The sequence below is a fragment of the Oncorhynchus clarkii genome, chromosome 19 (genome assembly GCF_045791955.1).
Source record: "Oncorhynchus clarkii lewisi isolate Uvic-CL-2024 chromosome 19, UVic_Ocla_1.0, whole genome shotgun sequence".
Classification (NCBI taxonomy): domain Eukaryota; kingdom Metazoa; phylum Chordata; class Actinopteri; order Salmoniformes; family Salmonidae; genus Oncorhynchus; species Oncorhynchus clarkii.
The window spans coordinates 33,976,522-34,120,700 of NC_092165.1; the positions used below are offsets into that span (position 1 = coordinate 33,976,522).

A 144,179-nucleotide genomic window follows, 5' to 3' on the forward strand; every position below is an offset into this window, starting at 1 on the left:
TATAGCCTACGTTCGTATCACTCTGGGCTATACCAACTCATGTAACAATGACAGACACAATTTCTCCTTAATAATGCTTGAAATAAATTGTTTTGTTGAGTAATTTACACAAGTAAATACACATACAGTTGAAGTCGGAAGTTAACATACACTTAGGTTGGAGTCATTAAAACTGGTTTCTCAACTACTCCACAAATTTCTTGATAACAAACTGTAGTTTTGGGAAGTTGGTAGGGACATCTACTTTGGGCATGACACAAGTAATTTTCCAACAATTGTTAACAGGCAGATTATTTCATTTATAATTCACTGTATCAGAATTCCAGCGTGTCAGAAATGTAAATACACTAAGTTGACTGTGCCTTTAAAACAGCTAAGAAAATTTCAGAAAATTATGTCATGGCTTTAGAAGCTTCTGATAGGCTAATTGACAAAACATTTGTCAATTGGAGGTGTACCTGTGGATGATTGTAGACCTCCACAATTCTGGTTCATCCTTGGGAGCAATTTCCAAACGCCTGAAGGTACCATGTTCATCTGTACAAACAATAGTATGCAAGTATAGACACCATAAACACCACGCAGACGTCATACCGCTCAGGAAGGAGACACGTTCTGTCCCCTAGAGATGAACGTACTTTTGTGAAAAAAGTGCAAATCAATCCCAGAACAACAGTAAAAGACCTTGTGAAGATGCTGGAGGAAACAGGTACAAAATAATCTATATCCACAGTAAAACGAGTCCTATATCGACATAACCTGAAAGGCAGCTCAGCAAGGATGAAGCCACTGCTCCAAAACCGCCATAAAAAAAGCCAGACTACGGTTTGCAACTGCACTCTGGTCTGATTAAACAAAAATAGAACTGTTTGGCCATAATGACCATTGTTATGTTTGGAGGAAAAAGAGGGAGGCTTGCAAGCCGAAGAACACCATCCCAACCGTGAAGCACAGGGGTGGCAGCATCATGTTGTGGGGGTACTTTGCTGCAGGAGGGACTGGTGATCTTCACAAAATGGATGGCATCATGAGGAGGGGAAATTATGTGGATATATTGAAGCAACATCTCAAGACATCAGTTAGGAAGTTAAAGCTTGGTCGCAAATGGGTCTTCCAAATGAACAATGACCCCAAGCATACTTCCAAAGTTGTGCCAAAATGGCTTAAAGGCAATGCTTCCAAATACTAATTGAGTGTATGTAAAACTTCTGATCCACTGGAAATGTGATGAAATAAAAAAAGTTGAAACAAATCATTCTCTCTACTATTATTCTGACATTTCACATTCTTAAAATAAAGTGGTGATCCTAACTGACCTAATAAAGGGAATTTTTACTACGATTCAATGTCAGGAATTTTGGAAAACTAAGTTTAAATGTATTTGGCTAAGGTGTATGTAAACTTCCCACTTCAACTGTATAAAACCAATTGGGCACAGTGAAAGGAGTTTTCAAATAACTTACAAGGACAACTGGCTACCAACCTGTTTTACAGATACGAACTGGGGGCAGAGAGATTCTATGTAAAACTTCACATTGTGCACTTTTGGTGCCATTTCCTTTATGTCTATGGTGAAGATGAGGTTGGAGAAATGGCCATTATTATTAACTGAGCTTAACTTGTTAGCTATTAGCAGTGGGCACTCGGGGCACTACCAGGGGCCAAACCGGGCACTCACATGAACCCGATGAGCCATCTGAATCGTGCAAGTCGTGTCAGTCAAGATTCAAGGGCTAACCTCTGTCCTTTAAAACAAATTAAAATATGTAACCTTTATTTATCTAGGCAAGTCGGTTAAGAACAAATATTACTTACAATGACGGCCTGTCCTTTTATTCTGCCAATTCAAAATAGTTTGACTCTGCCATCCCGCTAGCTATCTAGCTACCAGCCAGCTACCCACTACAATGTTCATGCAAAAACAGGAAGAGCGCAAACCGCAGGGAACATAACCAAGGGGAGGGATGTTCAGAGATGGCGCCGGAGGAGATAGCTACCGTTTAACGGGCTCCAAACCAATTGTGCTATTGTGCGTGTTTTTCTGCGTTATTTGTAACTTATTTTGTACATAATGTTTCTGCCACCGTCTCTTATGACTGAAAAGAGCTTCTGGATATCAGGACAGCGATTACTCACCTTGTACTGGACGAAGATTTTTCTTTAACGAGTAGGACGCGAAGACACCCGACAAGGCCCAAGACCTGGTCATTCGCATAAAGAAGAGACGACGATATCGAGGACGTAGGTTGGGGTGCCTTGTAAGGATCGGACGGTGAGTGCGTACCATCAGTCCTATTAGCCAACGTGCAATCATTGGATTAAAAATAAATGGATGAGCTATGATCAAGACTATGTTACCAACGGGACATTAAAAACTGTAATATCTTATGTTTCACTGAGTCGTGGCTGAACGATGACATGGTTAACATACAGCTGGGTGGGTTTTCCGTGCATTGGAAAGATAGAACAGCTAACTTCGGTAAGACAAGGGGTGGTGATCTGTGTCTATTTGTAAATAACAGCTGGTGCACAAAATCTAATATTAATGAAGTCTTGAGGTTTTGCTCACCTGAGGTAGAGTATCTCATGATAAGCTGTAGACCACACTATTTACCAAGATCATTTTCATCTATGTTTTTCGTAGCTGTCTATTTACCACCACTACCCGATGCTGGCACTAAGACCACACTCACCGTGCTGTATATGTCACGTTCTGACCTTAATCATACTTAGGTAGCGTGGGTGTTTGTTTCCGTGCGAGTGTTTGTCGCCACATGGTACTGTTTCGGTTTTCGTTTTCATCACATTGTTTATTGTTTTGTATTTCAGTTAGTTAGTTTTTTAAATAAATCGTTATGAACACTTACGACGCTGCATCTTGGTCCGATCCTTACTCCTCTTCGGACGAAGAGGAAATCTGCCGTTACAGAAACACCCACCACAAAAGGACCAAGCGGCGTGGTAACGGGCAGCAGCAGCAGCAGCAGCAGCGAACACAAGACTCCTGGACTTGGGAGGAGATTATGGATGGTAAAGGACCCTTGGCACAGCCAGGGGAATATCGCCATCCCAAGGCAGAGCTGGAGGCAGCGAAGGCAGAGATGCGCTGGTATGAGGAGGCAGCACGGCAGCGCAGCTGGAAGCCCGAGAGGCACACGGGGAGTGAGGTGAAGCCAGGTAGGAGACCTGCGCCAACTTCCCGTGCTTACCGGAGAGAGAGAGGGACCAGGCAGGCACTGTGTTATGCGGAGGAGCGCACAGTCTCCCCAGTGCGTGTGCATAGCCCGGTGTGGTACATTCCAGCTCCTCGTATCGGCCGGGCTAGAGTGGGCATCGAGCCAGGTGCCATGAAGCTGGCTCTACGCATCTGGTCTCCAGTGCGTCTACTCGGGCCGGCGTACATGGCACCAGCATTACGCATGGTGTCCCCGGTTCGCCAGCGCAGCCCAGTGCGGCCTATTCCACCTCGCCGCACTGGCCTGGCTACCGGGAGCATTCAACCAGGTAAGAGCCTTCCTCCTGTCCTGAGCTGCTTGAGTCGCCCGTCTGTCCTGAGCTGCTAGAGTCTCCCGTCTGTCCTGAGCTGCTAGAGTCTCCCGTCTGTCCTGAGCTGCTAGAGTCTCCCGTCTGTCCTGAGCTGCTAGAGTCTCCCGTCTGTCCTGAGCCGTCAGTCAGCCAGGAGCTGCCAGAGCCGTCATTCAGCCAGGAGCTGCCAGAGCCGTCAGTCTGCCAGGAGCTGCCAGAGCCATCAGTCAGCCAGGACCTGCCAGAGCCGTCAGTCAGCCAGGACCTGCCAGAGCTGTCAGCCATCCAGGAGCTACCATAGCCGTCAGCCAACCAGGAGCTGTCAGAGCCGTCAGCCAGCCAGGAGCTGCCAGAGCCGTCAGCCAGCCAGGAGCTACCAGAGCCGTCAGCCAGCCAGGAGCTGCCGGAGTCTCCCGCCTGTCCGGCGCTGCCGGAGTCTCCCGTCCATTCGGGACCCGTGGCGTGGGTTCCCAGTCCAAGGTCGGCGGCGAGGGTCGTCGCTCTAACGAGGCCACGGATGCGCACTAGAACTATGGTGAAGTGGAGTCCACGTCCCGCGCCAGAGCTGCCACCGCGGACAGACACCCACCCAGGCCCTCACCTATAGGTTCAGGTTTTGCGGCCGGAGTCCGCACCTTTGGGGGGGGGGGTACTGTCACGCTCTGACCTTTATTTTCTTTGTTTTGTCTTTATTTAGTATGGTCAGGGCGTGAGTTGGGGTGGGCAGTCCATGATGGTTTTTGTGTTCAGCCTAGTATGGTTCTCAATCAGAGGCAGGTGTCGTTAGTTGTCTCTGATTGAGAATCATACTTAGGTAGCCTAGGTTTCACTGTCGGTTTGTGGGTGTTTGTTTCCGTGTGAGTGTTTGTCGCCACACAGTACTGTTTCGGTTTATGTTCTCATCACATCGTTTATTGTTTTGTATTTCAGTGTTCAGTTCGTTTTTAATAAATCGTCATGAACACTTACCACGCTGCATCTTGGTCCGATCCTTACTCCTCTTCAGACGAAGAGGAAATCTGCCGTTACAGTATAAGGCCATAAGCAAACAAGAAATTGCTCATCCAGAGGCGGCCCGTCTAGTGGCCGGGGACTTTAATGCAGGTAAAGTTAAATCCATTTTACTTAATTTCTACCAGCATGTTACATGTGTAACCAGAGGGAAATAAAACTCTAGACCACCTTTACTCCACACACAGAGATGCTTACACAGCTCTCCCTCGCAGTCCATTTGGCAAATCTGACCATAACTTAATCGCCTGATTCCTGCTTACAAGCAAAAACTAAAGCAGGCAGTAGCAGTGATTCTCTCAATACGGAAGTAGTCAGATGACGCAGATGCTAAGCTATAGGACTGTTAGCACAGACTGGAATATGTTCCAGGATTCTTCCTATGGCATTGAGGAGTACACCACATCAGTCACTAGCTTCATCAAAAAGTGCATTGATGAGTTGTCCCCACAGTGACCGTACATACATACCCCAACCAGAAGCCATGGATTACAGGCAACATCACACTGAGCTAAATGGTAGAGCTGCCGCTTTCAAGGAGTGGGACTCTAACCCGGACACTAGTCATAGGCTGTTCTCTCTGCAAGCACCAAGTCTAGATCCAAAAGGCTTCTTAACAGCTTCTACTCACATGCGATAAGACTCCTGAACAGCTAATCAAATGGCTACCCAGACTGTTTTCACCCCCCCCCCCTCCCCCCCGCTGCTGCTACCCCCTGTATATTGCCTCGCTACTGTTATTTTATTGTTGCTTTTTAATTATTTGTTATTTTTCAATTTTATTATTTTTTACTTCAGTTTAGTAAATACTTTCTTAACACTTATTTTTCTTAAAACTGCATTGTTGGTTCAGGGCTTGTAAGTAGTTATTTCACTGTAAGGTGTTGTATTCGGAGCTAATTTGATTTGATTTGATTTACATTTTTTATTTGCGCCAACAAAGAAAAAGCTAAATAATATTGTAAAAGTAACAACTTGCTTATTTGAAGTAAATGATTACTTAAATTGAAAAACGAATGAAGTTACTCGTTACCACAAAAAAAGTAATCTAAGTACTCTAATGTGCTACTTTGTAACGTGTTACCCCCAACATTGCTAGTAAGATATACATTTTTGCAAAGGCAATTAGCTAGTAAAGTAGATTATTCTAGAGATTGTTAAATTGAGTTGTGACATTTACACAAATGTAACACTTTTGCATTCTGACACACAGATTTAACTCCCAGCACAATGTGTCTGTTCTATGTCAAAGTGCACAGTGTCAAAGTGTTAATGTTGTACTACATTTTCTCTGCTCATTCAAAATGCTCTTTTTTTACATGCGATAGCAAGGCTCTGCACCTTCGGCCTGGCCACCAAAACAATGTAAAATTAACCTTCCATTGCAGATTCTTGTGCCACCTATTACGAGACGTATACATCTCCTAGGTTTACCTGAGAACATAGGGGACACAATCTTGAAGAACCATGCAAAGAAGGGTCGCCAGAGGAGAAAGCCTTTTTGTAAAAGTAGTTTCTGTGTAACATTAGATTTATTACTCCTGTATTACTCCTGTTCCTTGGAATACAAAATGCATACATGGGGCGGCAGGGTAGCCTAGTGGTTAGAGTGTTGGACTAGTAACCGGAAGGTTGCAAGTTCAAACCCCCGAGCTGACAAGGTACAAATCTGTCGTTCTGCCCCTGAACAGGCAGTTAACCCACTGTTCCTAGGCCATTGAAAATAAGAATTTGTTCTTAACTAACTTTCCTAGTTAAATAAAGATAAAATACATAACCCTATTAAATGTTTCAAGTTATATACCGTGGTGTTTATTCATGGATGCCAAGGGGAGCCAGGCTTCCCCAAATATTTGACCAATAAAACATTTAAAATTATAAAATCATTTGTGTTTCATCTCTGTGTTTTCATAATTGTCAGTTAATTCGCAATTGGCTGAATCTCACCGAACAAACAATCTGAACGAGCGAAACAGCGCCACTCTGTCTCAGTATGTGGAGCCCATGTATCTGTTGTGGTCTGGACCAAAAGAGTATGACATGTTGCTGCCATAGCATTTGATTGATTGATGCCAGAACGAATTTGGCCTCCCTTAATAAAAAACTATACAATAATTAGCCAATCAACTGTGGGTTGCCCTGGTGCAGCAAACCTTGTTTCTAGTCTGCTTGTGTTGATGTCCTGCATTAGCTAGCTTGCTAAATTGGCCCTTTCCTAGGCCATGGATGGAGAAGAAGATTTGGACTTCATTCTCTGTACAGGCCAATGATTATGACTGCGATTCTGATCTAACCATGAATTCATATACTGTGCCACTGGTCTGAGATGACTGAAGTTCAATATGTAGCCTAGATGTATCCTAGTAGACTCACATTAACTTCTTGACCATACTTGAGACGCAGACGTGCACACACATGCAGACAGACAGTATGACAGCCACATGGAAATGCAAATGCGCTACGCTAAATGCTAAATGTACTCGTTACAACTCAATCTTTGATCAAAATTCACAAGCAGGGTATTGAATTAAAGCTACACTCGTTGTGAACCTATGCAATTATCACAAGATACAGTGCAAGTCAGATTTTTAAAATGCTTCTCGGCGAAAGCATGAGAAGCTATTATCTGATAGCAACTTAATTCGAGTCCATCTGTGGTAAATTACATTTATTGGACATTATTTGGCAAGGCACACACAGTTGACAGTGCACTTCAGAGCAAAAACCAAGCCATGACGCCAAAGGAATTTAATAATCGGGGGAGAAGGGCCTTGGTCAGGGAGGTGAACAAGAACCTGATGGTCACTCTGAAAGAGCTCCAGAGTTCCTCTGTGGAGATGGGAGAACCTTCCAAAAGGACAAACCATCTCTGCAGCACTCCACCAATCAGGCCTTTATAGTAGAGTGGTCAAATGGAAACCACTCCTCAGTAAAAGGCACATGACAGGCCACTTGGAGTTTGCCAAAAGGCACCTAAAGGACTCTCAGACCATGAGAAACAAAATTCTCTGGTGTAATGAAACCAAGATTGAACTCTTATGCCAGAATGTCAAACGTCACGTCTGGAGGAAACCTGGCACCATCCCTAAAGGGAAGCATGGTGGTAACATCATGCTTTGGGGATGTTTTTCAGCGGCAGGGACTGGGAGACTAGTCAGGATCGAGGGAAAGATGAACGGAGCAAAGTACAGCAAGATCCTTGATGAAAACCTGCTCCAGAGCACGCAGTACCTCAGACTGGGGCGAATGTACCTCAGTAGTACCTCAGCCAAGACAAACCAGGAGTGGCTTTGGGAAAAGTCTCTGAATGTCCTTGACTGGCCTAGCCAGAGCCCGGACTTGAACCTGATTGAATATCTCTGGAGAGACCTGAAAATAGAGCTTGAGAGGATCTGCAGAGATGAATGGGGGAAACTCCCCAAATACAGGTGTGCCAAGCTTGAGCTTCATACCCAAGACGACTGTAGGCTGTAATCGCTGCCAAAGGTGTTTCAACAAAGTACTTAAAGGGTCTGAATACTTTAGTAAATGTAATATTATTTTTTTATTTGTAATTTATTTATTTTAAATTCTAACAACCTGGTTTTGCTTTGTCATTATGGGGTATTGTGTGTAGATTGGGTGGAAAACAATCAATTTTATAATAATGCTGCAATGTAACAAAATGTGGAATGAGTCAAGGGGTCTGAATACTTTCCTGATGCACTGTAAGTTGTAATATGGCTTTTTTACTGGCTTGGCTTTCCCACTGATTTTCCCCACATACTGCTACTGGTTCTGTATTGGTCTAGGAGAGTAGAATGAAAACGGACTTTGAATTCCACACCCCTGGTCTAGAGGGGTTGCTATAGCCCCGGTAGTTCCATTAATCAACAATTGCTGTACTTTGTTGGAACACTAATTGCCTATGTATCAGAACTGCATTGACTGTTTTACTCAAAATAACAGTTATCATGAATTTGCTACACATTTGGCAGAAATTATGTTTCCTATTCTAGTCCATATGCCTGTAGCTTTACACTGGCAGTATCACATGCAAAACTTGTAGCATATATTTTTTGATTATATACTGAATAAAAATATAAACGCAACATGTAAAGTGTTGGTTCCATGTTTCATGAGCTGATAATAAAGTTCACAGAAATATACAAAAAAAACATTTTCCAAAAAAGCGTATTTCTCTCAAATTGTGTAAAGAAATGTGTTTATGTAACAGATTTGAAATGGCTAGCTAGTTAGCGGTGGGGCGCACTAGTGGCGTTTCAATCGGTGACGTCACTTGCTCTGAGACCTTGAAGTAGTGGTGTCCCTTGCTCTGCAAAAGCCGCGGCCCGTGTAGAGCAAGGGGAACCACTACTTCAAGGTCTCAGAGCAAGTGACGTCACCGATTGAAACGCCACTAGCGTGCCTTACCGCTAACTATCTAGCCATTTCACATCCGTTACACTCACCCCCCTTTTGACCTCCTCCTTTTCCGCAGCAACCAGTGATCCGGGTCAACAGCATCGATGTAACAGTATAGACTTTTTCGTCCGTCCCCTCGCCCCAACCTGGGCGCGAACCAGGGATACTCTGCACACGTCAACAGTCAACCTCGAAGCATCGTTACCCTTCGCTCCACAAAAGCTGCGGTCCTTGCAAAGCAAGGGGAACCACTACTTCAAGGTCTCAGAGCAAGTGACGTCACCGATTGAAACGCCACTAGTGCGCACCACCGCTAACTAGCTAGCCATTTCACATCGGCTACATTTACATCCCTATTAGTCAGCATTTCTCCTGTGCAAAGATAGTCCTTGGCAAATCAAGAAGCTGATTAAACAGCATAATCATTACAGGGGTGCACCTTGTACTCAGGACAATAAAAGGCCACCCTAAAATGCTCAGTTTTATCACACAACACATTGCCACAGATGTCTCAAGTTTTGAGGGAGTGTGCAATTGGCATGCTGACTGCAGGAATGTCCACAGAGCTGTTGCCAGAGAATTACATGTTCATTTCTCTACCATAAGCCGCCTCCAATGTCATTTTAGAGATGTTGGCAGTACGTCTGAGACCAGCCACCTTGACAGCTGATGAAACTGAGGGGTATTTGTGTCTGTAATAAACCCCTTTTGTGGGGAAAAACGAATTCTGATGGTCTTGACCTGGCTCACTAGTGGGTAGGCCAAGCTAGATGACTGCTGTCAGTACTGTGCTTGATTCTTTTAACAGATTAGTTTATCTTAGAATTTTGCATAGACTCGTATATATTCGTCAATATGCGATATGCACCCCCATCCCCCTTTAACACTAGAACCACTAAAGCAGTCATTTTGACTGCTTATTAGTTATTTATTTATATTACTCCCCGTTCATCCTTCACTTTTCCGAAATAAGTCTATATATCACGCTGTCGATGTTAGAATCTTAATATCACACACAGAACTAGAGAGAAAAAAAATTGATAGAAAGAAATTCCCTGGCCCTGATGATCTGGACCCCCTCCTACACCTAGCTGCATACATCATTGCTCCCCCTTAACATATATGTTTAACCTCACGCTTGATGTTAATTTAAAACTTCTTAGGACTAGGCGTCCCGTCAGCGGGACAACTGTCAACAATTTCCGGGTGAAATTGGAGGGCGCGCAATTCAAATAAATAATGGTAAAAATGGATATTAAACATTGAGGTACATACAAGTGTCTTATATCGGTTAAAAGCTTAAATTCTCGTTAATCGAACTGCATTGTCCTATTTACAATAGGCTTTACAGTGAAAGCATGCCATGTGATTGTTTGAGGACGGCACCCCACATCAACATATTTTTCAACCAGCACAGGCTTCATAAAATCACAAATAGTGATTAAATAATCACTTACTTTTTGAAAATCTCCCTCTGATTTGCAATCCAAAAGGTCCCAGCTACAACATGCATGGTCGTTTTGATAGATAAATCCTTTTTTATATCCCAAAAGGTCAGTTTAGTTGGCACCATCGATTTGAGTTCAACATGCAGACAAAGGAATCCAAAAAGCTACCGCTAAACTTTGTTAAAACAAGTCAAACTACGTTGCTATTTAATCCTCGGGTACCCTAAAATGTAATTAAACTATGATATTTCATACGGAAAGAAGTATGTTCAATAGAAAAGTGAAATGAGCAAGTGCTAATCGCGCGCCCACAGACTGATTTCCAACTGTGACTCCCAGGACCAAAACTCTAAATTCTTCCTTGCTTTGGAGAAAACAAGCCTGAAACCTTGAACAAAGACTGTTGACATCTAGTGGAAGCCATAGGAATTGCAATCTGGGAGCTGGAATTGCATAGGACCTATAGCTTTCCATTGAAAGAGCATAGGGTCTCAAAAAAACAATTCTGGTTGCTTTTTCTTTGGATTATCTCCTACCATATCAATTGTGTTAGTCTCATACATTATTTTAACATTTCTACAAACTTCAAAGTGTTTTCTATCCAATGGCACCAATTATATGCAAATCCTGGGTACCAATTATATGTATATCCTGGCTTCTGGTCCTGAGTAACAGGAAGTTTACTTTGGGCACGTCTGTCAGGCGGAAATTCTGAAAAAAAGTACCCTAGCCATAAGACATTTTAAAAATCTGCTTTTGTACTGCCTCTCTTGAAAGGTTGAGATCCTTCACTACTTGACAACTATCAACCCATATCAAAATGGTCTATACTGTCTAAGGTACTGGAGTCCTTAGTTAGTAGGCAGCTGATGGCTTACCTCAAAGAAAACAATATCTTAAATGGAACGCAATCAGGTTTTAGGTCTAGCCACAGCACTGTTTCAGCAACATTTCATTTTTTAAATGACATCCACCGTGCTCTTGACAAGAAGTTACATTGCGTGTCTGTCTTAATTGATTTGTCGAAGGCATTTGACACCGTGGACCATGCTGTGTTGGTGCAAAGGTTAAAATGTTGTGGAATTACTAGTCATGCTCTAGGTTGGTTTATAAATTACCTATCAAATCGTACTCAATGTGTAATGGCGGATAGTTGTAAATCTTGGTCCATAGAGTTGTGCTCAGGTGTTCCACAATGTTCTATTTTGGACCCACTGTTGTTCATTTTGTGTATCAACAACATTGGGGATCATATTGAAACAGCAGATGTTCATTTTTTTCAGATGATACTGTTCTTTATTCAAGTGCTTGTAGTTTATCTTTAGCTTTTGAAAATGCCCAAAGATCATTTAACACCATACAACAGAATCTGTATGATTTGAAGCTGGTTCTGAATTTGGGTTAAACAAAATGAATGGTATTTTCAAATGCCAGGCATGTAACTAATAATGTCATTGCTACATTGGATGGACATACTATAGAGCAAGCCAAAGTGTACAAATATTTGGGTGGATGACAAGCAGAGCTTCACTGTTCATGTGGAGAACTTGATAAGGAAGCTCAAGCTAAAAATAGTTTTTCATTACCGGCATAAGGCTTGTTTTTCTCTGGAGGCCAGGAAGATGCTGGTACGATGTACATTACTGGCGGCTTTAGACTTTAGTGATGTTATATATATGCAGGTCTAAACCACTACCCTGAGAGCAATTGATTCAGTATATCATGTGTCCCTCAGGTTCATTCCCAATCAAAAATGTCAAATACATCATTGCGATCTGTAAAGCGACATTGGCTGGTCAAATCAAATTTAATTGGTCACATACACGTGTTTAGCAGATGTTATTGGGGCTGTAGCGAAATGCTTGTGCTTCTAGCTTTGACAGTGCAGTAATATCTAACAAGTAATATCTAACAATTACACAACATATACCCAATACACACAAATCTAGTAAAGGAATGGAATTAAGAATATAAAAAGGTCATCACTGGTTGTCATTGACTTTGCGTCGGCTTAAACACTGGTATACACTGATTTATAAGATCATATTGGGTAAAATGCCACTTTATCACTGTTCCTTCTTAATCAGGTCAGTGTAATGGTATTCGTTGCCTGAAGAAGAGGAATCATCGGACCAAAGAGCAGCGTGGTAAGTGTTCATGCTTGTTTTATTAAAACTGACCACTATAACGAAAATCAACAAGCAAATAATGAAACAGTCCTGTAAGGTGAAAACACTAAACAGAAATTAACTACCCACAAAAACCCTGTGGGAAAAAGCTACCTAAGTATGGTTCCCCATCAGAGACGACGATAGACAGCTGTCCCTGATTGAGAACCATACCCGACCAAAACAAAGAAAAGGGAACATAGAATGCCCACCCAAATCACACCCTGACCAAACCAAAAAAGAGACATAAAAAGCTCTAAGGTCAGGGCGTGACAGTCAGTAAATAAATATAAATGACGGTCCTCATTTGCTTTTAACAGTACCTAGAATTAGAACAGGTCATGGTAGAAATAGTTTTAGTTACTCAGCTCCGTGGTCCTGGAATTCTCTTCTGAATATTTTAAAATTTGATGATCTATTCACATTGGTGGAGTTTAAACACTTGGTTGATGTAAATATCATAGAAGAGTGTAATTGTCTTTAGGACAGCTGTTTTGTAGTTATGACTTTTGTGTTTCTTTACAATAATATGTCATTGTTGTACTGTATGTGTGTCTATAGTTTTGTTCAATGTTGTGTTAGTGAATGTAAGTTGTTTTGTCTGAAACTTTGTTCCCCCTGCTGTCATATCAACACTTATATTTACTATAACGCCATTATTTCTTTTGAGTTTCACTATTAATCAAGGCCACTTGGCGCTTATAATGATATTTAGGCTACTGATGTTTTCATCATTTGACCGCGATTCTTGGTGGTTGTGGTATGTTTTATGTATTATGTCCTTATAATATTTAGCTGTTATTGTGTTCCAAGACATACTGTATGCTTTCTGTTTCACAGTTGTAAAAAGTCACTCCACAAATAAAATGGATTGAACACTTGAAATGTTATGTTTTTAGTTTTTTATAGTTTTTACATATAGCCTGCAGTTACAAGAACTAATGGAAATGCTGTTGTTTTATTTAAAATAAAATAAAAAATAGGCCTTCATGAACACAACCAAATTATACTTTGTTCTGTATCATATATGAGATGAATTAATTAAACTTTTAGGGGGGTCTGTCGGGGGGTCTGTCGAGGCCCAGTGGTTCTAGTGATAATAGCTGTGATAGGAGAAAAGTGAGGATGGATCAACAACATTGTAGTTACTCCACATTACAAACCTCATTGACAGAGGGAAAAGAAGGAAGCCTGTACATAATAAAAAAAGATTCCAAAACATGCATCCTGTTTGCAAACAAGGCACTAAAGTAATAATGCTAAACATGTGCCAAAGCAATTATATTTTTGTTCTGGATACAAAGTATTTCTGGGGGGCAAATCCAATACAACACATTACTGAATACCACTCTCCATATTTTCAAGCACAGTGGTGGCTGCATCATGTTATGGGTATGCATGCAATTGTGAAGGACTGGGGAGTTTAAAAAAAATATGGAATGGAGCTACGCATAGGCGAAGTCCTAGTGGAAACCTTGTTCAGTCTGCTTTCCACCAGACACTGAGAAATAAATTCACCTTTCAGCATGACAATAGCCTAAAACACAAGGCCAAATATACACTGGAGTTGCTTATCAAGAAGTCTATAAATGTTCCTGAGTAGCTGAGTTACAGATGTGACTTGAAAATCTATTTGAAAATGTGTATTTTGTATTTATCGTGGATCCCCATTGGCTGCTGCAAAGGCAGCAGCTACTCTTCCTTGGGTCCAGCAAAATTAAGTCAGTTTATACAATTTTAAAAGATTGCACAACACACTGTGTGCCCTCAGGCCCCTACTCCACCACTGCCACAAAATATACAGTAATAAATCCATGTGTATGTATAGTGCGTATGTTATTGTGTGTGTGTGTATGCATGTGTCTGTGCCTATATTTGTGTTGATTCACAGTCCCCGCTGTTCCATAAGGTGTTTTTTTAATGTTTTTTTAAAGCTAATTTTACTGCTTGCATCAGTTACTTGATGTGGAATAGAGTTCCATGTAGTCTTGGCTCTATGTAGTACTGTGCGCCTCCCATAGTCAATTCTGGTCTTGGGGACCTGAAAATTGTTGTCTAGCAATGATCAACAACCAATTTGACAGAGCTTGAAGAATTTTGAAAAGAATAATGGGCAAATGTTGCACTATTCAGGTGTGGAAAGCTCTTAGAGACTTACCCAGTAAGACTCATAGGTGTAATCGCTGCCAAAGGTGCTTCTACAAAGTATTGACTAAGGGGTGTGAATACGTACAGTATGTATAAATTAGATATTTCTGTATTTAATTTTCAATAAATTTGTCAACATTTCTAAAAACATCTTTTCACTTTGTCAATATGGAATATTGTGTGTAGATCGATGTGAAAGAAAAAAAAACATTTAATTAATTTTGAAATCAGGCTGTAACACAACTAAATGTGGAACAAGTCAAGGGATATGAATACTTTCTGAAGGCACTTTATCTGTTGTTTTTCCCATTTATTATCACCTCACTTCTGTGTACCTGCTGACATTTCTAGGCATGGTTTGCAATTGCATTATATAGCTATAGCCCAGTAGAATTAAATATTTAAAGATTTTGCAAAAAAACTCACCTTTCAAGTCTTTGAGTCAACATACACTACTGCTTTGACGTAAGAAAGAGAAGACCAATGCAGAAAACGTAGTGAATTGATACACATGGGAGCATGTAAGAAACCTGACATTACACTCATCCCAGCAGGCAAATCTGGTTGAAATGAAATAATTAAAACAAATCGATGATTATATAGTTGTAATGACTTCATTTCATCAAGTATTCATTCAACAACACCAATAAGTATGACATAGGTAACATGCAATGTATGTATAATGTTGAGTGTGCAATGTGCTGTGCTTATTTTGTGTACAACAGTACTGTGTCTAAGACAATTTCCCCTCGGGATATTAAAGTGATTTATATTCATCCTATCCTATGTCACTGAGCACATGATGAGTTCAGTAGCATTGTGCACCAGGCCCAAGCTCAGGTATCTGGGTTTCGTGTGGAATCATTTATTAACCCCTTCCTGAATTGTACTAAAACATGTAAATCCTTTTTCTACTGGTACAGTACATGGCAGGCTTCATGTATCTGGCATCAAATTGATTAAAATCTCCTGAGGTGGATTCCTTAGGTACCGTGAGTGAGAAACATCCACCTGCACGTCAGTTTCCATGCTACATGAATGTAAGCGGTATCTAATAAAACGGATTGGCTACTGAAACATTGACTTGAGTCCCCATACATCAGTAGTTATTTTCTATCAGCCTTCATAAATTCTGATACTGTAGTATCATGTTGCAATAAGTGCAATTGTCTTATCTTGGTATAGATAACTCTGGGTCTTTTAGGGATGTGGCTAAAGACTACAGATTGAGTCTTAAAATATTTGCTTGGTTTATCTGGTAGGTCAGAGGAACATTTTGACAAGCTTTGGGAACACAAAAAAGTTTGGGGTTGGTTAGGTTACATTGAACATTATCGAATTGTGTAGGTATGGTAGGGCTTGTCTGAAAATATACCTGTCTGGGATGAAGAGATTAGAAATGTATTTACCAACACAAAACCAACAAAACATACTTGTTTCATTTTTATTTTATTTTACACAACATAACAACACAGCAGATGTTGTTTCTCTGTACAGGGCTTTTTTGTGCCTTAAAACAAAGGCAATATCAATGTCACTGAAAAGAAAGCTTGAATTGTTCTTTAAAAAATATCAATTTATTAAGAGGTCCAGTAACAAGGCTTTGATAGTTGTTTTTTGTGTTGTCTCTATATGCAGGTAATTATTTCCCTGTAATAGAAAGGCTTTTTGTGAAATCTCTCATGTTCCTCTCGATCCCAAATCCCATGTCAGGGACAACTGAAATCCTATTGGTGCTCCTTGCAAGAGGAAAACTGTAATGCAGAGGAAGGCACCAATGCTTTTCTCTTGCCACAACGACAACACTGGGTGTATGTACTGTATAACTGGGTGGGTGTGTTGGATTTATTTTTCTCAATTTTTTGTATGGGTATGAAAACACTGCATGGACTGCCGAGCACTGGGCTCCGAGCTGCTGGAGATTCTCCACATCAGAGGAGAACATTGATGAAATTCTGATTACTACAAGGCAAGCATCCGTTTTACTATTGGTTTTAGAAAAAGAAAAGTAAACTGAAACGCAAAAAAAATCTAAAGAATCAAAAACAGATGTCCCCACACACACATTCAATCACACACATACATACAAACAGAAAAGTCACACAGTACTTTCTAGAATCCACTCTGAACTGGAAAAGGTGGCCTTGCCACTGTCTATATTTTCCTGTTGAAGTAGCATCCCATTCATGGACTTACTCCGCTTAGACCACATATTCCCAAGTTTTGTTACCCCAATGTAGCAGTGGTGCTTGGACGAGTCCTCGTTTAGAGAGTACCTACGTTTGGCCCTCACCCCTTCCACCGGTAAGGTCAGGTACTTGGAGGATGGTCTGGGGTGTGCGCGTCTTAATATGGGCGTGTCCTTGATGCGTGAGTAGGGTAGGGGGGAGTGGAATACCGGGGCGGGGGGATGCTGCAGAGCCGTGGAGTTGTTGCGGTTGGTGTTCTGGGTCTCAGCGTTGGGGAGGGCCTCTATCTTGGGCTCAGGGGTGACAGAAGCAGTAGCGGAGGGCTTTGGCGCAGGCTTGCGCTTTGGCTTCAGAGACCCTGAGGAGCCAGGCGTGTTCCAGCTCTGGCTCACCAGAGAAGTAGCAGTGGAGCAGTCTGGGAGAGAGGTCTCAGATGAGTCCGTCAGAGTGTCTGGCGCGTGCCCAGCGGCCTTTATAAACCCTCCTCCCCCTCCTCCTCCCTCTGACCCCGACCCTCCCATGGCCTGTTTGGACACAGAGGGATTGACGGTGCACCCTTGAGACTGTGCCCCATTGGTCTGGGAGTGGACGTTGGTGACCAATGTGCCTTTGCCCGAGTCACTGGTGTTGCAGACCTTATAGCGGATCATGAGGATGATGATGAAGACGAGGACGGAGGCCACGATGATGCCGCCGATGATGATGATCATGGTGCCTCCCAGGAACTGGGACTGCATGAAGTGACAGCGCAGGTACTCAGACTCGGTGGTGAACTGGACGCAGCCCACCACGCGGGTGGCGGTGAGGGAAGTGATACCGTCGTCGTATATGGCCAGAACACACAGGTCATACGACGTTCCAGCAGCCAGGTTATTGACTAGGAAGTTTTTGCTTGTGGGGGGAATCATTCTGAGAGGAGAGAAGGACAAAGGAAAGATATCAATGTGGGTTCAAATAAAAGTTGTTATAAGGACAGCTCATGTCATTCATGCATGATATTTTCTTACCAATTGTTCCAAAGTGCTTCTGCTGTTGAGAAGCATTTTCCTATATTCTTAAAACAATTCTAGTTGCTGCATTTAAAAAAATATTGTTTAACATATATCATTATCCCAAAATGACAATGCTGTGCTTCATTAAATTAATCTATTTTTGGAGAATAATAAATCCTAAAATGAACAACGTTACTTGTTATACCATGTCTGTGTGCAATATTCCTGTATAACATTAGACAGCATACATTGACTGGGTGAATGCGAATGTCATTCATACTTCTGAACATCGTTTGGCTTCTAATGTACCAACCCCATGGTACTTGCCTATAGAGCAGCAAGAGGAACTGCCCTTCCCTACCTTCAGGCTATTTTCAAACCCTACACCCCAACCTGAATACCACTAGATATTGGAACATTGCTGCAGGGACTTGCTTCCATTCAGCCACAAGAGCATTAGTGAGGTCGGGCACTGATGTTGGGTGATTAGGCCTGGTTCGCTGTCAGCGTTCCAATTCATCCCAAAGTTGTTCGATGGAGTTGAGGTCAGGGTTCTGTGCAGGCCAATCAAGTTCTTCCACACCGATCTCAACAAACCATTTCTATATGGACCTCACTTTGTGCACCGGGGTGTTGTCAAACTGTTGCCACGAAGTTGGAAGCACAGAATCGTCTACAATGTCATTGTATACTGTAGTGTTAAGATTTCCCTTCACTGGAACAAAGAGGCCTAGCCCGAACCATGAAAAACAGCCCCAGACCATTATTCCTCCTCCACCAAACTTTAAAGTTGGCACTATGCATTGGAGCAGGTAGCGTTCTCCTGGCATCGGCCAAACCCAGATTCACCCGTCAGACTGCCAGATGGTGAAGCGTGATTCATCACTCCAGACAACGCATTTCCACTGCTGCTGAGTCCAATTGCAGCAAGCTTTACACCACTCCAGCCGACACTGCATATGGTGATGTTAGGTTTGTGTCTGGCTGCTCGGCCACGGAAACTAATTTCATGAACTCCTGACAAACAGTTGTTGTGCTGACGTTGCTTCCAGAGGCAGTCTGGAACTCAGTAGTGAGTGCTCTAACTGATGACAGACATTTTTTTTGCGCCGTGTGCTTCTGCACTCGGTGTTCCCATACTGTGAGCTTGTGTGGCCTACCACTTCGGGGCCGAGCTGTTGTTACTCCTAGATTTTTCCACTTCACAATAACAACACTTACAGTTGCCCGGGGCAGCTCTAGCAGGGCAGAAATTTAATGAACTGACTGGTTGGAAAGGTGCCACGTTGAAAGTCCCTGAGCTCTTCAGTAAGGCCATTCAATTCGATTACACAGACACTGATTATACAAAACTTTAAGAACACCTGCTCTTTCCATGACATAGACTGACCAGGTGAAAGCTATGATGAAAGCTATGTCACTTATTAAATCCACTTCAATCAGTGTAGATGAAGGGGAGGAGACAGGTTTACATTTATTTAACTAGGCAAGTCAGTTAAGAACAAATTCTTATTTTCTATGACGTCCTAGTGGGTTAACTGCCTGTTCAGGGACAGAACGACAGATGTGTCAGCTCAGGGGTTTGAACTTGCAACCTTCCGCTTACTAGTCCAACGCTCTAACCACTTGGCTACCCTGCCGCCCCATGGACATGGATTGTGTATGTGTGCCATTCAGAGGGTGAATGGGCAAGACAAAATATTTAAGTGCCTTTGAATGGGGTATGGTAGTAGGTGCCAGGCGCACAGGTTTGTGTCAAGAACTGCAATGCTGCTGGGTTTTTCACGCTCAACAGTTTCCTGTGTGTATCAAGATTGATCCACCACCCAAAGGACATCCAGACAACTTGACAAAACTGTGGGAAGCATTGTCAACTTGGGCCAACATTTGGTATACTCAGTGTACATTGTCAAGAAAATGACTGCGTTAAACTCTTAAAATGTAAAAGATAAAAACAACAGCACCCAAAAAGTAAACAACACTTCCACTGATGTATTTACCATTAACATGTACTGAGCTCAAACCAAGATAACTTCATGTAGGGTGACTTCACGTGGAGGTTGACCTCCCTGACATTTACCAACAGGCAATGGTAAAGTGCCCTACTAATAGTTTTGAAAGCCATGGCACTGTGGAAAATAGCACAGCACAGCACAGTCATCGAAAATCCATCCCGCCATGTCATCGAAAAACTAATGGAATATCTTTATTCTTTTGGTTTGAACCCATTTACAATCACGTGAGAGACAGACAACGTAAAATGTCAACAATATTGTTATGTTATCCGGAGTGTGTTTATTAGATATGCAATGGAAATTGGAACCATATAATTTGAATAAAGTGGTTTATTTTATACCTTAAGCAGATCTGAGCCAGGTATTACCTGTTCCACAGGGCCTTTTGCTGGCTAAAATTGCACGAGTTGGAGTGCTTTAAAAGAGGCTCATTCTCCTGATTTGTTTGCACATAAAACTTGTCACACAATTTGTTTGATGCCCAGATTTTTTTTATCACATCCTCTTTGAGTAATGCATAATGTTGAAAGGGAAATGAATGTGTGCAGGTGAAACAACAATGGAGAACACTACAATAAAACCGAAAAGGCCTGTGCTTGTAGGATATATTGACAGGAGATATGCTATTCAAAAGGTCAAGGTACTCCAGAGACCTATGGTGATCCTCAATATCAACACAGTGTGAAGCTTTTTAAAACATTTCTTTATTGGACACCAGCAGCATATCCACCTGCATCCCACTGCTGGCTTACCTCTGAAGCTAAGCAGGGTTGGAACTGGTTGGACCCTGGATGGGAAACCAGATTCTGCTGTAAGTTGCGTTGGAGGGCCAATAGGAGGCACTTTTTCCTCTGTTCTAAAAAAATATCCCAATGCCCCAGGGCTGTGATTGGGAACATTGCTTTGTTTAGGGTGCTGTCTTTCCTGACTCTCTGTGGTCACTAAAGATCCCAAGAAACTTATTGTAAGAGTAGCGGTGTTAACGCCGGTATCCTGGCTAAATTCCTCATCTGGCCCTCATACCATCATGGCCACCTAATCATTCTCAGCTTCCAATTGGCTCATTCATCCACCCTCCTCTCCAGTGAAACTATTCCCCAGGTCATTGCTGTAAATGATAGTGTTCTCAGTCAATTTACCTGTTAAAATAAGGGTAAACAATGTATTGTAATAGTGTTCAGATTAAGCAATGCACAACCTGAAGATGATGTTAGAAACTCCTTTAAAAGAAGCCTGGTGTTCACCACTCTCTACTCTCTGAGGATAGATGCTGCTCAGTGACATAGGTTGATCCTTCTCTATTAGATCAACACAAAAAAGTGACAGATGTACAGTATTTGTTAATGAACCGAAGACCGTTTGCTCCTGCCCATTGGAGTCACAGCTAATTGTTTGTTATTGAGACCGAATCAATTTGTGTGTCCATTACAGTGCCAGTTAATTGTAGTTCAGACTGAATTAGTTTGTGTTGAACTGACTAAAATGGGCCATTTCACTGACGACCTCGTTGAAATCTAATAACCTCCTATTCACATCACAGAGAATACATGGCAGTTATGTTCATCTCTGCTGCTTCACAATGCAGAGTTAATCTCATCTTAATCAATATGAGATCATGATCCCTCTGTCACACGGCCCGCCCGAGTCCATTTGGGAGTTTTGCTTTGCGGGTGTTTTACTAATATATTTTCAAGGATTACAGATTATCTAAAAAAACAAATGGAATACCATTGGGATTTTATATAAATTATATTTTTGTTTTTGTAATTCCACTCCCATTTATAAATGTATTTAGTTGTTTTTGTAAAACGCTCCACAATTAAGAATCAGCTACTAGCTAAACATCTTTTAAATCTCATATCGTGGCTACTGTAATTGCTTAGCAATTTAAACTTGTTTTGGTTGTTTAGTTTATAGCCTTGCTTAGTTCAGGATGGTTAGGATGATTTTACAAATAAGTGGTTGAAAGCCTATAAAACATACTTTTGTGTTTGCATAGTGTGTGAACGTGATTGAGATGAATCTCCATCGAAAAAATACAAAACATCTCTGAACCTATACTATAAGTGTACTTGATGATTGAAATTAAATCCATTAGGGCCATTACGCATTTCACCACGCATTTCATACACAAATCATGCACAAATAATTTGAAGGGATTGAATGGAACATACCTGTACACAAGAGAGTCATCATAACTGCCATTGTACTGAATCTGGAACATGCGGATCCCAGGTATATTCCTCTGGAAGTTGAACTTGATGAGTGCTGTGGAGGATGTGGCCTCAGCGATGACCACTCTCTTATCCGGACTAGTTTTGGTGTCTCCAGTGTGGTTGCTGCCATTTGCCCCAGCCCTGGTGGACGTAGAGATGTCTGAAGAGCCAGGGTCAGGCTCCTGGATGTTGTTGGTGCTGTTGGAGATGTGTGGGAGTTTGATAATCAGCAGCTCAACAGTCTGATGTGCCTCACCCGCCGGGTTGGACGAGATGCAGGTGAAGGATCCTGTGTCCTTCACAGTGCTGATCAAAATGTCCAGGGTTCCATTCGTGTAGACCAACGTCCGGGAGGAGTTCGACACCAGCTTCCCCTCTGGAGAGATCCAGTGTATGGCAGGCTCAGGGTCCCCCCTGGCCTTGCACCTCAGGGCCACCCTCTGGCCCTCCAGCACCCTCATCTCATGGGAGTACCGGGTGATGAGAGGAGGTTCACACAGGAACTCCTCCTCTGGGATGGACCAGAAATAGCGTCCAGAGAGGTGCTGCGGCGATGCGCATGTTTCCAGATCATCCTCTCGACTCAGGCGCCTCAACCACAGCAGCTCACAGTTGCAGTGCAGTGGGTTCCCGCCGAAGCTCAGTGCGAACGAGGAAGGGTTCATGATCCCAGAAGTGGCCAAAACCTGGGCCCGCTGGAACAGAGGATCTGGAGGAAGCTTCTGTAACTTATTTGAGGTTACGTCCAAGCGGTTGAGCTTTTGCAGAAGAGAAAAGGTCTCCTCAGGAATGTAGTCGATCATGTTGTGGTCCAGGCTGAGGGTGTGGAGGCTCGTCATCCTCTGGATAGCCTCCCAGGGGATGGACTCCAAGTTGTTGTAGGACAGGTCGAGCTCCTCCAGGGCCAGCAGATCATTGAAAGCCCCCAGGTGGATCAACATTAGCTGGTTGTTGTTGAGGATCAGGTGGTGCAGCTTGGACATGCCGCTAAAGGTGTCGTTGGATATCCGGGTCAGACGGTTGCTGTTCACGTGCAAGGCGCGGAGGTTCTCTAGGTCAGAAAACGCATGTGGCGTGATGAAGCTAATGGTATTCCTTGACAGGGTGAGGTCCTGCAACCTGGTCATGTTGGCAAAGTCTTTCCTCTTGATGCTGGTGACGAAGTTGTCTGCCAGCCGTAGCTCCACGGTGTGCCTGTCAATGTTCGGGGGGACAAAGAGGAGACCTTTTTTGGCACAGAGGGTTGCAAGATTGGGAGATAGTATTTGACAGACACAGCGCTTCGGACAGATCTGGGCCTTCACTGCCATTCCAATAACCAACAGACAGACCAGCAGTTTTTCCATTGTAAGTCAGGTTCAAACACCTGCAACATAAGACAGAGAGGAGAGAAAAATAGATAATTAATCATTTGAACTGGATCATGACATTCACCACCAGAAACTACACCAGCAGCGACACTAACATCTTGAGTAAAGACGCTCTGAGTTAAATTCCACCCCAGTCTTGAACACTTATCAGTTCCCAGTATAATGGGGCCATTTAGTAAGAAATACCCAGGGGTCAAAACTGGTTGAAATTATGTCAGTACAACTAGAAACTGCTTACAATAAAGTCAATATGACGTAATTTCATGTCCCTCTGTGTATCCTCTGTGACTTCTAGGAAGATTTTAACCCACTTAATTCAGACATCCAAGTATCCAAGTTTTCACCATCATTGCATAGCCCTAGTTATTTTGTTGCTATGACAAAGTAATTTCAGAAGATGATTGTTTATTTCATGTTATTAGTAATTCATTTTAAGGAGAAAAAGAACTCTTCCTCATTTTTGAGGTCAACCCTTTTATGTGATCTGAACTCTCATTGTAATATGGTGGGGAATTTTTATTTTACAAAAGAAACATTGAATATCTAATAGTCAAATCATAGTGTAAAAGCAGGTGAGCTAGTTTTACTCTTTTTGGCCATGTTCTAGTGTTTTGTGGTGGAAAACTGAGTGGGTCAAGCATAACACCCAAAGAAATGTTTAAACAATCTCACATTTTTTGTGAAGCTTGCATTCAATTGCCCTTCCCTGTTGTACACAACAAGCTTCCATTCCCCCTGTCACAAGGGGATTTATGGATGATTTAAGGTGAGGTTGTCAATCCTACTTTATTTGGCACTTAATAGTTCACTACTATAGATTTTTTTTTATTTAACCTCTTGAAATGGGAAAACGTTTTTTTCTTAAGTTGAACATGTGTATGACAGAATGTTAAAATTAGATACAACTTTTTTTTACCACGTTTAACTACTCAAAAGGCAACTAATAGGTGGAACGACAGAGCTTTTTACTTTTAAACACATCCCTTGCTGTTCTCCTCTCCTCCATACCCAGAATGAGTCATGCCATCCCTGTGTTGGGTCACTTACTCCGCATTACAAGTGTGTGGGAGTGCAGAACAGAGGAGCTGTTTCATAATGCTTCAGCCTGAACTGCGGACTGCAGCGGACATATCTGACACGTGGGAAGATATCACCGCTGTAATTACACTGAGGAAAGTATGTAATGAGAAGATAAGTGTCTCGCTACTCACTCAGCCTGCCTGCCTGCCTGGCTTCACAGGAAGGATGATGGGCAAATTAAATAAAATCAATGTAATGAGGTTGAAAAAACCTGACAGGGAAATTTTATTTTGTGCTGTAAAGGGAATGTGATCATGTCGACATAACGGTCTATCATCATAGCCAGCCAGAGCATACATGACACGGAAACATGTTAAAACCACAGGCTTGCCTAACATATACACTATACACGTGCTATATGATTACCTCCATTTGACGAAAAAGGCCTCATTTAGCCTATAGGATGATCTGGCATAACATGTAATTTCGATGAAGGAGAATAGGTACTCGTCACATGACAGGCTACTAATAACATGACAGGGGCCCTTGAAAGGTAGGTACAGAGTCAATATATGTTACCCAAATGGCACCCCATTCCATGTATAGTGCACTACTTTAAACCAGGGTCCATAGGGCTCTGGACAAAAGTAGTGCACTGCATAGGGAATATGGTGCCATTTGGGACACGATGAATCACATGACATGCAGCGCCAGAGAAAGTCTTGCATGGCATGGCAGCCTGTGTGATTTTCTAATCACGGGGGGTCGTGTCTCCAGAGCACACAGGAAGGTCATAGCACCACAGGGTAATGAAAGCAACACTGCTGCCCACTGACAAAGCAGACAGCAGGATCATGTTCATTACCACACTGTAATTTTTTAACATTGATTTTTCTTTCAGGCTGTGCATACTGCTGTTTGTGTTTGTGTGGGGGGACCAGAAATAAAAAGGATGGAGGGAGGAACGAGGAGGAAATAAATATGATATTGTAATGGATTTATGTGCATTGGATTACAAACAAAGAATTTCACACCCATGCAAATATGCCCATGAATGTAAATTAGTAGCTATTTTTACTGAATCTAAAATCTCAGTGCAATCTCTAAGTGACAGCTACGTGTGACGGTTTATACACATAGAGACAGAGAACCTTCAAAAAGCACTTTTTGATGATTCTCCAATTCCCTATTGAGTGCATTGCTTTTGAACAGGACCCATTGATTTCCATATACACTACCGTTCAAAGGTTTTGGGTCACTTAGAAATGTCCTTGTTTTTGAAAGAAGAGCACATTTTTTGTCCATTAAACTAACATCAAATTGATCAGATATACAGTGTAGACATTGTTAATGTTGTAAATGACTATCGTAGCTGGAAACGGCAGATTTTTTTATGAAATATCCGGATAGGCATACAGAGGTCTATTATCAGCAACCATCACTCCTGTGTTCCAATGGCACATTGTGTTAGCTAATCCAAGTTCACCATTTTAAAAGGCTTATTGATCATTAGAAAACCCTTTTGCAATTATGTTAGCACAGCCAAAAACTGTTGTACTGATTAAAGAAGTAATGAAACGGGCCTTCTTTAGACTAGTTGAGTATCTAGAGCACCAGCATTTGTGGGTTCGATTACAGGCTCAAAATGGACAGAAACAAAGCGCTTTCTTCTGAAACTCGTCAGTCTATTTTTGTTCTGAGAAATTAAGGCTATTCCATGAGAGAAATTGCCAAGAAACTGAATATCTTGTACAACGCTGTGTACTACTCCCTTCACAGAACAGCGCAAACTGGCCCTAACCAGAATAAAAAGAGGAGGCAGAGGCCCCGGTGCACAAATGAGCAAGAGGACAAGTACATTAGAGTGTCTAGTTTGAGAAACAGACGCCTCACAAGTCATCAACTGGCAGCTTCATTAAATAGTACCCGCAAAACACCAGTCTCAAAATCAACAGTGGAGAGGCGACTCCAGGATGCTGGCTTTTTAGGCAGAGTTCCTCTGTCCAGTGTCTGTGTTATTTTGCCCATCCTAATCCTTTCTTTTTATTGGCTACTTTTCTGAAACTGATGGCAGGGCTGTATCTGTAACGGCATGTTGAAGATAGAAATAGAATGAATAGAGCACAAAATCTCCAATACTATTCCAGTCTATCTGACAGTCACATTTGACCTACACATTCTCTTAAATGTCCATTGCCCCAGGTGTACATAATCAAGTCAAACCAATTGACCAATTATATTTTGTATACATACTCTAAGCATAAATAAGTTGTGACGCTCAACTACTGTATGACTCTTTCAGCATACACTGAAAAGATCAAAAGCTGCAATTAATTGAATTATACCTGAAAATACTGCATCTGAGGGTAAGCGCTCTTGTTTCAAACACACACCCTGAAGAAGGCACAGTGATAACAAAATGTTGGTGATTTACCCAATAAATTACTGGGGAGATAATGTATAGAGTGTGCGACTCTATTTATTTGTATATCTTATAGTTTATTCGCCATTAGTCAGCACCTACATATAATAATTTTCTCTGAGTGTCCGCCAGCTCAAGTTTTTATTCAAACAAACGCTATACCATCTTTAAAGGGATAGTTTACTCAGAATACAAACAAACATGATTTTCCACCTACATTGGCTTTAGTTGATTCAAGCAGGCATTTTTGGGATATTTAGTTTCCTTTCGACACTTAAAAGCCATGTTTTGTTACTCTTAGCATTCTCAGTAACACGTAACATTAAACTGCTACTATGCCTGTGTAATAAAACAGTAATTACTTTTGGAGAGACATTTTATTAGCATGTTGTTACCATAATAATTGGTCATTAATATTGTATAACACTGTACACAAGAGGAATTGTGACTGTTCCTTTTTCCACTTACGCAATAATTCCATTATTATGTCATTAAATAAAGCCATTTCCAAATCTAACAACAATGTTGCTATTGTAATAATCACAAAGTTACTATACATGTATAAGAACTTGATGTCAAGTGTTATTATATTATCTTATGTCTCATTCTTTATGAAAATATATTTGTTAGTCATTTTGAAGCTGCAAAAGTGACCTACTCTAATGTTCAGATTACATGTCCTTCATGTTTTTAATTATAGGCAATAGGCTATATTAAGATTAATATCTAAGAGCACTCCAAACCTTCAAATACTTAAAGTAATTCAAAAGTAATTCACCTAAGTGCCAGTTATGCAGCCAGGAATGATTGTTAGTAAAGCAGTGAGGTAGTTGAGGTAGTTAAGCTGTTCACACTCGATGATGCCCTGAACAACGTTGAGGTGTAGAGAAGTAAGCTAAGATCATTCTTGGACGCACACAGACCGCATTTTCATGATATCTACTTGAAATTGATATTACAGTGAGAGTGTGACAGATATATAGGGACCTCTATTTCCTTTGTTTTGCATTTATTTAGTATGGTCAGGGCGTGAGTTGGGTGGGCAGTCTATGTTTGTTTTTCTATGTTTTGGGGAGAGAGAGAGAGGAGAGAGAGAGAGAGAGAGAGAACGATGTTTAGTCAATAAATACAATGAACAACCACCAGTAAGACGTTGTCGGTAGGATATGTCTTACGCACGGTGTCCCCGGTTCGCCTGCATAGCCCAGTGCGGGCTATTCCACCTCGCCGCACTGGCAGGGCGACCGGGACCATTCAACCGGGTAGGGTTGGGCAGGCTCGGTGCTCAAGAGCTCCAGTGCGCCTGCACGGCCCGGTCTATCCGTCACCACCTCCACACCCCAGCCCTCCGGTGGCAGCTCCCCGTACCAGGCTGTCTCTCCGGCCCATCCGTCCAGAGCCTTCCTCCTCTCCAGCGCTGCCGGAGTCTCCCGCCTCTCCGGCGCTACCAGAGCCTTCCTCCTCTCCAGCGCTGCCGGAGTCTCCCGTCTGTCCGGCGCCTCTGCCGGAGCCTCCCGCCTGTCCGGCGCCTCTGCCGGAGCCTCCCGCCTGTCCGGCGCCGCTGCCGGAGCCTCCCGCCTGTCCGGCGCCTCTGCCGGAGCCTCCCGCCTGTCCGGCGCCTCTGCCGGAGCCTCCCGCCTGTCCGGCGCCTCTGCCGGAGCCTCCCGCCTGTCCGGCGCCTCTGCCGGAGCCTCCCGCCTGTCCGGCGCCTCTGCCGGAGCCTCCCGCCTGTCCGGCGCCTCTGCCGGAGCCTCCCGCCTGTCCGGCGCCTCTGCCGGAGCATCCCGCCTGTCCGGCGCCTCTGCCGGAGCCTCCCGTCTGCCCGGCGCCTCTGCCGGAGCCTCCCGTCTGCCCAGCGCCAGCGCCGCCCGTCTGCCCAACGCCGCCAGCGCCGCCCGTCTGCCCAGCGCCGCCAGCGCCGCCCGTCTGCCCAACGCCGCCAGCGCCGCCCGTCTGCCCAGCGCCGCCAGCGCCGCCCGTCTGCCCAGCGCCGCCAGTGCCGCCCGTCTGCCCTTCGCCGCCAGTGCCGCCCGTCTGCCCAGCGCCGCCAGTGCCGCCCGTCTGCCAGGAGCCGCCAATGCCGCCCGTCAGCCAGGGGCCGCCAGTGCCGCCCGTCAGCCAGGGGCCGCCAGTACCGCCCGTCAGCCAGGGGCCGCCAGTGCCGCCAGTCACTTGAGGCAAGTGGAGGCATGAGGTGTATGTATGTAGATGGATGTTGCTTCACGTACTCCAACGCAGTGCTCTGCTCATAGGATGGTTGCTTGTTTACGTGTAAGCAAATTATAGGGTGCTACAGAATACAAAATGGGAAGTGCCACAGCATTGAAAACAACATTTTTGCCTTCCTTTCATGATGTAACATGATTTGTCTGTCCTGAATGTGTAATTGGCCACAAGAGTGGCAATACAACTACTGTCTTATTCCATTCAACCAAAGTTCAGGAAGTCCATGCTAATTTGAAAAGTCTGAAAGGGTCCTTTATTTACCACTCAACGAGTTTGAGGCAGGATTGAAAGGCTTCTTTTACCAGACTTTTCCTCTCTTATTAAAAAAGGAAAACATCTGAACAAAAGTACTACTCATATTGGCCAAGTCTCACTTTATTACACAGCCAGAACAATAAACCTTCAAATCTCAGTAATATAAAAATGTTCTTCTGTCTCACAGCATACTTGCCTTCAGCCTTCTAACTATACTACAGTGTTCACATTGAGATAATTCTACATCGCTTGAGCTCAACAACAATGTGTTATGAAATTAACTATCACAGCACAGCGCTTGGACACATGGAACAGCGGTAAATTACTAACAATCCCACTCGTCAACACAGTCACACTCAATGTTTAGAACAAGGCAGAGTTGTGCAAGTGGTACTGTTCCGTTTCTGTATCCTGTTCATCAATAAAATATGGCTGAGTGACAGTGCAGTGGCATGCAAACAGGAGGAGTGATGTGCAGAAGACGCTCAAACCAATGAATAATGCACCCGGCCAAAACATGAACACTTATCTATAATTAACACTGATCACATTTTACACACAACGCACATGTGCATTTTTAAATTGATGTAAAAGGAGACGTTACCATCGCACTCAAAATATTATCTTTTTTGTTTTATATGTCAATACACACACTCGGCCGGCGGGTGTACACAGAAGACGGGGATGAGGAGAAGGATGAAAGAGCCATGTGGCTTGGCAGCAGGCCCTGAGAACAGTGAGAGCGTTGACATGAACGTCAACTGGAGTTAGGCTGGGATTGTGTCACGGTGTCTAAAATACCCATAGTAGAATCACATCAACGTGGGGACGTGTAAACTGTAATAACCTAGTCACATGTTGTTTTCATCACATCACCACCTTAGTATTTTTGAAAGTGTTATGGTTCATATTTACTTCTAAGCCTAAGCATAACCTTAGAACCCCTTAACCCTTAAACACTACCCACTGGGTGCAGATGTCAATTCAATGTCTATTCCACATTGGATCAACGTAATTTCATTGAAATGACATGAAAACAACACTGATTCAACCAGTGTGTGCCCAGCGGGTAACCACTTAACTCTAAACATTATCCTTATCTAGGGAAACTGCCGGGGTGGCAGGTACCCTAGTGGTTAGAGTGTTGGACTTGTAACCAGAAGGTTGCAAGATCAAATCCCCAAGCTGACAAGGTAAAAATCTGTCATTCTTCCCCTGAACAAGGCAACCCACTGTTACTAGGCCCTCCTTGAAAATAAGAATTTGTTCTTAACTGACTTGCCTAGTTAAATAAAGATAAAATCCTTAACCTGACACTTATCACATTTTCAGTTCTACTACGTGATATCTTTCAAAAAATCCATGTTAGAAAGGATTATCTACAGTACATATACTGACCAGCTCATGTTATAGACAGAAGCATGCTACATGGCAGACCAATCTGAACTCATGTCTACAGCCCTAATAACTAGTTTCAGGAAACTAAGGGTATGTCGCATGTCACTGCTTCACAGGAGAGGCATTTGAAAGTAAAACATTTTTTTTTCTCGCAGAAATGCCTTCTGGAACATGTGAACGCTCATGTGCCTTAATAACAAACTTGTACGCCATTTGTAAATACAAATAATATTTTAAAATTAAGAGCCTAGTTGGTTTAGCCTGGTAAAAGACAGGAACCTTCCAATTAGACATGATTGGTTGAGATAATGGATGGGCTGGACATGCCGAGACATGAGTTCAGATTGGTCTGCCATGTAGCATGCTTCTGTCTATAACATGAGCTGGTCAGTATATGTACTGTAGGTAATCCTTTCAAACATGGATTTTATTTAAAGATATCACGTAGTAGAACTGCAAAAGTGTTGCTCTCCACTTTCTGGAGGACAGAATTTTGAAATCAGTGGAATGTCCGGTGGAATTAGACCATGATAGCTAAGGAGATGGAGAAAATTCTGGCATTTGTTTGCAAATATGCAGAGGAAGTCGAAAAGAGAACACACAGAAGGCTGTTGTATAAAACACCTGTCTCCGGATTACATCTTCAAACTAGGGGAAACCATGGCATCCTCGATAGAAAGGGAGAAGCGTCCTTTCATGAATACGAGTAAGAGAGTCTAGCTAGCTACATTTTCAGATATTAGACATTTCTAATTTTGTCAAAAGTCGTCTTAATTTCAAGATAAAGCATAGTGTTAGCTAGCTAAGTAACGTTACCTGGCTGGCTCACTAGCTAACGTTACCTGTATGATATGTGTAGTAATATTATTAGTATCTCAAAGCCATTTGTATTGCTAGTTATAGCCTAATGTTAGCTAGCTAGCCAACATTGAACCTGGTTGGTTAGCTAACTGCAGATTAATGCATGATATTAATGTTATGAGTTGGGATTGTGGTTAATTGTTTAGCTAGCTAGCTACATGTCTAAACAAAAGACTCCACTATGCAAGGTACCATTTCACTGTACCGTTTACACCTTCTGTATCCTGTGCAAGTGGCAAATAAAAATTGATTTTATTTGATACCGTATGTGTTTACCAGAGACAGTAATGTAAAGACATGACGTGCACCAAAGTCAAATTAGTATATACTGTAACATTATGCCAATGAGACAGTGTCCAAGATCTAAAATTCTGCGGTAGAATAGCATGCTTTTATTTCATCACACTCACAACCATAAGCAATTTTCTGTAATTGGCTTGCCATTAACTTGTAAATAATGATCTTGTTGTGAGTTTCTTTTCCTGTAATAATGAAGACAAATGAGCTAAAGTGAAGACGTTGTCAGCTATATGATATGGTCGTTATTTGAACTGGCTAGCCAGCTAACTTAACATTAGATAGCTAGCAAACAAGCTAGAAACGAACCACAACATTGTTTAGAAATTAGCTTTTAGTTGCCTGGTTTGCTATATTGACATATACTAAATTTGTTTTTAAATAGGTGGGTTTATGGTATTAAAATACACAAGTTATACTATTTTGGACCACCAGGCTGCTGATGTCATGCAGCCTGTAGTTTGTGTTTGTACTTTTTCATAACGACAACGACAAGTTTGATGTAGGACGATAATAGAATGTTCATGATGTCAATGCAACAACTGTCGACAGACGTAGTATAAACCAGCCTTCAGTCTTGAAATCTTTGGTTGTTTAGTAGATGTGAATCATTAAAGGAATGGATGGAACTAAGGCTTGAGAGGGTGTGATCGATGCTGAATGGGTGTAAACAAAGGAGAGCTCTCCAATAGGTTTACCAAAAGATTTAAGGGCCGTTTTCTCAAAAGTGAAGTTACAAGTTTACCAACTATCAAAGCATAATTACTTTCCCGTTGTTCCTCAACTGTAGTGTATGATATACAATTGTCTAGCTCTGAGTCTCTACTATAATTTCTACATAGGACTGAATCGAGCCAGTCGATCACATACAGTGGGGCAAAAAAGTATTTAGTCAGCCACCAATTGTGCAAGTTCTCCCACTTAAAAAGATGAGAGGCCTGTAATTTTCATCATAGGTACACTTCAACTATGACAGACAAAATGAGAACAGTCACACTTCAAACTCCACTATGGCCAAGACCAAAGAGCTGTCAAAGGACACCAGAAACAAAATTGTAGACCTGCACCAGGCTGGGAAGACTGAATCTGCAATATGTAAGCAGCTTGGTTTGAAGAAATCAACTGTGGGAGCAATTATTAGGAAACGGAAGACATACAAGACCACCGATAATCTCTCTCGATCTGGGGCTCCACGCAAGATCTCACCCCGTGGGGTCAAAATGATCACAAGAACGGTGAGCAAAAATCCCAGAACCACACGGGGGGACCTAGTGAATGACCTGCAGAAAGCTGGGACCAAAGTAACAAAGCCTACCATCAGCAAGGGCATTGAAGATGAAACGTGGCTGGGTCTTTCAGCATGACAATGATCCCAAACACACCGCCGGGGCAACGAAGGAGTGGCTTCGCAAGAAGCATTTCAAGGTCCTGGAGTGGCCTAGGCAGTCTCCAGATCTCAACCCCATAGAAAATCTTTGGAGGGAGTTGAAAGTCCGTGTTGCCCAGCAACAGCCCCAAAACATCACTGCTCTAGAGGAGATCTGCATGTAGGAATGGGCCAAAATACCAGCAACAGTGTGTGAAAACCTTGTGAAGACTTACAGGAAACGTTTGACCTCTGCCATTGCCAACAAAGGGTATATAACAAAGTATTGAGATAAACTTTTGTTATTGACCAAATACTTATTTTCCACCATAATTTGCAAATAAATTCATAAAAAAATCCTACAATGTGATTTTCTGGATTTTTTTTCTCATTTTGTCTGTCATAGTTGAAGTGTACCTATGATGAAAATTACAGGCCTCGCTCATCTTTTTAAATGGGAGAACTTGCACAATTGGTGGCTGACTAAATACTTATTTGCCCCACTGTATAATCCCGAGCAAAGAAATATAAAAGATTTGACAACATTGTCAATACTATATGAAATGTACTGAAATAAAGATTTGACACAATTGAAAAAAAAAGTGACCATATGTTGCTAAATATAGAACACCAGTGCAAATATAGTCACCATTCTGATTAATGTTTTTGGCAACTTTGGAGCAGCTTACATTTACAGTAGAAGGGAATCATCTGGTGAAGGAGTGCTAAAGGGTTCTTATCTCAACTTGGCAGCCTTGCTGTTTAGGCTAGAGTCTCTCTCTTTCTCGCTCTCTCTCACTCGCTCTCTTTCTCTCTCTCTCTGTGTGCAGTGGAGGGAAAATGGGTGGACAGTGTATGGATGCTTTCTTTATCGTAATAAGAGTGGTCAGCGTTAAAGCTGACCCCACACACACACACACACAAACTCATGCAGATGCAGATACACACACACACACACACACACACACACTCTAAGATAGCAGCTAGTGGCCATGTCTTCAATAAGAATATTTCTGTCAAAACAATGTCTTCTAAGTTATTTGTATGCATGACCTGTGGTAGCATGTTTTTTCACTATTCCTTTTGCTTTTGTTGTAGACAAAACAAGACATAATGAAGCTGTGGATTCATTCTTTCCATGAATAAGTGACATGGTATTTCTTTCAGTTTCCTTTGGAGGAACATTTGCGATTTTCTTTTGTCTCTGCAAGGCTTTGACACCCTTTTGCATTGTAAATTAGAATAGTTTGAGTTGCGAAAAACACATTTAACTATTTTATTCCAATCTCCCCTGAGTGAACGTAACTTCAAGCTGATTCAACAGAGCTAAGGCCTTCTAAAGACCTATAGTATATGTACTTATCTATTTTCAAACAGCTGAAGACGTAGCTTTACAAAGGTGATGATTAACGGGATGAAAATGTCGCCTCTGCTCCTGCAACGCCCTTTACTGCTCCTCCTGTGTCTCCTTGACCTGCTGACACTCCCCCAGTACTCTCTCCCTCCCTCCCTCTCCTCTCTGTGTGTGTGATTGTGTGGCTGGAGTCAGAGCAGATCTCCACCAGCTGCAACCTGTTCCATAATTAAGACCTCTACAAACACTCAGCCCTGCCACTTCCACGCTGCCAGATCGTAATCTCTGCTCAGTCAGTCTACGTTTCTAGCCGTTTGTTACTATTCCGATGCTGTTATCCTGTTTTGCCTGTTTTCCTCTCCGCTACAGTTCTGCCCGCTCTGTCTCCAGTCCCACGTCTCGTCATCGTGCTACTCTGTCCTGGATTCCCCACTCTACTACTCCCTTGGATTCCCCTCCGGACCTGCTTACCCTGTCTCAACCCCTCTCGCACCAGCCTCAGCCTCCGCACCTGGTTTCCAGCAACCCACCCGAGCTTCCCCTGACCTGCACTCCATCTCCCCCTGTGTTTCAATAAATTCTTGGTTACTTCATCCCAGTCTTCTTGTCTGAGCCTGCTGTTGGGTTCCCCTGTTCCACTCAGCATAAAATAATTCATTTTTCCTCAGCGATAAATGGTGGTGGCAGCAGTTTCTGCGTAATATTTCACATAAATCAGCAACTTAGAGGAAACATGAAATTAAATCCAGAGCTGGAGGCTACAAAAGGCTGCTCCCCCCTAAGAGAGGCAGCAGCCGCCATTGTGCTGTATAAAGCAGGAAAGGCCTCTGCCTACTCTGATCACAAGGAGACAATGGAGCATTCTGGAAGGAAGGTGCTCTGGGTCACAGACTCCCTTTTCCCTCTCCTAATTTGTCTTACTTTACCATTCTCTCCATCTCACTCTCTCTCTTTCATGCTCTCACCATCTCGCATTCCATATTTGAAAGTTGAATATGCTACGGCTGTATTGTCAGCAATTTGTGATGCTAAGTTGGGAGGCCAAAATCAATCAAACACTTTAGTGAATGAGGGATACAAAATATATTGAAAGCATGTGCTTCCACATAAGTGTGGTTCCTGAGTTAATTAAGCAATTAACATCCCATAATGCTTGGTCATGTATAAAAATGCACAGTTGCCCATTATTTTGGCTAGCAGAGCTTGAAGAAAATGTTACTATGAAAAAGGTGTCTCAAAGGAGCATAGGGATGTTAAAGGGTGTGTGCGTGTGTCTCTCTCAGTCACCAGAGCGGCGCCTGAGACAGTATTTCCCACCACCATCAACAAAACAACCATTGATGGAATTTCCTGTGGAATAATGGTGTCGCATCCCTCCAATAGTTTCAGACACTTGTAGAATCTATGCCAAAGTGTAGTGGAAAAATGAAGAGAGTGAACAAATGTGAACGATGAAGACCAGTGATAAAGATAGCAACTTGCTGGCGCCGGGGGCCCAGCGTGATGACACAATCAGGATGTATGGCATTGGTAGAATGACAGACCATATGTGGACTATCATAGGGGTCAAACACCTTATCTGTTTAAATTTCAATGAAGAGACATCCCACAGTAGTCCTAGGGTCACTGAAGCCAGGAGAGGTGTGAAGACTGATGAAACTTGAATGGACGAAATGAATGTTACTGTGTGAAATAAATCGTCATGTTTTGATTGTTCCAAGAGTTCATGATGATCTATCAATGTTGATATGTTTCAATGTAGTGTAAGTGGTATGGATTCAATGTTACATAGAAACTGTGTGTGATTCTGTTCGTCGGACTGCACGTAGTTCAAAGAGGAGCGACACAGGTGCGCCCGTATAATTTAGATAAGAGTTGTGATGATTAGATCCAAGAATCTGTGTGTTTTCATGCCTTTGGTTTAATGTTTTCGACCATGCAAAGTGATGTTAATTAGACGATAGGAGATACTGGGAGTTATCGCTCTTGGTAGAATAAAAGCTGGGTTCAAACGTTGATCATTGAGACACTGGTAAACTGATATCCTGAAATACGCTTGTATGTCATAGTGGTGAATTTTCTATGATGCTAAAAACGTAAAATATTTTATATTTTTTTACTGTGAAGATTTCTGGTACGTACCATTTGTTAATTGTATTCTTATTGCGTAACTGTAATACATCTGATTAAATTGAAATGGATACGAACCGTAGTCCTCACATTTCTGAGTAATATTCTTTGAATTATTATTTGGTGAACTGTCTAACGGTAAATGTTATTCACAATATACATGGCATATATGCTCGGTCTCTAACTGTGCATCTCTGAGCTAAGGTTAACTCAATCATTAAATGCTAGGACATTGATTGCAAGATATTAGCTTTTTGATCCATAGCCATTTAATAATTGCATAACGATAAACCTAGACACTTGCATCTTATAGTATTCCGAGTGGTGAAGCAAGGCTCACAAGCTTGGCTATACCCACTGGATACAATTATGGGCCTTCCAATAATAACAGAGTCAGATAATAGACTACCAATCATGTTTTAGAACACCTACTCATTCAAGGGTTTTTCTTTATTTTGACTATTTTCTACATTGTAAAATCATAGTGAAGACATAAAAACTATGAAAAAACACACGTGGAATCACATAGTAACCAAAAAAGTGTTAAACAAATCAAAATATATGTTACATTTGAGATTCTTCAAACAGCCACCCTTTGCTTTGATGACAGCTTTGCACACTCTTGGCATTCCCTTAACCAGCTTCATGAGGTAGTCACCTGGAATGCATTTCAATTAACAGGTGTGCCCTGTTAAAAGTTCATTTGAGGAATTTATTTCCTTCTGAATGCGTTTCAGCCAATCAGTTGTGTTGTGACAGGGTAAGGGGGAATACAGAAAATAGCCTTATTTGGTAAAAGACCAAGTCCACATTATGGCAAGAACATCTCAAATAAGCAAAGATAAATGACAGACTATCATTACTTTAAGACATGAAAGACAGTCAATAAGGAAAAATACAAGAACTTTGAAGATTTCATAAAGTGCAGTCAGAAAAACCATCAAGCGCTATGATGAAACTGGCTCTCATGAGAATAGCCACAGGAAAGGAAGACCAAGAGTTACCTCTTCTGCAGAGGATACGTTTATTAGAGTTACCAGCCTCAGAAATGTAGCCCAAATAAATGCTTCACAGATTTCAAGTAACAGACATCTCAACATCAACTGTTCAGCGGAGACTGTGTGAATCAGGCCTTCATGGTAGAATTGCTGCAAAGAAAACACCACCAAAGTACACCAATAATAATAAGAGAATTGCTTGGGCCAAGAAACACGAGCAATGGACATTAGACCGGTGGAAATCTGCCCTTCGGTCTGGAGTCCAAATTTGAGATTTAAGGTTCCAACCGCCATGTCTTTGTGCGATGCGTGTGGGTGAACGGATGATCTTCGCATGTGTATTTCCCACCATAAAGCTTGGAGGAGGAGGTGTTATGGTGTGTGGGTGCTTTGCTGGTGACACTGTCTGTGATTTATTTAGAATTCAAGGCACACTTAACCAACATGGTACCACAGCATTCTGCAGCGATATGCCAACCCATCTGGTTTGGGTTTAGTGGGACTATCATTTGTTTTTCAACAGGACAATGATCCAACACACCTCCAGGCTGTGTATGGGTGAATTTACCAAGAATAGTGATGGAGTGCTGCATCAGATGACCTGGCCTCCACAATTCCCCGACCTCAACCAAATTGAGATGGTTTGGGATAAGTCGAACCGCAGATTGAAGGAAAAGCAGTCAACAAGTGCTCAGCATATGTGGGAACTCCTTTAAGACTGTTGGAAAAGCATTCCAGGTGAAGCTGGTTGAGAGAAGGCCAAGAGTGTGCAAAGCTGTCATCAAAGCAAAGGGTGTCTACTTTGAAGAATCTCAAATATAAAATATATTTTGATTTGTTTAACACTTTTTTGGTTACTACATTATTTTATAGTTTTGCTGTCTTCACAATTATTCTACCATGTAGAAAAAAGTATAAATTAAGAAAAATCAAATTTACAAGTGTTCTAAAACTTTTGACCGGTAGTGTACATCATATTAGGCTCATAGACCCTCTAGACTAATTCTCTGTATTCCTCAGATAAAGTGAATTTTCACTATTCTACAAAAGCGCATTGAAGCTGTTCTGGCAGCTTGTTGTGTCCCAATGCCCTATTGAGACACTATGTTGGTGTTTCCTTTATTTTGGCTACCTATAGCTACCGTTACCTATAGCTGAATGTAGACCCATATTGTATTTCATGTGCACCACTTCCCCCTGTTCTGCAGCCATACCTGGGGAAAGAAAAGAGTAGCAGTAACAAGAGAGGAACGACACTGAGTAACACAAGACTACACAGTTTCAGTGTGTTTGTGTTTGCATATTACGTGTGTGTGCCTGTACGACTGTGTGTGTGTCTGCATGTAAGTGTGTTCAGGAGTGCGTACGTGCATGTTTGCCGCTCCACTCAGGCCTTTTAATTGGAGAGGAACATGAATCCATCGCTGCATATAATGAGATGCATATTAATAAACTGGGTGAAGCAGCTCATGACACTATGAAATCAATGAGCTACCAATCTGATTTCCCCTGGTTCTTTAGACATGTTGTTTACTGGTCACTGAATCGCAGGTTGTCATCCAGAACAATTGAACCTGTACCCTTCCCCCTGCCTGTGTTTCACAGAGAAGAAAATGATCCCATCTGTTGTGCACTGTGCTACTGTAGCAGCTGCTGTAGACAGGCCACTGGCTAGACAACCTGGGTTTGCTTGTTTAATGCAGCTGAACTTTAGATAATTTCCTCTAGCAGCACTATACTGTTTATGGGCTTGCTGGGAGCTGATGAAGAGTGGTGTGATGTGTGTGTCAAATTAAATCATCAAATCATATGTTATTTTATTTGCTTCCTAAAAAACAAGATTAGACTAACAGTTGATGATTGATTTGATGATTACTTACGTCCTTTTCCAACAATACAGAGTTGTGTATAAAAATATAAATGTATTAAATATAAATAGTGACACGAGGAATAAATATACATGTGTGTGTGTGTGTGTGTGTGTGTGTGTGTGTGTCTCTGTGTGTGCATGCCTGTATGTGTGTGTGAGTGTGCATGGCGGCAGGTAGCCTAGTGGTTAGAGCGTTGGACTAGTAACCGAAAGGTTGCAAAATCTAATCCCGAGCTGACAATGTAAAAGTCTGTTGCTCTGCCCCTGAACAAGACAGTTAACCCACTGTTCCAAGGCCGTCATTGAAAATAGGAATTTGTTCTTAACTGACTTGCCTAGTTAAATAAAGGTAAAAAATAAAAGTGTGTGAGTGCTTGGGTATGTTTAGCTGTTGTGTGGTCCAGGGCATCCTGCAGTAGACGAGAGTCAGTGGAGGCACAAGCAACTAGCGGGCCAACATACTAAGCAGCCGAGAGCCATGGAGAGAGCAGGGGGAGCAGGCTGCCTAGTGATCCATATATACACTGAACAAAAAAATAAACACATTCAACAATTTCAAAGGTTTTACTGGCCTACAGTATTCAGAAACCTTCCCTTTTTACACATTTTGTTACGTTACAGCCTTATTCTAAAATTGATCAAATAAAAAAAATCCTCATCAATCTACACACAATAACCCATAATGACAGAGCAAAAACAGGTTTTTAGAAATGTTTGCCAATTCATTTTGAAGTATTCAGACCCTTTGCTATGAGACTTGAAATTGAGCTCAGGTGCGCCCTGTTTCCATTGATCATCCACCTGTCATAAATTAAATTAATTGGACACGATTTGGAAATGCACACAGCTGTAATATTAAAAACAAAATAATAATAATTTAATTCACCTTTATTTAACCAGGCAGGCCAGTTGAGAACAAGTTCTCATTTACAACTGAGACCTGGCCAAGATAAAGCAAAGCAGTGCGACACAAACAACAACACAGAGTTACACATGGAATAAACAAACATACGGACAATAACACAATGAAAACCTGTATACAGTGTGTGCAAATGAGGTAAGATAAGGGAGGTAAGGCATTAAATAGGCCACAGTGGCAAAATAATTACAATTTAGCAATTAAACACTGGAGTGACAGATGTGCAGAAGATGAATGTGCAAGTAGAGATACTGGAGTGCAAAGCAGCAAAATATATATATATATATATATATATATATATATATATATATATATATATATATATATATATATATGGAGCGTGAGGTAGTTGGATGGGCTATTTACAGATGCATCTGATTCTGTCTGAGAAGTAGTTGGTGAACAAGGCGAGGCAGTCATTTGAGAAACCAAGCCTGTTGAGTCTGCCGATAAGAATGTGGTGATTGACAGAGTCGAAAGCCTTGGCCAGGTCGATGAATAAAGATGCACAGTATTGTCTCTTATCGATGTTATGATATCTTTTAGGACCTTGAACATGGCTGAGGTGCACCCATGACCAGCTCGGAAGCCAGATTGCATAGCGTTGAAGGTACGGTGGGATTCGAAATGATCAGTGATCTGTTTGTTAACTTGGCTTTCAAATACCTTAAAAAGGCAAGGTAGGATACATATAGGTCTGTAACAGTTTGGGTCTAGGAGGAGAAATGGGGGTGGGTGGCTTGTGCAAGTTGCTGTGGGGGGTGCAGGGCTGTTGACCAGGGTAGGGGTAGCCAGGTGGAAAGCATGGCCAGCCGTAGAAAAATGCTTCTTGAAATTCTCAATTATCGTGGCTTTATCGGTGGTGACAGTGTTTCCTAGCCTCAGTGCAGTGGGCAGCTGGGAGGAGGTGCTCTTATTCTCCATGGACTTTACAGTGTCCCAGAACTGTTTGGAGTTTGTGCTACAGGATGCAAAGATCTGTTTGAAAAAGCTAGCCTTTGCTTGCCTAACTTCCTATTGGTTCCTAACTTCCCTGAAAGGTTGCATTTTGCGGGGCTATTCGATGCTAATGCAGTGTTCCACAGGATTTTTTTGTGTTGGTCAAGGGCAGTCAGGTCTGGAGTGAACAAAGGGTTATATCTTTTCCTGGTTCTACATTTTTTGAATGGGGCATGCTTATTTAAGATGGTGAGGAAAGCACTTTGAAAGAATAACCAGGCATCCTCTACTGACGGAATGATGTCACTATCCTACCAGGATACCCGGGCGAGATCGATTAGAAAGGCCTGCTCGCTGAAGTGTTTTAGGGAGCGTTTGACAGTGATGAGGGGTGGTGACCGCAGACCCATTACGGATGCAGGCAATGAGGCAGTGATCACCGAGATCCTGGTTGAAGACAGCAGAGGTGTATTTGGAGGGCAGGTTGGTTAGGATGATATCTATGAGCGTGCCCATGTTTACGGATTTGGGGTCGTACCTGGTAGGTTCATTGATCATCTGTGTGAGATTGAGGGCATCCAGCTTAGATTGTAGGACGGCCGGGGTGTTAAGCATGTCCAAGTTTAGGTCAACTAACAGTACGAGCTCTGACGATAGATGGGGGGGGCAATCCATTCACATATGGTGTCAAGGGCACAGTTGGGGGCAGAAGGTGGTCTATAGCAAGTGGCAACGGTGAGAGTCTTGTTCCTGGAAAGGTGGATTTTTAAAAGTAGAAGCTCAAATTGTTTGGGCACAGACCTGGATAGTATGACAGAACTCTGCAGGCTATCACTGCAGTATATTGCAACTCCGCCTCCTTTGGCAGTTCTATCTCGTTGGAAAATGTCATAGTTAGGAATGGAAATTTCAGGGTTTTTGGTGGTCTTCCTAAGCCAGGATTCAGACACGGCTAGGACATCCGGGTTGGCAGAGTGTGCTAAAGCAGTGAATAAAACAAACTTAGGGAGGAGGCTTCTAATGTTAATATGCATGAAACCAAGGATTTTACGGTTACAGAAGTCAACAAATGAGAGCGCCTAGGGAATGGGAGTGGAGCTAGGCACTGCAGGGCCTGGATTAACCTCTACATCACCAAAGGTACAGAGGAGGAATAGGATAAGGGTACGGCTAAAGGTTATAAGAACTGGTCGTCCAGTGCATTCGGAACAGAGAGTAAAAGGAGAAGGTTACTGGGCAAGTAAGAATAGATTCAAGGCATAATGTACAGACAAAGGTATGGTAGGATGTGAATACAGTGGAGGTAAATCTAGGCATTGAGTGACAATGAGAGAGGTATTGTCTCTAGAGACACCATTTAAACCAGGTGAGGTCACCGCATCTGTGGGAGGTGGAACAAAAGTATTAGCTGAGGCGTATTGAGCAGGGCTGGAGGCTCTACAGTGAAATAAGACAATAATCACCAACCAAAACAGCAATGGACAAGGCATATTGACATTAGGGAGAGGCATGCGTAGCCGAGTGATCAAAAGGTCTAGTGAGTAGCTAGGCGGGCTGGAGACACAGCGATTCAGACAGCTAGCGGGCCGGGGAGAGCAGGCTAGCAGAAGGACCTTAGGGGGACGTTGGGCATTCAGGGGATGTCGCGAAGGAGAAGCCTGTTGAAAACCCCCTCGGCGGATTACGTCGGTAGACCAGTCATGAAGGATCGGCGATGCTTCGTATAGGCAGTAAAAGGGGTCCGGGTCAATTTGCAAAATAGGTATTGTAGCCCAAGGAGTGGCTGATGGACCTCTTCAGCTAGCCGGGAGATGGGCCTAGCATAGGCTAACTCCAGGCTAATTGGTGCTTGCTTTGGGACAGAGACGTTAGCCAGGAGTAGCCACTTGGATAGCAGCTAGCTAGCTGCGATGATCCAGGTGAAAAGGTTCAGAGCTTGCGGTAGGAATCCGGAGATGTGGGGTAAAAGAGTCCAGTACGCTCTGGGATGAATCGTGCTGTTCATACTGGCAGGAGTTGTCCGGGCTAAAGGTTAGCTGATGACCGCTAGCAGTGGCTAGCTTCTGTTGAGGGTTCCGGTTCTAAGGTAAAGAAAATAGCAGATCCATTCCACATTGGGTGAGGCGGGTTGCAGGAGAGTATGTTTTAGTTGAGGTTAAAAATGATTTAAAAATACAGTGCCTTGCGAAAGTATTCGGCCCCCTTGAACTTTGCGACCTTTTGCCACATTTCAGGCTTCAAACATAAAGATATAAAACTGTATTTTTTTGTGAAGAATCAACAACAAGTGGGACACAATCATGAAGTGGAACGACATTTATTGGATATTTCAAACTTTTTTAACAAATCAAAAACTGAAAAATTGGGCGTGCAAAATTATTCAGCCCCTTTACTTTCAGTGCAGCAAACTCTCTCCAGAAGTTCAGTGAGGATCTCTGAATGATCCAATGTTGACCTAAATGACTAATGATGATAAATACAATCCACCTGTGTGTAATCAAGTCTCCGTATAAATGCACCTGCACTGTGATAGTCTCAGAGGTCCGTTAAAAGCGCAGAGAGCATCATGAAGAACAAGGAACACACCAGGCAGGTCCGAGATACTGTTGTGAAGAAGTTTAAAGCCGGATTTGGATACAAAAAGATTTCCCAAGCTTTAAACATCCCAAGGAGCACTGTGCAAGCGATAATATTGAAATGGAAGGAGTATCAGACCACTGCAAATCTACAGAGACCTGGCCGTCCCTCTAAACTTTCAGCTCATACAAGGAGAAGACTGATCAGAGATGCAGCCAAGAGGCCCATGATCACTCTGGATGAACTGCAGAGATCTACAGCTGAGGTGGGAGACTCTGTCCATAGGACAACAATCAGTCGTATATTGCACAAATCTGGCCTTTATGGAAGAGTGGCAAGAAGAAAGCCATTTCTTAAAGATATCCATAAAAAGTGTTGTTTAAAGTTTGCCACAAGCCACCTGGGAGACACACCAAACATGTGGAAGAAGGTGCTCTGGTCAGATGAAACCAAAATTGAACTTTTTGGCAACAATGCAAAACGTTATGTGGTGGCAGCATCATGGTTTGGGCCTGCTTTTCTTCAGCAGGGACAGGGAAGATGGTTAAAATTGATGGGAAGATGGATGGAGCCAAATACAGGACCATTCTGGAAGAAAACCTGATGGAGTCTGCAAAAGACCTGAGACTGGGACGGAGATTTGTCTTCCAACAAGACAATGATCCAAAACGTAAAGCAAAATCTACAATGGAATGGTTCAAAAATAAACATATCCAGGTGTTAGAATGGCCAAGTCAAAGTCCAGACCTGAATCCAATCGAGAATCTGTGGAAAGAACTCAAAACTGCTGTTCACAAATGCTCTCCATCCAACCTCACTGAGCTCGAGCTGTTTTGCAAGGAGGAATGGGAAAAAATTTCAGTCTCTCGATGTGCAAAACTGATAGAGACATACCCCAAGCGACTTACAGCTGTAATCGCAGCAAAAGGTGGCGCTACAAAGTATTAACTTAAGGGGGCTGAATAATTTTGCACGCCCAATTTTTCAGTTTTTGATTTGTTAAAAAAGTTTGAAATATCCAATAAATGTCGTTCCACTTCATGATTGTGTCCCACTTGTTGTTGATTCTTCACAAAAAAATAAGTTTTATATCTTTATGTTTGAAGCCTGAAATGTGGCAAAAGGTCGCAAAGTTCAAGGGGGCCGAATACTTTCGCAAGGCACTGTATATACGAAATATATGCGAGGAAAATGCGAAGAAAAAATATATATACACGGGATACGACAACACGAAGACAAAGATCCATGACTGCCACTCAATCTTGTATTTGCAATATAAGGTCCCACAGTTGACAGTGAATGTCAGAGCAAAAACCAAGCCATGAGGTCGAAGGAGGAAACCTAGCATCATCCCTACGGTGAAGCATGGGGGTTGAAGTATCAAGCTTTGGGGATGTTTTTCAGTGGCAGGGACTGGGAGACTAGTCAGGATTGAGCAAAGTACAGAGAGATCCTTGATCAAAACCTGCTACAGAGCACTCAAGACCTCAGACTGGGCGAAGGTTTTACCATCCAACAGGACAACGACCTGAAGCACACAGCCAAGACAACGCAAAAGTGGCTTCGGGACAAGACTCTGAATGTCCTTGAGTGGCCCAGCCAGAGCCCGGACTTGAACCCAATTTAAAATAGCTGTGCAGCGACACTCCCCATCCACCTTCACAGAGATTGAGAGGATCTGCTGAGAAGAATGGGAGAAACGCCCCAAATGCCAAGCTTGTAGAGTAATTCCCAAGCTGAATCGAGGCTGTAATCGCTGCCAAAGGTGTTTCAACAAATTACTGAGCAAAGGGTCTGAATACTTACTATATGTAAATGTGATATTTCCGGTGTTATGTATTTGTAAATTTGCTAAAATTATTTAAAAAACTATTTTGCTTTGTCATTATTGGGTATTGTGTGTAGATTGATGAGGGAAAAACAGAATTGAATCGATTTTAGAATAAGGTTGTAATGTAACAAAATGTGGAAAAATTGAAGGGGTCTGAATACTTTCCGAATGTACTGTATAAGGAAATCAATTGAAATAAACAAATATGGCCCTAATCGCTAGATTTCACTTGACTGGGAATACAGATATGCATCTGTCCGGCGAGGATCAGAAAACCAGTCAGTATCTGGTGTGACCACCATTTGTCGCATTCAGCACAACACATCTCCTTTGCATAGAGTTGATTAGGCTGTTGATTGTCAGCATGCCTATTGCACACTTCCTCAAAACTTGAGACATCTGTGGATTTGTGTTTTGTGTGTGGCCTTTTATTGTCCCCAGCACAAGGTACACCTGTGTAATGAGCATGCTGTTTAATCAGCTTCTTGATATGCCACACCTCTCAGGTGGGTGGACTATCTGTGTGAAGGAAAAATGCTCATGTCAGGGATGTAAACAAATTTGTGCTTAAAAGTCTGGGGATATTTTATTTCAGCTCATGAAACATTGGACCAACTCTTCACATGTTGCATTTATATTTTTGTTCAGTATATACAGTTGAAGTGTGAAGTTTACATGCACCTTAGCCAAATACATCTAAACTCATTTTTTCACAATTCCTGACATTTAATCATTGTAAAAAGACCATGTCTTAGGTCAGTTAGGATCACCACTTAATTTTAAGAAGGTGAAATGTCAGAATAATAGAAGAGATCATGATTTAGTTCAGTTTTTATTTCTTTCATCACATTCCCAGTGGGTCAGAAGTTTACGTACACTCAATTATTATTTGGTAGCATTGCCTTTAAATGGTTTAACTTGGGTCAAACGTTTTGGGTAGCCTTCCACAAGCTTCCCACAATAAGTTGGGTGAATTTTGGCCCATTCCTCCTGACAGAGCTGATGTAACGGAGTCAAGTTTGTAGACCTCCTTGCTCGCACACACTTTTTCAGTTCTGCCCACACATTTTCTATAGGATTGAGGTCAGGGCATTGTGATGGCCACTCCAAAACCTTGACTTTTTGCCACAACTGTGGAAGTATGCTTGGGGTCATTGTCCATTTAGAAGACCCATTTGCGACCAAGCTTTAACTTCCTGACTGATATCTTGAGATGTTGCTTCAATATATCCACATAATTTTCCTTCCTCATGATGCCATCTATTTTGTGAAATGCACCAGTCCCTACTGCAGCAAAGCACCCCCACAACATAATGCTGCCACCCCAGTGTTTCACGGTTGGGATGGTTTTCTTCGGCTTGCAAGCCTCTCCTTTTTCCTTTAAACATAACGATGGTCATTATGGCCAAACAGTTCTATTTTTGTTTCATCAGACCAGAGGACATTTCTCCAAAAAGTACGATCTTTGTCCCCATGTCCAGTTGCAAACTGTAGTCTGGCTTTTTTATGGCAGTTTTGGAGCAGTGGCTTCTTCCTTGCTGAGTGGCCTTTTAGGTTATGTCGATATAGGACTCATTTTACTGTGGATATAGATACTTTTGTAACTGTTTCCTCCAGCATCCTCACAACGTCCTTTGCTGTTGTTCTGGGATTGATTTGCATTTTTCGCACCAAAGTACGTTCATCTCTAGGAGACAGAACGCGTCTCCTTCCTGAGCGGTATGACGACTGCGTGGTCCCAGGGTGTTTATACTTGCATACTATTGTTTGTACAGATGAATGTGGCAACTTCAGGCGTTTGGAAATTGCTCCCAAGGATGAACCAGACTTCTGGAGGTCTAAAATTGTTTTTCTGAGGTCTTGATTGATTTCTTTTGATTTTCCCATGATGTCAAGCAAAGAGGCACTGAGTTTGAAGGTAGGCCTTGAAATACATCCACAGGTACACCTCCAATTGACTCAAATGATGCCAATTAGCCTATCAGAAGCTTCTAAAGCCATGACATCATTTTCTGGAATTTTCCAAACTGTTTAAAGGCACAGTCAATTTAGTGTATGTAATCTTCTGACCCACTGGAATTACGGAAATTATGAAAATAATCTTTCTGTAAACAATTGTTGGAAAAAATTATTTGTGTCATGCACAAAGTAGATGTACTAACCGACTTGCCAAAACTATAGTTTGTTAACAAGACATTTCTGGAGTGGTTGAAAAACAAATTTTAATGACTCTTCAACTCTTCAATTTTAACTTCCGACTTCAACTGTTTACACTGAGTGTATAAATATTAGGAACACCTTCTCTTTCCATGACATAGGCTGACTAGGTGAATCCAGGTGAAAGCTATGATCCCTTATTAATGTAAATTGTTAAATCCACTTCAAATCAGTGTAGATTTTTAAGCCTTGAGAAAATGGAGAAAACGATTGAGACATGGGACCAACAGTTTACATGGTGCGTTTATATTTTTGTTCAGTGTAGCTGCCCTCCTTCAGGCTCAACGAGCGGCCAGGCCTCCCTAAGCCCATCTTTCATCTCCCCAGGAGAGCACAGCCACACTGCTGCCAACCTCAGTCTGGTGGGTCTCATCAGAACAGTCTGACACCACACTGCCAGTGTTCTGTGCCCGGGAGGAAGGAGATCTCAGTGGGTGATGAAGATGAGGTGAGGGGTTTCCAAAATCTGCTAACCCAATCACTACTAACCGCCATGACCCCGGTACATTGAACAGCGCAGTGGGGAATGGGGCTCAACAGCTGCATTGAACTGAATCGCAGGCAGAGGACAGAACACCCCAGCTGAAAGTCAAGTGGTGCAAAGATGGTTAACCGCAAGGGTGATGGGTTAAAATACCCTGCCTTCACACTCTCTCTCTCTTTACACTGGCCTGTAAGACACTCTCCATGAACTGCTTGTGTGAAGTTGCAATAATGGCACCAAGTTGAGCTGATCAGCCTGCAGACAACATCCATGAATTGGATGATCTGATTTGTGAATCTGGATGAGGACCCAGATGAGAGGACGAGAGGATGGAGATGGATAGCAGCCTCCAGCTACATTGTTATCATGGCAGACATGATGATTCCCAGGCAGGCAGACCTCTTAGATGGACCGATAATGGGCTGAGTAGCTTCCCACTGGCCACAGGCCTGCTTATCACCAATTACACAACCCCATCCCCTGAGATAGAACAATTAAACAAGACAGCATCCATGTCAATAGCCTGGGTCTGAGCTGGGACTGACTGGCTGAAGAGGATTTGAGAAGTAGCCTGCAGTACGGTAGGCCCACATTATGCTCTTTTGGCAAATTCTGCTTTGGTTGCACATATTAATGCTATTCACTGTGAGATTAGGGGCTCTATGCAATCTGTATTGCTGAATAGTTACATATTGGACTCTAGAAATGTAAAGGTAATTTCCCGGTTGAGCCGACATATGCAGAGTTTACCGTGAATGCAGTCTCTGGTAACGCAGGAACATTGCCTTTACATTTAATTCATGCTGAATAGAGCCCTAGGTTTAAGGCTGTCTCTTCCCCACTGACAGACACCATGAGTCTGACGGCAAAGGAATCCATTTGATTGTGTGACAGCGTTTAGCAGCTTTTTCATATATCCCTCTTTCAGAGAGCTTACATTTCCCAGGATATGTAATGACTAGCATGGAAAACAGCTTAGCTCACCATTACCATAACAAATCCATAAGCAGTTTGTCTGATGGCATTACACTTATTAAAGCAAAATGGAGACAATTACCCATTTGTAAAGTAGATATGCCTTGTTACTAAAGGGTAAATCAATAAGAAAGTATCGTTATATACATTTACATTTTGCACATCATTATACTTTTCCCTGCTGTTATTTTCTACTCATGCAGTTAATGCGACGCCATACTTTCTACTTTTCTAAACATCGTCCAAAGTCAACATTTGTGTTCACTATCTGTTGGTTTTCAATATCTTAAAGGAAAAGCGGCATTTTGTGCTACACCAACTTCGTTTTCAATAAATGTTTTAAAACATTTTCACTTTGTTATTATTGGGTATTGTGTGTAGATGGGCGAGGAAAATATATATTTAATCCATTTTTAATTCAGGCTGTAACACATCAAAATGTTGAATATGTCAAGGGGGTATGAATACTTTCTGAAGGCACTGTATATAATATACTGTATTCTAGTCATGGCTCATCCTATAAAACTACTGCTGTACACACCTTTTCTATTCATATACTGTCCATACTGTCTATACACACCATTATACAGTATACTTATATTCTGGACTCGGACGTTGCTTGTTCTGATGTCTCTTACATTTTTGCGGATTTGTGTGTATTGTTTTGCATTGTTTGGTATTACTGCACTGCTGGAGCTAGAAAGAGAAGCATTTCGCTGCACCTGCATGTGAGCATTTTTTAATTGGAATTTGTAACAATCATACAAATTGCAGGATGTAACATATCATACGAATTGGATGACATTGTACACAATTGTGCAACATTTTTGGGGACCTGTTTTGGCTCGAGTGCTACTTTCAAACCTACTGGCTAAAAAGTATACAAAAACTCTGTAACACATCTTTAAACATGCATCTATCGTTATAAGAAACTATGGCATACCGATTTATATACAGTACTGTAAGTAGCTGCCTCTGTATGCAAATGACACCGTATTATTATGTCTAGCCCCATCAGCAGCAGCTCAGACAGAAAACAACGGAGTTGACCTGAAATCATTGAGATTGATATTAAACCAAAACAATATCAGCTGGAAAGAACAGCTATAAAGACAATACAGAATGATTGTATGTGATTGCCTTGAATCGGTAGTCCCAGGAACAGCCATAGACTGATTATAGGTGTGATCGCCTTGTATTAGCAGGTCCGGGGACATCTATAGACTAATAATAGGTGTGACGTGTGAATGCTTTATATGCCTGCTGCCGCTAGGCAACGGGCACACATATGGAGGAGAAATATTAGAAATGGTTGCCCATTAGGCCCTGCATTAATCCTCAAATGTGAAATCAATACAGGAAGTGAAATGAAAGTGGAATGAGAAATCAGGTAAAGGCCTGTCATTGGATCAAATAGAAATCAATGTAGAATAGACCCGTAATCGTTGCAGCGGCACATAATTATTGTATTATAAAACATGCTTGTTGATGTTGAAAAGAAGCATTTCTGAAAGCCAAATGCATAGTTTAGTAACAACATACCCATGCATGTGCTTTGATTTAATCTCATTCCCAAAGAATGTGAAGTCAAAAAGCAGTAGTATACGTTTTGTCAGTCAGTGCCATGTAATTGTTTGTAGCTGCCTGATACTGTAGATGCATTCCGCATATTAGGTATACTGTAGTGTAGATCATTCTATCATCCAAATCCATGTCGCTAAGGGACATGTGCAAGCTGCAGTGTACCTGATATAGGCCTATTGTTGTAGGCCGATGCAAAAGTATAATCCTGGCATCCTATAGTGCAGTGCAAATGATTAAGCCAGGGCTGTTCGGAAAGAGCTGCCCTTGTTGCTTGCTACAGTACCAAAGAGAGATCCAACACATCTTGGAATAATAAGTCTTGGAAAAACAAACACAAAACACATTCAATAGACATCATGGTCTACCACCTAGCTATAATAATATTCTATAATCACGCAAAAATCAGTCTGCTTTGTCTCGTCTCGTAATGAGGCCACAGGAATTGGGTCATTTGTCTCTTTCTGGATCCCATACAAGTTTCACGAGAGCAGCAGAATACCAGAGCAGCAGCCACTATATATGTATGTGCTGCTGCCAGTCCAACTGTAGAAATAGCTCTGAACTCTGGACCTGTCCATCTGTTGCACGTTTTATGTTCATATCCCTGGCATCATGGCAGACACAGGCCAGGCAGGGAGGCAGCCAGTGTTTTAGAGGGAGAGCCACAAGCACTACAAACAGACAGATGGCCTCTGTAGATGGTCTGCTCCATTTGGACATTTGGGGTTAACTCCAAAGTTATCCTCCATGCACGGCATAGTGAACACACATTGTTACATAAGCAGAACGTTCTGTCTGCTGCGTCTGTTGAGGGTCGTAAGCCAGCCCACCTCATCGATAACAAAAACAAAATGATTGGACAGATTAAATTACCTCACGATTCCCAAGACCCTCCCATTAAAAAGTGCTTATTTGTTTTTTGCATTATTCAGGTCTGTTTAATTGCACAGGCCTCCTGATCTAATATAGCTACTGTCCAGTTTATTCCACTGTTTGAATTATTCACTGGTTGCAACTGTCTGGCCTTTTTTCTCTTTGAGTTCTAACCAGGCGATACACAGAGAGAGAGGTCATACAGGTGTACTGCAGCTGTGTGTTATTTTACATACCGTACTCTGGGGCAAATTGAAGATGTATATGCTGGTTGAAGGCACAGCTCTTCACAGTTTCACGCGTGAAGGCTTCATGTTTGAATTCACACTTCAATCGCTACACTTACAGTACACTACAGACAAAGGCAGAGACACGCACACAGAAATACTCATTATGAAGTGCCCCAAGGGGACTCCTGCCTGTCGCATGCACTAGGAAGTTTCCCCCAATGTAGCAAGATATGACAAGGAGGAAAATAATAGCCACAAACAGACGGCACTTCCGTTGTGGAGAAATTATTATTGTGCTAGCATTGGCAGGTGTTGAGATCAAGCTTATTGATCACAACAGAGAGCGCTTAATCTTAGCTGGGAATCCACACAGGGAAAATGTAACAGACCACAATGTCAGTGAACATTTACCTGGCAGGGTTTACTCATGTATCATTTATCCTCAGATGGGCTTTACTCAGTAAAAGAGAGCGGCACTGGACCGGTGCAGCAGTCGTTGTTGTTTCTTCAAAGTTGCTGAGGCAAGGAATTAAAGCCCTTCTTGACAAAGCTCATTTCAGGTCATAATGAAAGTGTACGTTTTTACAACATCAGGAAAAAGTCCCGCCATATCTTGGAGCTTTGGGGAGATTCCATTTCATTGTGGTACATTAGTTTGAACTGATTATTAGATCTTGAGGTAAACAAAAAGATTCAGGCAAAGTCATTTTTCTCATGCGATAACATAACACAACCCTATACTTGTCCTGATATGTAATGTTGTTTAAGCTCAATTTAAGAGTTCAAATGTTCAAATATTATCTTGTATTTTTCTCTAGTGATTGTTTTATAATCCCATAATTCTTTGCAAGGCTCTCGGTAGAGTTGTCTGCATGAGGTTATCAGCTCTAGTTGATGGGTGGTGTGCTGCCACCTTCTCCCCAGTCTTATAAATATCAATGCCATTCTGCAACGTTGAAGCGATTGATCATACACTCCTCACACTCTCATCTCTATGTCAGCTCTAAAGTGTACTTTGCTCTGCTCTCTACTGTATATATTCAACAGGCGAGTTTCCTTTACAGGGCACTAAAGATACTGTAAATTACAGTAGCATACATCAAATATTTGGTTGTTGATAATAAGGTTGTATAAAACTGCACAGAGGCTCTGTTGTGCCTTCTTCACCACACTGTATGTGTGGGTGGTCCATTTCAGTTTGTCAGTGATGTGTATGCCAATAAACTTGAAGCTTTCTACCTTCTTCACTGCGGTCCCATCGATATAGATAGGGGGGTGCACCCATGGATTTTGTATTGTAAATATGTGATAGGAGTAGGGCCTGAGGGAACACATTAAATGTATTGGGTAAAGTGTTATAAAATGTAATGCAATATTTTAAACAGTATATAACTGCCTTAATGTTTCTGGACCCCATGAAGAGTAGCTGCTGCCTTGGCTAATGGGGATCCTTAGTAACTCCAAACACAAATAACGTTATACATGCCTCAAGCAAACAGAGCTGCTGATTCTACAGCCTGGGTCTGTGCTATCTCTAGCAACCATCTTAAAAACTCCATTCGTGAGCTGAATTCAAAGTGTACAACAGCCTCTGCTACGTAGGCCTTCAACGGACTGAGGTAGCAAGATACCATGCTCTCACAGAAAGATAAGATAGTGATAGATAACGACAGCCATGCACAGACTCTGGCACAGCTACAGTATTATATCATTAGAATCATAACGATGCGATGCTATAGTGAGGTTCTGTATCATATGTGAGAGAGAGATTCAAAAAGACACTCGCACATTTTAGTTATTTTGTTGCAGGTGCATGGTAACAGTGAGATAGCTTGAAAGTAAAAATAAAGTGTGCACGTTTCTCTTTTCTTTCAAAACGATAAGATGAGAAAACATTCTTGATCTTATCAACCACAGAGCAAAACGCACGCAGCGAAAAACAATAGTCCTGGGGTTGATTGGATCTGTGTGTAATCCAATTCCACCATATCACCCTATTTGACTTTGTACTGCGGCTGAGGTTCATGGCCGAGCAAGGCAAGCATTGTGATCTAAGATCGAATAATAAACGCAAACTACGCAGAATTCACAACCTGTATTGATCTTCATATACGAGCACTTTAATTCAAGCAAAGAAGTTAAGTTCCCACCAAATATTTGACCTTTCTGAGACATTTTTAGCCGCCATGTTGGGTTGTCTGTGCGTGAAGGAGAGAGGTGTGATGATTAATAAGGATCCTGTCTTTAATGGCCCTCTGGTCAGCTATGGATGTACTTCCTGTTCAGGTTACATAACCTGAACATGTATAAAAAGCCATAACATTTGATGACAGGTTACATATTCCACCGGCAGTGTGTTGTGCCTTCGCGTCGATCACTGAGAATACGATGTGCCGTTTTGTAACTACGGCACATATCAAACTGTGTATGCTGAGAAAGAAAGAGAAAAGGTGTAGGATTTGTCCACCCTGCGTGAAAATGCCGCTAGGTCTGTCCATTTATCTGTGAAAACAATATGGAAGCATATATTTTTTTACAAAATACTATTCCCATGTTTGTGCCCTTAAGTGTGGTTTTCCTAGCACTATGGTTTGATAGTTTGCTACTGTTCATGCAATGTCTACAGGCACTACAATATTATTTTTGTTCATTCCGATGCTAAAGGCTTAGCAATGTCATGAGCTGCTGAGACATTTTTGTAATTAACTGTGTTTGGTAGAGTTTGTGACTGACTGCTCAGATCTAAGAAGTGTCATCCTTGCGTTTCACACTCTTGGGCCTGAGCAGTGCTAAATGTGCTAAAAGATTTCTCTGTCGTCCTGGTGAGTACAGGCAGTGACTACTCTCTCCCTCCGTGCCTGGCACACAGACACAGCACACCATGCAATGCTGATGTCTCATCCCAGCATGCAATGTGTCATTAAGATTCCCCTCTCGAGTCATCACACACGCCCCAAACCAGCACCAACACTAACCAACCAACCCAGCTCAATCATCTGCCAGTCTCACCACCCATCTCACCAAGCCTCGATCAAGCTCAAAAATCATACTCCCCGTCTGTACTGCAAAACTATTTCTCAGAAAAGCCCACTCTCTCTCTTAATCAATAAAACTGGTGCATGCTAATGATTTCCTTCCTCTGAAGGTCAAGCAGACAACCTGCAAATGGCAGGCGACGGAAAGCAATAGAAACCAGTGAAGGAGGAGAACAGAGATGGATGCACTGTGGGCTTATCCAATACATGCAGGGCCTCATTAAAGGGTCATTATAGGCATAATCGCTCTCTCTCTATCTATATATATACAATATATATATATGTTTGTCATTCATTGACATATTTCATCACTATCTCCCCGGGAGGTAATTAGAGAGTGGATGAATATTGTTACTGTGAGAAAACAGAGAAGGAAGGAAGGAGTGGCAGTCTGGAGCTTCTGAAACAATGCATATGATATGTGGCACTGCACTGAGCCTGAGGGATCACTCACATCAAAGCAATATTAATTCACAATAAGTAAGAATCGACTCAAAGCTTTCTATTTCATTCCTGTCAGCACAGTGTGTCATGCAGCCTATCAACATTTAAACTCAGCTGCTGCAATGGGACAATGCAATGGGTTTTGCAAAAAAATATTTGCCTTTTTGATATGACATAATGGTCTCTAACATTAAACACAAGCTGGTTACATACATTTAAGGAAGTAGTCGTAAGTGGAGCATTCACAGTAAGCATAGTGTGCTATGTACTGAGCAGACAAATAGCATTACCGTGGATAACTACTAAAGCCATGGCAGCAGAAGCTAAAATGGAGTGGGTTTAGCATTATTAGCCCACTATGCATAGATACAATGATATAAAGGTATGGCAGCATGGCAGATTAAGCCAATCTCACATAGTTCTAGTCCAAGGACCCAGCCAGGCAATTCAGCAATGGAATAATCCAAAGAAGTGTAAAGAAGAATTATAATTGTAATATCTCTCCCTTTCCCTCTCTCACATCGATTCTCTTCCTACCTCTCCCGCTTCCCATTGGGGTACTTACCCAATTTAGTAGCTCCACAATAACACATTGACATTAGGTTTGATAAAAGCCCAATCTAACTTCATGTGACGTATAGAGTTTCAGTCATGCACTGCTTTTAACTTTGTTCACAATCGGACAGAGCAAATACTGTGGAGTGGAGACTGTCCTATCATCCTTTCACCTGTACTCATGGGTTTATTCAACTCAATGCCTTAACTTGCTCGGCTCCTCCAGACGCTTTCCTCTAATGCAAGAAATACTTCAAATATCCCCACCACAACATTGGCATTAACTCTCTCTCTCTCTCTCTCTCTCTCTCTCTCTCTCTCTCTCTCTCTCTCTCTCTCTCTCTCTCTCTCTCTCTCTCTCTCTCTCTCTCTCTCTCTCTCTCTCTCTCTCTCTCTCTCTCTCTCTCTCTCTCTCTCTCTCTCTCTCTCTCTCTCTCTCTCTCTCTCTCAATTATCCTCAATTATTCATCTCTTAATCTTCTGGCTACTCTTTTTTTTTTTTTTTTTGTATGTGTTTATCTTTAAGTGCATCGGGGAGAAATAATACATTACATACAGTACTTAGTATTCAAACTGTTACTCGGGTCACAGAAAGATAATATTAACCTGTTTCCATAAGAGTGCATGCTCAAAGGACCTAAAACTAGTTGGTGTTTGATCAATCGTTTTCACATTGTTTTTTATTTTTCATTTTATTTTCTCAACAACAACCATACATAAACAAAATACAATCAACAGAGGAACACACATTTCAACAAACATCAATGACATCATACCTGCTCAAGTTCCCACAGCAACCATACACATCATGTCTCACAACTCCCCCTCATCCTTCATCCCCCGGAACATTCCATCAACCATTTTCAAATGAGAGAGATATTGCAGGGGCCTACATTTGTACTCAGCACTACTGTCTGCAGGCTTATGGTACAATACATTAACAAAAATATGTGGACACCTGCTCGTCGAACATCTCATTCCAAAATCATGGGCATTAATATGTAGTTGGTTCCCACTTTGCGGCTATAACAGCCTCCAGCACTCGGCGATCCCGTTCTGTGAGCTTGTTGTGTGCTTCCACTTCGCGGCTGAGCCGTTGTTGCTCTTAGACGTTTCCACTTCAAAATAACAGCATTTACAGTTGACCGGGGCATCTCTAGCATGCCAGAAGTGTAACGAACTTTCTTGTTGGAAAGGTGGCATCCTTTGGCTGTGCCATGTTAAAAGTCATTGAGCTCTTCAGTAAGGCCATTCTACTGCCAATATTTGTCTATGGAGATTGCATGGTAGTGTGTTCGATTTTATAAACCTGTCAGCAACGGGTGTGGCTAAAATTGCCAAATCAACTAATTTGCACGGGTGTCCACATACTTTTGTATATATAGTGTATGATCCTCATTGAAGCAATAGACACCATTATAGTATTACACTGTGGATTCTATATTGAATACAGATGTGCACAAAGCAATTCCAATTCATTACTGTGTGTGCAGCAATATGAGGGCTGGCTCCCAGAGAGCACTCAGATGCACCATAAAACCTAAAACCCAACCTTCGTTATCACAACGCATCAGGAATAGTTGTTATCTGATCTCATCTCTGATAAATACACTGCATGTCTGCATTGTGACAATTCCCAACAATAATCCAACAATGAGTATGGTACAGGCCACATCGCCACAGAATGAGATAGCCATTCTGTCAATCGACAACAGGCATGAATAATAGAAGATGAGCCAACCAGGGCAGATGGCTGCCACCTCATAGGAGTTGGGGATTAGGGTTGCATGCTCCATCACACTAAACATGATATATGACAGACATACAAACTGTACACTGTACCAGGCTGGCTACCTGCTCAACGTGCATCATTAACAGTGTCCTAAGTACAGTTCCAAGGAACACCACTATTCATGCATGTATTCATATCCACCAGGCAAACTCAATCAAGCCCAGCTGAAGTGTTTGAAATAAACTAATTTGAAGGTCCAGTACAGTGCAGGTCTGAACTGTACCTGGTTAATCACTAGCAGTGTCTTGAGTATGGTTCCAAATTATCATCACTAATCACACTGATATACACACACAGCTATATAAAGCAATATATCAGCTGTGCTAATCAAACCAAACTGTTCTGGGAACAGACACCAGGTGGTCCAACCAGCTCAAAGCACCATCAATGATCCATATGGTTTCAACCACGGATCTCTTTGTTGGTTGTTTGGAAAACGCAATACATACAGTACATTTGTGGTTTTGCTAAGTCAAAAGTTTGGACACACCTACTCATTCCAGGGTTTTTCTTTATTTTTACTATTTTCTACATTGTAGAATAACCGTGAAGACATCAAAATTATGAAATAACACATTTGGAATCATGTAGTAACCTAAAAAGTATTCAACAAATTAAAATATATTTTATATTTGAGATTCTTCAAAGTAACCACCCTTTGCCTTGATGACAGCTTTGCACACTCTTGGCATCCTCTCAACCAGCTTCATGGGGTAGTCACCTGGAATGCATTTCAATTAACAGGTGTGCCCTGTTAAAAGTTAATTTGTGGAATTTCTTTCCTTCTTAATGCATTTGAGCCAATCAGTTGTGTTGTGACCAGGTAGGGGTGGTGTACAGAAGATAGCACTATTTGGTAAAAGACCAAGTCCATATTACGGCAAGAACAGATCAAATAAGCAAAGGGAAATGACAGTCCATCCTTACTTTAAGACATGAAGGTTAGTCAATATGGAAAATGTCAAGAACTTTGAAAGTTTATTCAAGCGCAGTAGCAAACAACATCAAGCGCTATGATGAGACTGGCTGTCATTAGGACCACCACAGGAAAGGAAGACCCAGAGTTAACTCTGCTGCAGAGGATAAGTTCATTAGAGTTACCAGCCTCAAAAATGTAGCCCAAATAATTACTTCAGTTCAAGTAACAGAAACATCTCAACATCAACTGTTCAGAGGTGACTGCGTGAATCAGGCCTTCGTGGTGGAATTGCTACAAAGAAACCACTACTAAAGGACACCAATAAAAAGAAGAGACTTGCTTAGGCCAAGAAACACGAGCAACGGACATTAGACCGGTGGAAATCTGTCCTTTGGTCTGAGGAGTCCAAATTTGAGATTTCTGGTTCCAACCGTCGTGTCTTGTGAGACGCAGAGCAGGTGAACGGATGGCCTCCTCATGTGTGGTTCCCACAGTGAAGCATGGAGGAGGTGTGATGTGGGGATGCTTTGCTGGTGACACTGTCTGTGATTTATTTAGAATTCAAGGCACACTTAATCAGCATGGCTACCACAGCATTCTGCAGCGATACGCCATCCCATCTGGTATGTGCTTAGTGGGACTATCATTTTTTTTCAACAGGACAATGACCCAAAACACACCTCCAGGATGTGTAAGTAAGGGCTATTTGACCATGAAGGTGAGTGATGGAGCTGCACCAGATGACCCGATTTCAACCCACCAGGTCGCAGTTGTAAATGAGAACTTGTTCTCAACTAGCCTACCTGGTTTAAAAAAAAAGTGAAATATATATATAATTTTTTAAATGAGATGGTTTGTGATGAGTTGGAATGCAGAGTGAAGGAAAAGCAACAAACAAGTCTTCAGAATATGTGGGATTTCCAAGACTTTTGGAAAAGCATTCCAGGCAAAGTTGTCATCAAGGCAAAGGGTGGCTACTTTGAAGAATCTCAAATATAAAGTATATTTTCATTTGTTGAATACTTTTTTGGTTACTACATGATTCCATATGTGTTATTTCGTAGTTTTGATGTCTTCACTATTATTCTACAATGTAGAAAATAGTAAAACTAAAGAAAAACCCTGGAATGAGTAGGTATGTCCAAGCTTTTGACTAGTACTGTATAATCAGCCCTTTAGAGTAATATAGTTTAGAAGATGAGGTGGCGTCAGCTGGGAACACTGTGTGACGGTGCTGTAGTGAGCCAGAACGGCTCTGTACAGTAGTTTCATATAGCTCTGCCTCTATCACAGCCAAAGCCTTGTAGCTGTACAGAACAGCTCTGCCTATTCAGTTTTTGTAGCTCTGCCTCTATCTGTCACAGCCAAAGCCTTGTAAAGGGCTTATCCCATAAGTGGTGTGTATAGTCTTCTCAAATGTGTCACGGCAGGGTCCATGTGTGTCCCTGGGCAGATTAAGGCCAGGCAGAAGAGACCATATCCCCACCTATTCACTCTAATCTCGTCATACTACAGGAAGTCAGACCAGGGCCTTACAAACTACAATTTACACAGAGACACAAGAAGCTGTTAGCTACCTACAGTACAATGAGATTATATAGATATTATTATGATATCTTTGTATTTACAAACACCAAATAGTCAGAGAATATTGTGAATATTGATATATTTTAACTAAAAGTGGCTAGACCACAAATCATGGAAGATTCTACATTACCTTGAAATATTGTAATTTTTGGTTGTTAAACCTTCCAGATCTTCTTTAGGAATATTCACTTTTTAAAACAGGAACTAACATGTTATTGTCATTTCATTTAACACAGTGCATATCAATCTATCAATATTTTAGAAACTAGGGATCAGTGCCTCGTCAGTCAAATACGTAATAGCATTACAGACTCACTGGCCTTCACCACAGAAACTAAACTATTACCATTCCTGACTACCACTTTTCTCCTGTTTAAACCAGCGGGTTGTAGCGGGATCAAAACAATTTGCTGTTGTCCCCTTGACAGCTCATTATCACAGACAAACATCCCTCAAAGTACCTCCCACTCACAGACAGCGAGAGGAACTCATTCTAGTCACCCCATCACACTGACAAAGATCTCACCCTGCATCAACAACTTGAGGGATACCAAATGAAAGAAAATAAAACATTGAAATACCTGGTGGTTTTAATTAGTTGTTACCAGATGAGGTTTTCTCCTGCACTAGTAAACAGTAAATCCTCATTTGGTTTGGGATCCTCCACAAGCCTTAGGACTCCAAAGCTTCCTACGGTTCTATCTACAGTATGCCTGTCTGATTCGATGCTGTCTTTAAAATAAGATCAATTGGGTATCAGTGTTTTGTCTATACTATATATGCAAAAACTCTCCCAAATACTTGCTTCCATTATATATCACAAACCAATATTGAAAGGACAACAAGTATTCCTTTTTTCAAATCCCAAACAACAAATGATAATATAAATCCATGTGGTGCTTCTTATCAGTCAAATAAAGGTATTGTATCACCTTTCTAGGTGATCCTGGAACATGGGTTTAGACTAAAAGGATCAGTAGAGCAGTCTTCAGTCTAGCCAGTGTGTCATGGGTTAAACAGGACCACCAGGTCTATCTACATATCATCTGAATCATTCTCATAGAGAGATCATTATTAACTGACCTCAACATATCATCAGACCCCCAGTGTAGACCAAACAAAATAAACTAAAATAAACAAATCATCAGACCACCAATAAACTAGCCATCCTGCAGCTTCTACAGGACCTAGTAGACCTGATCCACTGATTGTTGTTTAACCTTTTTGGGATAGGGGGCAGCATTTCACATTTGGATGAATAGCGTGCCCAGAGTGAACTGCCTCCTACTCTGTACCCCCAGATGCTAATATATGCATATTATTAGTATTGGATAGAAAACACTCTGAAGTTTCTAAAACTGTCTGAATTATGTCTGTGAGTATAACAGAACTCATATGGCACGCGAAAACATGAGAAAAATCCAACCAGGAAGTGGGACATCTGAGGTTTGTAGTTTTTCATGCTTGGCCTACCGAATACACATTGAGATATGGATGAGGTTGCACTTCCTAGGGCTTCCACTAGATTTCAATCATCTTTAGAAACTGGTTTGAGGATTCTACTATAAAGGAGGGGCTCATGAGACCTCTTTGAGTCAGTGGTCTGGCAGAGAGCCTTGGTCTCATGACGCGCGCTCCCGACAGAGTTACTTCTCGTTCCAGTGCTTTTCTGAAGACAAAGGAATTCTCCGGTTGGAACATTATTGATGTTTTATGTTAAAAACATCCTAAAGATTGATTCCATACATTGTTTGACATGTTTCTAAAGGACTGTAACATAACTTTTAGAGTTTTTGTCTGGACGAAATTCTCGCGCCTCATGAAGATGGATTACTGGGTTGAACATGCTGACAAAAAGTGGCTATTGGGACAAAAATTATGGAACTTTATGGAAATAATCTGTCATTTATTGTCGACCTGGGATTCCTGGGAGTGCCTTCTGATGAAGATCATCAAAGGTAAGTGAATATTTATGGTGTTGTTTCTAACTTTGTTGATTCCAAAATGGCGGATATTCCTCTGGCTGTTTTGGGTTCTGAGCGCCGTTCTCAGATTATGCTTTTTCCGTAAAGTTTTTTTTAAATCTGACACAGCGGTTGCATTAAGGAGAAGTCTATCTTTAATTCTGTGAATAACACTTGTATCTTTTATCAATGATTATTATGCGTATTTCTGCAAAATCACAGGATGTTTTGGAATCAAAACATTAGTGCACGTAATGCGCCAATGTAAACTGAGATTTTTGGATATAAATATGCACATTATCGAACAAAACATACATGTATTGTGTAACATGATGTCCTATGAGTGTCATCTGATGAAGATCATCAAAGGTTAGTGATTAATTTTAGCGATATTTCTGCTTTTTGTGACTCCTATCTTTGGCTGGAAAAAGGCTGTGTTTTTTCGACTTGGCTCTGAACTAACATAATCATATGTTGTGCTTTAGCTGTAAAGCATTTTTTAAATCTGACACAATGGGTAGATTAACAATATGTTTATCTTTCATTTGCTGTATTGGACTTGTTAATGTGTGAAAGTTACATATTTCTAAAAAATATTTTTTTATTTCGTGCGCTGCCTTTTCAGCGGAATGTTGTCTAGCGGAAGCCCTGCGCTAGAAAGGTTAAACAATTTATAATTAAATGTACACATACAGTAATCCATCCTAGCCCAATCTCTATTAACGTAGAGGGGGGAATTCCGACCAGAGTTAAGAGTAAATGGAATGTAATTCGCTCATTACGTTTGGGGTGGAGATCAAAGAAATTAAGGTGTAGCAGAAGTGTGTCTACAGATTATGTATTCTGACCCCAGAGTTGGGGGGGGGGGGGGGCAGAGTTAGGATGTGTGGTACGCCAGTGCTTCTGTGTGGTTGTTCCTGAGGATTGCTAATAATAATGGATCATAGTAGGATAACGTATTACAAGTAAATCATTTGGAAGATTTCAATCATTATGGAATGCATACCATACATAGCAGTTTTAACCTAGAGCCTGGTGCACGGTTCACGACAACTGGACCATTGTCATCACAGTTCCATCATTAGTGAGAATTATTAGGGTAGATTTACAGGACTACTCTTCAACCCCTGTTGTACACTTTTATCACCATCCAATATTTAATGGTTTGAACAATTGAATATGGAAACTTTCAGGATGATTCCAGCAACTATATTTTTGATTCATCAATATATTTAGTGTGTAAAGGCTCTCCAAACAGTTTTTTGCATTATTATTCATAAATACTTTTCTAACCCTAAATAATATACACGATCAGAGTATTTTTTTATCTACCAATTGGTGCTGAAAAGGAGATGAATATCCATCTAATGACATGGCTTCTTTCATTGATCCCTAATATTCTGAACTGTTCTCCATATATTCTAGTGAGTCTGTCACGAAAATTCAAATGAAAGGTACACCAAATATAAAGGGATGGCTTTCGATAAATGTACTGAAAACCCTATCGAATGAAAACTCCCAGAGAAAATATGTTGGCCAGCAAGTGGGAGGGTTTTTAGCAGTTGAATTAAATCTATTCAGTGTGCAAGGTAACCACTCCTGCAAAGCCTGTTACCACCTGCATAAGGTAAGTCTGAATACCAACTACTGAGACATACGTAGGAAAGGTGTTCATATGAAAGGTGTACATTTCCTAAGTCTGGATTGACTTTTAGAATTGACTCAACAATCAACTCCTTGCTGAGCAATTAACAGATCATACAAACTAAGACATCCTTAAATTCAGTAAACACAGTATGCTAACAGATCAATTATTACCAAAAAACCAATAAGAACATCACATAAAGGTCACATACATTACAAATTCACCTCTTGCTCAAGATTAGCAAAGCTGTTTTGGGAGCAGCAAAACCTTCAGTAGATTCAAGCAAACAGAGAAAATGGTTGCTGTCCATGGTGCTGATTGGATGAATGAGTTTGTAAACACTTTTGTGTGCACTCTACCATGCGGAACACAGATCAAGAGTGAGGGGCTGTCCATGGTTCTGACTCCACAATAACACTTCTAGCTTCGCAAGCTTCTGACACAATCTCACTTGTAACTGTTCATGGAGCTGGACTCTTGGCCAAACTACAACAGTCACCAAATTACCATTTTCTTTGACATCATATGATGACTGCATAACACAGCGTAGAGCATATACCACATCATGGTAAAACATACTATGCTAACGCCTCTAGAAAGAATACACAGGCATATTGGGTTACATTAACTCACCATTCATGGGTCACATGATTTTTAGCTGAGTCCTATGTCTAGTCTAAATTTAATCCCACCAGAGCGGTCAAGTATCTGCTGACACTTATCAGTCTCCGACATACATGTCTTGTCTCAGGTATCAATAAATGTGTTCAAACCTGCCATGGTACTTCCTCACAGACTCACAGGGAAAAAGCACACAAGTATCAAAGACGTAAAGACAGTGTAGTAGAGGACTGTAAGTACTTGCTGATCGTATGCTCTCTGTATGAAGTAATATTGGGCACCAGTGCTCTGCCTGTAAATGTAATCAAATATGTCATGGTAACTCCTCACACATGCACCCAGAGGGCATATCAAAGGCAAGATGTTATAGTAGACTATGTACTTGTTGAGCACCCAGGTATGTGATGCTAATCCTACCTGGAGGAGGATGTTGTTTTGCAGCGTTTGATTCCCTCAGTCCCCATATCACACTAACAGCAGGATCCTCATACCGGGCTCTTTGATTCCTTGGCTCGGGCTCACATCATCACGGGGTCTTAATCTCTACTAGCGTAATTAAAACAAGTCTCCGAGCTACAGGGATCGCTGCCACGCCATCTCCAACGTGCCAAATCCCACCCTGATTTTCAAAAGATAGAACTTTCAAATTATATCACAACAAATGAAGAGGTCCCTGGGTCTAAAAATGAATACATAATGCACTAGACATAATATTTGAATACATGCTACTTTGATAACCAAAGGTGTATTACACTGTCCTCCCCACCCTAATAGGTGTATGGTAAAGCTGCGGTTGGGCAGTCTCTCCTCCCCCGTCCTCAGTGTTACCCAGCCCTTCAGAGCTGCAGCAGGCAGCAGTATGGAGGGAGAATAAATTGAATTATAGCACCACCAGCCACTGGAAGTGGAGCTGCAGCTAAGTTTGCCTATATGCTTTCTTGCTCATAGGGTAAGCAATACAGAATACCCTTACATACAGTACTAGTGAAAAGTTTGGACACACCTACTCATTCCAGGGGTTTTCTTTATTTTTTACTATTGCCTACATTGCAGAATAATAGTGAAGACATCACAACTATGAAATAACACATGGAATCATGTAGTAACCAAAAGTGTTAAACAAATCAAAATATATTTTAGATTATTCAAAGTAGTCACCCTTTGCCTTGATGACACCTTTGCACAGTATTGGCAGCTACCCTGCCCTATTAAGGATGAAGTGTCATGGGGTCTGAAGAATTGAAATATGACTTGTTTATCAGATTACATTTATAGAAGTGCCCGTGACAACCAACATTGCTGAAATCAAAGAAACGCCTTGTTAGAATAATATGGAATTCAAATGGTCATTGATGTAGTCTATTGTACTCACTGGATCCAATAGTTCTTATGTGAAAATTGTACCATAAATACAGAAAGATTGTACAAACGTGAATTTCCTTTGGGACACGACACTTTGCCATTCTAAATCACATCCATACATTGCCTTTACCTATACAATGGAAATATACACTTCAGTTAATTTGGATCACCAGGTGGTTATTATAGCATAATTTTTGACTCATTTACATATGATCTCTATACATATCATTCCAGTGCATCAAGAATATGTGGGTATGGTTATAATTATATCATAAGCGCGTCTATAGCAGCCATTGGTGCCATGGTAGTGTGCATGATATATCGCTTAGGACGGGGCAAGATGAGGACGACGCCTGAATCCTCTATCATCATCTGAGCATATGCCAAGGTTGAGGACTCTTGTAACCTGTCTGGGTAGCCTACATTTATAAGGCTATACACACTTCATGGAGGGCATTTAGCGAAAATATCTATCAGGCTGAACTGGCATGGGAACTCAGCTTCCATATAAATAGAGGTGATTTCAATCTAGCCCCTTATGACCGGGTGAGGCAGTGAAAGAGGGTGTCTACGTTAACAACCACCCCTCCCCCTTTCCACACACACACACACACACACACACACACACACACACACACACACACACACACACACACACACACACACACACACACACACACACACACACATCAATACCACCACCCAAGTATACCACCACATTCACCCAAATCAATTAGAGCAAGATCAGGTCTATGGATAGCAGTGACCTGGCCAAATAAATGATCCCACTGCGTAATTTTTAATCTACGCCCAGACACTCAAATTGAAATGCAGTCAGACAGCTAGCATTCGTTTAAACTAAGCATTATTTAAGTCTCGTTTTTTTACCCTCCGTTGTTCCTGAATAACCGGTAATACTGAACACACCTGGTTTTCAACAACGTCCTGCAGGTTATCTGGCTATAGAGCCCAATGGGTTCAGCCTTGAAATTCGGTCAACGAACGATGAACGAAAACAAAAAGGACTGATGAAAATGTACAGACATGTACAAACATTTAAACAGTAAAAGTTTACCTTAAAAAGGAACGCCAGCCCTGCTCTGAGCACCGACGATCAGGGGTATCGAATTTTCTCACATTTCATATTTTCCCATGTTCCAATTTTGTTTTGCCCCATTGGATTTAGGCTAAATTAGGCTATATCAATACAAGGTGCGCTGGATTTCAAAGCCCACAACTCTGCCCAGCACATCTCTTCATTGTGCCCGAGTAATTTGACATCGGTCTGCGCTCCTCCGAACCCAATCCACGTGTGTTCCTTTTCTTTTCAGTTTAAAATAAAGATCCAAGAACACCAACACGAAGAGACAGTCAAATTCCAACGCGCTTCGACAGAATCCTTTGGTGAAAAACGGGCGTTTGCTTTCCCCTCAGACTCGCCGAAGACCTTGCCATTCTCCTGCCGCTCGTCGACGCGCCTCACAACAGTAGAGGCTTTCCTCCGCAGTAATACCGGCTTGCTCTATTTAGCTGAGTGTACGTCTCTAGAGCCGAGTGCTATAAAGTGGCTGCTATGGGGAACTCAGATCAAATCTCAGCAGGGAGACCGTTGCACCGCTGCACCTTACGCGCACTTCCCCCGTTCTGCCTCCACCACGTAATCCACAGAGTGACAGTGCCTGTAGCACGCTTGCCCTCCATCCAAGTTATTAAAAGGCTAGGTCTTTCCGTCCCTCTTCTCCAGTTTATTCTCAGCTATTCAGCCCCGAAAAAGCGCGTAATTATCTAAATATATGCTACTCAGTAGTTATTACATTTAAAACCTCGACCAAAAAGAAACGTCTATTATGAGGCACAATTAACGGTTCCCCCCATTGCCATCACTGTGCTTTTCCCCAAAGCTCAGTTCTACCATTCCAGATGATTTAACAAACTAAAAGCTGCAGTTACTGGGACATGTGATGGTAGCTATTTTCCCTCTCCTTTCGATTGGAAAAAATGGAGGAAGTCACCACGGATTGGCTCAGAATCATGTTCGTACTCCTTGATTCAGCCTGTCTCTCAGTGGGACCTGCTAAGAAATGCTGGCGGTAGAGCCTTTGCAGGGCAGACAGAATTTCATTGCAATGAACAAAAGATGGAAAGAACGACGGGCAATAGGACAGTCGCTGATGGAAAAGAACAGGATCCAGCGCGTAGGGCCTAATATTGTAGAAAACCAACTACATGCACCCGACTTTTTTGTTGCATAACTTTTACAATTGAGTGTGAATAATAAAGTGTTGTGTTTTTGCACTAAAAATGCAGATGTATACTGACTAGAATATAGGCTTATAGTCTTCATAGACTCTATGCCTTTACATAGATGATCAACAGAAGCAATGGAAACTGAAGTCTATTGGGTAACTGCACTGAACATTGCAAGAGTAGGATATTGGCTCCATTAACATAGTAGGCTTATGTATAGCCTGCCATATCATTCATATATGCACAGCAACGCTGATAAAATGGAAGTGTGAGGTCATTGTTGAGTGGGTTACCAGACTTCAGGTGCTGTTTTGTAGTGTTGAGGTTGAACAAGAGGTTGAAACATTTTGACAATACATATTTTCCGTTTTAAGGGGTAATAAAGTACTGCTATTGTAATAGCTCAATAGCTCAAGTTGATTCTCAGTGAGCTCTTACAAACATTCCATTGGATGTGACTCGGTGCCCTCAAACCAAGGCCTCTCCACTCAGAAGGAACATGCAGCTGATACTACATTTAAAGTGGAGTTATTATGACCATAGTCTAGACTTGTTGTACTAAGCTATTTTAAACAGTCCACAAGCTACAGTGCATTCTGAAAGTACTCAGACACCTTGACGTTTTCCACTTTGTTGCGTTTTAGCCTTACACTAAAATTGATAAAATAATTTATTTTCCTCATCAATCTACACACAATACCACATAATGACAAAGCACAAACAGGTTTTTAGACATTTTTGAAAATGTATAAAACATTTAAAACTTAAATATTACATTTACATAAGTATTCAGACCCTTTACTCAGTACTTTGTTGAAGCACCTTTGGCAACGATTACAGCCTCAATTCTTCTTGGGTATGACACTACAAGCTTGACACAACTGTATTTGGGGAGTTTCTCCCATTCTTCTCTCAAGCTTTGTCAGGTTGGATGGGGAGCGTCGCTGCACATCTATTTTCAGGTCACTCCTGAGATATTTGATCAGGTTCAAGTCTTGGCTCTTGCTGGGTCACTCAAGGACATTCATAGACTTGTCTCGAAGCCACTCCTGTGTTGTCTGGGCTGTGTGCTTAGGGTCATTGTCCTGTTGTAAGGTGAACCTTCGCCCCAGTCTGAAGTCCTAAGCGCTCTGGAGCAGGTTTTCATCAAGGATTTCTCTGTCCTTTCTTCTTTCCTTCAATCCTGAATGGTCTCCCAGTCCCTGCTGCTGAAAAACATCCCCACAACATGATGCTGCCACCACCATGCTTCACCGTAGGGGTGGTGCCAGGTTTCCTCCAGACATGATGCTTGGTATTCAGGCCAAAGAGTTAAATCTTGGTTTCATCAGACCAGATAATTTATTTCTCATGGTCTGAGAGCCTTTAGGTGCCTTTTGGCAAACTCCAAGCGGGCTGTCAGGTGCCTTTTACTGAGAAGTGGCTTCCGGATGGCCACTCTACCATAAATACCTAATTGGTGGAGTGCTGCAGAGATGGGTTATCCTTCTGGAAGGTTCTCCCATCTCCACAGAGGAATGCTAGAGCTCTGTCAAAGTGACCATCAGGTTCTTGGTCACCAAGGCCCTTCTCCCCAGATTGCTCAGGTTGGCCGGGCGGCCAGCTCTAGGAAGAGTCTTGGTGGTTCCAAACTTCATCCATTTAAGAATGATGGAGTCCACAGTGTTCTTGGGGACCTTCCGAAATGTTTAGGTTCCCTTCCCCAGATCTGTGCCCCAGAGCTCTACGGACAATTCCTTCGACCTCATGGCTTGGTTTTTGTTTTGACCTGCGCTGTCAACACAGTCATGTTTGCCTATTGCTCCCAGCAGCCATGCCTCATGAACACGCCAATGTAAACAAATATTTGATGACATTGACTTCTAAGACTGTAATCACTGAACTTTGTCAAGCGTGATACCAATATTCCCTCATCTCTCATTGGCGCTTACAAATTACATTCTACATCAGAGACTTGTACATTCATCGTCAGTGAGCTTCAAGAGCCTCTATTTGTGTTGATTACAATGTCTCTCTACTGAGGATTCTCAAGTCCGTCAAAAGACTATCCATTGAGTAAGGTTACATGCACCCAATAAAACAATTATTGTGGAGAGTCAGATTACTATAATAGTTATTTTAAAGTATGTACATGCTTTGTAAGAAGAATGATTTCCCTCTAATCCTGTTTACATGGGCACATCGGAAATCAGGCTACCGGATAGAACTTTTGTTAATACAGAAAATTACCAATCAAAATAAACTTTCTACCACAGTGACCATGTTATTTTTGCAAAGCCTATTTGATTCTGAGTTTGGACACATAACATTTGCATGTGAAAACTATTTGTAGCCTAAGATGGAATCTTTCAGTTTTTCGAATTCAATTCACTTGAGGGAGGTTTGTGCTCCAGCTGCAGGCACATGCAGATCAAATACACTGCTGGAAAGCCAATTAAGCTGCTTACATTTCCTAATTATTAGAAAGATTGCTCAGAAAACCAGGTGTTTCAATCGGGTTACTCTTACTTAGATTTTGACCTTACTCCGATTAAAATAAGCAGAGTAAGGTGTTTGCATTACTATTTCCTTACTCCTCCTACTGCCATAATCACTTTAATATGAAATTAGTAGTGTGCATGTGAACGTACTTAATCATAATTGATGGTTATTGTTTTTTTTATTGAATATAAAACATACAATCTACCTGAGGTGAAGCCGCTCAAAATTTACATTATATTCAGTCATCTAACCTTCCCCCACGGGATCAACCAGGGTCAAGCGCCCCGCCAAAGGGCACATCGACAGATCTCCCAACAAGTCAAAACGGGGACCAGAAACATTGACCTGTCGGGCCACCAGCCCAAGCTCGCAACCGCCAGGCCACCAACCATCCAAGATCCCCCCACAGTTCTCCAAGAGCTGCCCCTCAACCATCCGATACTACCTGAGGGCAATACTAGAACAAATGGTTTATTGATTCTGTATCCTCACAACAAAATCTACAGAGCTGCGATGATGGGATGTCCCAAATATTCAACATTTTGTTGGTGGCAAGAATTCTGTACAATAATTTTAGCTGAAAGGCACAAAGTCTTGAATCTTGAGTCGTTTTATGTATCAACTCATACACCCTGTGCCATGGAATCGGTACATCAAAAATCTCTTCCCAACTATTTTGCAATCTGTATGGCACAGCTGTCAACATCCTGGTCCTCAAATGAAACTGGTATACTTTTCTATTCATGCTATTTTTGTTCCTCCGCCAGTTTTGATCCTTTATATTGGGCAGACAGCCAGATCCCTACATCCTCCCACAGCCACCTGCCTCCTCCGTTTGTGGGGTAATGCTGTAATCAATTGGTTTCAATCTTGGGTTGACCAGACCTTCCCAAACAATTCCGATAATTTAATGAAAGACATAACTCTACCATACAAATTTTAAATATAATTTAAAAACAAAATACCCTTGTCAAACATATTTTCCATAAATACAGGTATGTTACCATAACCATAATATTTGTGGTAATATGTGTATCTTTTCTGGGGGATGAAATTTAAATTGAGTGTTTGAACAAGGTTTAATTTTCACCTAATCGAAAATGAGACATGGCAGTGTGCACAAAGGCAAAAAGGCCATTATTAAACAATGGATGTGCTTTTCTTAATAATCTCCAAGAGAACAATTTTGGGTTTCAGTATAACTTTTGAATAAGTGAAGATTTTAGAGAAAGTTTTAGTGTTTTATATTTAATAATCTCAACCCACCCAGTTCATATTCATGATATAAATAGGCACACTTTATCTTGTCTGGTTTAGCATCCCAGATAAAGATACATATTTTCTGTTCATATGATTTGAAAAATAAATCATCAGGAGTAGGCAGCTCCACAAGTAAGTGAGTAAACTGAGATATGAGTGATGGTTATTCTAATGAGTTACCCTGGCGACTGTCTCAGTGTCGGTCAGCACTGCCTACAGCTGACAGATGTGGTGAGATGGGGGAGCTGTTGTAATTCATACAACGGGTGGGTCTAATCCTGATTGGTTAAAAGCGCATTCCAGCTGGTGTCTATTTCACAAGTTACCACTGGCTAAATCTATGACGTTAAAATGCCTATTTACTCTGTCCATCTGACTGTGCAATCCACTGTCTCATCAACCCAGGCAGGGAAGTTATAAACTTGATCTCCACTATAAAAAGCATCTAGACATTATCTCACATTTCTTTGAGACTAACATTTAGTTTTCAACAGGGGAGATTTGTATAAACCTTGCTGTCTGTCTCTCTGACATTTGCAACATTGTTTCAATATTTAAATTTGATCTCCAACTGTCCCATAGTAATGAACGTGTAGGGGTCGGGAGTCGGGATGAGAGAGAGAGTCATGAATCAGCTGGCATCATTTTTATGGATATAGACAATAAAAGGACAATTGAAAAAAGGTCAAACGAAACGAAGTGCAGCTAGTTTGCAGCTTTAGTTTGTGTTAACTGTGTTGTTGGCTAGCTCCTCTGAACAACAGTGTCTTAACGAGAGAGCACATTTTCTATGCCAGGTGAAATTGTGCCTCATTAGCTCATTGTTATGGATGTATCCAAGTAAATGTCACTAGAAAACAGCTTAACCCTCCTGCTGTGTTTTGGTTGAATTGGACAGATTTACAAGTTTTCTCTCTGAAAAATTGAGTTAATTTAATCTGATTGTCATAAGGTTCCATGACTTTGTCCAAACAGGGCATCTGAAAACACAAAATACATTTGAATGATTTTCATAAAATTTGGGGTGTTTTATTAAACTTTTGTACACCTGTGGTGTTCCCGGTCAAAAATGACCGGTCATTAGAAATGAATAGGTGAGACTACAATTAGTGTATAAAATTGAGTTCAGGCACATGCCCATTCATCAGATGGACACACTTCCTCTCTCAGACCCCAACATGCATGTGTGTTTGAGCACACACACCTCACTCCCCTTCTTGGCTTCCATGGCAACCCCCACAGGAACCTTTCCCCAGGAGAATCTTTCCCCCACGGGGACCACACCTGTTGGCATTCTCACAAACAATCGCAATATTGTTTCAACAATATATAGAACTTTTCTCGTAGCTCTGATATGTATAAAGCTTTTTTGAGGCCTTGATCATATGGATTTATAATCAGCTATAATGGGGCAGTCATTTTGGACCGGGAACACAGAATTAATTAACATGAAACGAACACAACAGGAGGGCTAAACACATGCAGCTACTGTTGTTATTCAGTCTGCACTGTTTGGCGTGACTGTAAGTTTTCTGCAGTTGGCTAGCCAGCAAGCAAGGTATAAGAACGTTGCCAGCCAGTATGGCATTGGAACATAGAATGAACGATACAGAACAAAAAGACTGAACGACTAGATCGCATCTCTGGAAACCAAACCAATAGAACGAACGACCAGCCGGCTTGGGTAGCAACTCTAAATTTGTTTCAGGACTACATCTTGTGGAAGGATGAAATAGTATGAATAAATTAATCAAAAAAACTATTTTAATGAAAATATGTCAATCATTATTTGAATACGTTGGAAACTCGTTGTATAAAGGTGATAATTATCTCGAAGCCAAACTGATGTATGCCAACCTTTGGTGTCTTTTCTTTAAAAACAGTACACCAGAATGCAGACCTCTGACACAAATCACTGAATAATGTCCAGAAAATGATAGTTGCAATTTACAAGACCTAAACAGCTGATACAGACTTACTGATATAAAACATTTCATTATTTTATATTACAATTCCTAGACAATGATTAAAAAGAAAGGGGCTTTTTCCAGATGGGTAGAAACATACATTACAGACCACCTCTTCTCAGAGTTCCAACATGATCTCAAGACCTCTCCACACAGATGGAACAATAGCAGCAAAAAACAACAACACCTGAAGTGGAGTTATTATGGCCCTGTAGTCTAGACATGTTACATTACCTATACTCTAAAAAATGCTGTGTTAAAAACAACCCCATTTGGGTTATTTGGTAACCCCGGGTTGCGTAAATGTTTTTTTTGTTTTGTTTTGTCTTCCACTTAAAACCAAAAAACGTCAATAAAATATTTGAAACAGGACAGAACTCATGCTGGGTTATTTTAACCCAGCCAGTAGAGTTGCGTAAATGACCCAACATGTTGGGTTAATGGGATTAACTAAACATGGATTAATTCAACCATCAGTTGGGTATTTTTTACTTCCATGCTGGGCTGACCTAGCAGCTTGGTCTTTTTATAACGTAATCCTTAGGTTCTTTTCAGGAAGTGTGGCTTATTAAGGGCGTAGCTTTCAGATAGATCTTATTGGCCACCTATGAAAGTAAAAGTAATTCCTGTTCATCATGTTAACTTTGGACAGGACAGCACAGATGTGCTTCAGGCTTTCCTCACAGCAGGTATAGACATTTAACGATGGCATATTCTACATGCAATGTCGAATACCGCCACCACCATAAAACTGATAGAGTTCTTTAGTTCTATGCCTCCAACATGATCCCATGACTCTGACAGCATACAGGCGTTCCATTCAGCATAGCAGTTATGTATACGGTGAAACAGATACTGTGAACTGATTATAATTGTACATATGAGCTGCACTGAAATCCCAAATGAATCATTCTCTAACACCAGTAGGTTTACAATAAAGGTATGAGGGCCACAATTTATCATCTTCAAAGGGAAAACCCATTCAATCACATATCCAGCACTGTGATGATACAGTGTATCAGTATAAACTACATTTATATTCATATACATATCCTGAAAGAGATCACGAGTTGACTTACAGTAGGTCATTGACTTAAATCATTGTGGGTTTTCTCCCCCATTCTATAAATTGGAGATACAACGTAAATGACAACCCACACGCTTTTTCTAAAGACAATTGCCACAAGGTTATGGTGAATTATATTCTAGAGACAAGTGAAAAAAAAACGGTCTAATTGTACATACAATACTGCAGAGACAAAGTGCATGGCTGTTTTAAAGTAAACTGTTTTATTTCGATAAATAAACCACACTGACACCTCTACATGAAGTGGTTAGATCAGTTATACTGCTGCAACACTATCACCTGACGAAATGCAGTCATATTAGAATGAATTACACTCACGTGTGTGTGTGCAGCTCTTGGAAAGACATATCACAACGAGGGATGTAGAATGGGAATAATAATCCACTCGCCCTGTCAGTCACGCACCTGTCTTATTAATCAGACACACCTGGTGCCTTCATTCACACACCTGTGGTATTCAGATATGTTTCATTTGGATACCTTAAACATACTATGATCTTGACAGGTGATCAGAGAATGTATACAATATTTCCTTTGGGATTTATTTCATGGTGCATATTTGGATAAACTCCATGTTACGTTGGTTAGAGGAGAACATGTAAAAGAGGGCTAATTGCCCTGACAGAGATTAACCACTAGCTTTCATTTTATGCAACAACCGAACAGGAATACATTAGTAACAGCCAGGTAGGATAAATGAGATGTTTTTTCTCCCTCCCGAATGTTCTCTAGACAATGAAGCTAATGATTTATAATGGTTGCCTCCATAAAGCCTTCATAAGCAATACATACGTGTCATAAATCATCTATAACCTTACGTCATGCTTTATGAAGGGTTAATACATGTGGCCTACCTGTGTTATATAATCAAGACAAGTTTAAACCATACTTTCCCTTTTATTTTTACATTTGAAACCCCTTAACATTAATACAAGAGAGTTCTTTGTTTCTTGCCATTTTAAGCCTGTAATCGAACCCACAAATGCTGAAGCTGTAGTCTATAAATAAGGCCAGTTTTATTGCTTCTTTAATCAGGACAACAGTTTTCAGCTGTGCTAATATAATTGCAAAAAGGTTTTCTAATGATAAATTAGCCTTTTAAAATGATAAACTTGGATTAGCTAACACAACGTGCCATTGGAACACAGGAGTCACTGTTGCTGATAATGGGCCTCTGTACGCCTATGTGGATATTACATTAAAAAAATCAGCTGTGTCCAGCTACAATAGTCATGTACAACATTAACCATGTCTACACTGTATTTCTGATCAATTTTATGTTATTTTAATGGATGGAAAATGTATTTTTCCTTGCTTTGTGAAGCCTGAATTTAATATGATTTATAAAGCCTTCATTCAGCAGTGCTTATAGCACAGGTTTATGTTACATTTGACATTAGTGGTTGTCACACAGTTATGCCACATTTATGAACCCTGTATAGAGCATCACATACTGTTATAGATGATTTATTACATATTTATGTAGTGCTCATGGAGGCTTTCTGAAGACATTAAGAAGCCTTAATAAGCTGCACTTAATTTACTTTGCCATTGGGCTGGTGCCTTTCCCACCCTACTTATGTACTGTATTGTAGGTTATTAACTACTATATATGTGCCAGGTATGCAGCCGGAGCTGGAGCTTGGTATATCCATCTAGGACCCTCAAGGCATAGCCATAAAGTCCAAAAGTCTCCATATCAAAACACTCTGTCTGGGTTTGATGTCCAACGCTATTTGAATAGGACGATGAGACTACTTTTACACTGTACTCATTTGCATTTTGTCCTGCTGTGCAGTCTCCGTGCTCTTTCATGATGTGCCTTCATTGTAGCTGCACATCAGACTGTACAGCACCAATCCAGCGTCATTAAAGTATGTGTGTGTACTACAGTGTGGTTAAATTGGCTGAGCGACTGAATATGAAGTGTTTACGATAGCAGGTCATGTGTGGTCTGATCTCTGATTCAGGGTGTTTTTAGCTTAATGTGACACAGAGGCCATTTTGTTCTGTTTTTCCATCTGCACTTTATTTGTCTCCCTTAATGTGCAGCACACACATAGACACGTGCACACGCACACACACACACACACACACACACACACACACACACACACACACACACACACACACACACACACACACACACACACACACGTCTTCTTATCTGGCAGAGAAGAGAGAGAGAGAGAAGCCAGAGTGACCCTGTATAAACCTCCTTCAAGTGATATAATCACACACTTCTCCGTGACATAGACAGCTGGCAAAAACACAGCACCACTCCCAGAAACAATGGAAACACATATCCACAAGTGGATTCTAAAGACAGAAATCCACTGCATAACGCTATTCACCATCCATCCCTCCCTCTTTCCTCTCATTACTGGCCAATCAGTGACTGAGCCAAACAGTTAGTAAACATTTGTGGACATCTTTTGTCTACATGACGTTTTGGGAAACACTCATTGAACATCGTGCACATTAGGAGCAGTGCATCATTTATAAAAACATTTATAAATAAAGTCGAAAGTCACTCTATATACACTCCCAATAAATTCATGTTTATAAAACACCAACATTTTGGCACAGTGCATTCTTCAGGGTTGGAGTGGTGCGTCATTAAAATCATCATAGTGTCCAAAGCTCCATTGAATGCAACAAATGAGATGCTGATCATACAGTGGAACATTAAAAAAAAAAATATATATATATATATATATATACCTTCTCTCTTTCTCAGTCATACAATACAATGTTATTTACCCCGCACATACAACACGACATAGAAGACTGAACTCCACTATAGACATAACAAGATGGATGGTTCTACTGTTTGTTGAAGCATGTGGCCCGTCTGTAATCAGCTCAGTGTTGTGTTTGCCAATGGGATATGTCATTGGAGATGTCCGTCTTCATTACAGGGCAGATGAGGAGAACGGGGCATGGACTAAGGCACACACACACACACACACACACACACACACACACACACACACACACACACACACACACACACACACACACACACACACACACACACACACACACACACACACACACACACACACACACACACACACACACACACACACACACACACACACGAGAGGCTGGAGAGAGGATAACATCACATCCGACCATTACAGCGCACAGAGGAGAGAAGAGGGGCTGACAGCTAGGCTATACTTATATCACAGGTACTGTACTGCTTCTATCAAACTAACTGCACAACACATACCAGAAACATTGTTACTGTAGCTAACTATGAAAAACACAACTGATCATCACCCCCACACTACAGTACCTTGTTCTCCTTTTCACAGATGTAAAAACCACTTAGACCACTTTTTTTTTATATTCAGAGCATTGTGCCATAATAACTATCCCATTTTGTACTTGTTTATACAATCTTAAGCCATTTCATTTTAGCTAGTGTTTCTTGGTGATGGATAGCCAAGATTTGGTTGATTTAGTGATGCAGTCGAAATCTGCAGCAATCTGAGTATATGTATTATGAAACACAATAGGACATGACTTTGCTACATTTAGATTAACTAGACAAAAATGGCTTTACGAGACAAATAACATTCAATTTAATGCCAATTCTGCATTTTGAAATCTGATAAATAGTGTGAAATAAAGGGAAGAAAGACTTGTCACACTTTAACCTGACTGAAATGGAAGCGAAAGCAAGTAGAGAAAAGACTACACATCTGTGTGACTTCTGAGGGTTTTGTTGTTTCACAAAGTATGTGACCAGTTTACCTGATAGACGAGAGATGAACGTGACACAGCACAGCATTGAATAAAGCAACACCACGTCTACAACACCGGCTATTTCCTAATGTCCATATGCACAAAGTTGCATTGGTGTGTTCAGACATTTTCCATGTTCCATGTTCCATGTTCCATGCATTCCGGGAAGGAGAAGCAGCTGAGACTGTCATGCTTCTTTGAGTCTCAGAGGAGAAGGCAAGCTGTTCCACCTCCATCAAAAACAGGGGCGGCATCTGAAATGGCACCCTATTCCCTATGTAGTGCACTACTTTTGACCAAGGGCTATAACTAATAGGTAATAGGCTGCCATTTTGGACACAGCATGGCCTTGGGACTTGCTTTTGTTCTAGCTCATCCTGCCTCTCCTCCTGCCTCTATCCATCCCTCTTGCTTTTCATGTAAGGTCTTGTTCATTACCCGTTTGTAATTGAAGCTTCTTGTTCCTCTTGCTTTGTTTAGGCAGAGTATAGCGCTGTACCAAAGTTCCAACATAGTCCACTAGCATACTACTTGGAATGAGGTAAGGTATTCGGGCATGCATTAGGAATAGTATGCTAACAAGGACATTGTAACATGATAATCAGAGAAGTGACATAACAGGAAGGCTAACATATGCACAGGGAAAAGTTGATCTCTTGGTTTATCTCTCCACTATTTTGTTTTATGTAGTGATAAAGAGCAGAACATGTGTGCCTTAGTACACAAGACTGACCCCTTTGACTCTGTATATGACTCCCCAAGCTTCAGAGGATATGCTAATAGATAATACCATTAAGCTGTTGCTGGGTGTCGAACTGCTTTGACAGACAGGTGGGAATTGTTTCTTTAGTGGTTTTTGGATGGGTTTGTTTTTTATTTGAGGAGGCAGCATAATGTGTTCCTGGCTCTGGAGATAAAACAACAGGAGAGTGCGTCCGTGCTGAAACCCACAGGATCACTGTTAACATTTTATTCCTACCAGAGAACTGTGAATACGCGCCATACTGTGTGTCAGATTGACCGTTGTTGTGCATTGGCTGTGTAGACCGTTTTAATGTCAATGCCAATTCACTTTAGTCTTTAATCTTATACTGTACCAAATCCTACATTGAATTTTGAACAAGAAAATACATGCAGTGGAATATGGAGATAAATAACCTAAGCCACAGCTTTATCACCATGCAACCACATGACAAAAGCAGGACGCATGCGAATGAACGGATCTCAATGGGAATGATAAGGAGAGGCTTCGCATTACAGATATGTTTAGACTTTGTTTATTTTAGCTACTCGGTATCAAGGTAGTGTAAAATGAGCAGTATCACAGGTCATGTTAGAAGGTGTTAAGAGATATTGTCACCTGTCACTCATTTCAGATCCCTTATTTGCCTATGAAGCTGTAACGGCTGTCATGGGTTGAAGAAGGTGAGGACCAAGGTGCAGGGTGGGACGTGTTCATCTTTTTATTTTGAACTGAACACTGAATAATAAAACAACTAAGAGAATGACCGAAACAGTTATGTCTGGTGCAGACACAAAAACAGAAAACAACTACCCACAAAACCCATGTGGGCAAGAGCTTCCTAAGTATGGTTCTCAATAAGAGACAATGACAGACAGCTGTCCCTGATTGAGAACCATACCCGGCCAAAAACAAAGAAATACAAATACATAGAAAAAAGGACATAGAATGCCCACCCTAGTCACACCCTGGCCTAACCAAAATAGAGAATAAAAAACCTCTCTATGGCCAGGGCATGACAGAAGCTGTCCCATTCTTTGTTATGACTAAACAAGTATGGCTGGTAGTCCATTCTTTTACCTTTCAGATAATCCATAATACAGCAACAACAAAAAATTACAGGTATCCCGGTCAACAAGTATTTTTTTACAACATCTCTGGAAATAAGAGTGGGTGGAAAAAAATCCAGTTTTCCCACTGAAGATGAGTGGCTTATTATGATAATATTGTTGCAGCCTGGTCGATCACAGAAGCTCAGTGTCACACTGGTAACCATCCCTGCCCACTCTATGTATGAAGACTAACACTGTGCATTAAACAGTGATGCAACGAAGACAATTCCTCATTCAATAGGAATCTAGGGTGATGAAAATGATTTAATATGGTGATATTGTCTCAATACATCCATGGGTAAAGGGGTTGATAAGAGGGGCCACTGCACACAGCGTGTGTTCTACAGTGCACTTAACACATCTGGTTGAAGCAGCATTTGGATGCTCAACAAACCACCCATCCAAAAAAATAAGTGGCCAGTGAATGACCCTCATTCAAATGGACCCGTCCATTCAGACGCCTGGGGCAGCTGTCCTGAGCCATGTTTAAATGGAGAGCTGAGAGAGAGAGAGAGAGAGAGAGAGACAAAGAGAGACAAAGAGAACCAAAGAGAGAGATAATGTAAAAACAGAGAGAAGGAATGAGGGCAGAAAAAGACACACACAAGCTAGTGTTTCATGGGCTCTGATGGATAGCTCCACACTCTCGTCCCAATCTGGCTCCACACGCTCATCCCAATCTGTCAGGCTGCTAGTGTCTGAACAACACAACATGGGTCAGATCAGGCTTTGGCTTCGAAGGCTGCCCGCCTTGCGTGTTGACATAACACATTCCTCTAAACCCCCCTTCCTCTCCCTGCCCACTTCTAAACTCTAAAATAAATCCCTATGAAATCCAGTGATCTGTGCAATCAGCTCAACCCTACTGGGACCACACAGCAGGATAATCAAATGACCAGCACCCTCACACGATAGTCAGACAGCATAACAGGCAAATGACCATCACTGTCACAAGAGAGTCAGCAAGACATGTGACCTCGAAGAAATAGAGAATGAAACTCATTTTATCCTCCATAGCCCTTTCTACCACGAAATACGCTTTCTCTTATTCCAGAAAGTACACCAGATATACTTTGGCATTATGTGGCTGAGTGATGAGGAGAAATGTAAATGTTTTTTTGTCCATTGTGTATTTCCATTTGTGGAATATTTACATAAAGTATGGAATAAAAGAAAAAGGTCTACCTATAATTAAATAGTAAAAATATGTATCTTCTATGTGGTTAATGGTGTGTGTATATAGATTGCGTGTAGGCTTGTCTACCATATGAATCTTCTCTTTGTGTATGTATAATAATGTACTTCTCTAGGGATGTAATTATTGTCTGGATAACCTTATTGACTCTTATGTATTGATGTATTTTATTTTTTTCACTTCATGTGATGCACAATGCAGAGAACGTTGGAGGAAGAACGATCATTTAATTACCACAGTGAATTATTGTAACGTTGTTAATGTGTCAATTAATCCCATAAGGGATGGGTTGCCAATTGGCGATTTGACACGAAAATAACATTTAATTCATTCAGTCATTCATTCAGTCAAATGACTTCACACTTAGACAAGAATCCACATGACATCGAGTCAAATAATCAAATCAAATCAAATAGCCCTTCTTACATCAGCTGATATGTCAAGGTGCTGTACAGAAACCCAGCCTAAAACCCCAAACAGCAAGCAATGTAGGTGTAGAAGCACGGTGGCTAGGAAAAACTCCCTAGAAAGGCCAAAACCTAGAGAGGAACCAGCCTATGACGGGTGGCCAGTCCTCTTCTGGCTGTGCCGGGTGGAGATTATAACAGAACATGGCCAAGATGTTCAAATGTTCATAAATGACCAGCATGGTCAAATAATTATAATCACAGTCATCAGCCAACTTGTTTCAATTTAATGTAGTTCTTCATTGGGCCATAGGAAATAATTGATAGTTTGACTAATTGATAGTTTGCACTGCATGTACTTTCCCTCCCTTCCTTGAAATATTGTAAGCAGAACATAATAATGTGTTGGATTGTCTGATTATGTGTTGGAATTCCAAGGTGGCCTAATATAACCCTAACCTCAACCCTAACCTTAACCCAAAAGCCTAACCTTAACCCTAAACCTAACACAAGCTCCTAACCCTAAAACTAACCCTAGCTCCTAACCCTAAACTTAATTCTAACTCTAACCTTAACCCTAAACCCCCTAGAAATAGCATTTGACATTGTGGGGACCAACAAAATGTCCCCAGTTGGTCAAATTTTTGTTTGTTTACTATTCTTGTGGGGACTGCTGGTGCCCACAAGTATAGTTAAACATGTCCACTCACTCACTCACTCACTCACTCACTCACTCACTCACTCACTCACTCACACACAGAGAACTAACAGCAGGGGTTCAGTGGCATTGGACTCACCCCTGGAGGATTGAAATACACGTTCTGCTAATGAGCAGTTCAGGTGGCAGACTAGAGAGAGATGGATGGATGGAGAGAGAGAGAGACAGAAGGAGAGAGGAAGATGGAGAAGGAGAGAGGAAGATGGAGAAAGAGAGAGCCAGAGCCAGAGAGAGAGAGAGCAACAGGGTAAGATGGAAAGAGATGGACATAGAGAGAGTGAGAGAGAGGGTGAGAAAGAGAGATATGGATGGAGAGAGAGAGAGAGAAGAGAGCACCCACAGCATGCCCTGTCACCTGTCAGTCTTCCCCGGACCCGGTGTGATTTTTAATGAACAGCACCCAGTCTGTGGGTGGGTCGGTCGGTCGGTTGTGAGACAGGCAGGAAGGCTGCTGTCGGTGACAAACAGGCAGACTGAGCCATCCTGACAGCCACAGTCCTCCCGTGAACCCCTATCAACGACAACTTGTGTCACAGCAGTCTTGCTCTAAGCCTTCAAACAGACACACACACGCATGCATGCATGCATGCATGCACGCACACTCCTGAAATAGATCAGCTAAGCGTGTAAGGATGAGAAGTGGTATGGGGAGAGAGGGTTAGGGGGAGAGACCTCCTGTCCTATTCTAATCTCGGAGCGCCTGTTTCTCAAGCCACATTGCTCCCCACCTTCAGCCCATCAGCCGGTTATAAATATAGAGACATCTTAAATAATGTCAACTAGTCTGCAGCAGATTTGCTTTAATGAGCCCATACGGAGTTCAGTGCTGCCCTATGCTCCTCTCTCCTAATAAGTGGGTGAGGCCTTTCTCCTGTTTTACCACTGTGTTCTGCTACTGAGATGTGATGGCCGTACCAGCAGCGAGCCAGGTTGACTCAACAATGAAGACAGGGGGCTCTGTTCTGAATGCCTGCATGCCAAAATTGTACCCTATTCCTTAATAAATGGTACAATACTTTTGACCAGGTTTCATATACACTACATGACCAAAAGTATGTGGACACCTACTCGTCGAACATCTTCATTCCAAAATCATGGGCATTAAAATGGAATTAGTCCCCCTATAAAGGCCTACACTCTTCTGGGATGGCTTTCCACTAGATGTTGGAACATTGCTGCGGTGACTTGTTTCCATTCAGCCACAAGACAATTAGTGAGGTGATGTTGGGCGATTACGCCTGGTTCGCAGTCGGTGTTCCAATCCGTCCCAAAGGTGTTCGATGGGGTTGAGGTCAGGGCTCAATGTATTCCAGTCAAGTTCTTCCGCACTGATCTCTACAAACCATTTCTATATAGACCTCGCTTTGTGCCGGTGGGCATTGTCATGCTGAAACAGGAAATGGCCTTCCCCAAACTGTTGCCAAAAAGTTGGAAGCACAGAATTGTCTGGAATGTCATTGTATGCTGAAGCATTAAGATAGTTCCAGTGAAGGGCAAAGGGGCCTAGCCCGAACCATGAAAAACAGCCACAGACCAGTATTCCTCCTCCACCAGGGAGGTAGCGTTCTCCTGGCATCTGCTAAACCCAGATTTGTCCGTCGGACTGCCAGATGGTGAAGCGTGATTCATCACTCCAGAGAAGGCATTTCCACTGCTCCAGAGTCCAAAGGCGGCCAGATTTACAGCACACCAATCGACGCTTGGGATTGCGCATGGTGATCTTAGGCTTGTGTGCGACTGCTCGGCCATGTAAACCCATTTCACGAAGCTCCTGACGAATAGTTCTGGTGCTGATGTTGCTTCCAAGGGCAGTTTGGAAGTCGGTAATGAGTGTTGCAAACGACGGCCCCTTTCTGTGAGCTTGTGTGACCTACCATTTTGTGGCTGAGCCGTTGTTGCTCCAAGATGTCTCCACTTCACAATAACAGCACTTGCAGTTGACTGGGGCAGCTCTAGCAGGGCAGAAATGTATATGAACTGACTTGTTGAAAATGGGGCATCCTATGACAGTGCCACGTTGAAAGTCACTGAGCTCAGGTAAAGGGTAAACATCCTACTTTGCAAAAACTGGTTGAATCAACATTGTTTCCATGACAGTTTCCACCAATGTCCCAGTTCCCCTCAAGTATCCAGCAACTTCACACAGTCATTTAAGAGGAGTGGGAAACATGCCACAGGCCACAATTTACAGTCTGATCAACTCTATGCAAAGGAGATGCGTCACGCTGCATGAGGCAAATGGTGGTCACACCAGATGCTGACTGGTTTTCTGATCTACGCCTCTACCTTTTTTTTAAGGTATCTGTGACCTACAGGTACATACTATATCTGTATTCCCAGTCATGTGTAATACATTTATTTAAATTGATTGATTTCCTCATATGAACTGCTGCTCAGTAAAATCTTTGAAATTGCTGCATGTTGCATTTATATTTTGATTCAGTACAGTGAGTTTCCCACCTCTCTATTTAGTAGTCTTTGGACTCAGCTCATCTCCAGCTCTGACTAGAGCATGGAAGTTGGCTAACAGAGGTGTGAAGCAGCTGTAGCTTCACCTGCACTGGAAAACCTAGCTCTTGCCTATGTGTGCATGTAAGAGGTAGCCAGGAGAGAGGCAAGCAGAGAGAGACACTTGGCATGGAAAACAAATGTGTTGGGTTGGTCCAGATGTTTAACAGCATTGGAGCGGAGGCAGCGATATGGAATCACCATTTATTTATTTACAAGATATTTTGGAGTTCCAAAATCCAGGGAGGAATATTGCAGGACAAAAACAGAAAATAAAATGACAATCTTGAAAATCATGATACTAGATATAACTGTTTTTTAGTCTATGGTCATTTGTCTAGGGGCCTAAACACTACATGCTTCTGCATCAAATTTCCATCATGGTCTGCCGGGAGGAGCTCTACTCTGCTCAAAGATAGGCGCAAGGACGGTGTGACCAAATGAATGCATGCTGGTAGGCCTTTCCAGACTGCAAACAAAAGTTACAAATGACCATGGAACAAAGTATGTTGATGCGTGGGTTATGTGATCAGCGCTACATTACACGGGTAAATATAACAAATATGTCATCTGATGTGTGCAAGCATGATGTTACTGAGATATATCTGAATTAAATTACTCAGATGTGTAGGTAACCACTACTCTTACTCTAAAGGGTACGGTTTAGCCCCGTGACAGAGCGTGCCGATCCAGCGCGGCACTAGAAACATGAAGGATAGGAAAATGTAATCAGGAGCAGATAAGTGGGAACTCATTTTCAAACTGTAAGTAATGGCCAATGTTTCAGCCAGGCACTCAAGAAGAATGGCTATTTATGTGCCTCATATTACACATGCAACACTCATTAAATAATTTAGAGGAGGGACCAGCACAGCCTTGGAAAACTTCCATCAAATTAACACTAAACTAACACTAAACACTAAATGGAGCTAATTATAGTGGTATATCTGCGATTTAAAATGGATGACTGAGCTACTGTACAGTCCATTTAAAATGTAACAACCTTCTCAGACTATAAAGTTGATTAATGTAATTGTGATCGGCAAACATTGGCATGGATCTTAGTAGTCTTAAACAGAAATCGACAAAAAAAAGTGACTGTTTATTTTTTAACCATCTCGGGTTCATTTGAGACTCCTTACAATCAACAAAATATAATAAATATTTCTTAAACGTGAAATATCAGTGTAGTTTGTAGTGGACAGAGTTTGCAGTTAATCATCTCATCTTAGTAACAGACAGTGGATAAGGAAATATGGATATTATTGCAGCCAGACTAAGTTCCTTTCTAAAAAACTAGAGACAGCCCACTATATGAAGAAGCACTGCAAGCAGAACAGGCAGTGTGATTACGAGGATATAGTAATATGATGTTATTTTGGGAATGGGAGAAGATAAGCAGTGTGACTGTGACAGAAAGGAGATCCAAGGCCAGTGGAAGAAGAGGTTTTGATGCAGTATGAAACCAAAACCTATTTCTCTGAGATGTAAGACCCATCCCCTGACCTGAGGGATCGTAAATTGCAGCGAGAGAAGGGTACATTGTTCCCCCCTTAGTTCACCACACATTTCACTCGCTCCCAAAAGGGAGCCCGCATACATTTTCTTACCCCCTTGCTTCAGGAAAACAGTGCGTAATAACCCTAATATGTGGAGGATTGGACATTGAAGAAAAGTGAGAGAGTGCCACCCACCACCAACTAAGCTAGCTTTGCCAAGGAACTTTTGGCAAAGACTGGGTATCACAACTAATCTCTTTAGCTTCCAGTCTGTATGTGCCAGTCAGCAGCTGAGCTGTCTGTCCATGAATGCCAGTGAACTGGTCATCTGACCTCACATTTCAGACTGGTCTGATAGACTAGACGTAGCATAGAAAATGTAAATCCGGGACACTGAAATTAGTATGATATGTTACATTTGGTATGGTTACGTAAGATAAGGTTACTTAAGGCAAAAACTAAAGGAGGGTGATTAGTCTGGGTGGATGGTTTGGTGTATAGCACAAATTTCTAGCAACCCAAAGGAGGCGGAGTTTAAATCTCATCACGGACAACTTCAGCAGTTTAGCTAATTAGCAACTTTGCAACTACTTACTACTTTTTAGCTACTTTGCCAACCCTTCCCCTAACCCTAACCCTTTTGGCTAACCCTTCCCCTTCCCCTAACCCTAACCCTAACCCTTTAACCTAACTCCTAAGCTTAACCCTAATGCAGAGTTAACATTAGCTACAACAATTTAGAATCCATAACATATTGTACAAATTGTAATTCGTAACATATCATACGAAATGAATGATGGACATCCACAAATTTATATACAAAACGTAGCATATCATACTAAAAATGGAGTGTCTCAGATTTACATAGAGAATAATATGAAATGCTCAGAGACGACGTTGCACATCTACCCTGCCTATCTTTATTTTAAATCAACACGTTGGGTTTTTGCTGTATTTTTTTATTTGATAAAAACAAGCAATGGGATTCAGTTAGTTCCTTCTGATGCTGAACTGGGAACTAGATAACATTATGATTTACGTGTGCAATGGAGGGTTATGAATGAATGGAAACAAATAAATACTGCTCTGTGATCCTCAGGTTGCACAGCAGATGTTGTGGAAATATGTGTGCCTACAGGCTAGGCCGTTTGACTACATGAACAAGACGAAACATACTTGGGAACTTGAGGGTCATGTGCACATGCACTCATGTAGCACGGTCTGTTTTCAAGGCAAAACCAATAGTAGCATTGTACATGTTGAGAATATGTGTCAAAATGTGTCTTGCCATTGGGATCTATTGAGTTTGCAAAGTAATTATCGGTTCGAATTCAGCTGGTGTTTTTATTAGGAAAGAAGCGATCAGAATTCATACAAATAATTAATTAATTCAAATTTAAATATACTTAACCCTTCAGTACTGACAGAAATGCTGATAAAACATAGCGAGGTTATTCAGCTGATTAGTAGATGCGTCGTTTTAAAGCTGTAACACTAAAGTTGATACAGTAAAACCTTAGATGGTGTAAAGATTTGATGCATCTGAGAAACCATAAAACCACCAAATGTACAACAACGTTTTCTGATCAGTGGAGTCAGAAATGTTTAGTTGAAAACACTATTAGAGCTGAGGTGACATGAATATAAAGGACTGGTGGTAGTAACGAGCTTGTTGTGTTTTACAGGCAATCCCAGTGCCATTAAAGGATTTGCCTGAGCCTCTCTGTAGAAATACACCTCAGGTAATGGACTTAGATTTAGCCTGAATGGGAACACTGCTCAAATTGCACATTAGTCTTAACCCTTTCCAGTTTCAATATTGGCTGTGAAGGACCGTGGCATGTCCATTGGCTTCCGAAAGAGATTCCAAGAAAGATTAGCTGCACACGGCTTGTGATTGCTTTCAGAGATTCTTTAGAATCAGAATGCGGCGGTGAAGTAGTTATTAAATCGTCGTAGGTGCAGGAACGTGTGATTAGAATCTACGCCGTCATTTTCCTCTTACAATTCAAAGAAGCAGGGAGGCACGTCGAGAACACTGAGAATAATGTTGAGCGTGCGTGAAGAGTTGAAAGTTCAGATGAGAAATGTTGAAGGCACAGAGGATAATGTTGAGGAGCTGAGAGATAGTTGAGAGGTCAGAGAAAATTGTTGCGTGCCCAGAAATTGGAAGTGAGAGCAAGAAATTAAGTGTCGGGCACGCATCTCTCTGCTCATGGAATTCTATTTTAAAAACTTGCTACTGACTATTGAACGCTTTTTCAAAACTAGTTAATCTCCCCTGACTGTTTATTGATAAATTGGTAACTGAAAAAGTAGCAAAGAGGCTGTTTTGGTACAATTTGGCTGATACATGCACACATTAGTGTTTCATTAGTTAGCTAAGTTACTGACTAAGTAGGCACGTTGCTATTCATGTTTTTGTTATGAGCTGTATTACTGTATCAAAACGTTACCTTTAAGTTTGTTTAAATCTATTTACTATTTCTCCATTATAGTTTGTTTTTGCTTTGATATTATTATACTCCTTTCCTTAGTTCTATTGTGGCTTCATTGTGATTTAGTTTAATAATTTTTTGAGAGGTATTGAGGTTTATTGTACTTGGCCCTATGGAACCTCAGTACAATCTGACAATCTTTGTCTATCACTCAGTACAATACTATCTAGAAGAGGCCTGCTGCGAACACTGGATTGAATCCCTGAGAGCGTGTCTGCCGTGGGGGGTACAACAGAACGTTCCTCAAGAACTTTTGAATATTATTTTTGGACTTTTTGCCATTGTTAAACAAAGACTGTAGAACAACCTTCTGTCTGTGTTTGGAAGGTCTACATATCTTGTAACCACTTATTCATACAAACTGATACAAATGCAAGAACTGTCATTCACTTGTCCGTGTCAGATAGTGTGGTCCAAAAGGGAACCTTCACTAGAATTCTTTAACATTTTCTGAATAGTCACTACCTTGGAACTGCAGCTCAATTCTCTCTCTCTCTCTCTCTCTCTCTCTCTCTCTCTCTCTCTCTCTCTCTCTCTCTGTACATACATACTGGAGAGACTTGGGTCACTCTGTTTTCATTAATATATAATCTGGGTCTATAAGTGTTGAACATCCCCAAAAAATTCAGAAAATAAAGCTCAAGCACCAAGGAGAGAAGATAGCATTTGTGTGTAACATACATTGCATAGTTTATTTACAAAAAAAAGTACATTTACAAAAAAAACACACTGCAATTTGACATACCAGGTATCAAGACGAAATGGACTTGAAAATTATAAATCATCTTGGTGTCCATCAATATTACAAACTTGCAGTATCATATTTATGCTCATATAAATGGTTAACTAATAGCAAAGAAAGGTTTTGGAATTGGCCTGATCAAGACCAAATTAAATCTGTCTGACATGATACCCTTTGGATTTATAATTTTAGAATGTTAGTGTACTAGCTAGTACACAGTGCAGCTTTTAATCATGACCAGAGGGACCGCCTAAGTACCAAATTATCCTAGGTAGATTTAAAACAGCATAACTCTGCGGTTCTGGTGAGAACTGGCAAAATATTTCACAAACTCATCCATGTTGAGGGAGCGTGCCCTCCTTGACTCAACACTGTGAATTCCGAGGTGACTTAACCGGTCATCAACCATTGTTGTCCTAAGGTGGGTTTTAGTCCGTTTTAAAGCTGAGAAGCTTCTCTCGCAAGAAGCACTGCTGACTGATCATACATTTTGGAGAAATGTCCTCTGGTCTGATGAAACAAAAATAGAACTGTTTGGCCATAATGACCATCGTTATGTTTGGAGGAAAATGGGGCAGGCGTGCAAGCCGAAGAACACCATCCCCAACTGTGTAGCACGGAGGTGGCAGCATCATGTTGTGTGGGTGCTTTGCTGCAGGAGGGACTGGTGCACTTCACAAAATAGATGGCATCACTAGGAAGGAAAATTATGTGGATATATTGAAGTAACATCTCGACACATCAGTGAGGAAGTTGAAGCTTGGTCGCAAATGGGTCCTCCAAATGGACAATGACCCCAAGCATACTTCCAAAGTTGTGGCAAAATGGCTGAAGGACAACAAAGTCAAGGTATTGGAGTGGCCATCACAAAGCCCTGACCTCAATCCTAAAGAAAATTTGTGGGTAGAACTGAAAAATCGTGATTGAGCAAGGAGGCCTACAATCCTGACTCAGTTACACCAGCTCGTGAAACTTGTGAAAAACTGAGTTTAAATGTATTTGGATAAGGTGTATGTAATCTTTTGACTACAACTGTACGAGCCAGATACAAAACTATAAAGCAGGAGAGGAAAAAAAGTTAACTACCTCAGGCACTGATTTTACAGCATCGACAAGAACCAAATTCAATCAATGTGCATTATAGTGCACATAAAATGCTAATCTTGCACTGATTTTAATCCTTGCAGACACACCACAATTGCCTCACAATATTAGTTATAGTCCAGGCCATGTTTTCAAGGCAATCAATTATCATTTTTGTGAGACCTGCTGCATCTAAGCTTTCAACTGACTGAAAGTGTAAAAAGCTTTTGTGGGTGGCCTGTTGTAATAGTACCTTTCAACTGTAGACATTTGTTCTTTTTTATTTGTTTTCATCTGCAATTACACTAAAAACTTCACTTTCTTTTACTTCTCTTTTTATTTCACTTTGTAACATCTCAGCTTAGCCATCAAGAACTTCGTTCTGGATTTGGTGGCTTGTGTACTTAGCATTGGCACATGCATTTATCCTTTTCTCTATGAGAGGGTCATGCTTTGTTATTTCTTCTAAGATTGCCTAAAGATAACCCTTATTGTGAGAGTCATCAGATTCTCGATGACCTCTCTGCTCCATATTTTGAGTGGCAGTTAATAGGAGCACATCTGCAACTGTTTTAATGCAAGTACAGTTTTCCTACACTTTATTTTTCCAGTCCTCATTTATGACATCTAACATTGATGAGTTGCTGTCAATAGCCCTTTTATGCTGATTCCATGCATACATAGCATTGATATGATGTTCTGCCTTTGAATGGAGCTTAAAACCCAGAATCTTTAAACAGCGCCTTTTCCAGTTACAAGAACCTGACTGTGATGTGAAGGCAGATTCAGGTGTACTGTATTGGGCAGAGAGAAATGCCCACAGGTGAAAAAAATAAGTCAAATCTTGATTTACAGAATATTCAAGCCATGAATTGTCCTTATACCAGGAGCTGTTGAAAGCCCTTTTCCTAGTACCATGCTGAGTTCTGGGAAATGTTTTCAAACACGGCTGTACAGGACCCTCTTTTCTGGATCTTGAAATACACATTTCTAAAATACACATTTAATAATGAGTCATATCTCTATGGAAATGTATAATTAAGGGATCCATAAGATTAGATACTAACAGCTGCTAACTAAAATCTGTAGTTTAAAGTATATGCCTGCCCTACCATTGGGTCATTTTGGAACAGAAGTCTGATATCTCTCCCTTTCTTTTCATGTTTAATTGACCCTATGCAAACATAATAGTCTATGGTTACATCTAAGCATCCAATTACCCACATTTTAGTCCAATCTTTTAGTCAATCTTAATTACAAATCCCCATTGTTATAACTGTACCTTAAAATCAACTACCAGCCTAAGTTACTAGTTAGATCATGGCTAGCCCTACTCTGCAGTAAGTAACTTAACTAGCTATAATTTCTTACACCTTTACGAATTCAAACAGGCTATCTGCAAATTGTGATAACCTTTTGAGTAACGTTAAAACTTCTTATGGCTGAGATCCCGCTAACGGGATCGATATGACAACAGCCAGTGAAAGTGCATTGCGCCAAATTCAAAACAACAGAATTCCCATAATTAAAATTCCTCAAACACAGAAGTATTTCACACCATTTTAAAGATACACTTCTTGTTAATCCCACCACAGTGTCCGATTTCAAATAGGCTTTACGGTGAAAGCACCACAAACGATTATGTTAGGTCAGAGCAAAGTCACAGAAAAACACAGCCATTTTTCCAGCCACAGAGAGGAGTCACAAAAATCAGAAATAGAGATAATGTCACGTTCGTTATAGCGATGAGACCAAGGCGCAGCGTGATGAGAATACATCTTCTTTAATGAAGGAAGAACACTGAACGAACTATACAAGAAAACACTGAACGAACTATACAAAAACAACAGAACGACTGTGAAGCTATAATAATAGTGCTGACACAGGCAACTAAACATAGACAATCACCCACGAATTACCCAAGGAATATGGCTGCCTAAATATGGTTCCCAATCAGAGACAACGATAAACAGCTGACTCTAATTGAGAACCAATCTAGGCAACCATAGACATACAAAACACCTAGACTAGTAAACAACCCCATAAACATACAAAAATCCTAGACAGGACAAAACACAACAAACCACCCCTTGTCACACCCTGACCTAACCAAAATAATAAAGAAAACAAAGATAACTAAGGTCAGGGCGTGACAGATAAAATGAATCACTAACCTTTGATGATCTTCATCAGATGACACTCATAGGACTTCATGTTACACAATACACATATGTTTTATTTGATAAAGTGCATATTTATATAAAAAAATCTCAGTATACATTCAGTAGTTCCAAAAACATCTAGTGATTTTGCAGAGAGCCACATCAATTTACAGAAATGCTCATTATAAATGTTGATGAAAATACAAGTTTTACGCATGGAACTTTAGATTCACTTCTCCTTAATGCAACCGCAGTGTCAGATTTCAAATAGCATTCATAAATATACACTTACATTTTATGATCTTCATCATAATGCACTCCCAGGAATCCCAGTTCCACAATAAATATTTGTTTTGTTCAATTATGTCCATCATTTATGTCCAAATAGCTACTTTTCTTTGAGCGTTTTGTAAACAAATCCAAAGTCACGAAGCGCATTGACTAGGAGCAGACTAAATTTCAAAAAGTTCCGTTACAGTCCGTAGAAACATGTCAAACCATGTATAGAATCAATCTTTAGGATGTTTTTAACATAAATCTTCAATAATGTTCCAACTGGAGAATTCCTTTGTCTGTAGAATTGTGTTGGAACAGAGCTCGCTCTCACGTGAACGAGCGTCACGAGCTCAAAGCATTCTGCCAGACCTCTTGACTCATTCCCCTCTCCTTCGCCTCCACTTTACAGTAGAAGCATCAATCTAAGTTCTATAGACTGTTGATGTCTAGTGGAAGCCATAGGAAGTGCAACATGACCAATATCCCACTGTATCTTCAATAGGGAATGAGTTGAAAAACGACCAACCTCAGATTGCCCACTTCCTGGTTGTATTTTTCTCAGGTTTTTGCCTGCCATATGAGTTCTGTTATACTCACATACATCATTCAAACAGTTTTAGAAACTTCAGAGTGTTTTCTATCCAAATATTCTATTAATATGCATATATTACCAACTGGGACTGAGTAGCAGGCAGTTTACTCTGGGCACCTCTGGGCACCTTATTCAGCCAAGCTACTAAATACTGCCCCCAGCCATAAGAAGTTTTAACAGATTGATAATAACAATTGTTGGTTTTGAGTTCAAGTACAAAAATCTAACTAAGTTAATGGATTTCAAATAGCTGAATGTTGACAGCTGTAGCCTACTAGTTACCCCAGATTGACTAAATATTTGAATACTGTAACTTATGACACACTGTATATGTGTGTATTACTAGCACCAATGTAAACATAATGTTAGGCTAAATTGTGAACCGATCTCTCTTATCTGATTAACTGTCTGTTATTGGAGCCAAAGGTAGACCTTTAACTTACACAGCAACTCAAGATTCGTAAAAGTTGTTCAGGAAACCTAAACCCAATGCTAAACTTTAAAACACACTTCAAATATGATGCTTTCGACAATCGCGAAAAGAGCTCGTGGAGCTATGGAAATATTCTCTCTTCTTCTTCTGTATGTTCTTCTTATTCTTATTCTTCTGTATCTCGCAACCAACGTTAATATTCTCTCTTCCTGGTCCGCGATTTGAAAAATGCGCCACCGAACGACAAAATATATGCTTCTTTTAACAAGAGGTGAAATGAGATGTCAGTCAGCATCAAATTGCCAGTAGCAACACCCCTCTGGCTCCGCCCCTGTATACAGAGTGTACAAAACATTAGAAACACCTTTTGCACCCCCTTTTGCCCTCAGAACATCCTTAATTCGTTGAGGCATGGACTCTACAAGGTGTCGAAAGCGTTCCACAGCGATGCTGGCCCATGTTGATTCCAACTGTTCCCACAGTTGTGTCAAGTTGGCTCGATGTCTTTTGGGAGGAAATTAGACAGATGTTAATGTGACTAGCTAGCCAAGTCAAAAATAGCTAGCAATGCTAACATTAGCTAGCTAAAATCTGTTGGTCTTCCCTCCATCTTAGCTAGCTAGCTAACATTATACTGAATCAAAAGTCAGTCTGGCAACATCAAAATGATGACAAAAGCTTTTCCTGCTAATTATTTGCCTTCTTAATAAATGTAATCATGTTTTCAAGTCACAGTAATGCACTTTAGACTAAATCAGTCCGAAAACAAACATTCAAAACAATATTTTGACAAAACGTGCAACTGAGTCTACCATTAATCTTTAATGAAATTAGATAATCAAAAACACGTTGAAATATCATTAGGCTGAATTAGCTAACTAGCTTTCTTACCTGAGAATAAGTTTGTTGGGGTCCGTCATGTAGCAAATTGGCCTGCTAACTTGGGATGTAAAAGTTACGTTATACAGTGGTTGCTCAACTAAAAGTTTTGCGATTATGCTGCGGGACTTAGAGGTAATTTGTGGTTTAGCACGGTACCCTACGTCACTACTTCATTTCTCCACACCAGCGCAAGGGGTAGTTAGAGCACTGATTCTGCTTTTGGGTCCCAAGGCACTACTGTGTCTCTAACTGACAATGAGTGGGCGACATCAACCCATTAGAAATTGATAATTGTGCACAACTTCAACATTGAATTTCAATTAACTGAATTATGAGCATGAAGAAGGCGATTGAATTTAGAACAATAGTGTAAGAATTGCTATTCCTCTGTCCTGCACCCAGAGGGTTTTGTTTTTGTTTTTTCTTGTAATAGAAACACCATAATATTAATCAAATTAATGAAGCTACATTTCTTAAAATCAATCTCATACACTATTATCTTACAGAATAAGTTTTTAAATTCTCAAGTACAGCCAGTATTGAAGGCTATCAAATGCTTCTCACAGATGCCCTCTGCTGGTCAAACTAGCACTGACTAGCATTAATGGTAACAGTGGCTGACAATTAAATAATGTGCCATAGAATTCTGTGGTGTGCTGCAGTATGACATAACTTTTAAAGGAAGTAGCACTGGATGGGTCCAACCTTCCATTTAGCTAGCCAATCAATTGCATTTTAACAAAAAGCTGTGCTATGATTTGTCAAGGCTGGCAGTCATATTTGAATACCATGTCATGGTAGATTTGGTAGAGCTCACAGACGTCATTTCGAGCAAGTGGAGGTGAATTGAGAGAGTGCAGGCAAGTACATCGAGAGAGTGCAGGAGAGTATACCGTGAGCAGAGAGATGCGTGCTCAACACTTAATTTCTTGCTCTCAATTCCACTTTCTGAGCATGAAACATTTTTCTCTGAGCTTTCAGCTATCTCTCAGCTCCTCAGTATAATCCTCTGCGCCTTTGACATTTTTTATCTAAATTCTCAACGCGCGCTCAACATAATGCTCTGTGTTTGACATGCCTCCCTGCTTCTTTGAATTGTGAGACGAAAATGACGCCATAGGAATCGTATATAGGCACTCTGACAAGCTTAATTAATCTGTTTTTCCCAATGAGTGTATGCATATCTACAAGGGTATAGAAGCAAGCTCCAGGGGGTAGTTTCTAGAGGCAATCTATGACAAATTACGTGCCTAACTGTAACCATATTTTGTTTATATTAAGCCATTTTTTCCTAAGAATGTACTGAGCTGTATGGACATTAGTTTAAGTAAAAGTACACATCCTGTTGGTATCAGTTGAGATTAACTTACTCCTAAGCGCCCATAAAATTGGTTTTAGCTAGCAAACGGGTCAGCCAATCTATTTTGGTCAAGGGTGTAGTATGCAGGGAGCTGGTATAGGTCAAGTGTGCATAACAACAACCATTTTGGGAAAGGTTTCTGCACAACAGCTTAACTACTGCAAGGAGATGTCAGAGTGTAGCAATACATCCAGCCTGCCTTGATAGTCTGCCCTGATCCTGGCCTCATGGTGATGGATGCAGTATTTGACCTTGCAGTGTCTGCCACTGATGCAGCCACACAGCCACCGGGGAGGTCTCACAGCAGCATCTGCTCCTGTCACACAACATCATAATCCTCTTCTCTCGCCCCCCTGCCCCTCCTACCCTGGGGCCAGTCTGGGCAGGACAGGACCCACTGGCAAGGGACATAGAGGACACTCAATAAAAACTAAAGAGACTGGATCAAACTTTAGCTATGTGGAGTGAAGCAGAATAGAGCTCTGTTCTGCTGTTACAGATGTTTGAATAGTATGCTTTCATACTAAACTAATTACTTTCAATTTGACTCGCAGCTTCCTCTAAATAGAATGCTTATCATGCTCATTGCTGAAAACATATACATCCACTTGCATATCCAGTTAAAGTCTGAAGTTTCCCATAGCCTTTACATTACCCAAATACATTTAAACTCAGTCTTTCACAATTCCTGACATTCAATCCTAGTAAAAATTCCCTGTCTTAGGTCAGGTAGGATCACCACTTTTTTTTAAGAATGCGAAATGTCAGAATAATAGTAGAGAGAATGATTTATTTCAGCTTTTATTTCTTTCATCACATTCCCAATGGGTCAGAAGTTTACATAGACTCAATTAGTATTTGGTAGCATTGCCTTTAAATTGTTTAACTTGGGTCAAACGTTTCGGGTAGCCTTCCACAAGCTTCCCACAATAAGTTGGGTGAATTTTGGCCCATTCCTCCTGACAGAGCTGGTGTAACTGAGGCAGGTTTGTAGGCCTCCTTGCTGACTCAAGTCTTTTCATTTCTGCCCACAAATGTTCTATAGGATTGAGGTCAGGGCTTTGTGATGGCCACTCCAATACCTTGACTTTGATGTCCTTAAGCCATTTTGACACAACTTTGGAAGTATGCTTGGGGTCAATGTCCATTTGGAAGAACCATTTGCAACCAAGCTTTAACTTCCTGACTGATGTCTTGAGATGTTGCTTCAATATATGAACATAATTTCCATTCTTCATGATGCCATATTTTTTGTGAAGTGCACCAGTCCCTCCTGCAGCATAGCACACCCACGATATGATGCTGCCACCCCTGTGCTTCACGGTTGAGATGGTGCACTTCGGCTTGCAATCATCCCTCTTTTTCTTCCAAACATAACGATGGTCATTATGGCCAAACAGTTCTATTTTTGTTTCATCAGCCCAGAGGACATTTCTCCAAAAAGTATGATCTTTGTCCCCATGTGCAGTTGCAAATTTTATTCTGGCTTTTTTATGGCGGTTTTGGAACAGTGGCTTCTTCCTTGCTGAGTGGTCTTTCAGGTTATACTTTTGTACCTGTTTGTACCTGTTTCCTCCAGCATCTTCACTAGGTCCTTTGTTGTTGTTCTGGGATTGATTTTCACTTTTCTCACCAAAGTACGTTCATTGATTTTCCCATGATGTCAAGCAAAGGGGAACTGAGTTTGAAGGTAGGCCTTGAAATACATCCACAGGTACACCTCCAATTGACTCAAATTAATTCAATTAGCCTATCAGAAGCTTCTAAAGCCATAACATAATTTTCTGGAATTTTCCAAGCTGTTTAAAGGCACAGTCAACTTAGTGTATGTCAACTTCTTACACACTAGAATTGTGATACAGTGAACTATAAGTGAAATAATCTGTCTGTAAACAATTGTTGGAAACATTTCTTGTGTCATGCACAAAGTAGATGTCCTAACCGACTTGCCAAAACTACTGTATAGTTTGTTACCAAGAAATTTGTGGAATGGTTGAAAAATAAGTTTTAATGTCTCCAACCTAAGTGTATGTTAACTTCCGACTTCAACTGTGTATACAGTGCCATCGAAAAGTATTCAAACCCCTTGATTTTTTCCACATTTTGTTACATTACAGCCTCATTCTAAATTTGATTAAATTGTTTCCCCCCCCCATCAATCTACAGACAATACTGCATAATTACAAAACATAAACAGGTTATACATTTTTGCAAATTCATTACAAATAAAAAACTGATATCACATTTAAGTATTCAGACCCTTTACTCAGTACTTTGTTGAAGCACCTTTGGCAGCGATTACAGCATCGAGTATTCTTGGGTATGACGCTACAAGCTTGGCACACCTGTATTTGGGGAGTTTCTCCCATTCTTCTCTGCAGATCCTCTCAAGCTCTGTCAGATTGGATGGGGAGTGTTGCTTCATAGCTATTTGCAGGTCTCTCCAGAGATGTTCGATCGGGTTCAAGTCCGAGCTCTTGCTGAGCCCCTCAAGGACATTCAGAGACTTGTCCCAAAGCCACTCCTGCTTCGGCCCAGTCTGAGGTCCTGAGCACTCTGGAGCAGGTTTTCATCAAGGATCTCTCTGCTCCATTCACCTTTCCCTCAATCTTGACTAGTCTCCCAGTCCCTGCCGCTGAAAAACTTCCCCACAGTATGATGCTACCACCACCATGTTTCACTGTAGGGATGGTGCCAGGTTTCCTCCAGACATGACTCTTGGCATTCAGGCCAAAGAGTTCAATCTTGGTTTCATCAGACCAGAGAATCTTCTTTCTCATGGTCTGGGAGTCTTAAGTTGCTTTTTTGGCAAACTCCAAGTGGGCTGTCAGGTGCCTTTTACTCAGGAGTGGCTTCCATCTGGCCAATCTAGCTTAAAGACCTGATTGGTGAAGTGCTGCAGAGATAGTTGTCCTTTAGGAAGTTTCTCCCATCTCCACAGAGGAACTCTTGAGCTCTGTCAGAGTGACCATCAGGTTATTGATCACCTCCCAGTTATAGGAAGAGTCTTGGTGGTTCCAAACTTCTTCCATTTAAGAATGATGGAGGTCACTGTGTTCTTGGGGACCTTCAATGCTGCAGACTTTTTTTGGTACCCTTCAGCAGATCTGTGCCTCGACGCCATCCTGTCTCGGAGCTCGTCAGACAATTCTTTCAATCTCATGGCTTAGTTGTTGCTCTTACATGTTCTGTCAGCTGTGGGACCTTATATAGACAGTTGTGTGCCTTTCCAAATCATGTACAATCAATTGACTTTACCACAGGTGGACTCCAATCAAGTTGTAGAAACATCTCAAGGATGATCAATGGAAACAGGATGCACCTGAGCTCAATTTAGAGTTATAGCAAAGGGTCTGAATAATTTTGTAAGTAAGGTATTTCTGTTTTTTATTTAGCAAAAATGTCTAAACTGTTTTCACTTTTGTCATTATGGGGTACTCAGTGTCGATTGATGAGGAAAAAATGTGATTGAATCAATTTTAGTATAAGGCCATAATGCAACAAAATGTTGAAAAAGTCAAGGGGTCTGAATACTTTCCAAATGTACTGTATATAGCACATTGTCAATTTTTGGGTCCTTAAATTGAACTGGTATACATGTTTTATTTATCATAAGTTTCTTTAACCCATTTTGGTCTTTAATGAAGGGCTGACAGACAAGTTTCTTACCTTCTCCCCTTTCCATTTGCCTCTTCCATTTTTGCAGTAATGCAAAAATATGCCATTTGTGGAGGCATTTCTGTCAACACTATTCATGCTGGGATGTGTTCTCTCTTAGGACATAAACTCCTAGTATGTTGCTGTGTTTATGACTTCTATCCCTTCTTTCCTTACTATTACTGTATGATGTTTCTCAGGGGACAGGTATGCATGGGTCTCTTCAGAGGTGAGGCAAAACTGGAAACCCTTAAAAATATATCCTGAGCTGGAAGAAGGCTTCAATCGGAGATCAATGCTTTGAGTATGTGATAATGTTTCATCTGTTTGATGACAGTCCTGTTGCACTCTGAAATTAGAGCCAACAGCGGATATAAAATACGTTGGCACAAAGTTAGGAGACATGGGCTGTTGCTATGAGGCAATTCATTGAAACTTCAGATTTGATGAGCTTATAATTGGGATGTTGATCACATCTGTGGCAAATCAGTCCCATTTCTAATGAATAAATGAAACCAAGCATGATGGATTTATGTATTATCCTTCCCAACTAATTTACAAATGCAGTATTGGTATCTTTTTTTTACTAGACATAATCAACAACAAAAAATGATTTTGCAATTCATTGCAAATGATTCTCTATGTGTATATGTCAAGACAACAATCGTGAGGAACTTTTAGTGTGCTCTGACATTCTTCTCTTTGTCAGCAAACTATTAAAGTGAAACATGAATAATTGAGTCTCTGAACATTGTTTCATCTGAGGCAGAGATAAAAACAGCCAATATGAATTGGTTTGTTTTTCTGGCTTATTTTCTCCTTAAATTCATCCTAGTCTCTTCAAGTACTTTTCAAACTGGGTGAAATAATGTGTGGTGTTGACATATTCTGGTGTTAAAGTTCAATCTTGTTTAGCCTAATTTATGTTTTTATTTCAAAGAGACTCTCAGACTATAGCCAGGCGTCCATTTACGGAGTCGAAAGCGACTTTGGTGGTGCATTTAATAACTTGGACCATAGCACTAACCACTGGCTAATCCCCTTGAAGCATGATTACACAACCTTGGCCCGCCTAGATCCCGGTTCCTGTATGTGGAGCTAGCTAGCTCCTGGGCCTGTGAAATTACCTCCAAATCCTCCGGTGCTGGTCGACGTTTAAACCTGACCAGGCGGAGATAGGGTTGTGTTAGGGAAGGGCTAGAGGAGGAGCAGGGCGACCATGGCTGTAGATAGGTGCTACACATATGTTTGTTTTCAGGATGAATGTCTTGTCTCCAGAGAGCTTGTGTGTTTGCTCTGCAAGAGTGGGGGAGGAGGGGATGGAGGGACATCAAGCCTGCACGTTCATGGGTGTGGGTGCCTCTATTTTCCAATGATATGCTGAGAATGAAAGATCATTCTAAATGCTTGAAGCAAGAAATGTGAGAGTCGGTGGCCCAGGAATAAAAAATAATGGTATGTTTACTGTACATACAGTGGGGCAAAAAAGTATTTAGTCAGCCACCAATTGTGAGAGTTCTTCCACTTAAAAAGATGAGAGAGGCCTGTAAGAAGCATTTCAAGGTCCTGGAGTGGCCTAGCCAGTCTCCAGATCTCAACCCCATAGAAAATCTTTGGAGGGAGTTGAAAGTGCGTGTTGCCCAGCAACAGCCCCAAAACATCACTGCTCTAGAGGAGATCTGCATGGAGGAATGGGCCAAAATACCAGCAACAGTGGGTGAAAACCTTGTGAAGATTTACAGAAAGCGTTTGACCTCTGTCATTGCCAACAAATGGTATATAACAAAGTATTGAGATAAACTTTGTTATTGACCAAATACTTATTTTCCACCATAATTTGCAAATAAATTCATTCAAAATCCTACAATGTGATTTTCTGGATTTTCTTTCTTATTTTGTCTGTCATAGTTGAAGTGTACCTATGATGAAAATTACAGGCCTCTCATATTTTTAAGTGGGAGAACTTGCACAATTGGTGGCTGACTAAATACCTTTTTGCCCCACTGTAGCTAAGCATTTAACAATTTTGCTTATTCTTGGAAATATTTCAAGACAACCTTATGTAGTCATAGTGATGTAGCGTACCAATGAAGTGCTACTATGTACCGTTCACAGATTCTAGTAGCTAGCAGGCTATCAAAGTTTCCTACAACACACTCAGGCATTTCCTAACAATGAGAAATGGTTGGAGCGTGCTATAAAATGTGCTGTGAACTACATGACAGGCAAGAACCGCAGAAAAGATCCCCTCCTTACGTAAATGTTGAATTCAATTTCAAAAACATATTGTCTGTCGGGTTCTAAAAAACATTTCTGAACGACACAGTCCCCTCACCATTAACTTCATTATCTCTCACAGGAATGTGCAAAAGATAGAACCCAGTGAATTACAAAACCATGAAATGTGACAATAAAGATGTGAAACATTTCCTAAACCGCATTACACACACATCCCACAGATCATTAAGGAAGTGAGAGAAAGGATGGAGATAGGGGGTGGAGTAAAGTTAAGATGTATTTTCCAAACTGGAAACCTTCAATGCATTTTACCTCCTGACGTCTCTTTGATCTTTAACAGCCACAGTACATTATGTGTGACACTGTTTCCCAACAGTGGTGGAGGTCTCTTCATCAACCTGCATTGCACATAAAGCCACAGAGTCCCTCACATCTGTGGGCTTCCAATCCAATTTCTATTTTCAAAGAAAATACATTTTCCTCAGAGGGGAATCGAAACAATGACGGCTTACCCCGGCAAAACCCGGACGACACTGGGCCAATTGTGCGCCACCCTATGGGACTTCCAATCACGGCCGGATGTGATACAGCCTGGAATCGAACCAGGGACTGTAGTGATGCCTCTTGCACTGAGATGCAAGACTGCTGCGCCACTCAGGAGCCCAAAAGATTGGCATTCACTCTAAAATTATGTTGTGTTAGTCACATTACACCTAATCTCGTTCCCAGACACTTCCTCCCAAATGCTCGGAAGGTCTGGTCGCCCAACACATCAAACTGGGCATTCATTAGTTAGGGTTAGGTTTAAAACCTTTTTTTTGTGTGTGTGGAAATGTGGAAATGAGCAAGGTTTAGCAATAATTATTACTTTTTTACTGTGTTAAGTAGTGACGAGGACTACTGTGAATGGTTGATATCACAGGCTTATATGTGCCGTGTGTGCAATAACCTGGATACGACATTACACCAAGAAACACTTGGTGAAAGCCCCAACCTAGAGAATTGAATGTTTTTTTCTTCTAGAACCAAGTTACGTGTTCCTCAGTATACAAACACCCACACAACAAAAACAAGCCATACCGCGTAGTGCTGGGCCCAGTCAGGTCTTTGACACATTCACCCACTCCCCCGCTGAAAGAACAGCCACAAAATGTTGGCACCATTGTAACACGTTGTAATCAAGCCTTGGTCTCCAGCATGGGAACAGAAGAAGAATACCTGGTGCGGTAGTCTCAGGTTGGACTACTCTAAATCATCTTGGTTCTGACACACACATGCAAACTTTTCAGGTCCATCAACCTATTTAAATACCTCTCACACCCTACAGTAACCTGTGGATAATGAGAGAACATTCATGAATCTGCAAAACGTTAATAACCTATTTATTGACACATTATGTGTCAATACTGTGTGTCAATCCTGTAATACTTAGTTTGAAGTGAGACACCGGTCATTCATAACACATTCATATAGCATGACACTGTACTATATTTAAAGTCAGACTCTTTGGTCATTTATAACACATACGTAAATGCTATATCATATGAAGATCTACTTACAATAAAGTCAGAGAAGACACCTTTGGTCATTAATAACACATACATAAAAGGCTTAATAATGTAAACACAAATGTATTAACACTTAGGGAATTATCACCAACAGCTAAAACAAATAAACATTAAAGACATGTTTAAACCATACATACATTTCCTTTTATTTGTACCTTTTTAAAACAATACAAATAAATGAAGTTTCAAAAAGTCCAGCAATGCAATTACATTGAACATTACACGGGGCAGTGAATAGTGTAGCTTGTCCCTGAGCTGGCGGACGAATGGTGCTTGCCTCTCTTCCTGCTGGAGGTACTGCATGTTTGCTCCAACCTTAAAAGTAACAAGAAAGAAAGTTAGCAGGTCTGTTAGGAAATGCATTTATCACACCTTATTTAGACGGGCATTTCTGTACTATGCTAGAAATTCCATTCAATTCGTATTATTATATCACTCTTTCATTTACAAATCTCATGACGTGACTATGAGACATGCTAGCCATTGTTTTGATGTCACAGAAATTATTTTAAATAACAATTGAGGTAGCTACAGTATTTTATCTAACTCAACACTTAACAAATTTAAATTACAATAAATAAAGGTTAACTTACTTGTTTTTCTCTGCCCAGTGGCAGCACAAGTGGGCATTTGATTTGCGAACTCATCACATGATCAGCGTCTCGTCAGCAAATATATGAAAAATAATTTTCGAAACATTAAATTATTAAATTATTAATATTTGTTCATATTTAAGTGACAGTTAGGTTTTAAAACATGTTCTAACTTTGAATAAATGCCCCCAATGCAAATCACACATTCTGTGTGCTGCAGTAAAAGTGTTATAAGGAATACTCAGTAGGGTCTGAGTGTTGCTGACCTTTTACCCCATCCACTCCATTGGCGGTCGAATCCCATCACAGCGCGCTTACTGCACTACCGCCAACCAAACAACAGTGGGCAGGGCATGCTCACTAAATTAAAGGCTTGAATTAAAGGGCAACGACACTCAAAAATCTTACTGCACTACCGCCAACCAAACAACAGTGGGCAGGGCATGCTCACTAAATTAAAGGCTTGAATTAAAGGGCAAACGACACTCAAAAATCACATCCCCTGATGTGGTTTAACACAGAAAATCAAATGTTGTTGTTTTTCTATTAAAGTGTGAAAGATTGGGGAAATCCGAAACCTGGAAAAACAAAACAAAGAAAACGGAATTTTGGGAAAAAAACTGAAGAAGACAAGAAGTAAAAACTGATTTTAAATGTCCCAATTTTTTGCTGTGCATGAATACACATTGGGGTGTATGTCATCCTGCAAAACAACATTTTGGGGAAGTTGAGGTCAAGAGGGAAAAAGGTTGGGCCATCATATAATTGTTTTGTGTGAAATACAGTATAATATCTACAGTGGGGCAAAAAAGTATTTAGTCAGCCACCAATTGTGCAAGTTCTCCCACTTAAACCTCTAGTGACTCCCCATCCCGCATGAGGGAGCGTAATCATCGACGGACACTAATTAGCATAACGCAACGGACATAAATATTCCTAGAAAATATTCCTATTCATGAAAATCACAAGTGAAATATATTGAGACACAGCTTAGCCTTTTGTTATTCACCCTGTCATCTCAGATTTTCAAAATATGCTTTACAGCCAAAGCTAGACAAGCATTTGTGTATGTTTATCGATAGCCTAGCATAGCATTTTGTCCAGCTAGCAGCAGGTAACTTGGCCACAGAAATCAGAAAAGCAATCAAAGCACGTGTCCCCATGCTTAAGCCAGTACATGTCCAGGCCCGTCTGAAGTTTGCTAGAGAGCATTTGGATGATCCAGAAGAAGATTGGGAGAATGTCATATGGTCAGATGAAACCAAAATATAACTTTTTGGTAAAAACTCAACTCGTATTGTTTGGAGGACAAAGAATGCTGAGTTGCATCCAAAGAACACCATACCTACTGTGAAGCATGGGGGTGGAAACATCATGCTTTGGGGCTGTTTTTCTGCAAAGGAGCCAGGATGACTGATCTGTGTAAAGGAAAGAATGAATGGGGCCATGTATTGTGAGATTTTGAATGAAAACCTCCTTCCATCAGCAAGGGCATTGAAGATGAAACGTGGCTGGGTCTTTCAGCATGACAATGATCCCAAACACCCCGCCCGGGCAAAGAAGGAGTGGCTTTGTAAGAAGCATTTCAAGGTCCTGGAGTGGCCTAGCCAGTCTCCAGATCTCAACCCCATAGAAAATCTTTGGAGGGAGTTGAAAGTCCGTGTTACCCAGCAACAGCCCCAAAACATCACTGCTCTAGAGGAGATCTGCATGGAGGAATGGGCCAAAATACCAGCAACAGTGTTTGAAAACCTTGTGAAGACTTTCAGAAAATGTTTGATCTCTGTCCTTGCCAACAAAGGGTATATAACAAAGTATTGAGATAAACTTTTGTTATTGACCAAATGCTTATTTTCCACCATAATTTGCAAATAAATTCATAAAAATATCCTACAATGTGATTTTCTGGAATTTCTTTCTAATTTTGTCTATCATAGTTGAAGTGTACCTATGATGAAAATCACAGGCCTCTCTCATATTGTTAAGTGGGAGAACTTGCACAATTGGTGGCTGACTAAATACTTTTTCCCCACTGTAAATGTAGCAGACATTATTATCCAAAGCGACTTACAGTCATGCGTGAATACATTTTTACATATGGGTGGTCCTGGGAATAGATCCCAATATCCTGGCATTGCAATGCTCTTCTAAGATGCATGCCAGGGTTATACATTCCTTGTGAATCCTCAATTTAGTATGATTTATAAGGCCTTTATTAACCTGTTGATCCTACTTGAGACGCAGACGTCTCAACTAGGCACCTGGAAATGCAAATGCACTACGCTAAATGCTAAATGTACTCGTTAAAACTCAAACGTTCATTAAAACACACATGCAGGGTATTGAATTAAAGCTACACTCGTTGTGAATCTAGACAACAAGTCAGATTTTTAAAATGCTTTTCGGCGAAAGCATGAGAAGCTATTATCTGATAGCATGCAACACCCCAATATACCTGAAGGGGACGTAAACAAAATAATTAGCGTAGCCGGCGCTACACAAAAACGCAGAAATAAAATATAAAACATTCATTACCTTTGATTATATTCTTTGTTGGCACTCCTATATGTTCCATAAACATCACAATTGGGTCTTTTTCCCGGTTAAATCCGTCCATGTATGCCCAAAATATCCATTTGTATAGCCTGTCTGGTTCAGGAAAAAAGCTCTCTTCCAACACGCAACGTCATTTTTAAAAATTATATAAGTTGCCTATATTCTTTGACAAAACACTTCAACCTACTTTTGTAACCCAACTTTAGGTATTTGTAAACGTTAATAAGTGATCAAATTGATCACTGGGCGATCTGTATTCAATAGCAGCTACTCAAGAAAACAATGTCCCTTTTTCTCTCCTCCAAAATCGATTGCTGTATGCTGGACGGAATGAAGGATCTATTTGTCATGACACAAAGGATTTTTGTCAATGAAAATGACGTTTTTGGCGACATCGTGTGGAAGCTGTAGGAATTGCAACCTCGGCCCTATTTAATTTGGTGTCCCTTAAACGATACATGCAATTGGCGCATGGATATTTTTTTTCAGTTTTCAGTGACCAGTTTTTCTTGCGCTTTTCGATGAAACACACGCTTTGTTATAGTCACAGCCGTGATTTAACCAGTTTTAGAAACTTCAGAGTGTTTTCTATCCACACATACTAATCATATGCATATACTATATTCCTGGCATGAGTAGCAGGACGCTGAAATGTTGCGCGATTTTTAACAGAATGTTCGAAAAAGGAGGGGGTAGACTTAAGAGGCAGCGCTTATGCCACCCTTTATAATGCACAGGTTTATGTCACATTTGACAAAATGTGTTTTGCACCATTTATGAACCCTTTATACAGCATGACATAGGATAATAGATTATTTGTAAAACATTTATGGAATGTTTATGAAGGCTTTTAAGGCTTTATGTAGCCTTTATATGCTGCAAGTCATTTAAAGCGATACTAATAATACATTATAGCTGGAGAGGGAGATGGGGATTACGCATGTTCATTGCATGAAAAAGATTAGAATGTTTATTACTCCACAGACCTGACCTCAGGTGGGTAAATTTTCCATCTCTTTCTCTTCCTACTTTTCCTCAAATGTACAACTGTTCCTCAAATGAATACCACACGTTTAAAGTGCTTTTAAGTCAACAGTTCCTTCCCAACGCAGTAAAAATATTTGACACTGCAATTTTGGAGATTTGGCCAAGATAAGATATGAGGCTGAGGCCAAGCTGATACATACTTCCTTCCTGGTTGGATTAAACAATGCTTTTCTAGCAGACGAACTCAATGGATTTTTATGCTCACTTCGGCAAAAACAACACCGCTAATCCGGAGGACTGGGTGATCTCTTGCTCTGAGGCGGACATGAGTAAGGTTTTTAAATGGGTTTTTAAACACTTGTAAGTCCGCAGAGCCAGACGGTATTCCAGGGCATGTCCTCAGGGCAAGCACAGACCAAATGGTAGGTTTCTTCACAGACATTTTCAATCACCTAGAAAATAGGAATACCTATATGAGGATGATGTTCATTGACTACAGTTAAACGTTCAACACCATAGTGCCTTCCAAGCTCGTCACAAAGCTCGGGACCCTGGGACTGAGCACCCCCATCTGCAACTGGATCCTGGACTTCACACAGGGCTGTGTGCTTAGCCCCCTCCAATACTCCCTGTTCATCCACAACTGTGTGGCCACGCATGACTCAAACTCATTCATCAAGTTTGCTGACTACACGAAGGAGGTCGACCTGATCACCAACGACGATGAGACAGACTACAGGGAGAGGTCAGAGTAGGGCTGATGCTGGTGCCCATATTACAGCCACACCTGTGGACACGAGTCATGAAGGCAGTCAAATTCCACGTGACCATTTAGTCATGGTATTTAGGCTTCTCCAAGTTCTGATGCTGCTGATGGTCATTAGTATCCTCCCAAACTTGCTAACTGCCTGTCCCTCTAATCACTCTGAGATCAATGCAAATGTATTTGAAAATCTAATCAAACACTTCATGAGAGCCCATGAACTCATGTTGCGCAAAATGTCTATAGCCTATGCAATTGCATGAGAAAACAGATTGATGGCCTCTACTAGAAAGAGAAGGATCCCATCAGCTTTCTATAGGCTAGGCCTACTATATTTATTTTTAAACTTTCCTAATATTAATCACATTGTTTATCTTTACAACTGGAGTATAGCCTACCAGGCTGGCATGAAAATAATCGGCCAGTGGCCGTTGTGCCCTTCTCCCATCACATGATCAGGTTTATCTCACAGTCTACAAGTTTTTATTTTATTTATTTATTTCACCTTTATTTAACCAGGTAGGCTAGTTGAGAACAAGAACAAGTTCTCATTTGCAACAGCGACCTGGCCAAGAAAAATCAAATCAGTTCGTGTCACTTCCTGACCTTAGTTCCTTTTTTATGTCTCTATTTTAGTTTGGTCAGGGCGTGAGTTGGGGTGGGCATTCTGTGTTGTTCTAGGTTTTTGTATTTCTGTGTTTGGCCTGGTATGGTTCCCAATCAGAGGCAGCTGTTTATTGTTGTCTCTGATTGAGAACCAAACTTAGGCAGCCTGTTTTCCCACTATGATTTGTGGGTAGTTATTTTCTGTTTAGTGTTTTTGTTGCACCTTACAGAACTGTTCGTTTGTTGGTTTGTTGTTTTTGTTCAGTATTCATCTTTATTAAAATTATTATGAATACGTACCACGCTGCACTTTGGTCCTCTTATCCTTCTCCCGACAACAGTCGTTACAGTTCGACAGTCATGACTTCCACCGAAGTCGTTTCCTCTCGTTGTTCGGGCGGTGTTCGGCGGTCGGTGTCACCAGTCTTCTAGCCATCGTCGATCCACTTTTCATTTTCCATTTGTTTTGTCTTGTTTTCTTACACACCTGGTTTCCATTTCCCTCATTAATTGTTGTGTATTTAACCCTCTGTTCCCCCCATGTCCTTGCATGGAATTGTTTGTTTGTAAGTGCTTGTACTCTATGTTACTGGTGTTACTGGGTTTTGTACCCATGTAGGTTCTTTTTGTATTGCGGTGGGTTTTGTAATTAACACAGTGTCCAAAGAAGGGACAGAGGTATACAGAATGGTGTCGTCTGCGTAGAGGTGGATCAAATAATCACCGGCAGCAAGAGCGACATCATTGATGTATACAGAGAAGACAGTCGGCCCGAGAATTGAACTCTGTAGCACCCCCTTAGAGACTGCCAGAGGTCCGAACAACAGGCCCTCCGATTTGACACACTGAACTCTATTAGATAAGTAGTTGGTGAACCAGGCAAGGCAATAATTTGAGAAACCAAGGCTGTTGAGTCTACCAATAAGAATGTTGTGATTGACAGAGTCGAAAGCCTTAACCAGGTTGATGAAAACGGCTGCACAGTAATGTCTCTTATCGATGGTGGTTATGATATCATTTAGGACCTTGAGCGTGGCTGAGGTGCACCCATGAACAGCTCTGAAACCAGATTGCATAGCGGAGAAGGTACGATGGGATTCTAAATGGTCAGTTCGCTTGTTCTCTTGCATTTCTCAGTCTGTAACACTAGGGGCAGTGGTGCTCTTAACACATACCCTGCTGTAGACCAGGGATTCTTCTGTCTTTCTGACTGCTGTTAAATGTTTGTTAACTTGGCTTTCGAAGACCTTAGAAATGCAGGGTAGGATAGATATAGGTCTGTAGCAGTTTGGGTCTAGAGTGTCTCCCCCTTTGAAGAGGGGGATGACCGCGGCAGCTTTCCAATCTATGGGAATCTCAGACAATACGAAAGAGATGTTGAACAGGCTAGTAAAAGGGGTTGCAACAATTTCGGCAGATCATTTTAAAAATAGAGTGTCCAGATTGTCTAGCCCGGCTGATTTGTAGGGGTCTAGATTTTGCAGCTCTTTCAGAACATCAGCTATCTGGATTTGGGTGAAGGATAAATGGTGAGGCTTGTGCGAGTTGCTGTGGGGGGTGGAGGGCTGTTGATCAGGATAGGAGTAGCCAGGTGGAAAGCATTGCCAGCCGTAGAAAAATGCTTCTTGAAATTCTCAATTATAGTGGTTTTAATCGGCGGTGACAGTGTTTCCTAGCCTCAGTGCAGTGGGCAGCTGGGAGGAGGAGCTCTTATTCTCCATGGATTTTAGAAAGTCCCAGAACATCTTTGAGTTTGTGCTACAGGATGCACATTTCTGCTTGAAAAAGCTGGCCTTAGCTTTCCTAACTGCCTGTGTATATTTGTTCCTAACTTCCCTGAAAAGTTGCATATCACGGGGGCTATGCTAATGCAGAATGCCACAGGATGTTTTTGTGCTGGTCAAGGGCAGTCAGATCTGGAGAGAACCAAGGGCTATATCTGTTCCTGGTTCTACATTTTTTGAATGGGGCATGGTTATTTAAGATGGTGAGAAAGGCACTTTTAAAGAATAACCAGGCATCATCTACTGACAGGATGAGGTCAATATTCTTCCAGGATACCCGGGCCAGATCATTTTAAAAGGCCTGCTCGCTGAAGTGTTTTAGGGAGTGTTTGACCATGATGAGGGGTGTTCGTTTGACCGCAGACCCATTACGGATGCAGGCAATGACACATTGATCGCTGAGATCTTGATTGAAAACTGCAGAGGTGTATTTGGAGGGCAAGTTGGTCCGGATGATATCTGTGAGGGTGCCCGTGTTTACGGATTTGGGGTTGTGGGTTCATTGATAATTTGTGTGAGATGGAGGGCATCAAGTTTAGGGTGTTAAGCATGTCACAGTTTAGGTCACCTAGCAGTACCAGCTCTGAAGATAGATGTGAGGCAATCAATTCACATATGGTGTCCAGGGCACAGCTGGGGGCAGAGGGTGGTCTATAGCAAGTGGCAACGGTGACAGACTTGTTTCTGGAAAGGTGGATTTTTAAAAGTAGAATCTCGAATTGTTTGGGTACAGACCTGGATAGTAAGACCAAACTCTGCAGACTATCTCTGCAGAAGATTGCAGCCCCGCCCCCTTTGGCAGTTCTATCTTGTCAGACAATGTTATAGTTAAGGATGGAAATTTCAGGGTTTTTGGTGGTCTTCCTAAGCCAGGATTCAGACACGGCTAGGACATCCGGGTTGGCAGAGTGTGCTAAAGCAGTGAATAAAACAAACTTAGGGAGGAGGCTTCTAATGTTAACATGCATGAAACCAAGGCTTTTACGGTTACAGAAGTCAACAAACGAGAGCACCTGGGGAGTAGGAGTGAAGCTAGGCACTGCAGGGCCTGGATTAACCTCTACAACACCAGAGGAACAGAGCAGGAGTAGGGTAAGCCTACGCCTAAAGGCTATCAGAACTGGTCGTCTATTACGTTCAGAACAGAGAGTAAAAGGAACAGGTTTCTGGGCGCGATGGAATAGATTCAAGGCATAATGTCAAGACAAAGATATGGTAGGATGTGAGTACATTGGAGGTAAACCTAGGCATTGAGTAATGATAAGAGAGATATTGTCTCTAGAGACGTTTAAACCAGGTGATGTCACCGCATATGTGGAAGGTGGAACTAAATGGTGGGTTAAGGCATATTGATCAGGGTTAGAGGCTCTACAGAAAGACAGTAATCACTAACCAGGACAGTAATGGACAAGGCATATTGATATTAGGGAGAGGCATGCATAGCTGGGTGATCAATAGGGGTCCAGGGAGTGGTTGGGCTGGCTGGAGACATGGCGATTCAGACAGCTAGCAGGCCGGGGCTAGCAAGCTAGCAGAGGGCCTTAGAGGGACGTCTCAATGGAGGAAAGTCTGTTTTAGCCTCCGCGTGCAGTGACGTTGATAGACCAGTCGTGATGGATTAGTAGGGTTCTGAGTAGCAGAGGGGTCCATGACCAATTGGCAAAATAGGTATAGAGGACCAAGAAATTGGGTGATGGATCTAAACAGCTCACAGTCCAATATGCTCTAGGGGGACGTCGTGGTGTAGAGGCCAGTTGAGTACCCCCTCGAGCAGATTACGTCGTAGTCCAATTGGGAAGGATCGGCGAGGTTCCGTGCCCCGCACCGGCAGTAGAAGGTGTCTGGGTATTATAGCCCAGGAGTGGCTGATGGGCCTCTTTAGCTAGCCAAGAGAAAGGGCCTAGCATGGGATAGCTCCAGGCTAATTTGTGCTTGCTTCGGGACCGACGTTGTCCGGATTAGTCACTCGGATAGCAGTTTGCTAGCCTCGATGATCAAAGTGAAAATATCCAGAGCTTGCGGTAGGAATCCGGGGATATGGAGAGAAAATAGGTTCGGAATGCTCTGGTTTGAGTCGCGTTGTACAAACTGGAGAGAGCTTTCCGAGCTAAAGGTTAGCAGGTGACCACTAGCAGTGGTTAGATGACTACTAGCTAGTAGCTAGTGAGCTGGCTAGCTCTGTTGGGGGATTCTGGATTTGAGGTAAATAAAAATACTTTTGAAAAAACAGAACCACACCACATTGGGTGATGCGGGTTGCAGAAGAGTATTTTGAAGTTTAGGTTTAGAAATAAATATAAAAAAGATATGCGAAGACAAATATATATACAGTGGGCTCCAAAAAAATTGCATTTCAAGTTGATTTATGGAATAAGAGTTTATATGCAGTTTGATGCCCGGTTTGAGGTGGATGTCTGCTTTACCTTTTTTTAATTTTAAAATTTCTGGCAATGCACAAACAATACTTAAAAAAATAAAAACAATATAATTATAGAGATAAACTCAAAATACCAACATGTGAGAAATACTGTACTTTATTAATGTTTCAATGGAACCAACCAAAATCATTCAATTATTTAATACAAAATATATTTAACCAAAATCAAGGTTTCATAATTATTGGCACTCCTCATTTAGTGCAACCACCTCTGGCAAGGTTAAAAGCATGGTGTCTTTTCCTGTAATGTTTGACAAGGTTAAGGAACACATTTGGAGGGATTTTGGACCATTCCTCTATGCAGATCCTTTATAGATCCTTCACATTCTTGGGTTTGCGCTTATCAACTGCCCTCTTCCACTTAGCCCACAGGTTTTCGATTGGATTGAGGTCCGGCGACTGAGATGGCCATAGCAGAACATTGATTTTGTTGTCACAGAACCATTTCTGTGTGGATCTTGAGGTATGTTTCGGGTCATTGTCTTGTTGGAAAGTCCACCTACGGCCAAGTACCAGCCTTTTGGCGGAGGTAACCAGATTGTCAGCCAAAATTGCCTGATACTTGGTAGAATTCATTATGCCATCAATCTTAACCAGTGCCCCTGGACCTCTGGAATTAAAACAGCTCCAAAACATAACTGACCCACCACCATATTTCACCATGGGTATGAGGTGCCTCTCCTTGTATGCATCTCTGTTTCGACGCCAAACATGCCGATGCTGTATCTGACCAAAACGTTCAATTTGGTCTCATCTGACCAGAGCACCTTCTTCCAGTCATAATTTAAATGACGTTTGGCAAACTCCAAACGCTTGCATCTGTGTCTTGGGGTCAGAAAGGGCTTTCTTCTGGCAACCCTTCCAAAGAGCCTGTGGATGTGGAGGTGGCGTCTGATGGTGCTTTTTGAAACCTGGTGACCCCAAGACGCCACAAAGGCATGCAATAATTTCACAGTGATTATTGGGGATTTTCCATCCTCCTCCCTATCCTGGGGGGCAAAATGCATTTGTGTCCTCTACCCGTGAGGTTTTCAACTGTTCCATATCTTTTGAATTTTCTAATAATCGCCCTCACAGTGCTCAGTGGTATATTCAATTGTTTGTGGATCTCCTTGTAGCCATTACCACGACCATCTCTTTTGTTTTCTTTATGGTGTTGGATGACAGCGGGATATTGCATGTGTGTTACCTCATTTCTATACCCTAGTGAAACAGGAAGTGATGTAATGGCTCAATCTAGTTCCTTAAGACTTAGATAAACTTAAATAAGTGGAATTTAATTTGTGGTTTAATTTTGGTAGATGTTATTTACAATAATATTTAAGGGTGCCATTAATTGTGAAACCTTGATTTGGAGGACAATGACTTTTAATTAAATCAATAAATTATTTTGGTTGGTTCCATTGAAACATTAATAAAGTACAGTATTTCTCACATGCTGGTATTTTGAGTTTATCTCTATAATTATATTGTTTATATTTGTTTAAGCATTGTTTGTGCATTGCCAGTAATTTTGGAGCCCACTGTACATGGGACATGACAATGCGAAGGACAAAGACGTCTGACTGCTACACCATCTAGGAAACGTGTGAAGACAGACACATCGTAGACGCAACTTATCAAATTCCGAGGTGCTTATTGAAGATATTGGAAGAACTGTCCACATTTACTTTTCGTCAGCCAACAAGATGAGTAGGCCTAATGAACAGCAGAAGAACTAGCCTATGTCAATCTACTATCCCCCATAGAACAAAAGTCGACTTATTCTATTCTGTGCAAGAAATACATATCCAAACATTGTCTTGGACAGATGTGGGATGCAATAGATCCCAAATTAATATAACCACTAGCATCCAAATATTTTTTTTACGCAATGTGGCTGACACAACCGATTAGGCTATTATTAATAAAGCCTAAACTATTAGGCTTCACATTAGAAGCGCAGGAATGTGCACATGGCTATAAACACAAATTTTCCAAAACAAAAGTGACTGCAAATGCGATTATGCATGTATTGCTTTTATCATAAAGGCGCATTTTTATGGTGAAAATTATCTTCCCCAAACATGAAACTCACGCACTGTTTAGGTATGCCAGTTAAGCTCTAAAACCCTTTATAAAGCGGAATAATGTGCTTAATTTTAAGAAGTTATTTGGCCATTTTAGTTGTGATACAAACCTTTTCAAAACATATAGGTGTCACGTTCTGACCTTTATTTCCTTTGTTTTGTCGTTATTTAGTATGGTCACGGCGTGAGTTGGGGTGGGCAGTCTATGTTTGTTTTTCTATGATTTTGGGATTTCTATGTTTCGGCCTAGTATGGTTCTCAATCAGAGGCAGTTAGTTGTCTCTGATTGAGAATCATACTTAGGTAGCCTGGGTTTCACTGTTTATTTGTGGGTGTTTGTTTCCGTGTCTGTGTTTGTCGCCACATGGTACTGTTTCTGTTTACATGGTACTGTTCACGTTTATTGTTTTTGTATTCATAGTGTTAGTTTTTTTTTTAAATAAACAACCATGGACACTTACCACGCCGCATCTTGGTCCGATCCTTGCTACACCTCTTCAGAGGAAGAGGAAGAAATCAGCCATTACGGAAACACCAACCAAAGACCAGGCGGAGTGGTAACAGACAGAGGCAGCAGCATTAGCAGTAGCAGCGGCCAGCATCACAAGACTCCTGGACATGGGAGGAGATTTTGAATGGAGAACGACCCTGGGCACAGGCTGGAGAATATCGGCGCCCCAAAGCAGAACTGGAGGCAGCGAAAGCTGAGCGGCGGCGATATGAGGAGGCAGCACCGCAGCGCGACAGGTACGAGAGGCAGCCCCCACATTTTTTTTTGGGGGGGGGGGCAAACGAGGAGTGTGGCTAAGCCAGGTAGCAGACCTGAGCTCACTCCTCATGCTTATTATAAGCAGCGCGTTACTGGTCAGGTACAGTGTTATGCGGTTAAGCGCACTGTGTCGCCAGTAGCTCGGGCTGCCATAGCTCGGTGCGCTATAGGGCAGCCCCCCGAAAGTGTCATGCGACTGTGGGCATCCAGCCAGGGCGTATGGTGCTTGCTCAGCGTGTCTGGTCGCCGGTAAGCCGTTTCGGTCCAGGGTATCCTGCGCCGGCTCTGCGTGCTGTGTCTCCGGGGCGCTGGGAGGGTGCAGTAAGTCCTATGCCTGCGTTCCGCTCGTGCTGGGCAAATGTGGTAGTGGAGCCTAATAGAGAGGTGCGAGTAGTAGGCAACCTGTGCCTGCACTCTGGAGGGTCCGGACTAGAATAGTTATCCAGCCTGGGGGAGTGGTGCCATGGCTGCGCACCAGAGCTCCAGTGCTCCCCCACAGCCCGGTCCTTCAGGTGCCTCCTCCTTACACCAAGCCTCCTGGAGGTCTCCCCAGCCTGGTGGGTCCTGTGGCAGCCCCACGCACCAGGCTGTCTCTCTGTCTCCTCCCTACAGGTTCTCCCGTCTGTCCAGAGCTGCTAGGGTCTCCCGTCTGCCCAGAGCTGCTAGAGCGTTCCTCCTCTCCAGCGCTGCTAGAGCCTCCCTTCTGTCATGAGCCGCCAGAGCCGCCAGTGTGTCATGAGCCGCCAGAGCCGCCAGTCTATCATGAGCCGCCAGAGCCGCCAGTCTATCATGAGCTGCCAGAGCTGCCAGTCAATATGGAGCCGCCAGAGCCCCCAGTCAGCTTGGAGCCGACAGAGCCGCCAGTCAGCCTGGAGCTGCCAGAGCCGCCAGTCAGCCTGGAGCCGCCAGAGCCGCCAGTCAGCCAGGAGCCGCCAATGCCGCCAGTCAGCCAGGAGCCGCCAGGCAGCCAGGAGCCGCCAGGAGCCACCAGTCATCCAGGAGCTGCCAAAGCTGCCCGTCACGCTGGCGATGCCGGAATTGCCCTTCACTCCGGAGCTGCTGGAGTCATCCTTCACCCCGACGCTGCCGGAGTCTCCCGCCTGTCCGGCGCTGCCGGAGTCTCCCGCTTGTCCGGTGCTGCCGGAGTCTCCCGCCTGTCCGGCGCTGCCGGAGTCATCCTTCACTCCGGCGCTGCCGGTATCTCCCGTCCACTCGGGACCCATTTCTAGGGTCCCCAGTCCGAGGTCGGCGGCCAGGGTCACCGTGGTTAGGAGGACACGGAGGCGGACAATGAGGCGGAGAAAGACTGTGGTGAAGTGGGGTCCACGTCCCACGCCAGAGCAGCTACCGCGGACAGACGCCCACCCAGACCCTCCCCTATAGGTTCAGGTTTTGCGGCCAGAGTCCGCACCTTTGGGGGGGGGGGGGGGTACTGTCACATTCTGACCTTTATTTCCTTTGTTTTTTCGTTATTTAGTATGGTCAGGTCGTGAGTTGGGGTGGGCAGTCTTTGTTTTTCTATGATTTTGGGATTTCTGTTTCGGCCTAGTATGGTTCTCAATCAGAGGCAGGTGTCATTAGTTGTCTCTGATTGAGAATCATACTAGCCTGGGTTTTACTGTTTCTTTGTGGGTGTTTGTTTCCGTGTCCGTGTGCCACACGGTACCGTTTCGTTTTGTTCACGTTTATTGTTTTTGTATTCATAACCATGGACACTTACCACGTCGCATCTTGGTCCAATCCTTGCTACACCTCTTCAGAGGAAGAAATCAGCCGTTACAATAGGCCTATGGGCTAAGCTACTTTTGAGGATCCGAGGACATTGCTTGAACACCATTTGCTTGACAATCACCGGCTGAGCAAATGGTGTTCAAGCAAATTTGGCAGTGATTACAGCTGTGAGCATTTATTAATTAAGTCTCTAAGAGCTTTGCACACCTGGATTGTACAATATTTACCTTAACCACTGCGCCACCCGGGAGGCCCTGTGCTTATTCTTTGACCAGGTACTGCTGGAAGATCTACCAATGACATGACCCTCTTTTTGTGAAAAATTACACTGGTCACTCAAAACATTTATAAAGTATAAATAGCGTTCACATTTATTGTGGACTGCAAAAATACTTTACTCGTGATTAGAAAATGTTTTTTTTAAATGTGGGAGTAATAATAAATACATGTTATTAAGGACCCTTTTTTCTGTGTGCTGTCTGCTTCATTTGGAAACTACAGAGTGGCTGAGGTTATTGTATTTATGGCTGTGTGAGGAGATAGAGAGAGACTTTTCTGTGGATGTGTGATATTATTGCAGTCTTCACTACCCTCTGACCCATCCCACCTCACCCCTCCAGAGCCTGTTCCTCAGCATTTTCAATATGAAAACATAAAACTGACTCAGATGCAGGTAGTGAAATGTCGGTGCTCCCTCCCGATGGTATTCACAACTGGATTACATTTTTTTGTAAATACCATGGGTAAAAATGTTTTTAAAACAATGCTTGTCCTTGGTTGGAGATTGTGGTTCCGGAGATGGGGGATGGCAGGGGTGGTCCTGTGACTGAATCCCTGACTACTTATCAGTGGGCGTATTTCTTTGAATGGATGCAGTCCGCCACAGAATCAGTTGCTGTGATGATGGTTGAGAAGCTATGTAGCCGTTTCCTGCTGTAAAATTACCTAGTGGCCCCATGAGTGAAATATTATTAATATTTTTCATAATTAATAAACATTACAACAACAAAAAATGCAGGAAATCCATTGTTTCTATGTCAAACTGTTTTATTATATTTCTGAAGACATTATAAGCTTTTTTTGTATTACATAAAAGCAAGGTTTTTTTTCATACATACAAGACCATCAAGCTTTATTGAGTGAGCTGTTTTGTCTTGTAGAAACGTGGTGCATGCCTGTATTTCTTTAAACCTTTATTTTAGCAAAATATTAGCATCCTTTTTTAGGTCAGCAGGTACCCAACATAACAGGTACATTGTGTGTTGGACACAGTTAGTCATAGGCTCTCATATCTATATCTGCCTTTCTGATTTCTTCAACTGTTAGCTGACGTGTGTAATATTGACATGAGCTCAGAACCACTTGTTTTGCAGGGTCCTGCTTTGTCAATTGCTGTGCTGATCAATGGGCAGGTCATTACCTCTGCTAACTAATGGCTGAAGTTATTTGTGCAAAAAACTTACATAAACAAATATTGCTACCTTCCTGTCTTTGCCCTTACATTAGCTAGCCATTTTCAGCTGACTGGTGTTAGCTAGCTACCTAACAAATCAAAATATTTGTTTGCATTTATTGAACTTCAGCTTGAATACCACCGTATAGCTAGCAATCTACAGTAGCTAGCTATACATTGTTTGTTATGTATGTTTGTTATCTGCCACGTTATCTGTTTGTTATCTGCCACTTTTCATGACTGGCAGCTTGTTGCAGGCATGAGCAGCTGTGTTGTTGCCAAGCAACCGAGTTGATCGGCTCGATTTAGGTAGAACTGAGATTTAGCTGAAAAGATGTTAGCATCATCAGAAATGCTACAAAAAGGTAGCACATCATTGGTTCTTAATGGACGGAAATGCGCAAGTGATGAATTATACATTTAATAAAAACTGTTGCATCTACATACTTAGTCAATCCCCAAAAATTAAGTCCAATGGTCAATTTATTGACGCTATAGTCTCGGTTTAATCCGATGTCTAGAATTTGAGCTAGGTAGGCGTAGAAAATACTTTGAAAACTCCATTGCTAATGACAGCTCACAATGACAGGCAGTGAGTGTGTTGTGTACCTACAATCAAGTTGACTTGCAAATTTTCATCGGGATTTGTGTCATATTGGCTTAGATAGTGTATGATGCGACTATAGTGACCAACATCACTAGGGATTATTAGCAGCAGGGATGGGGAAATATATAATGGAAAAAATATATATACTGTATTTTACCTTTATTTAACTAGGCAAGTCAGTTAAGAACAAATTCTTATTTTCAATGACGGCCTAGGAACAGTGGGTTGACTGCCTTGTTCAGGGGCAGAACGACAGATTTTTTTCCTTGTCAGCTTGGGGATTCAATCTTGCAACCTTTCAGTTACTAGTCCACCACTCTAACCACTAGGCTACCTGCCACCCCAAATGTTACATATTATGTCATGTTTGTATGGGAAAGTATTACATAACACACAGCCAGTGTTTTTACCGGGTTCTGGAGATCAAAGGAGTCAAATGTTATATCAAACATATCTTTTTTTTTTAAACAAACAAATATACACTAATTAAATGATTTCAGATAAGAAACAAAGTTGAGTGGCTGGATGTGTGGATGGAGGATGGATGGATGTAGCAATATGACAATAAGTATATTCATATTTCTACAGATGCTGAACAATACTATTTCCCCAAATTGTCTTATTCCCCCCCCCGATTCCACTCGGTCAGGCAGAAAGTACACAACACTGTAGATCTTACACCATTTTCCCATTGTGTTCCTTCACCATTGTGTGTTAATTTAGCAAAACAGACCTATTATAAAATAAATGTTTTCTTGTTGTGCCCCATGCCCCTGAACATGAATAAAAAAACATGCACCTCATTCAGTATGTATGAATTATTCAATCCTAAAGAGGATATATAACCCTTTTCAAGGAAAAACAATGCAAAATTGCCCTTTTTATACAGAATTTTTCTTATTTTTGCATTCCATCTCAATGCGGTTGTTTTTATTAAGGCTTGTTTCTCCACCAGTGCGTGCATCTGCATGACTGATGTTTTTCTGCAGACTCTACACAGACTTTGGACACCACTCACCACATGTATCCACAAAGCAGGTCAGAGTAGGAGCTCTGATCTAGGATCAGTTTTTCATTTTAGATCAAAATGAATAAGATGAAGTGGACACTCTTACTCTGAAATTCTTTGTCTATTCAGGCCCAGGTTTTGCATAAGAAACGTTTGAACTCCTAAGACAACACTGGAAGTGTTACTGGAAGTGTTCGACATTTGAACTACCACTAGAAGTGGGGTTCTTGGGTATTCCAAAGACCTCAGCATAAAAATTATGCACTTCAATATAATATGGATTTTGTTTTTGTATCTGAGGTTCAACAAATATATGCATAATGGAATAGAAAATTATTTGAACCTTGGCACTCCTCATATCTGCACATTTAGTCTGTTCAGAGTGTAGATCTGACCTTATTCTTAAGGGACAAATACGACAAAGAGAGTGGGGACCATCGTTGGAGGATCCGGACTGGGAACCGTCGCTGCAGGCTCCGTGCCATGGATCATCACTGGAGGCTTCGTTCCATGGATCATCACTGGAGGCTTTGTACGTGGAGCCGGAACACGTCTCACCGGACTGAGGAGACGTACTGGAAGCCTGGTACGTGGAGCTGCCACAACGCGTCCTGGCTGGATACCCACTTTAGCCTGGCACAGGCCTCACTGGGGCGCTCTGGCGAACTGGGGATACCTTGAGTAGAGCTGGCACAGGATATCCTGGGCCGAAGAGACGCACTGGAGACCAGGAGCGCTGAGCCGGCACAATCCGTCCTGGCTGAATGCCCACTCTAGCACGGCAACTGTGGGGAGCTTGCACAGAGCGCACCGGAAAACGTGGCACTTGAACCGTGACCAACTCCTCATTGTATTTACAGGGAGTTGGTTATCGTTCACCCCTTAGTTCCGCTCACCCACCCGTGTGTCCCCCCCAAAAAATGTTTTGAGGCTGCCTCTCTTGCTTCCGTCCTTGCCGTGACTCCTGGTATCGCCGCCGTTCCTCCCTCGCTGCTTCCGCTTGTTTCCATGGCAGGCTCTCATGCCCTGCCATTTCCTCCTCCCATGTCCATGATGTCCTCCACTCCGGGGCACTTGGTCCGTTGGTGGTGGGATCTTCTGTTACCCCCCTCGTTTGTAGAATGATCGGACCAAGGTGCAGTGTGGTAGGCGTATATTTTCTTTATTAATGTTCCACCAAAAAAAAACAATAAACAACACAACGAACGTAAAGCTTTGTAGTGCAAAACATGCAACAAACAAAGACAAGATCCCACAACTGAAGGTGGGAAAAAGGGCTGCCTAAGTATGATCCCCAATCAGAGACAACAATAGACAGCTGCCTCTGATTGGGAACCATACCCGGCCAACAAAGAAATATACAAACTAGAATGCCCACCCAAATCACAACCTGACCTAACCAAATAAAGAGAAAAAAGGCTCTCGAAGGTCAGGGCGTGACAGTTTCAAAGGTGTTTTGTGCGCACGCACACCTAGGATGGCACAGCTCAAGCAACCTCTCTCACACTTCCCTGCTCACTGATTGCCATAGCAACATCTTTTTTTCAATTGAGTATATATTTTTCTTGGCTACATTAATGGCACAAAATCATAGACAACCTTTACAAAATTGTGAGGAAAAACTAAAATAGTCACCGTACAGATCAACAAATAGTCATGAATTAACTTTTAATAAGCCCTAAAAGAAATGCAAAGGTCTCAAGGGAAACTATTTCATAGGGACATATTATATTACATTATTATATAAAACTATACTATATTATAAATCATATTACAACTATAGACTTTTTATAGTTACTCCTAATTGACAGCTGTGATGAAACACCCATGGTTTCTTTCTACTTTTAATAACTCAAGATGTTCAACTGTACAATATGAGTCACTTTCAGATTTTGAAAAGAGGTTAAATCTATTTAATTTAGCCTGCTTGGTAGTCAGGAGGTGATACTAGGATCTGCAAGGTGTTCTATAGTGCCTGGCACCACATCTAATTAATATTTTAATTTGAAAACCAAGTTCCCGTTACGCACCACTAGATACTTTGTCCGAGAACCTAATCTCTTTGCAGAAACCAGTGATGATATCAATATCTACATTTCCCAATTCATGAAGCCTAGTTTTGAAAGAGGATCTAAATGGTTTTGAAACCTCACTTAATCTAAAGCAACGAGTCTAGACTATATTCATGAAGCCTGTGCAGATTGACTTACTAATCATCACTGTACACATGGGGATACATTTTAGAATAATATTTTACACTATAGTTCCAGTGTTTCGGGGTAAATACAAAGTCATAGTAATGTAATAAAAATATTATACCACATGCAAGTACCTTATACCATATAAATAAAGATGCGCAATTCCATACTACATACCACTGCACATTCTGTTTTCTATGTTGCAGCAGAAGTAAAGTGAGGGGTTTGAAATCAAGAATCTGCGTCGGAAAGAAAAAGTAATTGCGTAACCCTTGTATTTTGTAAAGTGCAAATACACCAATGCCATACTTCAAAGTAATACTAACATTAGGAAACCTTTCATCTGGTTTACAGTTCATTTTTACCTCAGCTAATTTACTGTGCTTTCTCCTTTTTTAAAGTAATGGTAAGTGTTTCACAATGTGTTTCTGAAGTGTCTTCAAAATAGGACAAAGACAAGAAACTAATGCATTTTTTTTGTTCTTGCAGACCATAGATATACATAAAAGGTCTGAGTGGTTTGGTTAAAAGGCATGTTTTGATTTATCCAAGCATGTGTTCTTTGAAAGCTTTAGTTTAGGCAATCATAGAATATGAGACTCTGAGGCCTGCAGAGTGCTGCATGGTAATTGTTCGCCACATGTACTGTATTGTTCACCGTTTTTTCACGCTTTATATAGATACAGTGGGGCCAAAAAGTATTTAGTCAGCCACCAGTTGTGCAAGTTCTCCCACTTAAAAAGATGAGAGAGGCCTGTAATTTTTATCATAGGTACACTTCAACTATGACAGACAAAATGAGAGAAAAAATCCAGAAAATCACATTGTAGGATTTTTAATGAATTTATTTGCAAATTATGGTGGAAAATAAGTATTTAAAAAGCTTGTGCGAGCAAGGAAGCCTACAAACCTGACTCAGTTACACCAGCTATGTCAGGAGAAATGGGCCAAAATACACCCATTTATTGTGGGAATCTTGTGGAAGGCTTCCCGAAACGTTTGACCCAATTTAAACAATTTAAAGGCAATGCTACCAAATACTAATTGAGTGTATGTAAACGTCTGACCCACTGGGAATGTGATGAAAGAAATAAAAGATGAAATAAATTATTCTCTCTACTATTATTCTGCCATTTCAAATTCTTAAAATAAAGTGGTAATCCTAACTTTGTCACATTCGTCATAAGGATGAGATCAAGGTGCTGCGTGGTAGGCGTACATTATTACTTTTAATGAATGAACACCGAACAAAAACATAAAAACGAACAAACGAAACATGAAGCTATACAACTAGTTCTGACAGGCAACTAAACAGACAAGATCCCACAACACAAATAAGGAAATTGGCAGCCTAAATATGACCCCCAATCAGAGACAACGATAAACAGCTGTCTCTGATTGGGAACCATATCAGGCCAACATAGACATACAAAAACTCATAGATATACAAAAACTAGAGTACCCACCCTAGTCACAACCCGACCTAACCAAAATATATAGAAAACAGAGATATCTAAGGTCAGGGAGTGACAAACTGACCTAAGACAGGGACTTTTTACTAGGATTAAATGTCAGAAATTGTGAAAAACTGAGTTTAAATGTATTTGGCTAAGGTGCATGTAAACTTCCGACTTGAACTGTAAATATTTAAATATGACATTGAAGTATTATTTGTAATTGTCACAATGGCAATGAACAAATACAGAAGCACTGATGGTCTGTGTTACCACCGTGTTAATAGGCCTACAGCGTGCAGAATGATGCTTTGATCAGTTGATTGACAGGTGTAGGCTGTAGAATGATACATTTCTCTATTGTGAATGCTCGCCAACATTTTATAGATATAATGTATCGTTATTGTTGTCATCCTTCGTGTGGTTCGGCCCTTAATTCTTAAATTGGTAAATGCCACCTTCTAGCGGGTAACATGAATATGGTATGCATACAGCAGTGGTTCTCAACCACTGGTTGATTTGATAAAATTCACGACTTTAGCAATGACAGCTTATTAAAAGGGATTTAACTACTTTACCTGCTATTTTGTTTTAATTATCATTTTGTAGGGGAAGGTTACATGTTTGGTTTTTCAAACGCCGGGGAGGGTCAGGTAAAAATATATTTTCTTCAGGGCGACGGCCATCCATTTTAATTTCAAAGACGTCCGATTACCTCAAGGTATCACTCGATACATGTAGGTAATAATGATCACTCCCTAAGTACCACTAAACCAAACTAATCTATCCTAAACTAATGTAGCTCTCGCAATCTACAGTTCAATGGGATTCTTGTATTTCTGTCCAATGTCTCCCTGAGTTAACAAGTCTCTTACTTGTTCTAATAGATACGAACAGAGGTCCAACTCTACGCAACCCTCTCATCAACCTCTAGCACTTTTACACTCTTGTTCCCTCCCCGTGACACATTATCTAACAGAGCTAAAATGTTAGCCTTCAGGTCAGCTCACTCTGAAAGGGTGAGACTGGAGTAGAAGATGCTGTCTGCTATGTGTTGAAATGTCTTTGTGGTAATTAGTGCTATAACCCTGAGATTCAGATCCACACCAGAACAGCCTCCTCCACTGATTGCTAATGTAGGATTTTTCTGGCTTGATTTGAAAACCTTTGCCATGGCCAACTTGACATTATTGTTGAGGTGCTTTAGACAGGGCCAAATAACTTTATGCAAACCATGGAGATTTTACCCTCGAAGTTGAACATTCTGTTGCATAATGTCAAAGTCAAATAAAAAAAAACGTGGTTGTGTCAGCTCATTGCTCTGTATTAGTGAAAAGGAACCATGGTTCAAATTGAGTTTAACAGTGAGGTCAAGTGTGGATTTGAGGTTTTTCCAATTTTAACTCTGGCAGTAGGGTAATACGGAAACTATAAGTAAATATCAAGGTCTGGATCATTGGTAGGGTAGTTTGTGTATATACAGAAAGATGTGATGTACTCAGACCAAAGGTTGCGTTGGATGTACTACAACTTTTACAATATCATGGCACTGTGGTATGTTTAGGGGGTGTTAGATAATGACTCCATCTCCTTTAACTCCTCTTTGTCTCCAGTGATCTCAAGTGATCAGCTGACACTCTTGCAAAAAGGAGGTTGGGAAAATATAACAGCAATGAATTAGTCGATACAAATCCTATTTGAAGATGGCTTCAAGCTGTAGTAGAAGAACTTGGGAAGAAAAGAGAACGGGCACAAAAGAGATAAGGTAGAGTGAGGAGCTGAGGCTGCAAAGCCTACAGGAAATCCAGCAATGAACAGACAAAGACAACTCCCAAACTTTGCATAATTCAAGGGACAACTGTGAGGCATGAGGCTAAGGAAGGAATTGCATAAGACAACAACAAAGGAGAGATTTCTGTAGGAAGGGATCATTAGAGCTTGTGTATATTTAAGAGGGAAATCTGAAAGTTTAAAGACCTGCTCTGTAGCGACAGTGGCAGACTCTTCGCATTGCTTGAATTAAATCTAAGGCTATTCTCTCTGCAGGGGATCCAACAGATGCATTGCTGTAAATTATAGGAAGCCTATTTTAGGCCTAGCCAATAGAACAACGTTTCTGTGCTCCAATTGAAACCATACAGTAAAGTGGGATATGCTCTGAGTTATAGGAAATAATTCCTCTGCTGATTGAGCTAGTTTATTTAAGGTTAGTACATAGTGGTATGTAGGGAACTAAATAGAAAGGCTTTGTTTATTTAAACTATGTATTTAATATTAAGGGAACATGCTTTCTAATACACATCCCATTGGGCACAGATGTCAGTTCAACGTATAGTTTTGATTTACATTTGGATGAGTTTTCAACTAATGTGAATTCAATGTAAAATCAACAAAACATGTCATAACGTCATTGGATTTAGGTTAAAAGCTGTTCCACATTGATTCAACGTCATCACATAGATTTTGGGGGGTTGAAATGACCTGGAAACAACATTGATTCAACGAGTTTTGCCCAGTGGGATGTAGTCTGAATCCTAATGGGTTGTTTCTTTCACAAAATGCTTATGTGTCTACCTTCCTGTTGATTTCCTTGTTTTGAAAATAAAACAAATTTTATAGCACAATAAATCACTTCAGTTATGCAAATAAAGGTTAGAGATGTGAGGTGAGCTTAAACAGTGAAACCAGACTGCATTTTATTACTCTCTGATTTTTCATTCTTTATTCCTGTTTATATTGTCCCTAGTGAAAGGGGTAAGTCATAGGGGAAGAAACTCATGTCATTTGTAAATCTCATATTGGGAGAGTGTGAAAATGAATGACTTGTAAAATGACAAACACTCGCCTGTTGATGGGGAACGATTCTCATTAAGGAGTGTTCAGAAAAATAATACCTTACAGTGTTCAAATGGTAAATTCCAATCAAAGTCCTCAGTTCTCTGATGGTATCTCTGTTTTTTAAATTTTCATCTGTAATCAATGCCTGTCATGTTAAAATTTCTCATCACATCACTTTTTCATAATGTATTCATTAAATCCTGTAAATAGAAAAAAATATTTATTTCATTCAAGATTTAGTGGGGGTAAACATTTCATCAAAAGTTACATTTTATGAATAAATGGATTGAAACCAGAAATAACTTGTGCAAATGACCAGTACTACTACAGTGACCATTTTTGTGACTATTTCACTTGTGCATGCCTATACGAGTGAGAAAGAGATGTTGGAGAGAGACGTAATTAAGAAACTGTGGTCTGTGAAAAGAGCTATAGCTGTATTTACTGTTCCTGGTGGTGTGAATGTGGTGGATTAACATTGGTAAAATGTGTAAGTGAAATCTACAGTTGAAGTCGGAAGTTTACATGCACCTTAGCCAAGTACATTTAATATCAGTTTTCACAATTCCTGACATTTAATCCAAGCAAAAGGTCCCTGGCTTAGGACAGTTAGGATCACCACTTTATTTTAAGAATGTGAAATGTCATAATAATAGTAGACAGTGATTTATTTCAGCTTCTATTTCTTTCATCACAGTCCCAGTGGGTCAGAAGTTACATACACTCAATTAGCATTTGGTAGCATTGTCTTTAAATTGTTTAACAAGGGTCAAACATTTCGGGTAGCCTTCCACAAGCTTCCCACAATAAGTTGGGTGAATTTTGTCCCATTCCTCCTGACAGAGCTGGTGTAACTGAGTCAGGATTGTAGGCTTCCTTGCTCGCACAAGCTTTTTAAGTTCTACCCACAAATGTTTATAGGATTGAGGTCGGAGCGTTGTAATGGCCACTCCAATACCTTAACTTTGTTGTCCATAAGCCATTTTGCCACAACTTTGGAAGTATGCTTGGTGTCATTATCCATTTGGAAAACCCATTTGTGACCAAGCTTTAACTTCCTGACTGATGTCTAGAGATGTTGCTTTAATATATCCACATAATTTTCCAGCCTTATGATGCCATCTATTTTGTGAAGTGCACCAGTCCCTCCTGCAGCAAAGCACCCCACACTATGATGTTGCCACCCCCGTGCTTCACGGTTGAGATGGTGTTCTTTGGCTTGCAAGCTTCCACATTTTCCCTCCAAACATAACGATGGTCATTATGGCTAAACAGTTTTATTTTTGTTTCATCAGACCAGAGGACATTTCTCCAAAAAGTACAATCTTTGTTCCCATGTGAGTTGCAAGCCGTAGTCTGGCTTTTTTATGGCGGTTTTGGAGCAGTGGCTTCTTCCTTGTCGTGCGGCCTTTCATAGCAACGATTAAAACATTCCCAAACCAGAAACCGTGGATTGATGGCAGCATTCGTGTGAAACTGAAAGCGCAAACCACTGCTTTTAATCAGGGCAAGGTGACCGGAAACATGACTGAATACAAACAGTGTAGCTATTCCCTCCGCAAGGCAATCAAACAAGCTAAGCGTCAACATAGAGACAAAGTAGAATCGCAATTCAAAGGCTCAGACACAAGAGGTATGTGGCAGGGTCTACAGTCAATCACGGATTACAAAAAGAAAACCAGCCCAGTCACATACTCATCTCATATGTATATACTGTACTCGATACCATCTACTGCATCTTGCCTATGCCGCTCTGTACCATCACTCATTCATATATATTTATGTACATATTCTTTATCCCTTTACACTTGTGTGTATAAGGTAGTAGTTTTGGAATTGTTAGCTAGATTACTCGTTGGTTATTACTGCATTGTCGGAACTAGAAGCACAAGCATTTCGCTACACTCACATTAACATCTGCTAACCATGTGTATGTGACAAATAAAATTTGTTCTGATTTGAGGTTATGTTGAAATAGGACTCATTTTACTGTGTATATATATATATATAGATACTTTTGTACCCGTTTCCTCCAGCATCTCCACAAGGTCCTTTGCTGTTGTTCTGGGATTGATTTGAACTTCTCACCAACGTGTCTCCGTCCTGAGTGGTATGACGGCTGCATGGTCCCATGGTGTTTATACTGGCGCACTATTGTTTGTACAGATGTTTGTACAGATGAACGTCATACCTTCAGGCATTTGGAAATGGCTCCCAATGAGCGTGGAGGTCTACAATTCTTTTTCTGAGGTCTTGGCTGATTTCTGTTGATTTTCCCATGATGTCGAGCAAAGAGGCGCTGAGTTTCAAGGTTGGCCTTGAAATACATCCACAGGTGCACCTCCAATTGACTCAAATGATGTCAATTAGCCTATCAGAAGTATCAGAGGCCATGACATCCTTTTCTGGAAGGCACAGTCAATGTAGTGTATGTAAACTTCGGACCCACTGGAATTGTGATACAGTGAATTATAAGTTAAATAATCTGTCTGTAAACAATTGTTTGAAATATTTATTGTGTTATGCACAAAGTAGATGTCCTAACCGACTTGCCCAAACTATAGTTTGTTACCAAGACATTTGTGGAGTGGTTGGAAAACTATTTTTTATGACTCCAACCTAAGTGTATGTAAACTTCCGACTTCAACTGTTTTCATCTATTCCCATTAGCAGGTCAAGCCTGCATTAGCAAACATTAAGCTGGGGCCTGCTGGAATGCTGGAAGACCTAACGTATACGATAAGAGCACATTATAGAGTGTACTGTTCCCTAGATGGCAAGCACAATACCATTAGTCCAGCACACAATTCAAAGGTTGTGATGCATAGATAGTCATACACCTACAGTTTTTCACAAATATGCACCAGTCTATCATGCTGGGTTCACCAAGACAAAAATGTAGGCACACTGTTAATAAGTCACTTTGGATAAAAGTGTGTCTGTTACAATAAATGGCATATCTATTTATAAATGTTTTATCTATTCACAAACATGCACTCTTGCTGAAACGTGCAAAGATTCTTGTTCCTGTGCTCAATGTGCACCCCTTTCAACTAATTTCATATTACAGAAAACATTTGGTATCGAAGCTGCTGCCACAAGAGGACAATGCTTGCTTTGAAGTGGGTATTCAATTCAAAAGTACTAGGCAAGATGTGCAGAACATTGAAAGATTCCAATGTTTTATTTAGTGGCATAAAGTCAGCTTTATAACCTTTAGCTTGCCCTCAATAGCTCTCCTGCCCTATGGAATGAAGCCAACAAAAAAAGGTTTCCTCTGCTTTTCTCTTTTCTTTTTTTGTTGATCAGATATTAGTGTCTTTTCAATAGGATTGTGTCTTTTATTATTGTATTGGCTCAGTTTAATACAAATATGTTCCACACTTTAGTGTCCATTTACTGTCTTTATGTAGTTTTCACAATGACCCTGGAAGCCATTCTATTTTAAACACAGTTGAAGGAGCATGAATTGGATTGTGACCAGTGAACAGATCGGCTGAGTTAAGTCTCCGGGCCCTTGATTCAGTAAGGATAAACACATCTCAAATATGGGGCCATTCAAGGTGCAGCATCACTGAAAACTGACAGATAGCGAGACCGTTTTTATTTATATAATAAATAAGATGTGACTCTCCATGCGTGTCAAAACAGCATAACCAAATCAAAGTCACATTGCACCTCTCTGTCTGTTCAACCAGTACAACAAATACTGTATATCAAGGCCAAACCAGGTTTTTCAAAATAGATTCCCTGTGTGCACATATGCATATATGTAAACAACAGCTGGTGCACTATATCTAAGGAAGTCTTGAGGTTTTGCTTGCCTGATGTATAGTATCGCATGATAAGCTGTAGACCACACTATCTACCTAGAGAGTTTATCAGTTTTTTTCGTACCTGTTTACATACCACCACAGACCGATGCTGGCACTAAAACTGCACTCAATGAGCTGTATACCGCAATAAGCAAAGAAGAAAACGCTCATCCAGAGGCGGTGCTCCTAGGGTCCAGGGACGTTAATGCAGGGAAACTTAAATCAGTTTTACCTGAATTCTATCAGCATGTTAAATGTGCAACCAGAGGGAAAAAAATTCTAGACCACCTTACTCCACACACAGAGATTTGTACAAAGCTCTCCCGTGCCCTCCATTTGGAAAATCTGACCATAATTCCATCCTCCTGAAATCCTGCTTACAAGCAAAAATTAAAGCAGGAAGCACCAGTGGCTCGGTCTATGAAAAGTGATCAGATGAAGCAGATGCTAAACTACAGGACTGTTTTGCTAGCAATTCTTCCGATGGCATTGAGGAGTACACCACATCAGTCAATGGCTTTATCAATAATTGCATCGAGGACGTCATCCTGACAGTGACTGTACGTACATACCCCAACCAGAAGCCATGGATTACAGGCAACATTCGCACTGAGCTAAAGGGTAGAGCTGCCGCTTTCAAGGAGCGAGACTCTAACCCGGAAGAAATCCCGCTATGGCCTCTTATAAGAAATCCCGCTATGGCCTCTGACGAACCATCAAACAGAAAAAGCATCAATAAAGGACTAAGATCGAAGTAAATGTAAAAGTGGTCTAGAATTATTTCTTCCAACACCATCATTAAGTTTGCTGATGACACAACAGTGGTAGGCCTGATCACCAACAACGATGAGAGGTCAGAGACCTGGCAGTGTGGTGCAAGGACAACAACCTTTCCCTCAATGTGATCAAGACAAAGGAGATGATTGTGGACTACAGGAAAAGGAGGACCAAGCACGCCCCCATTCTCATCGACAGGGCTGTAGTTGAGCAGGTTGAGAGCTTGAACTTCCTTGGTGTCCACATCACCAACAAACTAACATGGTCCAAGCACACCAACAGTCTTGAAGAGGGTAGAACAAAACCTATTCCCCATCAGGAGACTGGAAAGATTTGGGATGTGTCCTCAGATCCTCAAAAGGTTTTACAGCTGCACCATCGAGAGCATCCTGACGGGTTGCATCACTGCCTTTTATGGCAACTGCTTGGCCTCCGACCACAAGGCACTACAGAGGGTAGTGCGTATGGCCCAGTACATGGGGCGTATGGCCCAGTATGGGGCCAAGCTTCCTGCCATCCAGGACCTCTATATCAGGCAGTGTCAGAGGAAGGCCCTAATAATTGTCAAAGACTAAAGCCATCCTTATCATAGACTGTTCTCTCTGCTACCGCACGGCAAGTGGTACCGGAGTGCAAAGTCTATGTCCAAGAGGCTTCTAAACAGCTTCTACCCCCAAGCCATAAGACTCCTGAACAGCTAATCAAATGGCTACCCGGACTATTTGCATTCTGGATGATAGCGGGGTGAACAGGCAGTGGCTCGGGTGGTTGTTGTCCTTGATGATCTTTATGGCCTTCCTGTAACATCGGGTGGTGTAGGTGTCCTGGAGGGCAGGTAGTTTGCCCCCGGTGATGCGTTGTGCGGACCTCACTACCCTCTGGAGAGCCTTACGGTTGTGGGCGGAGCAGTTGCCGTACCAGGCAGTGATACAGCCCGACAGGATGCTCTCGATTGTGCATCTGTAGAAGTTTGTGAGTGCTTTTGGTGACAAGCCAAATTTCTTCAGCCTCCTGAGGTTGAAGAGGCGCTGCTGCGCCTTCTTCACGATGCTGTCTGTGTGGGTGGACCAATTCAGTTTGTCTGTGATGTGTACACCGAGGAACTTAAAACTTACTACCCTCTCCACTGCTGTTCCATCGATGTGGATAGGGGGGTGTTCCCTCTGCTGTTTCCTGAAGTCCACAATCATCTCCTTAGTTTTGTTGACGTTGAGTGTGACACCACACTCCGAGGGCCCTCACCTCCTCCCTGTAGGCCGTATCGTCGTTGTTGGTAATCAAGCCAACCACTGTTGTGTCGTCCGCAAACTTGATGATTGAGTTGGAGGCGTGCGTGGCCACGCAGTCGTGGGTGAACAGGGAGTACAGGAGAGGGCTCAGAGTGGGCCCTAGTGTTGAGGATCAGCGGGGTGGAGATGTTGTTACCTACCCTCACCACCTGGGGGCGGCCCGTCAGGAAGTCCAGTACCCAGTTGCACAGGGCGGGGTCGAGACCCAGGGTGTCGAGCTTGATGACGAGTTTGGAGGGTACTATGGTGTTAAATGCTGAGCTGTAGTCGATGAACAGCATTCTCACATAGGTATTCCTCTTGTCCAGATGGATTAGGGCAGTGTGCAGTGTGGTTGAGATTGCATCGTCTGTGGACCTATTTGGGCGGTAAGCAAATTGGAGTGGGTCTAGGGTGTCAGGTAGGGTGGAGGTGATATGGTCCTTGACTAGTCTCTCAAAGCACTTCATGATGACGAAAGTGAGTGGTAGTCGTTTGGCTCAGTTACCTTAGCTTTATTGGGAACAGGAACAATGGTGGCCCTCTTGAAGCATGTGGGAACAGCAGACTGGGATAGGGATTGATTGAATAAAAAGTTATTTAGTCTGCCTGGGAGCAAGGCATCCTGGTCCGTGAGTGGGCTGGTTTTCTTTTTGTAATCTGTGATTGACTGTAGACCCTGCCACATACCTCTTGTGTCTGAGCCGTTGAATTGCGATTCTACTTTGTCTCTATATTGACGCATAGCTTGTTTGATTGCCTTGCGGAGGGAATAGCTACACTGTTTGTATTCGGTCATGTTTCCGGTCACCTTGCCCTGATTAAAAGCAGTGGTTCACGCTTTCAGTTTCAGGCGAATGCTGCCATCAATCCACGGTTTCTGGTTTGGGAATGTTTTAATCGTTGCTATGGGAACGACATCTTCAACGCACATTCTAATGAACTCGCTCACCGAATCAGCGTATTCATCATTGGTGTTGTTTGACGCAATACGAAACATATCCTAGTCCACGTGATGGAAGCAGTCTAAACTCTACTTACATGTATGAACTTTGTGTATATTACCTCAATTACCTCCAACACCGGTGCCACCGCACATTGACTCTCTACCGGTACCCCCTGTATATAGCCCTGCTATTGTTATGTACTGCTGCTCTTTAGTTAGTTGTTATTCTTATCTCTTCACTTACACAATACTGTTGTTGGTATTTTCTTAAAAATGCATTGTTGGTTAAGGGCTTGTGAGTAAGAATTTCATTGTAAGGTCTACACCTATTGTATTCGGCATGTGACAAATGAAACATTTGATTTGAGTGTTTTGCAATAGATTCCCAAGGGCCACTGCAATGTATTTCCCAGACAACTAGAGTAGGCACTAAGCAGTGGCCTTCAGCTCTTCCCCTTTCAAAGTCATTTGACAGGCAGTCCCAAACAGTACTACGTAAAATAAAATATTGAGGACACTCCCTCTCCGCATTGGTTTAATGCTGATCGTGTCCAGGTAATGTCCGTCTAACGTCCACTTCTTTCCCCTTCCATATTCTCTTTCGATAAACACCTCCCATCATACCGCCATCTATCCCTCCTTCCTTCTCTCTCTTTTTCCCTTGCTTTGCTTAGAGGGAGATTGCACCTTGACAACACTGACAATCTGCAATGCATAGAGGGGGATGGATGACTCGAAGATTATCCTTTGTGATGAGAAACACATTATTTTATTCTGGTGGGATAAGTGCAAGCAAAGTCGTCTCTGATTCTGAGCAACAATCAATCCACAGGCACTTATTGCACTGCCGTTAGTAACAGGCTTCTGCATTCATTATCCAACCCTGGCCAACAGCGAGCGTTGGTAACGTGATCTGCATGGTAAATGCAAGCTCACATATCACATCTCTCCAAACTCCCACTAAAAAAAGCAGCACAGCCACTCACCACGCTCACTCACTCACACTCACGGTAGCCTCAATAGCCTGTAGCCAGCCAGCACAGCAGCCTACAGCACTAAACTGCATTGAACTATACCCAACACCCACCTCTTCACATGCAACCTACAATCAGCACAAACATGAATCCATCTAGACCACTGAGGTACAAAAGAACTGGAGACTGCGTCCAAGATGTCTGACCGTCGTTTTCAACTTTATCTACTTACTTTTTGCATACGTCGATAAATGGACCACCATAACATGTTAATATCTGGAAGTGATGAAAAAAAAATTGACCTCAGCTACAATTATTTGAATAATTCAATGGATGTTTTGTGCACAAAGATGTCTAATTAGGAATTTCAAATCTGCCTTTTCTATGTGACCGTCTATGGAAATTATCTTTCTGGGCCGGACATCAGTTAAACTGCAGTACCGAAGCAAGACTGTAGCAGTTGAAACCGTGCTTCAAGACCGGAACCCTGTCCCCTTGATCTAGACTCAATATCATATAGACAAATAGAGGAACACTGTCTGTCTGGCTGGTCAACATCTCAATCCTTCCTGTAATTGAGACTCTACATTCAGCATTTCCTGTTATAACATTTTTTATGAGGTAATGCCCTTATAAGGGCACAAGGCGAGACCCAAATGCAGGCACAGGATGCAGATGGTTGAGCTCCGATATTTATTATAACACAAGGTGTATGCAAAAGTCAGGTCGGGTACAGGCGAGAGTTCATAAACCAGGTCAGAGTCCAAACAGTACAAGGTGTCAGGCAGGCTCGAAGAATGGTCAGGCAGACAGGTTCGGTGTCTGGAGGACTAGGAAGAACTAGGAAGAGGACTAGGAAGAACAGAGACTGGGGAAAAATAGGAGCTTGGAGATAAACACTGGTTGACTTGGGAAACAAGAAGAACTGGTACAGAGAGACAGAAAGCATAGGTATAAATACACCGGGGATGATGAGCGACACCTAGAGAGGGTGGAGACAAGCACAAGAACAGGTGAAACGGATCAGGGTATGACAGGCTTATTGAAGCTGCAACACTAAAATGATACTGAGAAGTATTTGGTATTTTGCTATAGACATGAAGTTCATTTAGCAAATATAAAAACCAAATTAGGTCAGCAAATCCAAGCTATTTTTTTGTTTGAAAATGAGCTGAATGAATGACTTGCTTGTTGAGGGTTGTGTAGTTATTGCAGTGAGAGTGATAATACAGGGGATATTTAAAAAAAAATTGTGATAATTATTTGTATGCCATCAACATAACTGTAGCACACTGAATGGTGATGCAACGCCTGTAAAAGGCAAACATACACAATCAGGTTCATGCTTGACTTCCCCCCTGTCCTCCAATGATAAAAGGAAGTTAATTATCACCACTGTTGTTGCATATATAAATAAAAACATTTTTAAAAAAATATGATAATAATTATGTGCTGGTTGAGAATTTCATTAGAATAATGAAATATACACTCATCAGGAGTCTTCCTGTTTTGGTGGCATGCATTGAAACGTGTGCTTTTCACATGGGTTTCTTTTGCAAAATAACTATGAATCAACGTATTTATTTTCAAATTATTGTCAACATAATATCACATTAAGGTGTGGGACGTTCACTGTATTACAAGGAACAATAGCAGGTATATTTCGCTCCAGCAGCTGGCATATTCTGTCCGTTCACAGTTCACCTGTGGGAACATGGCGGCTCTCAACACCCGACAACAGAAAGAGTTGGCCACTACTATCCGGTAACTTTTTTGTGAGGAAATACCTGTCATCGACTTGAAATTAAAACAGATCATTTCTGGCACTGCTCACTTCTAAAGTAGATACCTACTCAACTAAAGTGGAAAGTTTGGAGAAAGCAGCCAATGTGACAGAGGGGCGACGCCATCACCTGGAAACAGCGGGAACTAAGCTAGAAGGGTAAATCAATCTCCTAAAAAAGAAAACTGAATCACTCGAAAATCATTCCCGTAAATGAAATGTGCGGGACACTGGTGTGGAAGCGGGACACCCAACTTCCTTTTCTATGAACTGTTTGGGCAGGAGAAGCTGGGTCCCATACCACTGATAACCATTGCGCACTGCACGGGTCCTCTCCGGAACGGTTCTCGATGTATGATTGTACATATGTAAAACTACAAATTGTTCGCCTCGCAGGGGAATCAGGTGCTCTGACCTATGTGGAGAAGAGGATCAGTGTCTACCCAGATCTTAGTGCCGAACTACTGAAACGAGGAGAGATCCCAGCTACTCAAGCTAAACCGGATATGCAGCTTCATCCACCTAGCAAAACTCATCTTGACCTTACAGAATACAACACGTTTTCCTGGGAGGCTCACGACTTCGAGAATCACTTCAAGCCCAACACACAAGTGGACAAGCCAACAGATCTAGGCTAACCCCAATTTGACTGGCTTAATATTTAGGTATGCTCTCCACCAGTGGCGACCAGTCATTCAGGGCAGAATAGTTTTTTGTTGTTGCCTGTTTTGAATGTTATTTTGACATTATTACAGGTCACATAAAAAAAGTGCTTTCTTAAGTAAGGCAGCTCCAAAATGCAGGTGTTTGAGCCTAGCTCAGTGCTTTCTGTGGTGGTGGGCAGCCAGCAGAAACTACGAAGCGTAGAGATTGATAATGTTCTCTTGTTGCACCATGATTGGCTCAGTGTTCTGTCACTCATGGGGACACTACTTCACCGCAAAATCTATGGGACAGCTCGGGAATTCAAGCCCCTTGGGTGCTGCCATAGAGTTACATTGGAAATGCCCATCCAAGAAGGCTCAAGTTCATTGGCCACAGATAAAATTGCCAAATCACGTTATAGCTTTGATTGGACTGATCGTGTCAACATCATACTTTCAAAATCTTAGCTAACAGTCATCATTATGATTCAAGTTGACAATATACTGACAAATCCTTTTCAATCCTTGTCATATGAAGATAAATTATGTTGTCCGTAAACTTTTTGCACACAAAAAAATCGTAAAGTGATGGAAAGAACTGTGTGTTGTCCTTGTTAATGCAGACAGAGAAGAGCTCCAACTTAATCACAGCCTTAATTTTGTCCCGCACATTGAATATAGTTGCGGAGAGTCCCTGTAATCCTAGATTCAGATCATTCAGGCGAGAAAACACATCACCCAGATAGGCTAGTCATGTAAGAATCTCATCATGCAAACGGTCAGACAAGTGAAAATTATGGTCAGGAAAGAAAACTTTAAGCTTGTCTCTCAATTTAAAAAAACGTGTCAATACTTTGCCCCTTGATACCCAGCGCACTTCTGTATGTTGTAAAAGCGTTACATGGTCGCTCCCCATATCATTGCATAGTGCAGAAAATACACGAGAGCTCAGGGGCCTTGCTTTAACAAAGTTAACCATTTTCACTGTAGTGTTCAACAGATGTCCAAAACGTCTTTCAAGCTGTCAGGCATTCCCTGTACCCAAGTGGTGTCGGGAGCAACTGCTTGCACGCGTGCTACCACTCCCCTGTGTCTCCCTGTCATGGCTTTTGCGCCATCAGTACAGTTACCAACACATCTTGACCACTAAAGTCCATTTGATGTCACAAAGCTGTCCAGTACTTTAAAAATATCCTCTCCTGTTGCCCTGGTTTCCAGAAGAGTATGTCTTCCTTAATTGACCCCCCATGACGTAACAGACATATACCAGGAGCTGTGCCAGGCCCACCACGTCTGTTGACTCATCCAGCTGTAATGCATAGAAGTCACAGGCTTGTATGCGAAGCCGTAATTGTTTCAAAGCATCCCCTGCCATGTCACTGACGCGTCGTGAATTAATGTTGTTTGAAGGGCATTGTCTGTATGTTTTTTTTGGTCTTTTCCCCCAGCATTGTCCCAGCCATATCCAAGGCAGCATGAAGAATTAAGTCCTCCACAATAGTATTGGGCTTGCCTGTCCTAGCCACTCAGCATATAAGAAGCTTCTAGCCCCTTATTAATGCTATCTGTTCCATATATACATATATATATATATATATATATATATATATATCTTACTACTCGAAAGTCATCTTAATTCTCGCTCAAAAAAACTTCCGTGGCTTATTTTTCAAATTGGCATGTTTTGTTTCTAAATGTCTGCGCAAGAGTGAAGGTTTCATCGAGTTGTGAGATAGTACTTTTGCACACACTGTGGCTGAGTTAAGGCACTACTCCCAATATAAGTGAACAGCAAATGTAGAATTACTGATAATAGCATTGAATGTGCTCGTGTAAGCAGAACAACTTGTCGTCGACAGGTCCAGTACTTCTGATAGTAGCAGTACTACCAGTAGAGCTGGTATCTGTCTATGGACGCAGGCCTTATTTTTTTATTTTTTTTACCATTTATCCATTTTCTAGCAAACGAAATTAGCAGCAGCTACGGTTGGCTAAATGCGGGCCGTTAGTGGAATTCCCGTGAGAGAGTAATGGTTAATGTGATTGGATGTTAATTATTTGACTAGGCTACCTGTATTTGACATTGTTTAATTTTATTTTTGGCAGTGAAATGAGGCTACTCAGGCGAGAAAATAACCAAATGAATAGCCCCGTTTAAAAAAAGAAATGTGAATCACATTTTTATTTGGCGTACCCCCGACGGCATTGCACCCCAGTTTGGGAATACCTGCTCTACAGGATAGGTATCCCCCCATGGGACAGTTAAGCTAAAGTAGGATAATGTGATTAGTTTGAGGTTGTAAGTAACATGAACATTTCCCAGGACATAGACATATCTGATATGGGCAGAAAGCTTACATTCTTGTTAATCTAACTGAACTGTCCAATTTACAGTAGCTATTACAGTGAAATAATACCATGACATTGTTTGAGAGTGCAAAGTTTTGAACTTGAAGTTATTAAAACAAATTAGGCACATTTGGGCAGTCTTAATACAACATTTTTAACAGATATGCAATGGTTCATTGTATCAGTCTAAAACTTTGCACATACACTGCTGCCATCGAATGGCCAAAATCTAAATTGCACCTGGGCTGGAATAATACATTATGGCCTTTCTCTTGCATTTCAAAGATGGTACAAAAAAAATACGAAACTGTTGTTTTTTTCTTTGTATTATCTTTTACCAGATCTATTGTGTACCATTAATTTCACATTTTCACAAACGTCAAGGTGTTTCCTTTCAAATGGTATCACACATATGCATATCCTTTCTTCAGGTCCTGAGCTACAGGCTGTTAGATTTGGGTATGTCATTTTAGGCAATAAAAAAAAGGGGGCAGATCCTTAAGAGGTGTTAAGCAAGTCAGCTACAGTATGATTTTTTTAAAGGCAGTAAATGAGGCCGAATTATCTGTTTCGCTACCAGACATGGCTCCGCTGATTGCCAGTGGTAATCAGTTTGTCACCATTATAGTGCAACAAATGTATTGTTTAGTGTTGTGTAGTGACTTTTCTGGCATGCATCTAAACATTTTTGGGGGAGTTTGCCCCACCAAGATTTACATGCTAAAATCGCCACTGCTATCCACGCACAATCACGCAGCCTGGCCTATGGCTGTGTAGCTGCCTTCAGCATAAGTCTGATGACACCCCTTCAACTGGGTAAAATGAACACTTATTGTTACTGAACATTGGACTTCATAATTATTATTTTATTATAATGAGCAATTTTATATTGCTTATGGTCCAGGACATTTAAACAATGTTGACTCCATGCTAATTAATGAACAATATATTGAAGTGCCATACAGAATGGGGTGGAGTCCTTGTGGGGCTACAGCATGCCTATGGGCTTAGGATAGATTGCCAGTCCCTTATGGGCTACCACACAATTCATTTTTTTATGGCTGTAACCCTCCGATTACGCTGCGGAAGTTATTTCCCAGGTAGGACTTGGCCTTGAGTCCGTGTTTAATTATTGTGAAGATCTAGATAAGACTGCATTTCTTGCACATACCCTCTTATTTATTTTTTATTTTAGAGGACATACAGTAAATGCTTAATTCAAATTGAGGGTACATCTTTACAGTAATTTAGACCATATTGGTAATAGTAATGAGGATGATGGATGAAGAGCTCCTACAGCCATCCTTTGACTGTTTAGCCTACTTTATTTCTTCCTTTCAAATGGTTGGGTTTCTGCTTTGTTTCACATCCATGGGATTATTAACACTAAAGATAACATTAATAAATCATATATATACATATATTTTTACAATGGCAATGCTATTGTCACGTTGTAGAATGATCGGAGACAGGCGCAGGAATACGTAACAGGGGGTGTTTTATTACTCCACCCAAAAATACATTTATTGAAAAATACACGTATATAAAATACACAGGGATGTAACCCAAACAAAAGAGCGAGATTTAACCTCTAATAATTACACGGGACGAGACCCAAAATACCAAGTGCACAATACATGTAGCACGAAAACCGCCACAACAAAGCACAGGTACTCACAAGACCAACGGACATGGGTGTCACGTCCTGACCTTAGTTCCTTTTTTATGTCTCTATTTTGGTTTGGTCAGGGCGTGAGTTGGGGTGGGCATTCTATGTTTTGTTCTATGTTTTGTATTTCTGTGTTTGGCCTGGTATGGTTCCCAATCAGAGGCAGCTGTCTATCGCTGTCTCTGATTGAGAACCATACTTAGGTAGCCTGTCCCCACCTGTGTTTGTGGGTAGTTGTTTTCTGTGTCTGTGTTTCACCATACAGAACTGTTTCGATTTTCATTATTTCACTATGTTATTTTGTATTTTCTCGTGTTCTGTTATAATAAACTATCATGGACACGTACCACGCTGCAGTTTGGTCCGATCTTTCATATTCCTGTTCCTCAGATGAAGAAGATCGTTACAATGGGAATAATAACCGACGAGGACAATGGGGAACAGAGGGCACGTATATAACATTCTAATCAGGGTGAATGGGAACCAGGTGTGCGTAATGAGACAAGACAGTTCGAGGTTGATGGTAATGAATCCAGTTCAGTGACGCCTAGAAAGCCGGTGACGTAGACCTTCGAAGCTGGTGAATGGAATGAGCAGCAGTACTGTACCGTGGAATCCGTGACAGCTAGTTATTCTCTCTTAGAATTTCTAAAGTCTAAACTGTCCTATTTAATTTTCCATATCCTGGCAAGAATCCATGTTGAAATAGCAATGCTTCAAGAAACACACCTGCTCCAAAAGGACCCACATAGAATAGAGAACCATTTGTACAAACTGGCTTTTTTTCCTCAGCCCCAAACAAAACTAAATGTGGAATCATAATGATACATAAGAACTCAAAATTAACATATTGGGTAAAGGCGAAGACCAAAAAGGCAGAATCACTTTCCTTAAATGTATCCATAATGGAAAGAAAATTGCCTATAATAATGTGTACGTTCCAAATTCATATGATCTTTCTTGATTCTCTGAACAGCATATATTTTTTTTATTAACTGAATTCCATCTGGTTATTGGAACAGACATGAATGCCATTTTGGATATGCGGGACAAATCTAATAAAACCAACTACAATCCACATGCAACCAAGGCTCTCCAATATACTCTGATTACAACCTCATTGATGCCCGGCGAGTACATAATCCTAAAGCAAAAGAGTACATTTTCTACTCAAACTGGCATAAATCATTCTCACATTTATTTAATACTATTATCTACACCTCTCTTTTCTGTAGTCAAGAAAATTGAAATTCGACATATACTAACTGTTCAAAAGTTTGTGTACACCTGCTCGTTGAACAATTATTTCCAAAATCATGGAATTGATCCCCCTGCTGTTAAAACAGCCTCTACACTTCTGGGAAGGCTTTCCACTAGATGCTGGAACATTGCTG

The 144,179-nt window shown here is 41.5% G+C and overlaps 1 protein-coding gene across 1 annotated transcript; it reads right to left on the reverse strand.

Moving 5' to 3' along the window:
* Positions 1-14,468: 14,468 nt before the first annotated feature.
* Positions 14,469-67,747, reverse strand: LOC139374219 (leucine-rich repeat and fibronectin type-III domain-containing protein 5-like). Its single transcript, XM_071115241.1, has 3 exons — positions 67,312-67,747; positions 22,075-23,482; positions 14,469-17,802 (listed from the first exon to the last, which is right to left on the reverse strand). Exons 2-3 carry the CDS (start codon positions 23,460-23,462, stop codon positions 16,803-16,805), a joined length of 2,388 nt encoding a protein of 795 aa, XP_070971342.1. The 5' UTR covers positions 23,463-23,482; positions 67,312-67,747; the 3' UTR covers positions 14,469-16,802.
* Positions 67,748-144,179: the final 76,432 nt, after the last annotated feature.

Bases quoted from the DNA above. Each gene is read 5' to 3' on its own strand.
- LOC139374219 (XM_071115241.1), bottom strand. From the start codon at position 23,462: ATGGAAAAACTGCTGGTCTGTCTGTTGGTTATTGGAATGGCAGTGAAG. The intron at 17,803-22,074 runs GTATGTTCCATT...CTCTCCTCTCAG, and splicing joins GATGACTCTCTTGTGTACAG to AATGATTCCCCCCACAAGCA.